Consider the following 144179-nt stretch of genomic DNA (forward strand, 5'->3'; position numbering starts at 1 on the left):
AGAAAAAGAAGCCAAAAAATTAGTAGCAGCAAGCAAGTAACCTTAACAGTCTTGCTGAACTTGATAATCAGCCAAACTTTAGTACAGTAATAAGTAACCCAACTCAAGAGAGGGGGATAGGATATGATAAGGAAAATGGAAATAAGTGGCTAATGAGCATTAATAGAGTAACAAATTCTCTGTGCTTCCATTTATCCACCTTTAAAATGAACGCTGTTGTTGTTAGTTGCTGTAGGGTCTATTTGACTCATGGTGACCACAGCATTACAGAGTAGAACTGCTTCATAGGGTTTTCTTGGCTGCAAGCTTAATGGAAGCAGATGGCCAGGCCTTTTCTTCTGTGTACCACTGGGTGGATTTGAACCATCAACACTGAGGTTAAGAATTGGGCACGAACCATTTGTGTCACCCAGGGAAGCTTAAAATGAATATGAGGTTAAAGAGAGTTCCATATTGAAAAGCAGGAGATTCTAGGTCTAGTCTGTGCTGTGGAGTAGCTGTATGATATTGGGAAAGTCCCTCCCTCTTTCTGGGCCTGCTTCCTCATCTGTACAATGTGATCTCTAAGATCTCTTCCAAAAGTAGGATTCTATTAGCTGATGACGTTTCCAGTTTTAAAAATTCTGGAATTGTTTTTAAATATATTTAAAGAATATCTAGAAGGTTAAGAGACAGGAATTCCACAGGGTAAATTTCTGGCTATCTACATATAATTTTCCCCCACGTGTCTGTCAGTTTGTCATATTGTGGGGGCTTGTGTGTTGCTGTGATGCTGGAAGCTATGACACCAGTATTCAGATACCAGCAGGGTCACCACGGAGGACAGGTTTCAGCTAAGCTTCCAGACTAAGACAGGCTATGAAGAAGGACCTGGCAGTCTACTTCTGAAAAGCATTAGCCAGTGAAAACCTTATGAATAGCAGTGGAACATTGTCTGATATAGGGCTGGAAGATGTGCCCTCCAGGTTGGAAGGCACTCAAAAGATGACTGGGGAAGAGCTGCCTCCTCAAAGTAGAGTCAACCTTAATGACGTGGATGGAGTAAAGCTTTCAGGACCTTCATTTGCTGATGTGGCATGACTCAAAATAAGAAGAAACAGCTGCAAACATCCATTAATAATTGGAACCTGGAATGTACAAAGTATGAGTCTAGGGAAATTGGAAATCGTCAAAAATGAAATGGAACACGTAAACATCGATATCCTAGGCATCAGTGAGCTAAAATGGACTAGTATTGGCCATTTTGAACCAGACAATCATATAGTCTACTATGCTGGGAATGACAACTCGAAGAGGAATGGTGTTGCATTCATCCCCAAAAAGAACGTTTCAAGATCTGTCTTGAAGTACATCGCTGTCCGTGATAGGATGATATCCATACGCCTACAAGGCAGACCAGTTAATACGACTATTATTCAAATTTACGCACCAACCACTAGGGCCAAAGATGAAGAAATAGAAGATTTTTATCAGCTGCTGCAGTCTGAAATCGATCAAACATGCAATCAAGATGCATTGATAATTACTGGCGATTGGAATGCAAAAGTTGGAAACAAAGAAGAAAGACCAGTAGTTGGAAAATATGACCTTGGTGATAGAAACAATGCCAGAGATCAAATGATAGAATTTTGCAAGACCAACGACTTCTTCATTGCAAATACCTTCTTTCACCAACATAAACGGCGACTATACATATGGACCTTGCCAGATGGAACACGCAGAAATCAAATTGACTACATCTGTGGAAAGATACTATGGAAAAGCTCAATATCATCAGTCAGAACAAGGCCAGGGGCTGACTGTGGAACAGTCCATCAATTGCTCACATGCAAGTTCAAGCTGAAACTGAAGAAAATCAGAGCAAGTCCACGAGAGCCAAAATATGACCTTGAGTATATCCCACCTGAATTTAGAGACCATCTCAAGAATAGATTTGATGCATTGAACACTGGTGACTGAAGACCAGACGAGCTGTGAAATGACATCAAGGACATCATCCATGAAGAATGCAAGAGGTCACTGAAAAGACAGGAAAGAAAGAAAAGACCAAGATGGATGTCAGAGGAGACTCTGAAACTTGCTCTTGAGTGTCAAGCAGCTAAAGCAAAAGGAAGAATTGATGAAGTAAAAGAACTGAACAGAAGATTTCAAAGGGCGGCTCGAGAAGACAAAGTAAAGTATTATAATGACAGTGCAAAGAGCTGGAGATGGAAAACCAAAAGGGAAGAACACGCTCGGCATTTCTCAAGTTGAAAGAACTGAAGAAAAACTTCAAGCCTCGAGTTGCAAAAGTGAAGGATTCTACGGGGAAAATATTAAACAACGCAGGAAGCATCAAAAGAAGATGGAAGGAATACACAGAGTCATTATACCAAAAAGAATTAGTCAATATTCAACCATTTCAAGAGGTGGCATATGATCAGGAACCGATGGTACTGAAGGAAGAAGTCCAAGCTGCTCTGAAGGCACTGGCGAAAAACAAGGCTCCCGGAATTGATGCAATATCAATTGAGATGTTTCAACAAACAGATGCAGTGCTGGAAGTGCTCACTCCTCTATGCCAAGAAATATGGAAGACAGCTTCCTGGCCAACTGACTGGAAGAGATCCATATTTATGCCTATTCCCAAGAAAGGTGATCTAACTGAATGTGGAAATTATAGGACAATACCATTAATATCACATGCAAGCAAAATTTTGCTGAAGATCACTCCAAAACGGCTGCAGCAGTATATTGACAGGGAACTGCCAGAAATTCAGGCTGGATTCAGAAGAGGATGTGGAACCAAGGGTATCATTGCTGATGTCAGATGGATCCTGGCTGAAAGCAGAGAATACCAGAAGGATGTTTCACAACGCAGCCAGTGCTGTCGAGAAGGATTTTTACCTGTGTTTTATTGACTATGCAAAGGCATTTGACTGTGTGGATCATAACAAACTATGGATAACACTGCAAAGAATGGGAATTCCAGAACACTTAATTGTGCTCATGAGGAACCTTTACCTAGATCAAGAGGCAGTTGTTTGGTCAGAACAAGAGGATACTGATTGTTTTAAAGTCAGGAAAGTTGTGCATCAGGGTTGTATTTTTTCACCATACCTATTTAATCTGTATGCTGAACAAATAATATGAGAAGCTGGACTATAAGAAGAAGAGCAGGGCATCAGGATTGGAGAAAGACTCATTAACAACCTGCGTTATGCAGATGACACAACCTTGCTTGTTGAAAGTGAAGAGGACTAATGAAGATCAAAGACCACAGCCTTCAGTATGGATTGCACCTCAACATAAAGAAAATAAAAATCCTCACAACTGGACCAATGAGCAACATCATGATAAACGGAGAAAAGATTGAGGTTGTCAAGGATTTCATTTTACTTGGATCCACAATCAACACCCATGGAAGCAGCAGTCAAGAAATCAAAAGACACATTGCATTGGGTAAATCTGCTGCAAAGAACCTCTTCGAAGTGTTGAAGAGCAAAGATGTCACCCTGAAGACTAAGGTGCGCCTGACCCAAGCTATGGTATTTTCAATCACATCATATGCATGTGAAAACTGGACAATGAATAAGGAAGACCGAAGAAGAGTTGACGCCTTTGAATTGCGGTGTTGGCGAAGAATATTGAATATACCATGGACTGCCAAAAGAACAAACAAATCTGTCTTTGAAGAAGTGTGGCCAGAATGCTCCTTAGAGGCAAGGATGGCGACACTGCGTCTTACATACTTTGGACATGTTGTCAGGAGGGATTAGTCCCTGGAGAAGGACATCATGCTTGGCAGAGTGCAGAGTACAGGGTCAGCGGAAAACAGGGAGACCCTCAACGAGGTGGATTGACACAGTGGCTGCAACAATGAACTCAAGCATAACAACGACTGCAAGGATGGTACAGGACCGGGCAGTGTTTCGTTCTGTTGTGCATAGAGTCGCTATGAGTCGGAACCGACTCAACGGCACCTCACAACAACACATAATTTTATCTAAAATCAGCTTCCCCTCCCCTCAGAAGGTATAAGACAGTGAAAGGCAATGGGCAATTTATACTAGCAAATATCCATGAGTTATCCCAGGTGGGCGGCTAAAGATTGTGATAATTATATTGCAGGGCTGATTCTTGTACCTTAGTTGAAACCTGTTCACAGCAAGGAAGCCTTTAGTCAACAACCCAAAAAGCCTAGGATCCACTGGTCCCCAGTGAGAGCTGTTGTGCAACCATGCATAGGAAGGTTATTTGCATACAGTGTGTTGAAGAAAGCTGAAGGAGAACAAAAACGGTTGTATGGATGGCAGGACCCATACCCATTTTGTAACTTTTACAATCCTCAGAATATTTTAGTGGGGCCAAAGGCCCTGTGTATTCATTTCTCTCATCTGTTGTGGTTATCAATAGAAAAAACAAAAAATCTTGTACAGATAGGGTGACAGTTACTGAGTGTTTACTATACGTCAAACACTGTTCTGGACTCTTTACCTAGAATAGCTTAGTAAATTTTCATAAGAAAACCCTGTGAGGTGTTTTATCTCCAAATTATCAATGAGAAAATGAGTCTTAAAAAATTAATTAGCTAAAGGTCACATAGCTGGTAGGTGGCAGAGCCAAAAAAGTTGGAATCCAGGTCTGTCTTATTTCAAAGTTCATGCTTTTTCTCTCATGAATGAATGGTGTTTCTGCATGTGTTAAGTAATCATTACTCAACTTTTGTACTTTTACGTGGACATTCATATTTGTGTGAGAAATGGGTCCTGAATATATTAGTTTCATTTTAAAAGGGGGAATAAGTAATATGGACAAGGTCTTGGGTATTAATGTCTAGGGAAGCAAGTGGTGGGGGAGAAAGGCCTAGTTGCAAAAAGAAAGTGAAATGTGCATGCAAGTTACCAAGGAAATACAAGCAAGTTACCAAGGAAATACAAACGTTACAGCAGAAAGAGTCATCACTGTTCTCCATGTTGACAAGGAAACAGAATCACAGAGAGGTACTGTCACCCAGGCTGTATCATAAGGGGGCCGAAGAACTTATGTTAACTCAACCAACAGATGTTAAACAGGAGTGGGCTGCGAAATAGCTACTTTCCTGTATATTTCTTTTTCTCTGTCTCTAAACCAAGGAGTCTCGCCATCCTTGCTTCTAAGGAGGATTCTGGCTGTACTTCTTCCAAGACTGATGGTGATACTTAGTCCCATGTACTTCAGACATGTTATCAGGTGGGAACAGTCCCTGGAGAAGGACATCATGCTTGGTAAAGCACAAGGTGAGCAAAAAAGAGGAAGACCCTCAATGAGATGGATTGACATAGTGGCTGCAACAATGGGCTGAAACATGGCAATGATTGTGAGGATGGCGCGGGACTGGGCAGTGTTTTGTTCTGTTGCGCATAGGGTCACAGTGAGTTGGAACCGGCTCGATAGCACCTAACAACAACATCAACAATAAAATAAGAAGACTACAGCTCACAGGTGATCTATCTTGTAAATTTCAAAATGTATTGACATTTTGTGTATTGTAGGGATTTGTGTAGAGTTTAAGTCAGGTACAAATTCAACTGCCTATAGGAACTGTGCAGATAACATTAGAAGTGGGCTGAGTATAAACTATAGGGAGTGGTGAGGACTATGGTGTTTCATCCAAATGGAGCAGCTGTTATTCAACTCTAATTACTATCATATGAAAATATAGGTCCTGTGTTGCCAGAATGCTTGATTATTCAGGAGAATATCTTGACACTGCGCCTTTTCTATTTAGGTAAAAATCATAAAATAAATGAATTTTTATATGATTCTGTTGATATGTAAATATTAGCAACTAATCCACAGTTTAAAAAAATACTCCACTGACTAAACAAAACATGTCTGTTGGGCTCAGCTCAGCCCATGTGTAGCGTTTCTGATCTCTGATACAAGTGATAAAGGGCTGTAAGATAATGACTGCTCATACCTGCAGAGCAATTCCTTAAAAAGTACTTGCACATCCATTGTTTTATTGATGCCTCATGATTGTTCTGAAAAGTAGGTATTATTGTCCCTGTTTTGCAGATGAGGAATCTAAGGTTCTGAGAGATCCCTGTGCAAACACTGAATGCTTTATGCTCCAAAAGTTCTTTTTATTGTTGTCATCTCCTCTTTCCTGAACTGATGTTCCAAATTCAGAGTAGTAGGGACATTCCTTTTTCACGGACCCCTCTCTCTATTCAGTGTTTTCTCACAAACTAAATTCACCTCAGCTCTTCCCGATCCTTCTGGCAATTTCCAAGGAAGTTCCCAAACTGGCAGGAGAAAACATGGTCATGGATCTGTAGGAGGAAATTTTCATTAAACTCAAAGACACAGGGAAATTTCCGTTAATTGCCAGATACAGCCGAGGAACTTGGTGAAGATAGGGGACACTTCTTTGGAGTCCCCATCCAGGTGGCCACACCGGAGAGATGCAAATAAAGGTAAAAAAAAAGAAACTGGTTAGCATCAGGCATTTCACTTTTTGGCTATAATACCTTTTATCTCTGATGGCATTGTCAAGGAAACACCTCACGCCAAAATGCTGGACAGAATTTCAAAGCTAATCAATCCCACCAAACCTCTTAGACACTGGTATCCTTCACTATCATCCAGACTGTAAGCCTCCAGAGCAATACTGTCCAATAGAAGTTTCTGCAGTGATGGAAATGTTCTATATTTGTGCTGTCCAATACAGCAGTAACTAATTATTAACCACCTGAAATGTAGCTAATGCGATTGAAGAACTGATTTTTTAAATTTAATTTTAATTAAATTTAAATAGCCACATGTGACTAGTGGCTACTGTATTGAACAGCACAATTCTAGACTGTAAGCTCTGTATGCATAGTACAAAATAGGTATTTAATGAACATTCATTAAATGAACAAATAACTTTATCCCAGAACTGTTCAATGTTTCCTCCCCCATGATGCCCGTTTTGTCAACCCTACCATCTGCTGGAAACTATTCCACTAGAAAAAAGCATGGCATCCTCAGCTTCTACACTGAACGTTCTACCCGCTGATTTAATTGACGACTGGTTTACTATCTCTTCTGGGGGCCCAAAACAAGTGGAGAATGCTCATTATTCCACTCTTCATGTATTATTATCCTAAAACAGGGGAGAGGTGAGCGGCATTCTCCTTGCTCCTACTGCTGCTTCCAAACTACCACTCCTTTCATCCTCTTAAAAACACTTCCATTATGGGTCATGCCATTCAGTTTATACTACCTTTCCCTTCTTTAATGTTGTCTTCGACCAATCACTTCCTTACATTCTCTGAAGAATTTGATTCCTGCCTCAAAGTCTTCCCTTCTATATAGGCTTATCATCATCCTTAAGTATCTTTGGTGCCCATGCACTGGTTTAGCAAGTTCCTTAACTAACTCAAATTCAGTTAGCTTCTCTGATCGTTACCTCCACTACACATGAGCTTCCTGTATCCATGGCCACAAACTGGTTCTTGAAGTTAGAAGAAGTCCACCTAGAAGTTCTCACTCTACCTATGAAAGCTTACTCCCAACATCTCACTCTGACTACCATATGTTATATTTTCATAGGATACTCATCTTCTTACCTCCTCCAGCTTTCATTTCTGGTCCTCTCAACCTGCTAGGTTCCTACTGGCTTCTCTTCATTCCTTATTCAGCCTAGACTCCATGGTTTGTCCCATCAACTCTTCTCTTCTCATTTATTTCAACTTTCTGGCCTTTCTTGTCATATTTTACCTACAAATTCCAATTCTAGATAAGCCTAAACAGCTGTTTAGGCTTATCTAGAATGCTTCCATTAATGCCATTTAAAATAAGTCCCTACACTCAGCTGGGCCCTTAATTGCTCTCAAATAATCTTTTTGTATGTCCTTAACATGGTTTTCCCATTAGCCTTACAGCTCTTGCGTATACACCTAGGAGTGGAATTTCTGGGCCACAAGGTATTACTATGTTTACCTTTTTGAGGACCGCCAACCTTATCTTCTTTAATGTGTCTTTCTTCTCAGCACAAGAAGCTTCACAAATCTCTCATCTTGAAATATTCATAACCTCTTTTAGACATCATCCCCTCTCTTCTATCCTATTCACAGCCAAGATTCTTACACAGAGATCTACATACTCACATTCTATTTCCTCACCTCTCACTCACTCCTCCACTCATCGTCATTTGGCTTCTGCTTCTACCCACTTAGTGATGAACTAGTTATTACTAAGGATCACTAAAACCTCCATATTGCCAAAGCTGATTACTGGGTTATTATGAGGCAAATGACATTGCTAACTAATCACTTGAGATTCTTCTCTTACTTTTTTATTCTCCTTTCCTTAGTTTTATTCTTATCTCAGTAGCCACTTTGCACAGTAACCTTTACACACTCCTTTTATTCACTAGACTTTCAGATATCAGTGTTATCCAGGTCTCTGTCCTGTCCTTTACTCTTCCTCTATATACGATTTTTTGGTTACCTTATCTGAATCCATGGTTTAAACTGCCACTTACATGTAGATAACTCTCCAACCTCTATGTCCAGTGCTGAATTGGTGAGTTCCAGACTAGTACTGAATACCTCCCAACTGGACATCTCCTCTTGGATGCCCCATCCCAAATAAGTCCAAAACTGAAACCATCTTTTCCCCCAAACCTGCCCTGTATCCTCCTGTATTCTCTAAGTAAACCCAGCTACCTAAGACTGAAACTTCCCCTGTATCCTCCTGTATTCTCTAAGTAAACCCAGCTACCTAAGACTGAAACTTCCAAGTTCTACCAGATATTTTCTCTTATCTCCTGGTTCTGTTAGTTCTATTTCCTGAATACCACTTGTATCTCTTCCACTGTTTGTCTTTTTTTCAGATCCTCACCAATTCTGATAGCCTTCTATTTCATCCTCTTTCTTCCAATCTGTCTTCTATACTGCTGCCAGAAGAATATTTCTAAAACATAGATCTGATCATCATGTCACTGCCCTGTTCAAAGTCCTTCAATAAATCTTTATTGTGTACAAAATAACATTCAAGCTTTTTAACTTAAAAAACAGGGCTTTGAATGATCTGATTCTTGCTGACCCCTACTCCCTGGCCTCATGTCCTCTACTCTCCATACACACTCTGTGTCCCAGACATACTACATTGCTTGATGTTTCTCAAGCACTTCGTCCTGTTTAATGCCTCTGTATTTTCACTCACTGATCCCTCTGCCTGGAACGCCTTTCTCTCTTCTAAAGAACTCCCAATCAGGTGTCCTGGGGTCTTAAATGCAAGCAAGTGGCCATCTAAGATGCATCAATTGGTCTCAACCCACCTGGACCAAAGGAGAACGAAGAACACCAAAGATACAAGGTAATTATGAGCCCAAGAGACAGAAAAGGCCACATAAACCAGAGACTACATCATCCTGAGACCAGAAGAACTAGACGGTGCCCGGCTACAACCAATGACTGCCCGGACAGGGAACACAACAGTGAACCCCTGAGGAAGCAGGAAAGCAGTGGGATGCAGACCTCAAATTCTTGTAAAAAGACCAGACTTAATGTTCTGACTGAGACTAGAAGGACCCCAGAGGTCATCGTCCCCGGACCTTCTGTTAGCCCCAGATAGGAACCATTCCCAAAGCCAACTCTTCAGACAGGCATTGGACTGGACTATGGGATAGAAAATGATATTGGTGAAGAGTGAGCTTCTTGGATCAAGTAGACACATGAGACTATATGGGCAGCTCCTGTCTGGAGGGGAGATAAGAGGACAGAGGGGGTCAGAAGCTGGACGGATGGAGACGAAAATAGACAGTGGAGGGAAGGAGTGTGTTGTCTCATCAGAGGGAGAGCAGCTAGGAGTATATAAAGCAAGGTATATATAAGTTTTTTTATGAGAGACTCACTTGGTTTGTAAACTTTCACTTAAAGTACAATAAAAATTAAAAAAAAACTGCTACTCATACTTTAAAATGTCACACATGGCAGGAACCTTTCTTTATCCCATAATAGGGCGGGTCCCTCTGTTTATGTTTACCTCTGTCTTAGCATTTATCATATTATACTCTCATCACCGATTTTCTTTTCTTTAAAAGAAGAGAGAGGGACCATATCCGATTCAACTCAGTCTGTTCAATACCAGGCATATTGCCTGATCTAGTGTTTGTTGATGAAGGAATAATGAATGGATGGACCCAAATGACTAGAAAGTTGCAATCAAATGAAATTAAGTGGATACACAGGGTAAAACTCTCACTTTATTTGCCTTTGACACCAGCTCAATGTCTGCTACAGTATACAGCACATTGTTAGATATTCAATAAATATTTGTTAATCAGTTCAGTTGATTGATTACACAGGTTCTGATAACATTAGGTAAAGTTTAGTGAGGTTGTTTGGCTTATAGCAAAAACTAGATAAATGTAAGCCCTTGACCCTACCCCTTTCTAAAGAATGGAAATCTGCAGTTGCCGTTTTTTTTCTTACAAAAGATTAAAAGGTACATTGCTTTAGATATTAACCCTCTGCCTGGTATTCCCTCCCAATCCCACTGTTCTGCCTAGCAAACTCCTACTCATCTGAAAAAATTCATCCTTAAATGCTGCCTATTCCTGGAAGCCCACCCTGACCTTTTCAAGCAGATTTAAGCACCCTTCCCTTTGTGGCCCATGATGTCTTGTTCTTCCCTCAAATATTTAATAATTTGATAGAGTTATTAACTCTCCTTGAAGGCAGATGTAATATTCTAGTTACCTCTATAGCCCTAGTGTCCTAGCATAGTCTCTGGAATACTTGTTTCTTGATGAAAAGACATTTATGCCATGTTCAAATTATTGTTTCCTGCCTACACAAGGGCTTACTGGGCTTTTGGTAAATCTCACTAAAATTAGTTCTCCTCAGCCCCCTCCTCCAAAGTGAAGATATTTTTACCTTTGGGAGAATTTGTGGCCCATGGATATCCATTCTTTCTCTATCAGGATTTTCATTTTTATACAAAAAGAAAAGTTTACCTTAGGAAAATCATAAAATGAATTAACCACACATTTTTTTTTTTATAATATCAAAACACTTTGTTGAAATGGGCTTTGTACAAGTTTGGGTTGTACTAATTATTTGGATTTAGTTTACAGGCCTCAACAGGCTCCTTCAAATTTCAGATGCTGCAGTGTGATAGATCACTTTCTAGCCATGGTCTTGTAACTCTCACCCAAGTGATTGGGTGGGACTGTGTGACAGAGTAATTGTAGCCCACCAAAGGGACTGGTCAGTTTTGCATCCCATTGGGATTCAAATGAGTAACCCCAAAGTTGGGAAAGAGAAGAGCCTATCACCACCAGGAAGGAGAGACCCACTTGAGAGACCTGCAGGAGATCCTCTGGGCAGAGACTGAGGGGCCAGGGAGAGGTGTGCCTGCAAGCACAGCTGGGAAGAGGCTGTCCTGATGGAAGAATTATATCCTTGAGTGTCTCTGAGCCTGAATTGTAACCTACTACTTCCCTAATAAACCCCATAATCTTGAGTATGGTCTGTGACTTCTGTGTGGCCTTTGCAATGGATTATCCAAAACAGCAGAAAAGTAGAGAGTGTTGTGGGAGGAATGGTTGGTGTAAAATTGGTAAACATGGTGGAGGAGGAGGCATGTCTGACTCTTGCCTCATAGGAATCAGCCTTGGGCTGTTGATTATGGGTCTCCTTCCCCCTTGTGAAGTTAGAGGTGGTCAAACACTGCCCCCATGTCGTTTTTACAGTTGGTGTCAGAAGTGGGATTCTTTGCAATGGCTCCAGACTCATGCATAGAACTTTGTAAGAGAAAAAATGAAGGGGCTTGGGAAGTGAAACTTTTGATTCTTAGACGGTTACTTTGGCTGTTGTTACCTGTAATGGCTGAATAGCTGCATCTGGAGAGGCCTGGGGCCAAAGCCAGGCCAGATAAGCAGAATGATTCATAGGGGGCCAGGGTCTTCTGCTTACACCCAGCCAGAGGCCCAAGGCCATAGGCATATGAAAGCGAAGATATTTAATGGGTAAAGAAGAGAAGACACAACTGGAATGTTTTAAAAAGGGTTATGTGTTTAGGATTGTGTGTTTAATTGAATGTACTATGGATATTGAATGCTTCTCCTACTTAGTTGTAAAACAGACCTAATGTATGATAGAAATGAATATTGGGTATTATAGATTACAGAGAGTGTGTAACTCTACCTTCAGACAATACTTGATTGGATACGCTAAAAGGGGAACTAGGATTTGCCCAAGGGAAACACAAGATGTTGGTTTGAATGCAGTAGCCCTGTGTATAGAGGCTGAAAACTTGAGCCCCACCCAGATTTGCATTTGAAAAGACATGCAGAACCAGCCAGAACTGCTGAGAGAACAGAAGATTTGAAGACAGGACTTGCAGAGAAAGAAAAAAAAAGTGATTGTCTTGCTTTTTGAATTTCGAGCAAGGATTTGCTGTTGGATGCATCGGGGGGAAAAGTCAGTGCTTATCAGAAGGAACATCCTTTCAGGACTGAAAGTTAAAGGGAGCCAGCGAGTAGACAGTTTGGTCTGCTCACTTGTGGTGACCACCTGGGTCCTCTACAATGAGTGGAAGTTGGGGAAGTGCAGCAAAAAACAGACGGGCTGAGTTTGGACATGTTCCATTGGCACCCGTTGACCTAGCCCACGGGGGCTATGGATGAGGGAGAAAGGAAGGGCTGGCTGGTCGAAGTAAAAGGACTTGTTGGACTCCTGAAGTTCATGGGTGGAACTTGTTGACCTAGCCTAAGGGGGCTAGGGATGAGAGTGTATGAAGAGGCTGTCTGAAGTGCCTGGAAGTGTGGGTGAACTCTCCAGCCTGAGGCTGCTACCCTTTGTCACCAAGCTTGGGTAGCTAGGGATGAGCTGACCAGGACCCAACCAAATGATGAAAAAGATGTTTGATACCATGAGCTGGTGTAGATTGCTGCAATTTGAGGGCTTGCTCTGGACTGGACTTTGCTGATGGATGTAGATACTCAAAGTTCTAACTGGCATAGGAGATTCTTCAAGACCAAAGAACATGCTTGTCTCTTCAGAACTGGTTTGACAGGGATGGGCAATTTAAACATTGGCTATCTAAAACAGGGAGGAAGGCAGATAAAGGCATGAAGTACCTGGCTTATACACTTTTGTGAATGTGCTTACACAAAATGAGGGGGACAAGGGAGAATCCCCACTGAATAGATTCCTCTTTTCCTGACAGATCTGGGGAAGACAGGGTGGGAAGAGATGCTGATATGATTATATGATTCAATTGTGAGTGTTGATTATTAAGTGTTAATCATGACAATGAAAACTGTGAATTGTGAAAGGAAACCCTGGTGGTGTAGTGGTTAACTGCTATGGCTATGGCTGCTAACCAAGAGGTCGGCAGTTCGAATCCATCAGGCACTCCTTGGAAACTCTATTAGGCAGTTCTACTCTGTCCTATAGGGTCTCTATTGAGTCAGAATCGACTCGATGGCAGTGGGTTTTGTTTTTTTGTTTTTGTTTTTGAGTGTGAAAGAGTGGACTAAGGGGGAGGCATTGCTGGACTCGAGTACAGTGGCCAAACCTAAAGTCCCTTGAAGGTTTTGCTATGCTGATACCTCGTGAGGCTCAGAGCAAGGGAATAATCTTCTCTCAGTTTAATTTTATCAGACACCAGAAAGGATAAAACCAAGACGAACATTTGGAGAACCTGACCAGATCAGATGGAAACCCACAGCAGACCTGAAAGTCTGGTATCTCTGTAACCACACCCTGAGGACTCTTTGCCCTATAGAAGGACTAATTGTTAATGACCATTTTGGACTGGTAAAATAATTAGGGTGGGGAAGTTATCCTCCAAATATGAAAGAACCACAGCTAGAAAAGCCAGGAGGTGGCCTGCAATGTGATAGATCACTTTTGTGTGTGGCCTTTCTAGCTATGGTCTTGTAACTCCCAACCAAGTGATTGGAAGGGACTGTGTGATAGGGTAATTGTGACCCACCAAAGGGACTGGTCAGTTTTGTCATACCACTGGGCTTAAAATGAGCAATCCCAGAAGCAAGAAACAGAAAAACCCACCACTGCCAGGAAGGAGAGATCTGCAGGAGATGGTACAGTGGGCTACCCAGCTTGAAGTGAGAAAGCCGAGTGCCTTTGGGCAGAGACTGAGGGCCAGGTAGAGGTGTGCCTGAGAGTATGGCTGGGAAGAGGCTGTTCTGATAGAAGAACTGTATCCTTGAGTGCCCCTGAGCCTGAATTGTAACCCATTACTTCCCTAATAAACCCCATAATCGTGAGTATGGTCTGTGAGTTCTGTGTGGCCATTGCAATGAGTTATCCAGCCCAGCAGAGAAATAGAGAGTGTCATGAGAGGGATGGTTGGTGTCAGAATTGGTAAAGATGGCAGAAGAGGAGGCATGTTTGACCTCCACCTCATAGGAATCAGCCTTGAGCTGTTGATCTTGGGTCTCCTTCCCTCTTGTGAAGTTAGAGGCCATCAAACATTGTTCCCATGCTGTTTTTACAGATGCTTTCAGGAGAAATTATCCTGGATAAACATCCAGCGTCACATTTCTTTTGGCTTTTACACTATGTGTGACAAGCCATTTGAGCCATAACTAATGCAACCCTGATAAGAAGGATGTTAAATTCAACTTCTGAAAAAACAGGACTCTAGAAAATACTCATGCCTTTGTACCAAGAATAAAACCATTTTCAACCATTTTTTTAAAAAAAGCACTTCCAAAAAAATGAGGATAAACCCCTGTTGTGAATTCTGTTTCTTAGAAAGATTAACAGGCCTTGGATTCAGCATCACAAAACAATCCTGAGTCTAAATGAAATTCAAATAATAGACCCGTTAAGGATGATAAGCCCATTAGACAGCCTATTTAACTAGTCACCCATTCATCTTTCTAAACTTTTTTGAGCCTTTTATGTACAACTTACAGCAGTCTACTATTACAACTCACCTTCCGATAGGTAAGAAATTATGCTGAATGTGCAACAGAAAATATACAGACTGTTTATGCCTAGTTTAATGGAAGGAGGCTAAATTGCAAAACAACTGTTTTTGTAGATTAAGAGTTCCTTCCTGTGGGGGGAAAAAGTTGGTTGAGAGCTCATTTAGATTTATTCACTATCTGTCACTAGTATATAAAAAATATATATGTATATAAAATAATAATCTCTTGCTCTCTTACCCTGAGTCCTTTGAAAGTCCTATAAAATGGATCTAGGAGGATGCTGGCCATAAAGCAGACTTGTACTGTGCAGTCCCGCCCATCAGACCAATGGACTAAGACATTAGCCTTTTCTACTTTCACTGCCTGTAAAGACAAGGGGCAAAAAGCAGCATAATCAACCTTCACATAGCATGCTGGTTTAGTAAATAGGGTTGCCAAATAACATCCCTACATCACAAAGAACCTGGTCTTTAGGCTACATTAATTTATTCTAAAATTGGCATCCTCTATAACGAATGAAAAAGAAAATAAAGGAGTGCAACAGAAGAAAGCAAGCTTAGGAAAAGAATAGAAAAACAAAATAAAAACAAACACATGATGCCAGGGAGTTCTAAATTCACAAAAATTCTGAAGAAGACAGGATTAATTCTCAGAAGAGTGGGCGGGGGAAGAATTCATGATAAAAAACAAAACAGGACAGTTCTACATTCCACTCTCAGATTGGAAAACTACTTCCTTTGGAGTCTTTAGCCATTTAGTCTTACTAACATACATACATCCAACTTAAAATTGAGGGATTTACCTTTCTTAGATCAGTTACTGCACAATCAGAATGATGTAGAGATCTTCAGTAGTTGCTCGACCTTGGCAATTTTGGCAATGGTAGATACTGATCATTCAATTATGCATTCAACACTTAATTGTGTGTCCCTGTGTACCAGGTACGTGCTAGGTATTAGGAATACAAAGACTCAGTTCCTGCCTTCAACAAGCTCATCAACTAGTTAAGGTGACCAAAGGTAAATAAATAATTACAATACAGTGGAAAAACTGATGCAAAGGAGTAATGTTTAGTAACTACATTCTTTTGCAGGAGCCAGGGAAGCCTCAGCCTTGAAGAAAAAGTAGGACATCCTCAGGTGACGATGAAGGAGGACATTAATTATTCACTCATTCATTCATCCACTCATCTATCCATCTAGCCAATAATTATTGAATGACTATGCAAGAAGCACTACGTAAAGCACAGGAGATATAAGGGAGACAAACACTTGAATGATTTCAAACCAATGACAAATAAAACAATAAAATTTTATACCTGGTACAAAAAAAAAACACAGGCAAAAAAGATAACCAAAGAGGAGGAGTCAACTAAGATGGGTCTTGATGGATGAGTAAGCATTTGTCAGATGGATCTGTAGTAAAAAACATCCCAGGAAGAGGTAACAACATGACAACATATACAAAAGCAAGGAGGCATGACATGTGTGAGGAGCTCTTAAGTAGCTTGGCAACGTTTGGGGCTAGTGAGAGAGGAGAGGAGAGATAGGGCTAGCCAGGAGGGCAAGGGTCAAACCAAGAAGTTTGCATTTTTTATCTGGTAGCAAAGGAGCCACTGAGGTGTTTAAAACAGAGCAGTGCTATAATCAGATGTGCAGTTTTGAGAGATCACTGTGGTGGCAGTCAGGAGAATGAACTGGAAGGAAATGAGATTGCATATAGGGAGACCAGTCAGAGAGCTACTGAAATTGTGAAAGGCAATGAGGGCCTGAACTATAGTACCAGCAGTGGGGCTAAAAAGGAGAAGTGGGAAGGTTAAGTATGAAAATTTAACAGGACAAATGAGAGAATGGATATGGGACGAAGGAGAAGGAAGAGTCAAGGATGACTGAAATGTCTTGTTTAGGTAACTAGGTAGATGGCAGTACCATTAGTCTGAATAGTGAACATAGGGAGAAGAAGCAAATTTTACGTGGTAGTGAGGGTAGGGAAGAAGACTCACTTTTGGCCATGGTGAATGTGAGGAAGTTGAGGGACATCCACTGAAGAGTCCAGTGGACAACTGGATATGTGGGTCTGGAGTTCAGGAGAGGGAGAAATGTATGTGGGCCAGAGTGTAGATCTGGCCACTATGGGAATACAGATGGTAGTGAAAATTGTGTGCATGGCTGATACTATACAGGCAAAGACCAAAAGTGAGAAAAGAGAAGTCCTTAAAAAACAGTGACTTTTAAAGGGCAAGTAGAGGAAGGAGGGCTATTACAGGAGTCATTTTATGAAGAAATGGCCTGAAAGGTAGAAAGAGAACCAGAGGAGAGTGTTGGTTAAAACCAGGACTATAAATAAGGTTTAAGGAGAAAGGGGTCAACAGTACCAAATGTTGCAGAAAGGTCAAAACAGAATGAAGATTAAAAAGTCACCCTTAGATTTGACAACTCAGAGGTCATTAGTGACCTCAGCAAGAACAGCAGTAGATAAAAAAATATTGTTGTTGTTGTTAGCTGCTGTCTATTAGGCCCCTGACTCATGGCGAACCCACACACCATGGAGTAAAATGCCCAGTCCTGCACTATCCCCATGATAAGTTGTGGATCAGACCACTGCAATCCACAGAGTTTTCATTGGCTGATTTTCAGAAGTAGATCATCAGGCCTCTCTTCCTAGTTTGTCTTTAGTCAGGAAGCTTCATTGAAACCTGTTCAGCATCATAACAACATACAAGCCTCCACTGACAGACAGGTGGTGGCAGTGCAGGTGGTGCATTGGCCAGGAATTGGACTCAGGTCTCCTGCATGAAAGGCAGGAATTCTGCCACTGAACCACCAAAGTCCCCCCAGTGGATGAATAATGGTATGGAAATCGGATCACAGTGGGTTGAATAGTGGACTAAAGTGAAAAAATGCTAATAGGGAAGGCCAATTGCTTTCAAGACAGCTCTGACCAAGAGGAGAGAGGGCAATAACTAGAAGAGGACAGGAAAAGTTCTTTGTCGAGACTTCCAGCTAACATGGCTCCATAGACAGAAGCACCACAGCAAAGACCCAAAAAACTAAGTAAAACAGAGACAAACATCATTCCTGGAACCCAAAGTGTCAAATGAAGAGAACTCAGCCAAATATCGAATGGAATAAGATACTGACAGACACAGAGAACAAGGAGGGATACCTGCAGAGGTCCCCCATTAGTTAATGTAGCATGGATTCACCGCCTCGGACTCCTGTCAGAGATCGATGGACAGGGAGCACGGAAAAGCAGCTTCACGGAATTCCCGGCAGGAGACAGAGCACCCAGTAACCAGTGATACACACTTTCCCACCCCCATTCTCTCCCCACTGCTCTACCTCCGTGCTTCCTGGCTGGCTGCAGTGGCTCAGCAGGCTGGGAAGCACAGCCTCTGTGCCACTTGGATTCGCCCCACCCATGTCTGAGATCGGCAGAGAGTACTGGAAAGCAGCTTCACGAAGTTCCCAGCAGGAGTCAGTGCACCCAGTAACCAACCATATATGCTTTCCTAAATCCACCCTTCTTCCCCCCACCCCCCCTTCAGGCTCCTCTGCTTCCTGCCAGCTGTAATCTCTTGGTCGGAAGGCAACTGCTCCAGCACCGGCCGCCTGGATACTGTTGCTTATGTTGCTTTTTTCCATTCTTCTGTTTCTTTTGGTTTCTTCCGTGCCTCCCACCACTTCCCCTTCCTTTCTCTTGGACACCTGGCTCTGTGTGCCATCTTTGCCTCTTCTTGAAAGCCTGTGAAGCACCACTTGACTGAGGAACCATTCCCCTGGACCATGACACCACACTGGTAGGATCCCCAGGGCTTTATTTCTTCCTTTGTTTTGTTTTACTTTCCTCCATTTTGTTTTCTTTGTTTGTTTGTTTTTCTTTTTGTGGCTTAGAAGCCCCTTCTAGCTGGGCTGCACTGCACGGCTTAGGAGTCACTTCCCAAGTCTGTGTACCCCCTAGGGGCATTTGTGTTTTCTTTCTTTCTTTCTTTCTTTTTCTCTCTTGTTTCATTCCTGTCTTTCTTCATTTCTCCATTCTCCTCTCTCTATATTTACCTTTCGTTTCCAGTCTCCTGAATATCTGCCACTGAGAGACATCCATACGCCCTTTAGCCAGGCTATACTGCACAGCCAAGGAGCCACATTCCCGATATTTGCAGCCGCACTGGTGGGACCCCTGGGGACTTTTCTCTTTTTTTCCAAATTTTTATCTAGCTATTTTTTTCTTTTTTTCCATTTTTTTCTCCTAATCTTGGATTCCATGTCTCCGCTCCAATGGCAAGCTCCCTTAGCACTCTTTTGTTGTTGTTTGTTTGTTTTTGGCTCCTGTTTCTCTCTCCTCTCTCTCCTCTTTCCCACACACATATAAGCTTCACACATCACAACCTCTGCCCTAGTTCCTATGTGCGCTGTGAGCTGAACATCACACCCTTGAGCAGCACAGGCACGGCCTACCAGAACCTGCTCAGCACTGATTCCCGGCCCGAACTGTCGGCCCTAGTATGTGCCACAAACAACGCATCCCAGCCTGTTCACTCAACTGGACATGCCCTGCTGCACCATAGCAGAGCAACTGGCCATGCCCTTTGGATGAGGAGGTGAAAAATATCGTGACCACAGATGAGCAAAAAAAGATGGCACAGCCTGCTTAGACATTACCAAATAAAACAAAAAAGAAGGATGGAACAAACAGATCTGTAATCAATAAATGGAGAAAATAAGTACTGACTGTCCTAAAGACAGCAGACAATAACATATAAAAAAGCAGGACAGGATGGTTCCAGTAGGCGTCCGACATAAAACACCAGATGACGTTCCAGTAGAAGAAAAGGCACTAGAACTACCTGACAGGGAATTCAAATCTATAATATTCAGAGCTATCCAAGAGTTGAAGCAAAAAACAGTCAAAAATGATGAAAAAATAGACAAATCTATGGAAAAGGCATACAAATTCATGGAAAATACCGACAAAAAATGGAAGAATTCAGGAAAATATGCCAAAATAAATTCATAACCAGAAATCTTACAAAAACAACAATTAGAAATCCAAAGGATAAACAAGAAGATTTCAGAAATCGGCAGTGTTATAGGACTGAGGAGCAAGTCTGAAATGATGGAAAACAGGATCAGTGAAATTGAAGACAAAAACTTGGACACAATTCTGTTTGAGGAAAAATCAGAAAAAAGAATGAAGAAAAATTAAGAAACCCTGAGAATTATGTGGGATACAATCAAAAGCAAAAATTTACAAATGATCGGAGGTCCAGATGGGGAGAAAATGGAAAACACAGAGAGGATCACTGAAGGATTGCTGACAGAAAACTTCTCTAAAATCGTGAATGATGAAAAGCTGACCATCCAAGAAGCTCAACGAACCCCATATAGGATAGACCCGAAAAGGAAGTCACCAAGGCATGTCATAATCACACTTGATAAAACCAAAGACAAAGACAAAATCCTGAGAGCAGGCCGCCACTCTAAAAGTAGCATACAGAGGAGAAACGATAAGACTAAGCTCTAATTATTTGGCAGAAACCATGCAGGCAAAAAGGCAATGGGATGACATATAAAACCTGGAAAGAAAAGAAAATGCCAACCGAGAAAAATATATCGTGCAAAACTCCGGTTCAAATATGATGGTGAAATTAGGACATTTCCAGAAAACAGAAATTAATGGAAAATATAAATGAAACCAAACTTAAAAGAATTATTCATGGGAGTCCTTTGGTCTGAGAAAAAACAACATCACACCGAAGTCTGAATCCAGGATGCAAGATTTTACCAGCCAGGTACCAACCTAGGAAATGAACTCTCAAGGACTATCCAAAACCAAGAGAATTGCAACAGGGAATCAAAGAGGCTAATCTGTAAATGACAACAACATCAGAACAATAAAATAGGGAATAGAAGGTGTAGGTATAGAACTTCTTAATGGAGATGAAGGCAAGGTGATACCGAGTAATAATAGACTGGTTCAAACCTAGGAAGATAAGGGTAAATTTCAACGTAACCAAAATAAAGTTAACAAAACTACTCATCAAAGAAGAAAAACATAAAGTCTCAATAACAACAGAATCTAAGAAAAAAAAAAAAAAGAAAGAAATGAAAAAAAAATCCACAAACAAAAGGAATTCAGAACAGGAGAGTAAGAGGAACAAAGAAAATGTCAGCACCACCAAAAAGAGCACTGAAAAATGACAGCAATAAACTCACACCTATGAATAATTACACTGAATGTAAATGGCCTATATGCACCCATAAGAGACACAGAGTGACAGAATGGATAAAAAAAAAAAGCCAGGATCCATCAACATGCTGTCTACAAGAGACACACCTTAGAAACAAAGACATAAATTTATTAAAAATCAAAGGATGGGAAAAAATGTATCAAGCAAATAACTACCAAAAAATAGCAGGAGTGGCAACACTAATCTCAGATAAAGAAGACATTAAAACAAAATCCACCATAAAAGACAAAGAAGGGCACTATATCATGATTAAAGGCACGATCCGCCATGAAGATTTAATCATAATAAACATCTATGCACTCTCCAAAATACAGAGAAAAAAAAAACCCTAACAGCACTGAAAAGAGAAATTAACAGTTCCACAATAATAATAGGAGATTTCAACATATCACTCTCAGTAAAGGGCAGAACATCTAGAAAAAAAACTCCACAGGGATATATATGGAAGAGCGAAAGGGCACAATCGTCCAACTTGACCTCATAGACATATATAGAACACTCCACCCAAGGGATACAAAGTACACATTCTTTTCCAATGCACATGGAACGTTCTCCAGAGTAGACCACATCTTAGGCCACGGAGCAACACTCAACAAAATCCAAGACATTTAAATAATACAAAGTATCTTCTCTGACCACAATGCCATCAAAGCAGAAATTAACAACAGGAAGAGCAAGGGAAAAAATTAATTACATAGAAACCGAATAACACCCTGCTTAAAAACCACTGGGTAATAGAAGAAATCAGAGATGGAATTAAAAAATTCCTAGAATCAAATGAGAATGAAAACACATCATACCAAAACCTTTGGGACACAGCAAAGGCAGTCCTCAGAGGCCACTTTATAGCAACAGAGGCACACATCAAAAAAGAAAAAAGGGACAAAATGAAAACTTTAGCTACACAACTTGAACAAATAGAAGGAGAACAGCAAAAGAAGTCCACAGCCACCAGAAGAAAGGAAATAATAAAGATCAGAGCAGAAATAAATGAAATAGAAAAACAACAGAAAGAATCAAGAAAACCAAAAGTTGGTTCTTTGAAAGGATCAACAAAATCAACAAACCACTGGCCAAAATGACAGAAGAAAAACAGGAGAGGATGCAAATAACCCAAATAAGAAATGAAATGGGGGATATTACAACAGACCCAGCTGAAATAAAAAGGATCATAACAGATTATTATGAAAAACTGTACTCCAACCAATTTGAAAACCTAGAGGAAACGGACAAATTTCTAGAAACACACTACATACCCAAGCTGATGCAAAACAATGTGGAAAATCTGAACAGACCCATAACAGGAGAAGAAATTGAAAAGGTAAAAAAAAAAAAAAGCCTCCCAACAACAGCAAAAAAAAAAGCCCTTGCCCAGATGGTTTCACTGGAGAATTCTACCAAACATTCACAGAAGAGCTTATGCCAATACTACTCAAACTATTTCAGAACATGGAAAAGGAAGCGACACTTCTGAATTCATTCTATGAAGCCAGCATAACTGTGATACCAAATCTAGGTAAAGACACCACAAAACAGAAACTTACAGACCAGTCTGTCTCATAAATACAGATGCAAAAAATTCTCAACAAAATTAGCCAACAGAATTCAGCATCATATATAAAAATAATAAGAATAATACACCACGACCAAGCAAGATTCATACCAGGTATGCAGGATCAGTTCAGCATTAGAAAATCAATTAACGTAATCCACCACATAAATGAAAGGAAAGAATCACATGATCATCTCAACTGATGCAGAAATGGCATTCAACGAGGTCCAACACCCATACCTGATAAAAACTCTGAAAATAGGTATCAAAGGGAAATTTCTCAACATAATAAAGGGCAGCTGTGCAAAACCAATGGCCAACATCATTCTTAATGGAGAGAGGCTGAAAAGGTTCCCCTTGAGAACAGGAAAAAGACAAAGATACCCTTTATCATCACTCCTATTTAACATTGTGCTGGAAGTCCTAGCTAGAGCAATAAGGCAAGAAAAAGAAATAATGGACGTCCAAATTGGTAATGAAGAAGTTAATCTATCCCTATTTGTGAATAATATGAAACTAAAAAAAAAAAATTTTTTTTTTTTTTATACATAGAAATCCCGAAAGACTCCATGAGAAAACTTCTGGAACTAATAGAAAGATTCAACAGAGTAGCAGGATACAAGATATACAAACAAAAAAAGTTGGATTCCTATACGCCAATAGAGAGAACAATTAAAAGGAAATCAGGAAAACAATACCATTCATAAAGCCCCTAAAAAATAAAATACTTAGGAATAAATCTAACCGGGGATGTAAAAGACCCATACAAAGAAAACTACAAAACGCTACTGTAAGAAAACTACAAAACGCTACTGTAAGAAAACTACAAAACGCTACTGTAAGAAACCAATAGAGATCTACATAAACGGAAAAACATACCATGCTCACGGATAGGTAGACTCAACATTGTGAAAATGACAATTCTATGTAAAGCAATTTACAAATACAATGCAATCCTGATCCGGATACCAACAACATTCTTTAAAGAGATGGAAAAAAATATGATTAACTTTATATGGAAAGAAAAGAATCCTAGGATATGTAAAGCACTATTGAAGAAGAAGAGTAAAGTAGGAGGACTTGCACTACCTGACTTCAGAACCTACTATACAGCTATGATAGTGAAAACAGTTTGCTACTGGTACAACAACAGATGCATTGACCAATGGAAAGGAATTGAGAACCTAGATGTAAATCCATCCACCTATGGTCACCTGATCTTCGAAAAGGGCCCAAAGTCCCTCTGATGCCTGTCTTTTCAACAAATGTTGCTGGCAAAACTCGATGTCTATCTGCAAAGAAAAATGAAACAGGACCCATACCTCACACCATATCACACCATATACATAAACTAATTAGAAATGTATCAAAGACCTAAATATAAAGCCAAACACCATGCAGTCCATAGAAGAAAAACCAGGATCAACACTAGAAGCCCGAATACACTGCATTAACGGGATAAAAACCACAAGCAACAACACACAAACTCCAGGAGATAAGCTAGATAACTGGTATCTTCAAAAAATTAAATGTTTATGCTCATTAAAAGACTTCACCAAAGGAGTAAAAAGAAAAACTGCAGACTGGGAAAAAAAATCTGCCTGTTAAAAATCAGAAAAAAGGTCTAATATCTAAAATCTACAAGAAAATCCAACACCTCTACAACAAAAAGACAAATAATCCAAATAGATAATGGGCAAGGGAAATGCACAGACATTTCACCAAAGAAGACATTCAGATGATCAACAGACACAGGAGGGAAATCTGGTGATCACTAGCCATTAGAGAAATGCAAATCAAAACCACAATGGCATTACTGACAAAAAAAAAAAACAGGAAATAACAAATGTTGGAGAGGCTTCGGAGATATCGAAACTCTTATGCACTGCTGGTGGGAATGCAAAATGATACAACCATTTTGGAAAACGATATGGTGCTTCCTTAGAAAGCTAGAAATAGAAATACCTTATGATCCAGCAATCCACTCCTAGGAATATATCCTAGAGAAATAAGAGTCATCACACGAGTAGACATATGTGCACCCATGTTCATTGCTGCATTGTTCCCAATAGCAAAAAAATTTAAACAACCTAGATGTGCATCAACAGATGAACAGATAAAGAAACTGTGCTGCATACAGACAATGGAGTTTTATGCAACAGTAAAGAACGATGAATCTGTGAAGCATCTCGTAACATGGATAAATCTGGAGGGCGTTATGCTGAGTGATATAATTCAATCATAAAAGGACAGGTACTGTATGAGAGCATTACAGTAAAAATTTATGAATAGGTTTACACACAAAAAGAAACAATCTTTGATGGTTACAAGGGAGGAGAGCAGTGTGGATGGAAAAATAGTAAATAGACAATAGATAAGTGGTAACTTTTAGTTAAGGGTAAGACAGTACACAATTCCAGGAAGCCAGCACAACTTGTACAAGGCAAGGTCATGGAAGCTCCATAGATATATCCAAACTCCCTAAGAGACCAAATTGCTGGGCTGAGGGCTGTGGGGACTGTGGTCTCAGGGAACATCTAGCTCAATTGGCATAATGTAGTTTATAAAAAAGATGTTCTGTATTCTACTGTGATGAGTAGCATCGGGGATCTTAAAAGCCTGTGCACGGCCATCTAGGATACTCCACTGGTCTCACCCCTTTGGAAGCAAGGAAGAATGAAGAAAACTAAAGATACAAGGGACAGATTAGTCTGAAGGACTAATGGACCACATCTACCACGGCCTCCACCAGACTGAGTCCAGTACAACTAGATGGTGCCTGGCTACCACCACTGACTACCCTGACAGGAATCACAATAGAGGGTCCCAGACAGAGCTGGAGAAAAATATACAACAAAATTCTGACTCAAAAAGAAAGACCAGACTTGCTGGCCTGACAGAGACTGGAGAAACCTGAGAGTATGGCCCCTGGATGCCCTTTCAGCTCAGTCACTCCTGAAGTTCATCCTTCAGCCAGAGATTGGACAGGCCCATAAAACAAAACGAGACTAAAGGGGCACAACAGCCCTGGGGCAAGGACTAGACGGCAGGAGGGGACAGGAAAGCTGGTAATATGGAACCCAAGGTTGAAAAGGTAGAGTGTTGACATTTCATGGGGTGATTAACCAATGTCATAACTGTTTAATGAAAAATTAGCGTGTTCTGTAAACCTTCATCGAAAGTACATTAAAAAAAAATAGGGATCCGCTTTCTCCCCTTTCTTGGTGGATAAATTCAGGTGATTGTGAATTGAATCTTGGCTTCCTTTTCTGCCTTGGTTTGTGAATTGAAAACTCCAACAATGAGTGAATTTCTTAGGGGCCTGGACAGCTCAGGTTGGTTGACACATTAAAGCTGTTCTAGGTGCTGGAATTTTCATTGCAAAGGTAATAATCAGGACATCAAAGAACTTGCACTGACTCTAATTATGGAATCTCTTAAGGTTGCAGTGTGCCACGGTGGAAAGAATATTGAAAAGAAACCTATTTTCTAGATTCAGTTCTGCCACTAATTCACTATGTGCCCTCTCTGGGCCTCAGTTTCTCTGTCTGTAAAATAAGGTGGTAGACTAGAATCTAATGGTATAACTTTGGGGGGGACCACAGTGCTCTTTGGGAATACGATTGAATGGAAATATGATGTCCCCCTCTCCCTTGAAAAATGCAGATGTGGCTATAATACACACAAAAATTTGATCTTAATTTCAAGGGGCACACAGACCTCTGGGGAAACCCTGGTGGTACAATAGTTAAGAGCTATGGCTGCTAACAAAAGGTCAGCAGTTTGAATCCACCAGCCACTCTTTGGAAACCCTATGGGGCAGTTCTGCTCTGATCTATAGGGTCACTGTGAGTCAGAATGGACTCGACGGCAATGGGTTACAGACCCCTGAACCTCAGGTTAAGAACTCTTAGGTGGTCTCTAATGGTCTTTCCAGCTCATTCTCTATTTTTGTGTTGATTCTCAGGTAGTAAGTGAAAGTAATAGTGAGCATAAATAAATGCAGAACTCTAAGGACAAAGCAGCCCTTTCGACTTCTTTAGGTCTGTCTGTGAATACTGTCCAGGCATGTTTCATCACCGTGCATTTATGCTGACTCACTTATTTCTGACAACCAGAACTTCAGCTTCTATACCCTTTATTAGGTGATTTAAAAAAAGGAATTTAGAGTGTACATTTCTCATTTTGAACTTTTGTTTTTATATATTCTTACATGAGAACTCTACCTCATCCCCATTATTCAGTGGAAATAAAGAAAATGAGGGAATGAGTTCTCACTCCTTTTGTCATATCCTCAGTTGATGGAGATATGTAGCCTCTGGGTTAAAAGATTAAAGGGTGTGTGTAATTAACTGCCTTAAATATCCATCCCTAAGCTTTTCACTTTCTCAATGCCATTGCCTACACTTTTCATTAAATGCATTATTAATGTTTATTCTGTGGCTTTCTTGGTTGTTTTAAGCCTAAACCTTTTTTATATTGTTCCTTTTCACATGTCATACACCCATATATCTCTATTTCCTTTCTGAAACCAAATTTACTAGACCAAAGAAAGTGAGGATGCAAAAGAGGGACAGATTTGATAGGGCAGCAACACAGGTATTGATTTAATTAAAATGAGGGGACCAAAAAGATGGGCTTGTGATTATACAATTACCCTGTGCTCCCCATCTGTATCATCACCTATCTAGTCTCCCAAGCTTGAAACCTCAGTCAGCCCTGTATTATCCCTCTTTTCCTCCATCTAGCAATTGGTAAGTCCTATCATTTCTACCTCAAAAATGTTTCTCCAATCTATCCTTTCTTCTCAGTCTCTCTTGCTACTTTCCTAGTTAAGACATTAATCATCCCTTGCCCAAAATGTTATAATCACCTCCTAACTGGTTTACTTGTCTCTAGTAGTCACATCCCAATTTGAACACCAAATTGCCTCTAAAGGTGCCTTTCTTGAACATATCTGATATTATCACCGGAAGCTCAAAATCCTCCTATAGCTCATAAAACCCTATAACGTGACATAAAGAGTCTTTCTTTCAGTCTCTCCCCAACTTGCCAACTTTGCTAGAGTAGTTTTTTTGCTGTTTTCTAAATACACTATGCTACTTTCTTTCTCTTTTTAAATTTATCTTTATTTTTCTTCTTATTACAAGAGTAATACAGGCATATTATTGAAGAAATAAACACTTCTGAAATATGTAACATAAAATGTAAAAGTTCCCTATAGTTTGCCCCACAACACACACTTCACTGTTAAAAGCTTAATGTATACACCTGTAGATTAGCCCTGTCCATTTGCACTTTCTGTGATGATGGAAATGTCCTGTATCTGAACTCTGCTGTCTACTAGCCACTAGTAACATGTGGCTATTGGATACATATATGCTTGAACTGAATTTTTTTTATTTATTATGCTTTAAGTGAAAGTTTACTAATCAAGTCAGTCTCTCAATACAAAAACTTATACACACCTTGCTATGTACTCCTAGCTGCTCTCCCCATAATGAGACAGCACAATCCTCCTCTCCACCCTGTATTCCCCACGTCCATTCAACCAGCTCCCTTCCCTCTCTGCCTTCTCATCTCACATCCAGACAGGAGTGTCCACATAGTCTCATGTGTCTACATGAGCCAAGAAGCTCACTCCTCACCAGTATCATTTTTCTCTTTTATAATACAGTCTAATCCCTGCCTGAAGAGTTGGCTTTGGGAATGGTTCCAGTCTTGGGCTAACAGAGGGTATGGGGACCATGATGTCCAGGGTCCCTCTAGTCTCAGTCAGACCATTAAGTTTGGTCTTTTTATGAGAATTTGTTATCTTCATCCCACTGTTCTCCTGTTCCATCAGGGAATCTCTGTTGTGCTCCCTGTCAGGGCAGTCATCAGTTGTAGCCAGGCACCATCTAGTTCTTCTGGTCTCAGGCAGACGTAGTCTCTGCTTTATGTGGCCCTTCTGTCTCTTGGGCTCATCTTTACTGCATGTCTTTGGTGTTTTTTGTACTCCTTTGCTCCATGTGGGTTAAGACCAGTTGATACATCTTAGATGGCCACTTGCTAGTGATTAAGACCCCAGACGCCTCTAACCACAGTGGGACGCAGAACATTTTCTTATGCCAATTGACCTAGATGTCCCCTGAAACCATAGTTCCCAGACTCCCGTCCTTGCTACTCTGGCCTTTGAAGTGTTTGGTTATACTCAGGAAAGTTCTTTGCATTTGGCTTAGTCCAGTTATACAGAACTCTCCTTTATTGTGTGCTCTTTTTCTTCACCTAAAATAGTTCTTGTCTACTCTCTAATTAGTGAATACCCCCTCCCTCCCTCCCAAACTCATAACCATAAAAGAATATTTTCTTCTGTGTTTATACTTTTTCTTGAGTTCTTCCTATAGTGGTCTCATACAATATTTGTCCTTCTAAAACTAATTTAACTCAGCATAATGCCTTCCAGGAAACCCTGGTAGCATAGTTGTTAAGAGCTACGGCTGCTAACCAAAAGGTCGGCAGTTCGAATCCACCAGGTGCTCCCTGGAAACCGTATGGGGCAGTTCTGTCCTACAGGGTTGCTATGAGTCAGAATCAATTTGACGGCAGCAGGTTTTTTTGGAATGCCTTACAGGTTCCTCCATATTATGAGGCGTTTCACAGATTCATCATTGTTCTTAAGCATTGCATAGTATTCCATTATGTGAATATACAATAATTTATTTATCCATTCATCCATTGATGGGCACCTTGGTTGCTTCCATCTTTTAGCTATTGTAAACAGTTGCAATAAACATGGGTGTGCATATTCCTGGATCATATGGCAATTCTATTTCTAGCTTTTTTTTAAATAATTTTTATTGTGCTTTAAGTGAAAGTTTACAAATCAAGTCTCTCACATATAAACTTATATACACCTTACTACATACCCCCATTTACTCTTCCCCTAATGAATCACCCCGCTCCCTCCTTCCAGTCACTCCTTGCATGACCATTTTGTCAGTTTCTAACCCCCTCTACCCTCCCATCTCCTCTCCAGACAGGAGATGCCAACATAGTCTCAAGTGTCCACCTGATGCAAGTAGCTCACTCCTCATCAGCATCTCTCTCCAGTCCATTGTCCAGTCCAATCCATGTCTGACGAGTTGGGATTGGGAATGCTTCCTGTTATGGGCCAACAGACAGTTTGGGTACCATGACTGCCAAGGTCCTTCTAGTCTCAGTCAGACCATTAAGTCTGGTTGTTTTATGAGAATTTGGGGTCTGCATCCCACTGTTCTCCAGCTCCCTCAAGGGTTCTCTGTTGTGTTCCCTGTCAGGGCAGTCATCGGTTGTGGCCAGGCACCATCTAGTTCTTCTGGCCTCAGGATGATGTAGTCTATAGTTCATGTAGCCCTTTCTGTCTCTTGGGCTCATACTTACCTCGTGAGCTTTGTGTTCTTCATTCTCCTTTGAACCAGGTGGGTTGAGACTCATTGATGCATCTTAGATGGCCGCTTGGCAGCATTTAAGACCCCAGACGCCAAGCTTCAAAGTGGGATGCAGAATGTTTTCTTAATAGATTTTATTTTGCCAATTGACTTAGATGTCCCCTGCAGCCATAGTCCTGAAACCCCTGCCCCTGCTTTGCCGACCTTCGAAGCATTCAGTTTATCCCAGAAACTCCTTTGCTTTTGGTTTAGTCCAGTTGTGCTGACCTCCCCTGTATTGAGTGTTGTCCTTCCCTTCACCTAAAGTAGTTCTTATCTACTATCTAATCAGTAAAGAACCCTCTCCCACCATCCCTCCCTCCCCCCCTCTCATAACCACAAAAGAATGTGTTCTTCTCGGTTTAAACTATTTCTCAAGTTCTTCTAGTAGTGGTCTTATACAATTTGTCCTTTTGCAACTGACTAATTTCACTCAGCATAATGCCTTCCAGGTTCCTCCACGTTATGAAATGTTTCACAGATTCATCACTGTTCTTTATCGATGCGTACTATTCCATTGTGTGAATATACCATAATTTATCCATTAATCCGTTGATGGACACCTTGGTCGCTTCCATGTTTTTGCTATTGTAAAGAGTGCTGCAATAAACATGGGTGTGCATATATCTGTTCGTGTAAAGGCTCTTATTTCTCTAGGATATATTCCAAGGAGTGGGATTGCTCGATCCTATGGTAGTTCTATTTCGACCTTTTCAAGGAAGTGCCAAATCGATTTCCAAAGTGGTTGTACTGTTATACATTCCCACCAGCAGTGTATAAGTGTTCCAGTCTCTCCGCAGCCTCTACAACTTTTATTATTTTGTGTTTTTTGGATTAATGCCAGCCTTGTTGGGGTGAGATGGTATCTCACTGTAGTTTTGATTGCATTTCTCTAATGGCTAATGATCATGAGCATTTCCTCATGTATCGGTTAGCCGCCTGAATGCCTTCTTTGGTGAAGTGTCTGTTCACATCCTTTGCCCATATTTTAATTGGGTTATTTGTCTTTGTTGTTGAGTTTTTGCAGCATGATGCAGATTTTAGAGATCAGATGCTGGTCGGAATTGTCGTATCCAAAAACTTTTTCCCAGTCTGTAGGTAATCTTTTTACTCTTTTGGTGACGTCTTTGGATGAGCATTCGTGTTTGATTTTTAGGAGCTCCCAGTTATCTAGTTTTTCTTCTGATGTCTGTGCATCGTTCTTAAGGTTTTGTATAATCTTTATGCCATGCATTAGGGCTCCTAGCGCTGTCTCTGTTTTCTCTTCCATGATCTTTATAGTATTACATCTTATATTTAGGTCTTTGATCAATTTTGAGTTAATTTTTGTGCATGGTGTGGTGCATGGGTCTTGTTTTGCTTTTTTGCAGATGGATATCCAGTTGTGCCAGCACCATTTGTTAAAGAGACTGTCTTTTCCCCATATAACTGACTTTGGGCCTTTGTCAAATATCAGCTGCTCATATGAGGATGGATTTAAATCTGGATTCTCAATTCTGTTCCATTGATCCATGTATCTGTTGTTGTACCAGTACCAGGCTGTTTTGACTGCTGTGGTGGTACAATAGGTTCTAAAATCAGGTAGTATGAGGCCTCCCACTTTGTTCTCCTTTTTCGGTAATGCTTTACTTATCCAGGGCCTCTTTCCCTTCCGTGTGAAATTGGTGATTTGTTTCTCCAGCTCATTAAAAAATATCATTGGTATTTGATCAGGATTGCATCATATTTATAGACTGCTTTGGGTAGAATAGACATTTTTACAATGTTGAGTCTTCCTATCCATGAGCAAGGTATGTTTTTCCACTTAAGTAGGTCTCTTTTGGTTTCTTGCAGTAGTGCCTTGTAGTTTTCTTTGCATAAGTCTTTTAATTCTCTGGTTAGATTTATTCCTAAGTATTTTATCTTCTTGGGGGCTATTGTAAATGGTATTGATTTGGTGATTTCCTCTTCGACATTCTCTTTGTTGGTGTAGAAGAATCTAAATGAGTTTTGTATGTTTATCTTGTGTCCTGATGTTTTGCTGAACTGTTCTATTAGTTTCAGTAGTTTGATTGAGGATTCTTTAGGGTTCCTGTGTATAAGATCATGTCATCTGCAAATAGAGATACTTTTACTTCTTCCTTACCAATTTGTATGTCCTTTATTTCTTTTTCTAGCCTAATTGCTCTGGCCTTGGACCTCCAGCACAATGTTGAATAAGAATGGTGATAAACGGCATTCTTGTCTGGTTCCTGTTCTGAAGGGGAATATTTTCACACTCTATTTAGGATGATGTTGGCTGTTGGCTTTGTATGTGGTTGTATGTGGTTGTTGTTGTCAAGTTGGTTCTGATTCATAGCAACCCCATGTACTACAGAATGAAACACTGCCCAGTCCTACACCATCCTACAATCGACGTTATGCTTCAGCCCATTGTTGCAGGCACTGTATCATTCCACCTCATTGAGGGTGTTCTTCTTTTCCGTTGACCCCGTACTTTACCAAGCATGATGTCCTTCTCCAGGGACTGGTCCCTCCTGACAACATGTCCAAAGTATGTATGACACAATCTCACCATCCTTCCTTCTAAGGATCATTCTGGTTTTACTTCTTCCAAGACAGATTTGTTCGTTGTTTTGGCAGTCCATGGTATACTCAATATTCTTCGCCAACACCACAATTCAAAGGTGTTAATTCTTCTTCAGTCTCCCTTATTCATTGTCCAGCTTTCACACGCATATCATGCAATTGAAAATACCATGGCTTGAGTCAGGCACACCTTAGTGTTCAAGGTGACATCTTTGCTTCTCAACACTTTAAAGAGGTCCTTTGCAGCATTGGTAGTGGGTTTGCAGCATATTTGCCCATTGTAATGCATCTTTTGATTTCTTGACTGCTGCCTCCATGGGTGCTGATTGTGGATCCAAGTAAAATGAAATCCTTGACAGCTTCAGTCTTTTCTCCATTTATCATGATGTAGCTTGTTGGCCCACTTGTAACGATTTTTGTTTTCTTTATGTTGAGGTGTAATCCATACTGAAGGCTGTGGTCTTTGATCTTCATTAGTGCTCTAAGTCCTCTTCAGTTTCATCTGCATAATGCAGACTGTTAATGAGTCTTCCTCCAATCCTGATGGCCTGTTCTTCATATAGTCCAGCTTCTCAGATTATTTGCTCAGCATACAGATTGAATAGGTATGGTGAAAGATACAACCCTGACACACACCTTTCCTGACTTTAAACCACCTGGTATCCCCGTCTTCTGTCCAAACAACTGCCTCTTGATCTATGTCCAGGTTCCTCATGAGCTCAATTAAGTCTTCTGGAATTCCCATTTTTCACAACGTTATCCATAATTTGTTATGAACCACACAGTCGAATGCCTTTGCATAGTCAATAAAACATAGGTAAACATCCTTCTGGTATTCTCTGCTTTCAGCCAGAATCCATCAGAGATCAGCAACGATATCCCTGGCAGTTCCCTGTCAATGTACTGCTGCAGCTGTTTTTGAATGATCTTTAGCAGAATTTTGCTTGTGTGTGATATTAATGATATTGTTCTATAATTTCCATATTCGATTGGATCTCCTTTCTTGGGAATAGGCATAAATATGGATCTCTTCCAGTCAATTGGCCAGGAAGCTGTCTTCCATGTTTCTTGGTATAGACGAGTGAGCTCTTCCAGTGCTACATCCTTTTGTTGAAATATCTCAATTGAGGAGCGTTGTTTTTTGCCAACACCTTCAGTTCAGCTTGGGTTTCTTTCTTCAGTACCATCCTTTCCTGATCATATGCTACCTCTTGAAATGGTTGAATGCCGACTAATTCTTTTTTGGTATACTAACTCTGTGTATTCCTTCCATCTTTTTTTTTGATGCTTCCTGCATCATTTAATATTTTTTCCATAGAATCCTTCACTATTGCAACTTGACGCTTGAATTTTTTCTTCAGTTCTTTCAGCTTGAGAAATGCCGAGTGTGTTCTTCCCTTTTGGTTTTCTATCTCCAGTTCTTTGCATATGTCATTATAATACTTTACTTTGTCCTCTTGAGCTGCCCTTTGAAATCTTTTGTTCAGTTCTTTTACTTCATCATTCTTTCTTTTGCTTTAGCTGCTCAACGTTCGAGAGCAAGTTTTAGAGACTCATCTGACGTTCATCTTGGTCTTTGCTTTCTTTCCTTCTATAAATGCTCTTTATTATGATGAGGAATTTCCCTTCTATTCCTGTTTTGCTAAAAGTTTTTATCATGAATGGGTGTTGGACTTTCTCAAATGCCTTTTCTGTCTCAATTGATAAAGTTGTGTGGTTCTTGTCTTTTATTTATTTGATGGATTGCATTGATTGTTTTTCTAATGTTGAACCATTCCTGCATTCCTGGTATGAAACCCACTCGGTCATGATGAATTAGTTTTTTATTATGTTGTTGAATTCTATTGTCCAGAATTTTGTTGAGGATTTTTGCATCTAAGTTGATGAGGCATATTGGTCTGTAATTTCTTTTTTTGTAGTGTGTTTACCTGGTTTTGGCATCAGGGTTATGGTGGCTTCGTAGAATGAGTTTGGGAGTATTCCTTCTTTATCTATGCTCTGAAATACCTTTAGTAGTAGTGGTGTTAACTCTTCTCTGAACATTTGGTAGAATTCTCTAGTGAAATCATCAGGGCCAGGGGTTTTTGTGTGGAATTTTTAAATTGCTTTTTCAATCTCTTCTTTTGTTATGAGTTTATTTAGTTTTTCTACCTTTGTGTTAGTTTAGGTAGTTAGTGTGTTTCTAGATATTTGTCCTTTTTTTTAGGTTGTCAAATTTGTTAGAGTACAATTTTTCACAGAAATCTGATACGATTCTGTTAATATCAGTTGGTTCTGTTGTGATATCATCAATCTCATTTCTTACTTGGGTCATTTGCTTCTTCTGTTTTTCTTTTGTCAGTCTGGACAGCAGATTATCTATTTTGCTAATCTTTTCAAAGTACCAGCTTTTGGCCTTGCGAACTCTTTCAGGTGTTTTTCTATTCTCTATTTCATTTAATTCTGCTCTAATTTTTATTATTTGCTCTTTTCTGATGCCTGAGGATTTCCTTTGTTGCTCTTTTTCTATTTTTAGGGATAATTCTTTGATTTTGCCCCTTTATTCTTTTTGTAGGTGTCTGTTTATTGCTATAAATTGACCTATGAGGACTGCTTTAGCTGTGTCCCAAAGGTGTTTTCATTCTCATTTGATTCTATGAATTTCTTTATTCCGTCCTTAATTTCTTCTGTAACCCAGTAGTTTTTGAACAAGGTGTTCTTCAGTCTCCATATGTTTGATTTCTTTTCCCTGCTTTTTTCTGTTATCGATTTCTACTTTTATGGCTTTATTGTCAGAGAAGATGCTTTGTAATATTTTGATGTTTTGGATTCTGTTAAGGCTTGTGCTATGACCTAATATGTGGTCTATTCTAAAGAATGTTCCATGTGCACTGGAAAAGAAAGTGTACTTGTCTGCTGTTGGGTGGAGTGTTCTGTATAAGTCTATTTTTTCCACTCTTTGAGTTTTATTTTGTTCGTGTCTTTAAGTCTAAGATGTGCATCCTGTAGGCAGTATATAGATGGATCGCGTTTTTTTATCCATTCTGCCACTCTCTGTCTCTTTATTGGTGCATTTAGTCCATTTACATTCAGCGTGATTATGGATAGGTATGAGTTTACTGGTGTTGTTTTGATGTCTTTTTTTGTGTGTTGTTGACAGTTTCTTTTTTCCAGTTAATTTTTTGATGAGTAGTTTTTCTTCGTAAATTGTGTGTTCCTCTTTTTCTTTGTTGTTGATTTTGTTTTTGCTGAGTCTTTATGTTTTTCTTGTTATTTTTTTATTTTGATTTGTGGGATTATTGGTCTCCTCTGTGGTTACCATATTATTTATCCCTATTTTTCTGAGTTTAAACAAAACTTATCTCTCTCTATATCACCTTGATGTCCTTTCCATATGAAAGATCTATCACTATATTTTGTAGTTCCTCTTTTTTGTTTCAATATTGTCATCTTTTACATAATGTCATTGCAGTTTCCCCATCTTGAGTGTTTTTTTAACTTGATTTAATTTTGTGACTTCCCTATCTGTGTTGGTATCTGGTTGCTCTGTCCTATGTTCTAGTCTTGGGTTGTTATCTGATGTTATTGATTTTCTAACCATTTCTTGTTGTTTTGGTGTGGTTTTTCAAATTCTCTAAACTTTGGTTTTTCTGGAAATGCCCTAATTTCACCTTCATATTTGAGACACATTTATCCCGGATATATGATTCTTGGTTGGCAATTTTTCTTTTTTCCTTCAAGGCTTTATATATCTCATCCTGTTGTCTTCTTGGCTGCATGGTTTCTGCTGAGTAGTTCAAGCTTATTCTTATTGACTTTCCTTTGTAGGTGACTTTTCGTTTATCCCTAGCTGCTCTTAAAATTCTCTCTTTATCTTTGGTTTTGGCAAGTTTGATTATAATATATCTTGGTGACTTTTTGGAGGGATCTTCCTTGTGTGGGTTTCGATGAGCATCTTGGATAGATGTTATCAGGAAAGTTTTCTGCCAACAAATCTTCAACAACTGTTCCTGCATTTTCTGTTTTCCCTCGCTGTTATGGTACTCCAGTCACGCATAGGCTATTTCTCTTGATAGAATCCCACATGATTCTTAGGGTTTCTTCATTTTTTCAAATACTTTTATCTGATTTTTCCTCTAATATATTGGTGCCAAGTGTTTGGTTTTCAGTCTGGCTAATTCTGACTTCCATTTCCTCAATTCTGCTCCTCTGGCTTTCTAACGAGTTGCCTAATTCTGAAGTTTTATTGTTAATCTTCTGAATTTTGTTTGCTATCTCTCTATGGGTTCTTGCACCCTTTTGAATTTTTCTTTATGCTCTTGGATAACCTTCTTAATTTCCTTACTGCTTTTTCTGTGTGTTCCTTGGCTTGTTCTGCATTTTGCCTAATCTCCTTCCTGATCTCTTGAAGAGTTCTGTGTATTAATCGTTTGTATTCTACCTCTGGTAGTTGCAGGAATATATGTTCATCCAGAAGATTACTTGATTCTTCATTTTGGGAGCTTGTAGAAGTGATTATCGTCTTCTTCTTTATGTGATTTGATATTGCCTGTTGTCTCTGAGCCTTCTACAAGTTATTATATTTATTTATTGTATTAATTTGTTTTATATTTGCTTATTGTGTCCTAGCTTCTTTGATCGATGGGGTAAATTAGTTGCAAGCAGTTATGTTTTGCTGAGAGCACTGTTCTTTGCTGATTCTGGAGGCATAAGTAGACTCTGTGCTGCTCGTTCTCTGTGGCTGAGGAAACCACATCCCGAAGGCTATCACCAGCCCTGCCACGGTCGCGCCAGAGGAGCGGGCCTAAAGGGTGCAGATTCCCACTGGATCACGTCCAGCAACTCCTCACTGCTTCTGAACCACCCCTCCTTCCCCCTTCTGCTCAGTCCAATTTCTTAACTTTGCCTTTGATGTTCAGGGCTTCTAGCTTGTCATATATATAATTGATTCACTTATTTTTTCAGGTCCTTCTTTTAAGAGGGATGACCAGAAGTGTCTGACTACTCCGCCTTCCTGGCCTCATCTCTGAATTTTTATTTTTAATTAATTTCAATTTAAATAACCACATTGACTATTGACTATCATATTTTACAGTGCAGCTGTTGAGTTTTTCAACATATGTATAAGTGTGTGTGTGTATATGTGTGGGGGGGTGTATAAACCTATTGCCATCGAGTTGATTCTGACACATAGTGACACTATAGGTCAGAGTAGAAGTGCCCCATAGGGTTTCCAAGGAGGAGCTGGTAGATTCAAACTGCCCACCTTTTGGTTAGCAGCTGTAGCTCTTAACCACTGTGCCACCAGGGCTCTCTCCTGTGTATAAGTATATATGTGCATACTGTGCATAATGTTCTGCAACTAATTTTTTTTTACTTAATGTATAATGAACTTTTTCCAGATCAGTTCAGTTAGTATTACCTCATTCTTTTCAGTGACTATATGATATTTCAATGTGTGGATTTACTACAGTCCTCTGTTCATGGACAATTGAGTTGTTCCCAATATTTCACTTATGCAGACATTCAAATACCGTTGAACATATGTCTTTTTATGTGTGGATATTCTTAGAAGTGGGTTTTCTTAATCAAAATGTGTGAGTATTTCACTTTTTAATTGGTGCAGCCAAATTACCTCCAAATAGATTGTACCAGTTTACATTTCCAACAACAGTGCCTATTTCTCCACATCCTTGCCAGCAATGATTATCATCAATCTTATTAATCTTTACCAGTATTGTAGGTGACAAATTCCATACCATGTTTTAATTTTCATTCTTTAATTATTTATGAAATTGAGCATCTTTTCCTGTCCATCAGTGACTTTTCACTGGAACCTTAAGTAAAATGTAGTTGCTACTGTCAGGCCTCTAATACCACCTCACGTGTCTGCTTAACTTCTCACCTTTTTTCCATAACTCTGTAACTTCTGTCTTACCTATAATCTGGCTATCCTTCTAGGAATATCATTTCTCTTGCATCTTCTACTATAAAGTTTACTTATTCTCTTCCATCCCATGAACCACAGGTCCCAGGACAGATCTGATATTCTTGTGGCTCCTTATAAAAATCTTTCCTCCTTTCAGATCCTTTTCAGTTAGCTATACCACGCAGTATCCATCTTTGTTATGCTTCTTCCTCCATTAAGGACTTTGGGAATGGCCTTACCACCTTCTTCTCTATCCTGACTCTTCCCCCTTATCCCAGGAGATTTGAATGTCCATGTACAACCTATCTAACACTTTACACTTATAGTTCTTTGAGCTTTTATACTCCTGCTCTCTCATACCTTTACTTCAGCTAGCCTAGTTCTATCTCATGTAGACCTCTATACTCTTATCTCTTCTTTTTCTACCTTCCTCTACCTTCTTTCCTATCCAGTGAAAACCTGGTGGTATAGCACCTCATCCATTCTACCTTGCTTCTTGTTCTTCCACTCTACATGTCCTGCTGTTATTGTGTGCCGTCAAGTCAGTTCTGACTCATAGTAATGCCATAGAATGGAACTGCCCCATAGGGTTTTCTAGGCTGTAAATCTTTCGAGAGCAGATCATCAGGTCTTTTCTCCTGTGGACCATCTGGTGGGTTTGAAACATCGACCTTTTGGTTAGCAGCCATAATCTTAACGATTGTGCCACCAGGGCTCCTTTCTGTCCCAATTATTCTCTGCTTTCTGTGCCGTATCCTGACTACTAAGTAATGGTATAAAGAAATCCCATTGCTGTGCTGATTGGTACTATCATAGAATTTACGGTCTATTAATCTTAGCTGTAGTTTTAGGGCCACGTAGCCGTCATTTTATATGCCCCTGGTTGGGTCCCACTCTTGTTCCACCAAGCAGTTATTCATAATATGTACCTTGCTTTCAAGCCAGCAATACCAGTGTTACTCCTCTCTATATGCACATATTTAAACATGTTTCCTACTTCATGGAAAAATCAAGATAATCCCTCGTCTACCCACTACTATATTTACCAGCTTTTTCTGTGTTTTCTTCTTTGGTGTCTCAGAGGAAATGGTGCCCCATATTCTGTGTAAGTTTAATCCCTTTATCTATATTCTAAATTACATCCCCTCCTACTTCTTCAAGGAATTGACTATTGACTATCAGCTAATCACTCTTTCTCCTACCTTTTCCACCTATTCCTTTCCACTGGCTTCTTCTCTCAGAAATATATTTTTATCAAATAAAAAGTACTTTTTTTTTAATCACCATCCCTCATAACCATCAAAGATTGTTTCTTTTTGTACGTAAACCTTTTCATGAGTTTTTAAAGTAGTGGTCTCATATAATATTTGTACTTTTGTGATTGACTTATTTCACTCAGCATAATGCCCTCCAGATTCATCCATGTTATGAGTTACATCACAAATTCATCGTTGTTCTTATCATTGCATAATACTCCATTGTGTGTATATACCACAGTTTGTTTATCCATTCTTCTGTGGATAGCCATTGAGGTTTTTTTTTTTTTTTTACTACTGTGAACAATACTGCAGTGAACATGGGTGTGCATATGTCTATGTGAGGATTCTTATTTCTCTAGGATATATTCCTCAGAGTGGATTGCTGGATCATATGATATTTCTATTTCTAGCTTTCTAAGGAACTGCCATATCGTTTCCCAAAATGGTTGTATCATTTTGCATTCCCACCAGCAGTGCATAAGACTTCTGATCTTTGTAAAGCCTCTCCAACATTTGCTATTTCCTGTTGCTTTTTTTTATTTGTTGTGGTCATGCCAGGGCGAGATGGTACCTCATTGTGGATTTGATTTTTATTTCTCTAATGGCTAGTGTGGGAAACCCTGGTGGCATAGTGGTTAAGAGCTACAGCTGCTAACCAAAAGGTCAGGAGTTCAAATCCACCATATGCTCCTTGGAAACACTATGGGGCAGTTCTGCCCAGTCCTATAAGGTCACTATGAGTTGGAAACAACTTGACAGCAATGGGTTTGATTTTTGGTTTTAATGGCTAGTGATCGTGAGCATTTCCTCGTATGTCTGTTGGCTGCTTGAATGTCTTCTTTGATAAAGCGTCTGTTCATTTCCTTTGCCCCTTTTTTAAATGGATTATTTGTTTTTTGTTGGAGATGTGTTGGATTTTTTGGTAGATTTTAGAGATTAGATCTTTGTCTGATTTTTAATAGCAAAAAAATTTTCCCAGTCTGTAGGTTCTCTTTTTACTCTTTTGGCGAAGTCTTTTGATGAGCAAAAGTGGTTGATTTTTAGATGATCCCAGTTATCTAGCTTATCCTCTGGAGCTTGTGTGTTGTTGACTGTGGTTTGTATCCTGTTAATGCCATGTGGTAGGTTCTCTAGTGTTGACCCTATTTTTTCTTCTATGAATTTCATAGTTTTGGCTTTATATTTAAGTCTTTGATCCATTTTGAATTAGTTTTTGTATATGGTGTGAGGTATGTATCGTGTTTCATTTTTTTGCAGATGGACAGAGTTTTGCCAGCACCATTTGTTAAAAAGACTGTCTTTTTCCCATTTGATGGACTTTGGGCCATTGCCAAAGGTCAGGTGACCATAAGTGGATGGATTTACATCTGAGTTCTCAATTCTGGGTTCCACTGGTCAGTGTATCTGTCGTTGTACCAGTACCAGGCTGTTTGGACTACCATAGCTGTGTCATAGGTTCTGAGGTCAGGTGGAGTGAGTCCTCCTACTTTATTCTTCTTCTTCAGCAGTGCTTTACTTATCTAGGGCTTCTTCCCTTTCCATAAAAAGTTAACGATACATTTTTTCCATCTCTTTAAAGAATGTTACTGGTACTTGGATCGAGATTGCATTGTATTTGTAAATCACTTTGGGTAGAATTGTCATTTTCACAATGTTGAGTCTACCTATCCATAATTGTGGTATATTTTTCCATTTATGTAGCTCTCTTTGGGCTTCTGGCTGAAGTATTTTGTAGTTTTCTTTGTATAGGTCTTTGACATCCTGGTTAGCTTTATTCCTAAGTATTTTAATTTTTTAGGGGCTATTGTAAATGGTATTGTTTTCCTGATTTCATCATTCTCTCTATTGGTGTACAGGAATCCAACTGATTTTTGTATGTTGATCTTGTATCCTGCTACTTTGCTGAATCTATTAGTTACAGTAGTTTTCTTGTAGAGTCTTTGGGTTTTCTGTTTATAGTACCCTCTGCACATAGGGACAGGTTAACTTCTTCATTATCGACTTGGATGTGCTTTATTTCTTTTTCTTGTGTTATTGCTCTAGCTAGGACTTACAGCACAATGTTACATAGGAGTGGTGATGAAGGACATCCTTGTCTTGTTCCTGTTCTCAAGGAGAATGGTTTCAGTCTCTATTAAGAATGATGTTGGCCGTTGGTTTTGCATAGATTCTCCTTATTATTTTGAGAAATTTCGCTTCTATACCTACTTTATTGAGAGTTATCAGGAATTTGCCGAATGCCTTTTCTGTGTCAATTGAGATGATCATGTGATTCTTCTCTATCCTTTTATTTATGTGATGGATTATATTAACTGGTTTTCTAATGCTGAACTGATCTTGCATACCTGGTATGAATCCTGCTTGGTCGTGGTATATTATGATGCTGAATTCTATTGGCTAGAATTTTGTTGAGAATTTTTTGCATCTGTATTTATGAGACAGACTGGTCTGTAAGTTTCTGTTTTGTGGTGTCTTTACCTAGATTTGGTATCACAGTTATGCTGGCTTCATAGAGTGGATTCAGAAGTATTGCTTCCTTTTCCATGTTCTGAAATAGTTTGAGTAGTACTGGCATAAGCTCTTCTGTGAATGTTTGGTAGAATTCTCCAGTGAAACCATCTGGGCAAGGGCTTTTTTTTGCTGTTGTTGGGAGGCTTTTTTTTTTACCTTTTCATTTTCTTCTCCTGTTATGGGTCTATTCAGATTTTCCACATCATTTTGCATCAACTTGGGTATGTAGTGTGTTTCTAGAAATTTGTCTGTTTCCTCTAGGTTTTCAAATTGGTTGGAGTACAGTTTTTCATAATAATCTGTTATGATCCTTTTTATTTCAGCTGGGTCTGTTGTAATATCCCCCATTTCATTTCTTATTTGGGTTATTTGCATCCTCTGCTGTTTTTCTTCTGTCATTTTGGTCAGTGGTTTGTTGATTTTGTTGATCCTTTCAAAGAACCAACTTTTGGTTTTCTTGATTCTTTCTATTGTTTTTCTATTTCATTTATTTCTGCTCTGATCTTTATTATTTCTTTTCTTCTGGTGGCTGTGGACTTCTTTTGCTGTTCTCCTTCTATTTGTTCAAGTTGTGTAGCTAAAGTTTTCATTTTGTCCCTTTCTTCTTTTTTGATGTGTGCCTCTGTTGCTATAAAGTGGCCTCTGAGGACTGCCTTTGCTGTGTCCCAAAGGTTTTGGTATGATGTGTTTTCATTCTCATTTGATTCTAGGAATTTTTTAATTCCATCTCTGATTTCTTCTATTACCCAGTGGTTTTTAAGCAGGGTGTTATTCAGTCTCTATGTAATTAATTTTTTCCCTTGCTCTTCCTGTTGTTAGTTTCTGCTTTGATGGCATTGTGGTCAGAGAAGATACTTTGTATTATTTAAATGCCTTGGATTTTGTTGAGTGTTGCTCCGTGGCCTAGAGAGTGGTCTACTCTGGAGAACGTTCCATGTGCATTGGAAAAGAATGTGTACTTTGTATCCTTTGGGTGGAGTGTTCTATATATGTCTATGAGGTCAAGTTGGACGATTGTGCCCTTTCGCTCTTCCATAGATATCCCTGTGGAGTTTCTTTCTAGATGTTCTGCCCTTTACCAAGAGTGATGTGTTGAAATCTCCTATTATTATTGTGGAACTGTTAATCTCTCTTTTCAGTGCTGTTAGGGTTTTTTTTTTTCTGTATTTTGGAGGGTGCATATATGTTTATTATGGTTAAGTCTTCATGGCGGATCATGCCTTTCATCATTATATAGTGCCCTTCTTTGTCTTTTATGGTGGATTTTGTTTTAATGTCTTCTTTATCTGAGATTAGTGTTGCCACTCCTGCTATTTTTTGGTAGTTATTTGCTTGATACATTTTTTCCATTCTTTGATTTTTAATAAATTTATGTCTTTGTTTCTAAGGTGTGTCTCTTGTAGACAGCATGTTGATGGATCCTGGCTTTTTTTTTTTATCCATTCTGTCACTCTGTGTCTCTTATGGCTGCACATAGGCCATTTACATTCAGTGTAATTATTCATAGGTGTGAGTTTATTGCTGTCATTTTTCAGTGCTCTTTTTGGTGGTGCTGACATTTTCTTTGTTCCTCTTACTCTCCTGTTCTGAATTCCTTTTGTTTGTGGATTTTTTTCATTTTTCTTCTTATATTATAAAAAATAATTTTTTTTTTTATAATAGATTCTGTTTATTGAGACTTACTGTTTTTCTTCTTTATCTTGATGAGTAGGTTTGTTAACTTTTTGTGGTTATTTTGATATTTACCCTTATCTTCCTAGGTTTGAACCAGTCTATTATTACTTGTTATTGCCTTGCCTTCCTCTCCATTAGAAAGTCCTATACCTACACTGTTTATTCCCTCTTTTATTGGTCTGACATTGTTGTCATTTACAGGTTAACCTCTCTGACTCCTTGTTGCAATTCTTTTGATTTTGGATAGCCCTTGAGAGTTCAATTCCTAGGTTGGTATCTGGCGGGTACAAGCTTGCATCCTGGATTCAGGCTATGGTGAGATGTTGTTAGTTCTCACACAGAAGGACTCCCTTGAATAATTCTTGTAAGTTTGGTTGCATTTTTACATATTCCCTTAATTTCTGTTTATTGGGAAATGTCCTAATTTCACCATCATATTTGAACCAGAGTTTTGCAGGATATATTATTCTTGGTTGGCAATTTCTTTCTTTTCAGGTTTTATATATGTTGTCCCATTACCTTCTTGCCTGCATTGTTTCTGCCAAATAATCAAGAGGTTAGTCTTATTGTTTCTCATCTGTATGTGACTTTTTGGCTTTTTTTTTTTTTTTTTTTTTGAGCTGCTTGCAGGATTTTCTCTTTCTCTTTGGTTTTATAGAGTGTGATTATGATATGCCTTGGTGATTTTCTTTTGGGATCTATCCTATATGGGGTTCGTTGAGCTTCTTGGATGGTCAGCTTTTCATCATTCATGATATTAGGGAAGTTTTCTGTTAGCAATTCTTCAATGATCCTCTTTGTGTTTTCTGTTTTCTCTCACTGTTATGGAAGTCTGTGCATGCCAGATTTTTGCATTTGATTGTATCCCACATAATTCTCAGGGTTTCGTCATTCCTTTTTCTGCTTTTTCCTCAAACAGAAGTGTATCCAAGTGTTGTCTTCAACTTCACTGATCCTGTCTTCCATCATTTCAAACCTGCTCCTCAGCCCTTCTATTACACTGTCCATTTCTGAAATCTTATTGTTTATGTTTTGGATTTCTAATTGTTTTTGTATGATTTCTAGTTGTGAATTTATTTTGTCACTTTGTTTCTGTATTATTTTCCTAAATTCTTCCTTATGTCTGTATTTTCCATGAATTTGTTCCTTTTCCATAAATTTGTCTATTTTTTCTTCATCCTTGTCTGCTTTTTGCTTCAACTCTTGGATAGCTCTAAATATTAGACATTTGAATTCCCTGTCAGGTAGTGCTAGTGACTTTTCTTGTACTGGAAATTCATCTGGTGTTTTATTTTAGATACCTACTGGAACCATCCTGTCTTTTTTTTTTTATGTTTTGATATTGTCTCCTGACTGTGGGACGTTCAGTAGTTATTTTCTTCATTTACTGATTATAGATCTGTTTGTTTTGTCCTGCTTTTTTTGTTTTATTTGTTTATTTTAAAGCAGGCAGGCTGTGCGATCTTTGCTCAGCTGTGGTCCTGATGCTTTTCGCCTCCTTGTCCAGTGGGCATGGCCAGTGGCTCAGCTATGGTGTAGCAGGGAAGGTCCAGCTGAAGTGGATGGGCTGGGATGGGTTGTTTGTGACACACACTATGGCCAACAGGGCGGGCCAGGAATCAGTGCTGGGCAATATCCTGTAGGCCATGCCTGTGCTGCTTGGGGGTGTGATGTTCAGCACACGGTGTAGGTAGTTAGGAAGGAGGGGGAGAGGTTATGATGTGTGGAGCTTATATCAGTATGGGAAAGAGAAGAGAGTGGAGAGAGAAACAAGAGAACAAAACAAATCTAAATATAAGAGTGCTAAGGGAGCTTGCTGTTGGAGTGGAGAGATGAGAAACCAAGATACGGAGAAAAGCAAAAAGGAAAAAAAAGGTAACTAGACAAAAATTTGAAAAGATAGAAAAGCCCCTAGGGGTCCCACTGGTGTAGCTGCAAAAAAACAGGGAGTGGCTCCCAGCCTGCACAGTATAGCCTGACTACAGGGGGTATAGATGTCACTCAGTGCCAGGCATTCAGGAGACAGTAAAAGAAGGTAAGTATAAAAAAAAAGTATAGAGAGACAAAAACTGAGAAATGAAGAAAGACAGAAAGGAAAAAAGAGGAGAAAGAAAAAAGGAGAGAAAAAAGAAATGTCCCCAGGGAACCCACCGACTGGTGAAGTGGTTCCTAAGGCATGCACTGCAGCCTGGCTAGAAGGAGCACCCAAGCTGCAAAAAGAAAACAGACAAACAAATAAAACAGAACAAAGCAAAATAAAACAAAACAAAGAAAAAAAAAGCCCCAAGGATCCCACCAGCGTGGTGTGTTGGGCCAGGGTAGTGGTTCCGCAGTCGAGCAGCACTTCACAGGCTTTCAAGAAGAAGCAAAGATGGCACATGGAGCCAGGTGTTCAAGAGAAAGGGAGGCGGAGGTGGTGGGAGGCACGGAAGAAACCAAAAGAAAGGGAAAAAAGCAACATGAGCAACAGATAAATGGCACTCAGGTAGCCAGCGAGTGTGGGTGGAGCAAATCCAAGTGGCCCGGGGTGGAAGCAGTTGCCTCCCAGCCAAGAGACTGTGGCCACTAGGAAGCAGAGGAGACTAGGCAGGGGGATGAAGAGTGGGGTTAGGAAAGCATATATTGCTGGTTACTGGGTGCTCAATCTCCTGCTGGGGACTTCCTGAAACTGCTTTCCTGTAGTCCCTGTCCGTCAATTTCAGATGTGGGTGGGGCAAATCCAAGCAGCACAGACACTGCACTTCCCGGCTGGCAAAGCTACCGCTGCCAGACAAGAATCGTGGAGGTAGAGCAGTGGGGAGAGGATGGTGGGTAGGAAAGCATGTATCTTTGTTTACTGGGTGCTCTATCTTCTGCTAGGAGCTCCACAAAGCTGCTTTCCCGTGCTCCCTGTCTGCTGATCTCCAATAGGAGTCCAAGATGGTGAATCCATGCTGCATTAGCTAATACGGGACCTCCGCATGTATCTTTCCTTGCTCTGTCAGTTTCTTATTCCAGTCGGTGCTTCGCTGAATTCTTTATCGCTTCATTTGACACTTTGGGTTCCAGTAGTGACGTCTGTCTCTTTTTTACTTAGTTTTTTGGATCTTTGCTGTGGAGGGGTGGCGTGGTGCTTCTATGGCACCGTTGGCTGGAAGTCAGATCCCTGTTTTGTAAATGAGGAAGCTGAAGTACAGGAAGGTTAAGCCATTAGTTGGAGACCACACAATAAGTCAGGGAAAGGACTAGGGAGAACCTACAGTATCTCCCAGATTGGGACTCTGCTTTCTTGAGCTGTAGAACCCACCTTCAAGCCCTCAGAAGTCTCTCAAGAAGAGAGCAGGAAGACTGAGTCAGCAACCACAAGAAAACACTCAAATCAACTCTGATTAGATAATATATTTGATCCCTATCCTAGTCCCACCCACCCCTCCTAACTCTGTAGGCCCTTAACATCTGTCCCTATTCCCACACCCCTACCTGTTACCTGTAGACCTGTGCTGTCTCAACAGGTTGAAAAAAAGTTACCAATTAATTTTTATGCACTTTGCACTGGTTATCCAGCAGAGGGCAATCTTCTGCCTCACAAAATTGTAAAAAAATCCCTTTATTCTGGGGCAAAAAAGAAAGTAGGAAGAGGGAAATTAATAGTCTAGGAGGGATCAGGTTGAGGAGACACGGTATGATAAGCGTGGTGTAAAGGAGGGGTCCTGGAAGACTACAGCAGTACAAAATGAAGAAAAGAGAGGAGGAACAGGGACCTCATTAAACAAGGCAGGTTTTCACTATCTCTTCCTGGACTTGGCATACCACAGCAGGGAATCCTGGGTAGTGTTTTAGAAGAAATTTTAAACTCGAGAGTCCTATAAGGCCCCAATCCCACCTTGCCCCTATGGTAACCTCAATAATTTTTCAGTGATGGCAGATGATCAAAGTTGTCTGATATGAGCTTTATTCCTTTGAGGTCTAAATTCAACTTCTTTTTTAGCACAGTAATAAAATCAGACTGATTCCTTATAGCAGATTAAATGAGGTGATTTCTTACCTCAAAGGTGATGAAATGAATCCCCAACTTATTTATACTTATTCTGGTCTACCTACCCCTGAATACCAGCCTATTCTAAAGAGAGTAAGGATTTCCACAGCAACGTAAACCAGATGGACTTCACTGAGTTATGAAACTGAACATCTTAGTCACTCTGCCAGATCAATACTGTTATAATTCAGTACGATGTAAACTAGCTTCATACTATAGATAACTACATTATCACTTATCGGCTCTACTCACTCTGTTGCTTTTATATCCTGCTTAAAATCAAGCATGCATTTTTGCTTACATAGGAATGCAAAGCTATGGCCTCTGGCCTAGCCAGAGTGAAATTCTTGTACCTTCCAAGATTTTCTGCAGGCTGCTCTGCATCACATGGATGCTTTCAATGCCCATAATCCTGAAGTGAATGTTGGCATAGTTGTCTTCATCTTCATAGTCCTTCCCAGCTGCTCGGTTGGCTGTGGCATTCAACTGCAATTGTTAAGGACATAATAAAGCAGATAAGCTAGATGATGAAAGAAGGAGTTTGTCAATCTCAATGCTTCATTTTAAATAGTTTTAAACCTTAACTGTTTAAAAGGATATTAAATCAGACAGGAAAAATTCTAGAATGGAGAAAATTTCACCGGTTTTTAGATCAGGTACATGAATAGAGTAATATAGGGAGAGAGAAGGAAATCTACTGGATTTTTTGTTTTTCTTCTGCTTTATTACTAAAATCCTGCTTAAGAGATGAAGGATATGGCAGCTATGAGGATATCTGATCCCTATCAATGGCCCATGAAGAATTGAAATAAAGAGCTTCCCATCACAAACAAGTGTTTTTTCTCAGGAAAATCCCTTTCCTGAAAGCCTTTATACTGAAAAACATGCAAAAGTTAAAAATATTTACAACTGAGAGGCTCTAGATAGAAGCCTAAGAACAGATACTTAATTTTAAATATCTATTTTAGCAAAATGTCTAAAATGTGACTACATGAGATAAATGACTTTCACTCACTGATAAAATTGAACAGCTGTTTTAACACTATATTCAGCTTGTTTTAATCTGAGTATCTCTAGGTCATATGAAGAATGCTGGGTGGGGAGGGAGTAAATGAGACTTGCCTAGAGGGGATATTAACACACTAACTAAAGAGCTGCCAAGATACTGTCTCTGATGAAGACTATCTTACAAATTAAATGGCTTTCAGTTGTCTAGGCCTGTATTCTCATCTTCCAATATTGTATATTTCAAAAGGCAGGAAGAGCATGTATATGAAAAGAGTGTCATTTTTGTATTAATGGAAAGGAATACAAAAACCTCAAAGCACAGACTACTCATGTTAATGCATGCAGACAAAGAAGTCAATGTGCTCAACGTATTCTGTTAAGAAGGCAAGCCAATTGTTAAAGAGGGATATGTGACTGCAATTTTAATCTCTTATCACACTGACAGTATCACTGAGCTTTCATTAAACTAATGACAAACATCAAAGCAACACCTGCAGAAGTGCAAGCGACGGCCACCTAGTAGCAAGGGACTCTGCTATGACTGATGCTTCAGCAAACAAAATAATAATTACAGCAGACTCTGCCTAGGCCTAGGTAGCACTAGAAAGGTCAGCTAATACAGAGAGCTAGCTATATCATCCCGGTGTACGCTCTTTGGGAATATGTCCGGCAGGTGGGGAAAAAAAATATTTATTGAGCCCCTAGCATGTGCCAGGCACTGTCCTAGATCCTTTACTTACAATATCTCATTTAATTCTCACTATAACCAGAATCGACTCAATGGCAATGGGTTGGGTTGGGTATAGCCCCTCAAGGCTAGTGCTAGTAGTATTTCTTACTACCACAAGAAAAGAGGCTCAGAAAGGTGAACCAATTTGCCCAGGATCATACAGATAAAGGTTGAAGGCAGGATTTGATTCCAGGCTTTTCTTCTCTTAGGAACACAAATATTTCACAACAATGTAGTTTCTACTAAAAGTGTAGATCCAGCCATTCAGAAAAAGGGGGATTGCCATATATTTTTAGGCCTGCCCTAATTTGATCAAATTTGAAAGAGGAAAATGTTCTAATAATCTGTTAAAAGGCACTTTCTGATCTTTGGTTTGAACAAAAGGCACCAACCGTTCAGTTTTTCAAAAGTTGCTGTGTTTATATTTATCATTTTAAGATAATTTAATCTTGATGAAAGATACAGACTTGGTTAAACTCTTTCCAACCCAAGACTGTTAGAGGCAGTTATGGTTGAAGCAATACTAAAAGCTTCTCAGAAGCTGAAGGACGGTGTCTGAGCAGAAAGGGAAATTTGTTTCTGTCTTGAGCCTAGTCAGTCCTAGGTAGCTTTGGAGAACGGTTAATGAGAGATTCCGAAAATGGGACAGACAGCTGTATAAAGCCACTGTCTGGTTTCACAGCTATCCAATTGCTTAACTGTGAAAACCACCATCTGGTTTAGGCTTAGCACTAAATCATTGACTTAGCAATCTCTAGTTAGCAAGTAAACCTCTGAGTAAGAGAAGTGAACTGAGACACTTGACTAAAGTAAAATGGCTACTTGAGAGTTTAGGGCCCTATCTTGCCTTTATATATATATGTATATGTCTAAAACTAGTTTTTTTTAAATATGTAAATATATGTATATATGTAAATACATATAGTTTCACAGGAACTCTCATGACCCTTCCTGAAACAATGTCTGAGGAAGAAAATCTTGATGCTGATTCTTATCTAGCCTCCTAGATAACTATTGAAGAAAAAAATTTCACTTGGGCAAGCTGTTTCTAAGAGAGAAATGTCCTGTAACCTTACCCCTCCTAGCCCCACTTGCAGTAACCTGACTTGTATTAACCTAAGTTTGCAATGTCCCATCAAAATAGTACAGCTCAAGTCCCTTATTCTCGCCCTTTGAAAGGCCTCCACAGCTTCACCATTTTGGAAGCTTTCCCCCGTCAGGATTTTGTTGAACCTACAACAAATCTCTTTGCTTTATCTAACAGAGTAAGCGTTTATTACTCTTAGACATATACTGGTGACCAGTGAAAGGACTGAAGGAGAATCTGTCTCTCTAACTTCCAAGAAGCCAGGATTCTGGGTAATGGTAGTGAGCTGGGACATTTTCGGGCCCTCCATCTCCACGGTGGATTTGGGAGTGCAGCAAGGTAAATCCCTCTTGGGTCTGAGTCTTCCACTCTTTTTGCATAGAAGATACCTCCTGAGATTTATTGTAGGATTTGTTGTCTATATGTCTGTCTCCTTTTTGTTCACAAGTGAATTTCAATATACTGATCCAGATGTCATTCAGGATTGTGACTTGATCATTACCTAGGAATCTCACAGTCTTGTGAACATTTGGTTCACTCTGGGAAACTGAAAGTAACAATCGAGTCTGGATTTTGCTGTGTGTACATTTGTTCTGTCTGTTTGATGGTTTGGAAAAATTGTAGCTACTTTTGACTCTTGTTTTCTGCTTGCACTTGCAATAGTTTTTACAAATAGGCCTGTTGTGACTAGTTTGTTTGTCTGTAAATCATTTAAAGTTGGTTAAATCCTTGTTAAAGCTTAAACTCCCTTATTTATACCTGCTAGTCTGTATAATTAACAGGAAAAAGGAGGGGCTGCTTCTGTGTTACCAAGCAACCGAACTCAGAACTCACCATGCTGCTTGCATTTACGATAATAACTCAGAATTCTATAAGCTTTAACCAGGAAACTAAACAAACTGCTTCTAAAAAAGACTTAAAATATCCTTAAATAAATGAGCCCAGAGAGGCGGGACCAAGATGGCTGACGAGGTAGAAGCTTCCACTTATCCCTCTTGCAACAAAAAAGACTTGAAAAAACAAGGGAATCGATTACATACAGGACAATCTATGAACCCTGACCATCAAACACAGAACTAAGGAGTTGACCTGAGTGACAGGGGAGTGAAAAGCCATGCACTGAAGCAGTGACCACTTCTGGAACCAGTGTGCCAAGCCGCAGCCTTGAGCCCTCACGGTTCCCTGGTGCCATAGTAGTAAAGCTGATTGTGGCTTATTGAGACGGGGCAAGCACAGATGGCAGGCCTAACTCCTGGGACCAACCTCAGGGGGGAGTCAGCCAGTGCACGCAGGCTGCATACTGATATGGCTGACAGGCAAACAAAAAACCACGGAGAAGCAGTGGCTGTTTCTGGAGCCTGGAGCGCAGCGTCCCAGACAGGAAACATTGGCGCTGGGCTTTGGACTAAGCATGGAGGAGCTGACTGAGGCTTCCTGAGATGGCACAAGCACAGGACACAGCCCTAATGCTCTGGGGCAGTCTCAGCGGGGATCCAGCCAGGGCACACAAGCTACACGCCCCTCTCGAATCTCAGAAAAAAAGTCCTTAACAAACAAGATAAGTAACTTTGTCTATCTTGCCACACTGCTCTCTCCTATCTATCTGATCCCTACTGTCCCTGCCCCAGCCAGCTTCATTAACATTGGAATTCCCTGGGCCAGTGAAGTGCACTGCCCTTTTTTTTTCTTCTTTCTTTTCTAACCCATTCTCCTGGCCTGAGAAAAGCAGCATTTAACAATCAAAGGAAAAGTCCTTCCCTGACTTCCCTAAACTGGAATAACAATACAGAACCAACTCCATCCAGGCATGAGAGACCCACAGTGTTTGGCTTTCATCCCTACAGGGAACCAGGTGGCTATTATAATGCAAACCCAATTCTGATACAGATCTGACTGTAATTGTTTTGGCTAAGCAGTGGAAAGGCAAATTTTGGAGGTCAGATACCTCTCTACCTATTAAACAGAGCCCTCACTGATCCACGCCAGGGAACTGAGGGCTGAGACTCCACCCACACCACCCAGCCACCTGCTAAATGGGTCTGAGGATAGCGACACCTACCAATCTATAGAGGTACAAGCATTGGGTGCCCAAGGTACAGCTGCAGAGCCCACCCACCACTGCACTCTAGAGAATAGAGCCATCCTACCTAACTGACACTTGGGGGAAGGCTATCAGCATCCTGCCCTCGTCAGAGTGTGACCCCCTGCCGATACAAGAAACTGGTGCATACAACCATCACCACTACTCCTCTAAGTTAATAGGTGAGAGCCTACACCACACGCTAGGTGAACCATTATCAGGACACCTGGGCTGATTCTATTCAAGAATAGTGAATGGACTCATAGGCTCATATATGTTGTAACAGCTCAGACCAGCTAGTAACAGGTCATAAGCAATTCAAAAGCTATAGCAATCAAAATAGCGCAATCTAGTAGTCCATCTCGGTGTATTGTAACAAAACAAAACAAGAAGATAAGACTCGGTGAACAAATATAAAACATTACAATATCTTCTAGATGGCTAGAAGACAGCAGTCAATATCAAATCACATAAGGAAGCAGACCATGATTGCTTCTACAAACCCCCAAATCAAAGAATCAAAATCATTCCCAGATGTAGATACATTCCTGGAATTGCCAGATGCAGAATAGAAAAAAACTAAAATGCAGAATGCTTCAAGACATCAGGGATGACCTCAGAAATGAAATAAGGCAATCTACAGAAACAGCTGAGGGACACACAGATAAAGCAGTTAAAGAAATCAAAAAGATTATTCAAGAACATAGTGAAAAATTTAATAAACTGCAAGAATCCATAGAAAGACAGCATTCAGAAATTCAAAAGATTAACAATAAAATTACAGAATTAGACAACTCAATAGGAAGAGGAGCAGAATGGAGGAACTGGAATGCAGAGGGGGGGAGATGGAGGATAAGGCCAATGATACCAATATATTTGAAGAAAAATCAGATAGAAGAATTAAAAAAAAAATGAAGAAACCCTAAGAATCATGTGGGACTCTATCAAGAAGAATAACTTGCGTATGATTGGAGTTCCAGAACAGGGAGGGATAACAGGAAATACAGAGAGAATAGTTGAAGATCTGTTGGCAGAAAACTTCCCTGGCATCGTGAGAGATGAAAGGATATCTATCCAAGATGCTCACTGAACCCCACAGAAGATAGATCCCAAAAGAAAATCACCAAGACATATTATCATCAAACTTACCAAAGATAAAGAGAAAATTTTAGAAGCAGCCAAGGATAAATGAAAAGTCACCTACAAAGACGAATCAATAAGAATAAATTCGGGCTACTTGGCAGAAACCATGCAGGCAAGAAGGCAATGGGATGACATATACAGCACTGAAAGAGAAAAACTGCCAGCCAAGAATCATATATCCAGCAAAATTCTCTCTCAAATATGAACATGAAAATAAGAATTTACAGATAAACACAAGCCTAGAGAATCTGCAAAAACCAAACCAAAACTACAAGAATTACTGAAGAAAATTCTTTGGTCAGAAAATCAATAATATCAGATGCCAACACAACCCAAGGTCACAGAACAGAACTTCCTGATATCAACTCAGATAGGGAAATCACCAAAACAAACTAAGATAAAATTTTTTAAAATTGCTCAAAACAGGGAATCATTGATGTCATTATGTAAAAGATTACAAAAATCAAAAAAGAGGGACTAAATACAGGAGGCACAGATCTTCCATATGGAGATGAAACCAAGGCGATACAGGGCGATACAAGTTAGGTTTCAACTTAGTCAAATAGGGGTAAATATTAAGGTAACCACAAAGAGGTCTAACAATTCCATACTTCAAAATAAAAACCAAGATAAACATAACGACTCAGCGAAAATCAATTCAAGTACTGTGAAAAGGAGGAACACACAATCTACAAAGAAACACTTCTCAGCACAAAAAAGTAAGTGGAAAAATGAAATTGTCAACAACACACAAAAAAAGGCATCAAAATGACAGCACTAAACCTATACAAAGTATCTATAATTACGCTGAATTTAAATGGACTAAATGCACCAATAAAGAGACAGAGAGTTGCAGACTGGATTAAAAAACATGATCCGTCTATATGATGCCTACAAAAGATACACCTTACACTTAGAGACGCAAATGAACTAAAACTCAAAGGATAGAAAAAAATATATCAAGCAAACAACAATCAAAAAAGAGCAGGAGTGGCAATATTAATTTCTGACGAAATAGACTTCAAAGTTAAATCCACCATAAAGGATAAAGAAGGACACTACATAATGATTAAAGGGACAATTTTCCAGGAGGATATAACCATATTAAATATTTATGCACCCAATGATAGGGCTGCAAGATTCATAAAACAAAATTTAACAAAATTGAAAAGTGAGATAGACACCCCCACAATTATAGCAGGAGACTTCAACACACCACTTTCGGTGAAAGATAGGACATCCAGTAAGAAGCTCAAAAGAGACACGGAAGATCTAATTGCTATAATCAACCAACTTGACCTCATAGGTATATACAGAACCAGCCAACAGCTGCAAAGTATACTCTCTTTTCTAGCTCACATGGAACATTCTCTAGAATAGGTCACATATTACGTCATAAAACAAGCCTCTGCAGAATCCAAAACATCAAAGTATTACAAAGCATCTTCTCATGTCATAAGGCCATAAAAGTAGAAATCAATAACAGAAAAACCAGGGAAAAGAAATCAAATATTTGGAAACTGAACAATACCCTGCTCAAAAAAGACTGGGTTATAGAAGACATTAAGGAGGGAATAAAAAAATTCATAGAATTCAACAAGACTGAAAACACTTCCTATCAAAACCTTTGGGACACAGCAAAAGCAGGGCTCACAGGTCAATTTATATCAATAAATCCACAAATACATAAAGAAAAAAGGGCCAAAATCAAAGAACTTTCCCTACAACTTGAACAAATAGAAAGAGAGCAGCAAAAGAAACCATCAGGCACCAGAAGAAAACAAATAATAAAAATTAGAGCAGAATTAAATGAATTAGAGAACAGAAAAACAATTAAAAGAGTTAACAAGGCCAAAAGCTGGCTCTTTGAAAAAAAAATTAAAATTGATAAACCATTGGCCAAACTGACTAAAGAAATGCAGGAAAAGAAACAAAGCTCAGAGGTCAATTTATATCAATAAATGCACACATACAAAAAGAAGAAAGGGCCAAAATCAAAGAATTTACCTTATAACTTGAACAAATAAAAAGAGAGCAACAAACGATACCCTCAGGGACCAGGAGAAAGCAAATAATAAAAAGTAGAGCAGAATCAAATGAAACAGGAAACAGAAAAACAATGGAAAGAGTTAAGAAAGACCAAAAGCTGGTTCTTCAAAAAGATTAACAAAATTGACAAGCCACTGGCCTGACTGAGAAAAGAAAAACAGAAGACGAAGCAAATAACCCAAATAAGAAATGAGATGGGTGACATCACAACAGACCCAACTGAAATTAAAAGAATCATAACAGAATGCTATGAAAAATTGTACTTTCACAAATTTGAAAACCTAGAGAAATGAACAAATTACTAGAGACACTACCTACTTGAACTAACACAGAGGCAGAACAACTAAATAAATCCATAACAAAAGAAGTGATTGAAAAGTAATTAAAAAAAAAAAACTCCCAACAAAGAAAAGCCCTGGCCCTGACAGCTTCACTGGAGAATTCCACCAAACTTTCAGAGAACAGTTAACATCATACTACTAAAGGTATTTCAGAGCATAGAAAAGGAAGGAATACTCCCAAACTCATTCTGTGAAGCCAGCATTTCCCTGATACCAAAACCAGGTAAAGATACCACAAAAAAAGAACATCATAGACTTATATGCCTCATGAACTTAGAAGCAAAAAACCTCAACAAAATTCTAGCCAATAAAATTCAACAACATATCAAAAACATAATTCCCTATGACCAAGTAGGATTCATATCAGGTATGCAGGGAAGGTTCAACATTAGAAAAACAATGTAATCGATCACATAAATAAAACAAAAGACAAGAACCACATGATCTTATCATTTTATGCAGAAAAGGCATTTGACAAAGTCCAACATCCATTCATGATAAAAACTTCCAGCAAAATAGGAATAGATGGAAAATTCCTCAACATTATAAATGGCATTTACACAAAGCCAACAGCCAACATTGTCCTAAACAGAGACAGACTGAAAGCATTCCCCTTGAGAATGGGAACCAGACAAGGATGCCATTTATCACTACCCTTATTCAACACTATGCTGGAGGTCCTAGCCAGAGCAATTAGCCAGAGCAATTAGGCTAGATAAAGAAATAAACATACATAAATCAGTTGGATTCCTCTACACCAACAATGAGAACCTCGAAGAGGAAATCACCAAACCAATACCATTTACAATAGCCCCTAAGAAGATAAAATACTTAGGAATAAATCTAACCAGAGACGTAGAAGACATATACAAAGAAAACTATAAGAACCTACTGCAAGAAACCAAGAGACCTACCTAAGTGGAAAAAACACACCTTGCCCATGGATAGGAAGACTCAACGTTGTGAAACTGTCTATTCTACCCAAAGTGATCTATAGATACAATGCAATCCTGATCCAAATACCAGTGGAATTTTTTAATGAGATGGAGAAACAATTCACCAACTTCATATGGAAGGGAAAGAGGCCCTGGATAAGTAAAGCATTACTGAAAAAGAAGAACAAAGCAGGAGGCCTCACAGTACCTGATTTTAGAACCTATTATACCACCACAGTAGTCATAACAGCCTGGTACTGGTACAACAACAGATACATAGACCAGTGGAAAAGAATTGAGAATCCAGACATAAATTCATCAGATGGTATTTGACAAAGGCCCAAAGACTCTTAAATGCGGAAAAGACAGTTTCTTTAACAAATGGTGCTGGCATAACTGGATATCCACCTGCAAAAAAATGAAACAAGACCCATACCTCACACCATGCACAAAAGCTAAATCAAAATGGATCAAAGATCTAAATATAAAATCTAAAATGATAAAAATCATAGAAGAAAAAATAGGGACAACGCTAAGATCCCTAATGGCATAAACAGTATACAAAACATTACTAACAATATACAAACTCCAGATGAGAAACTAGGTAACTGGAAGCTCCTAAAAGTCAAACATGTACGCTCATCCAAAGACTTCACGAAAAAAGTAAAAAGATTACCTACAGATTGGGAGAAAGTTTTTAGCTATGACATTTCTGATCAGCATATGTTTTCTAAAATCTAAATGATAGTGCAAAAACTCAACAAGAAAAAGACAAATAACCCAATTAAAAAATGGGCAAAGGGACATTTCCAGCCAACATGACTCCACAGACAGAGCACCACGCCATCCCTCCACAGCAAAGACTCAACTAATAAAACAGAGACAGCATCATTCCTGGAATCTGAAATGGCAAATGAAGAAATAGAGAACTCAACCAAGCACAGAATGTAATAAGAAACTGCCAGAGAAGAGAGAGCAAGTAGAGATATGTAAGAAGGGCCCCATCAGCTAACGCAGCATGGATCTGCCATCTTGGACTCCTTTTGGGGATCCGCAGACACGGAGCACAAGAAAGCAGTTTCGCGAACTCCCAGCAGGAGACAGAGCACCTGGTAATCAGGGATACAAGCTTTCCCACCGCCCATTCTCTCCCTGCTGCTCTACCTCCGAGCTTCCCAGCTGGCTGTGGTGGCTCGGCCAGCTGGGAAGTGCAGCCTCTGTACCGCTTGGATTCACCCCACCCCCATCGGAGATCAGCAGACAGTTATTATGGGATAGCACTTCACGAAGTCCCCAGCAGGAGACAGAACAGAACACCGGGTAAGGAGCGATATACGCTTTCCTAGCCATCCCCCTTCTTACCCCCACCTCAGCCTCCTCTGTTTCCCACCAGTCACAGTCTGTTGGCTGGGAGGCAACTGCTTTGTCCTCAAGCTGCTTGGATTTGCCATGCCCACACTGGCTGGGCCCCTGAGCTGGTGTTGGTTCTTTCCGCTCTTTTGGTTTCTTCTGTACCTCCTACCACCTCCCACTCCTTTCTCTGGAACACCTGGCTCCATGAGATATCTTTGCTTCTTCCTGAAAGGCTATGAAACCATGCTCAACTGGGAAACCACTCCCCCTACGCTGGTGGGATCCCTGGTGCTCTTCTCCCCCTTGTTGTGCGTTGATCTGTGTTATTTTGTTTGTTTGTTTTTTCTGTTCGCAGCTTGTGAGCCCCTCCTAGCCATGCTGCACTGCATGGCTTAGGAGCCTCTCCCCCAGTCTGCACAGCCACAAAGGTGGGATCCCTGGGGGTATTTCTTTTTTTTTCCTCCCTTCCCTCCTTCCTTCCTTTTTTCCCTCTTTTGTCTCTTTTTTCCCTTTCCATCTGTCTTTATTTCTCAGTTCTCATTTCTCTACACTTATCTTCTTTTCCTGTCTTCTGAATACCTGCTTCTGGGTGACGTCTATACCCCCTCTAGCCAGGCTATACTGTACAGCCTGGGAGCCACTTCCCTGGTTTTAGCAGCCCCACCAGTGGGACTCTGGGACTCCTGGGGGCTTTTCTCCTCCACATTTTTATCTAATTATCTTTTTCTTTCTTTCTCCCCCCCTTTTTTTTCTTTTTGCTTTTCTCCATTTCTCGATTTCTCATCACTGCACTCGAAAGGGAAGCTTCCTTAGTGCTCTCTCTCTCTCTTTTTCTCTTTCTTTGCTTGTTTGTATTTGGCCCCTATTTTTCTCTTCTCTCTCTCCTTTTTCCCACACCCCTATTAGCTCCACACATAACAACCTCCCCCCCCTTTCCTGCTTACCTGCACTGTGCACTGAACATCACACCTCTGATCTGCACAAGACTGGCCTACTGCAACCTGCCCAGCACTTATTCCTGGCCAGCCCTGTTAGCCCTAGTACATGCCACAAACAACCTATCCCAGCCCATTCACTTCAGCTGGACCTGCTCTACTGCACCATAGCTGAATGAATGGCCTGCCCATTGGAAAAGGAGATGAAAAGTGTCGTGATGAGAGACGAGCAAACAACAAAGAATGCGCAGCCCACCTGCTCAGACATAACCAAATAAAACAAAAGAGCAGGACAAAACAAACAAATCTACAATCAAGAAATGAAGAAAATAACCACAGAATGTCCTGGAGGCAGCAGACAATATCAAAACATTTAGAAAAACAGGACAGGATGGTTCTGGTAGGCCACCAAAATAAAACACCGGATGACTTTTCAGTAGAAGAAAATGCAATAGAACTATCAGACATGGAATTCAAATCTCTAATATTCAGAGCAATCCAAGAGTTGAAGCAAAAAGCAGACAAAAGTGAGGAAAAAATAGACAAATTTTTTGGAAAAGGAAGACAAATTTGTGGAAAATACAAAGAAATGGAACAATTCAGGAAAGTAATACAGGAACAAAATGGTGAAATAAACTCAAAACTAGAAATCATACAAAAACAACAATTAGAAATCCAAAAGATGACAAGATTTCAGAAATGGACAGTGTCATAGAAAGGCTGAGGAGGAGGTTTGAAATAAAGGAAGACAGAATCAGTGAAATTGAAGACAAGCACTTGGATACAACTCTGAGAAAAAATCAGAAAAAAGAATGAAGAAAAATGAAGAAACCCCAAGAATTATGTGGGATACAATCAAATGCAAAAATTTGCACGTGATCGGAGTTCCAGAACAGGGAGAAAAAACAGAAAACAGAGAGAATCACTGAAGAATTGCTGACAGAAAACTTCCCTAATACCATGAATGATGGAAAGCTGACCATCCAAGAAGCTCAATGAACCCCATATATGATAGACCCCAAAAGAAAATGTCCAAGGCATATCATAATCAAACTGGCTAAAGCCAAAGCCAAAGAAAAACTCCTGCGAGTAGCTCGAGAAAAACAAAAAGTCACATACAGAGGAGAAACAATAAGAATAAGCTCTGATTATGCGGCAGAAACCATGCAGGCAAGAAGGCAATGGGATGACATATAAAAAACCTGGAAAGAAAGAAATTGCCAACCAAGAATAATATATTCTGCAAAACTTTCATTCAAATATGGTATGAAATTAGGACATTGCCAGATAAACAGAAATTAAGGATATATGTAAAAAACAATCCAAACTTACCAGAATTCCTAAAGGGAGTCCTTCGTTCTGAAAACAAATAACATCAGACCACAGCCTGAATCTAGGATGCAAGATTGTACCAGCCAGATAACAACCTAGGAAATGAACACTCAAGGAGTATCCAAAACCAAAACTATTGCAACAGAGAACCAGAGAGTTTAATCTGTAAATGACAACAACATCAGAAAAATAAGAGGGAATAAACGGTACAGGTACAGAACTCTCTAATGGAGAGGAAGGCAAGGCAATACCAATAAAAGAATGGTTCAAACCTAGGAAGATAAGGGTAAATTTCAAGGTAAGACAAAGAATGGTAACAAACCTACTCATCAAAAAAAGAAGAAAAAACATAAATTCTCAATAAAAACAAAATCTACAAAAACAAAAGAAATCCATGAACAAAAGGAACTCAGCACAGGGCATTATGCTGAGTGAAGTAAGTCAATCACAAAACAACAAGTATTGTCTGACACCACTACTGTAAAAACTAATGAAAAGGTTTACATACAAAAAGAAACAATATTTGATGGTTATGAGGGAGTGAAGGAATAGGGATGGAAAAACACTTAATAAACATAAGATAAGTTGCAACTTTGGTGAAGGGTAAGACAGTACACAGTACTGGGGAAGCCAGTGCATCCTGTACAAGGCAAGTCCATGGTAGCTCCACAGACAGAGCAAACTCCCTAAGGGACTGAATTGTTGGGCTGAGGGCTGTGGGGACCATGGTCTCTGGGAACATCTAGTTCAACTGGCGTAAGAGTTTATAAAGAAAATGTTCCACATTCTACTTTGGTGAGTAGCATCTGGGGCCTTTAAAGCCTGTGAGCAGCCATCTAGGATACTCCACTGGTCTCACCCCTTCCGGAGCAAGAAAGAATGAAGAAAACTAAAGACACAAGGGAAAGAATGGTCCAAAGGAACTAATGGACCACATCTACCATGGCCTCCACCAGACTGAGTCCAGTACAACGAGATGGTGCCCAGCTGCCACCACTCACTGCTCTGAAAGGGATCATAACAGAAGGTCCCGGACACAGCTGGAGAAAAATGTAGAACAAAATTCTAACTCAAAAAGAAAAACCAGACTTGATGGCCTGACAGAGACTGGAGAAACCCTGAGAGTATGGCCCCAGACACCCTTTCAGCTCACTAATGAGGCCACTCCTGAGGTTCACCCTTCAGCCAAAGACTGAGTAGGTCCATGGAACAAAACAAGACTAAAGGGGTACACCAGCCCTGGGGCAGGGACTGGAATGCAGGAGGGAACAAGAAAGTTGATAAAAGGGAACCCAGGGTTGAGAAGGGAGAGTGTTGACATGTTGTGGGATTTGTTAACCGATGTCATACAACAATATATGTCCTAATTGATGAGAAACTAGTTTGTTTTGTAAACCTTCATCTAAAGTTCAATGAAAAAGAAGAAAAAATGGGCAAAGGATATGAACAGGTACTTTACCAAAGAAGACATTCAGGCTGCTAACAGATACATGAGGAACTGGTCATGATCATTAGCTGTGAGAGAAAAGTAAATCAAAACTAGAGTGAACATGATACTGCAAAAACTCAACTGCAAAAAGACAAATAAGAGGTGGGGCCAAGATGGCTGACTAGGTAGAAGATACCTCGGGTCCCTCTTGCAACAAAGACTCGGAAAAACAAGTGAATCGATCACATACATGACAATCTATGAACCCTGACCATCAAACACAGATCTAAAGAGTTGACCTGAGTGACAGGGAGTGAAAAGCCACACACTGAAGCAGCAACTACTTCTGGAACCAGCGTCCGGCTCCACAGCCTTGAGCCCTTGCAGTTCCCGGGTACTGAGTGGCGGGGATGATTGCGGCTTGCTGAAGTGGGGCAGGAACGGGACACAGCCCTAACCACTAGCCCCCTGGGGTAACCTCCATAGAGACTCAGCCAGCAAAAGCAGACTGCACACTGACGTGGCTAACGAGAGACCGAACAACCACGGGGAAGAAGCAACGGTTTTTGGGGCCTGGAGCCAGCGTCCCAGTCAGAAAACCTTCGCGCCGGGCTTTGGACTGGGCACAGGGGAGCTGAGCACGGCTTCCTGAAACGGAGCAAACACGGGACGCAGCCCTAGCCCCCTGAAGTGACCTCGGGGGAAGCCCAACCAGTGCATGCAGGCAGCGCAACGACGCAACTGACAGGAGGAGAGATCACCGGGAGGCAGCGACTGGTTTTGGAGCCGGGAGTGCAGTGTCCAGCAGAGGAACATTGGCGCTGGGCTTTGGACTGGGAGCAGAGGAGCTGACCACGGGTTCTGAGACAGCACAAGCACTGGACACGGGCCTGACCCTCAGAGGCAATCTCAACCTAGACAGCACACACAGGCGGCACGCCCCTCGGGAATCTCAGATAAAACAGTCATCCCCAAGCAGAATAAGTAACTTTGTCTATATTGCTGGGTACCACTCTCTCCTATCTATATGATCCCTCCCCTCCCTCCCCAGGCGGCTTTGTTAACATTGGAATTTCCTGGGCCAGGGAGTGAAGTGCTCTGTGTTTTTTTTTTTTCTTTTACTAATCCATTCTCCTGGCCTGAGAGAAGCAGCTACTAAAATCCAGGGACCAAACACCCTTCCCTGACTTCCCTAAACTGGAATAACAATATAGAACCAGCTCCAGCCAAGCATATGAGGTCCACAGTCCTGGGCTTTCATCCCTACACTGAGCAAGGTGGTTATTATAATGCAAAGGCAATTCTGATAGAGATCTGACTGTAATTGTTTTAGCAGAGCACTGGAAAGACAAGTGTTCCAGGTCTGATATCTCTACCTATTAAACAGAGACCTCACTGATCCACAACGGGGAACTGAGGGCTGAAGCTCCACCCAAACTACCCAGCCACCTGCCAGACTGGTCCGAGGATACTGACACCTACCAATCTTCAGAGGTACATGCACTGGGTGCCTGAGGTAAAGCTGCAGAAACCACCCACTGAAGTGCTTTAGGAATAGAGACACACCTACCTCACTGGCACGTAGAGGAAGCCGGTCACCATCCTGCACCCCCGGAGTGTGACCCCCTGTTGCTACTAGCATCTGGTGCACACAACTATCACCACTACTCCTCTAAGTTAATAGGTGACAGTCTACACCACACACTTGGTGACCGAAAATCAGAACACCTAAGCTGATTCTATTCAAGAATAGTGAATGGACTCTTAGGCTTATATATCTGGTAACAGCCCAAACCAGCTGGTAACAGGACATAAGTGATTCAAAGGCTACAACAATCAAGACAGCGCAATCTAGTAGCCCATCTACAAATATTGAAAGAAAACAAAACAAGATAAGACTCAGTGAGCAAATATAAAATAAAACATTACAATATCTTATAGATGGCTCAGAGACAGCAGTTGATATCAAACCACATAAAGAAGCAGACCAAGATTGCTTCTACAACTCCCCAAATTAAAAAATCAAAATCTTTCCCAAATGAAGATACAATCCTGGAACTGCCAGATGCAGAATATAAAAAACTAATATACAGAATGCTTCAAGACACCAGGGATGACCTCAGAAATGAAATAAGGCAATCTACAGAGAAAGCCAAGGAATATACTGATAAAGCAGTTGAAGAAATCAAAAAGATTATTCAAGAACACAGTGGAAAAATTAATAAGCTGCAAGAATCCATACAGAGAGAGCATTCAGAAATCCAAAAGATTAACGGTAAAATTACAGAATTAGACAACTCAAGAGGAAGTCAGAGTAGCAGAATCGAGCAACTGGAATGCAGAGTGGGGGAGATGGAGGATAAGTCAATTGACACCAGTATACTTGAAGAAACATAAGAAAAAAGAATTAAAAAAATGAAGAAACCCTGAGAATCATGCAGGACTCTATCAAGAAGAATAACTTCCATGTGATTGGAGTTCCAGAACAGGGAGGGATAACAGAAAATACAGAGAGAACAGTTGAAGATCTTTGGCAGAACACTTCCCTGGCATCATGAAAGACGAAAGGATACCTATCCAAGATCCTCACCGAACACCATGTAAGATTGATCCAAAAAGAAAATCACCAAGATATATTATCACCAAACTTGCCAAAACCAAAGATAAAGAGAAAATTTTAAAAGCACCCAGAGATAAAAGAAAGGTCTCCTACAAAGGAGAACAAATAAGAATAAGTTCAGACTACTCGGCCAAAACCATGCAGTCAAGAAGGCAATGGGATGACATATATACAGCACTGAAGGAGAAAAACTGCCAGCCAAGGATCATATATCCAGCAAAACTCTCCCTCAAATATGAAGGTGAAATTAAAACATTTACAGATAAACACAAGCTTAGAGAATTTGCAAAAACCAAACCAAGGCTGCAAGAAATACTAAAGGAAGTTGTTTGGTCAGAAAACCAATAATATCAAATACCAGCACAACACAAGGTCACAGAACATCCTGATATCAACTCAAATAGGGAAATCACAAAAACAAATTAAGATTAATTTTAAAAAGAAAAAAACGCTCAAAACAGGGAATCATTGAAGTCAATATGTAAAAGATCACAATAATCAAAAAGAGGGACTAAATACAGGAGGCATAGAACTGCCAGATGGAGAGGGAATCAAGGCAATATAGGACAATACAAGTTAGGTTTTTACTTAGAAAAATAGGGGTAAATATTAAGGAAACCACAAAGAGGTATAACAACTCCATAACTCAAAATAAAAACCAAGAAAAACAAAAAGACTCAGCAAACATAAAGTCAACTACTATGAAAATGAGGAACACACAATTTACAAAGAAAAACGTCTCAGCACAAAAAAGTAAGTGGAAAAATGAAATTGTCAACAACACACACAAAAAGGCATTAAAATGACAGCACTAATCTATAATTACTTTTTATACTTACGCCGTACTTATCTATAATTGCTTATCTATATTACTTATGTATAATTACGCTGAATGTAAATGGACTAAATGCACCAATAAAGAGACAGAGAGTCTCACACTGGATAAAGAAACACGATCCGTCTATATGCTGCCTACAAGAGACACACCTTAGACTTAGAGACACAAACAAACTAAAACACAAAGGATGAAAAAAAATATATCAAGCAAACAACCAGCAAAAAAGAGCAGGAGTACCACTATTAATTTCTGACGAAATAGACTTTAAAGTTAAATCCACCACAAAGGATAAAGGACACTACATAATGATTAAAGGGACAATTGACCAGGAACATATAACCATATTAAATATTTATGCACCCAATGACAGGGCTACAAGATACATAAAACAAACTTTAACAGAACTGAAAAGTGAGATAGACACCTAGACAATTATAGTAAGAGACTTCAACACACCACTTTCGGAGAAGGACAGGACTTCCAGTAAGAAGCTCAATAGAGACACGGAAGACCTAATTGCTACAATCAACCAACTTGACCTCATAGACCTGTACAGAACACTCCACCCAACAGCTGCAAAGTATACTCTTTTTTCTAGCGCACATGGAACGTTCTCTAGAATAGACCACATATTAGGTCATAAAACAAACCTTTGCAGAATCCAAAACATCAAAATATTACAAAGCATCTTCTCAGACCACAAGGCCATAAAAGTGGAAAAATCAATAACAGAAAAATTAGGGAAAAGAAATCAAATACTTGGAAACTGAACAATACACTGCTCAAAAAAGACTGGTTTATAGAAGACATTAAGGAGGGAATAAAGAAATTCATAGAATGCAATGAGAATGAAAACACTTCCTATCAAAACTTCTGGGAGAGGCTCTCCGCGGTGGGGCTTGCGGGCGCCTCCCGGGCGGATTCCGACCCCGAGCGCCAAAGCGCGGCTGGGAGCAACGAGAGCAGAGGACCAGCCCTTGAAAGTGCTGCTTGATCCTTTATGTCTCCTAGGACAGAGAGAGTTGGAAGCTGGCAAAATTGTCACGAGAGACTGGAAGGGCTGACTCATTAGGGGGACAGCAAGTGCGAGTACGGAGTAAGGTGTATATAAACTTATATGTGACAGTTTGACTTGATTTGTAAACGTTCACTTCAAGCTCAATAAAAGTTAAAAAAAAAAGTGGAAATCAATAACAGAAAAATTAGGGAAAAGAAATCAAATACTTGGAAACTGAACAATACCCTGCTCAGAAAAGACTGGATTATAGAAAACATTAAGGAGGGAATAAAAAAACTCATAGAATGCAATGAGAATGAAAACACTTCCTATCCAAACCTCTGGGACACAGCAAAAGCAGGGCTCAGCGGACAATTTATATTGATAAATGCACACACACTTAAAGAAGAAAGAGCCAAAATCAGAGAACTGTCCCTACAACTTGAACAAATAGAAAGTGAGCAACAAAAGAATCCATCAGGCACCAGAAGAAAACAAATAATAAAAATTAGAGCTCAACTAAATGAATTAAAGAGAACAGAAAAATAATTGAAAGAATTAACAAAGCCAAAAGCTAGTTCTTTGAAAAAATTAACAAAGTTGATAAACCATTGGCCAGACTGACTAAAGAAATACAGGAAGGGAAACAAATAACCCAAATAAGAAACAAGATGGGCCACATCACAACAGACCCAACTGAAATTAAAAGAATCATATCAGATTATTACGAAAAATTGTACTCTAACAAATTTGCAAACCTAGAAGAAATGGATGAATTCCTAGAAACACACGACCTACCTAAACTAACACAATCAGAAGTAGAACAACTAAATAGACCCATAACAAAAAAACAGATTTAACTCCCAACAAGAAAAAGCCCTGGCCCAGACAGCTTTACTGCAGAGTTCTACCAAACTTTCAGAGAAGAGTTAACACCACTACTACTAAAGGTATTGCAAAGCATAGAAAATGACGGAATACTACCTAACTCATTCTATGAAGCCACCATATCCCTAATACCAAAACCAGGTAAAGACACCACAAAAAAAGAAAATTACAGACCTATATCCCTCATGAACATAGATGCAAAAATCCACAACAAAATTCTAGCGAATAGAATTAAACAACATATCAAAAAAAAAAAAATCCACCATGACCAAAAAAAAAAAAAATTTTTTTTATGCAAGACTGCTTTAATATTAGAAAAACCATTAATGTAATCCACCATATAAATAAAACAAAAGACAAAAACCACATGATCTTATCAATTGATGCAGAAAAGGCATTTGACAAAGTCCAACACCCATTCCTGATAAAAACTCTCAGCAAAATAGGAATTCAAGGAAAATTCCTCAACATATTAAAGGGCATCTATACAAAGCCAACAGCCAACATCACTCTAAATGGAGAGAGCCTGAAAGCATTTCCCTTGTGAACGGGAACCAGACAAGGATGCCCTTTATCACCGCTCTTATTCATCATTGTGCTAGAGGTCCTAGCCAGAGCAATTAGGCTAGATAAAGAAATAAAGAGCATCTGGATTGGCAAGGTGGAAGTAAAATTATCTCTATTTGCAGATGACATGATCTTATACACAAAAAAACCCTAAGGAATCCTCCAGAAAACTACTGAAACTAATAGAGTTTGGCAGAGTCCCAGGTTATAAGATAAACATACAAAAATCACTTGGATTCCTCTACATCAACAAAAAGAACATCGAAGAGGACATAACCAAATCAATACCATTCACAGTAGCCCCCAAGAAGATAAAATACTTAGGAATAAATCCTACCAAAGATCTAAAAGACGTATACAAAGAAAACTACAAAGTACTAGTGCAGGAAACTAAAAAGGACCTACATAAGTGGAAAAACATACCTTGCTAATGGATAGGAAGACAACATAGTAAAAATGTCTACTCTACCAAAAGCCATCTATACGTACAATGCACTTCCTATCCAAATTCCAATGACATTTTTTAATGTGATGGAGAAACAAATCACCAACTTCATATGGAAGGGAAAGAAGCCCCGGATAAGTAAAGCATTACTGAAAATAAAGATGAAAGTGGGAGGCCTCACTCTACCTGATTTTAGAACCTATTATACAGCCACAGTAGTCAAAACAGCCTGGTTCTGGTACAACAGGCACATAGACCAATGGAACAGAATTGAGAACCCAGATATAAATCCATCCACATATGAGCAGCTGATATTTGACAAAGGACCAGTGCCAGTTAATTGGGGAGAAGATAGCCTTTTTAACAAATGGTGCTGGCATAACTGGATATCTATTTGCAAAAAAAATGAGACAGGACCCATACCTCACACCATGCACAAAAACTAACTCCAAGTGGATCAAAGACCTAAACATAAAGACTAAAATGATAAAGATCATGGAACAAAAAATAGGGACGTTAGGAGTCCTAATACAAGGCATAAACAGAATACAAAACATTACCGAAAATGACGAAGAGAAACCTGATAACTGGGAGCTCCTAAAAATCAAACATCTATGCTCATCTAAAGACTTCACCAAAAGAGTAAAAAGACCACCTACAGATTGGGAAAGAATTTTCAGCTATGACATCTCCGACCATATGATTCTGTTAAAACTCAACCACAAAAAGACAAACAACCCAATCAAAAAGTGGGCAAAGGATATGAAGACGCACTTCACTAAAGAAGATATTCAGGCAGCTAACAGATACATGAGAAAATGCTTTCGATCATTAGCCATTAGAGAAATGCAAATTAAAACTACGATGAGATTCCATCTCACTCCAACAAGGCTGGCATTAATCCAAAAAACACAAAATAATAAATGTTGGAGAGGCTGCAGAGAGATTGGAACTCTTATACACTGCTGGTGGGAATGTCAAATGGTACAACCACTTTGGAAATCTATCTGGCATTTTCTTAAAAAGTTAGAAATAGAACTACCATACAACCCAGAAATCCCACTCCTCGGAATATACCCTAGAGAAATAAGAGCCTTTACAGGAACAGATATATGCACCCCCATGTTTACTGCAGCTCTGTTTACAATAGCAAAAAGCTGGAAGCAACCAAGGTGTCCATCAACGGACGAATGGTTCAATAAATTGTGGTATATTCACACAATGGAATACTACGCATCGATAAAGAACAGTGACGAATCTCTGAAACATTTCATAACATGGAGGAACCTGGAAGGCATTATGCTGAGTGAAATTAGTCAGAGGCAAAAGGACAAATATTGTATAAGACCACTATTATAAAATCTTGAGAAATAGTATAAAGTGAGAAGAATACATACTTTTGTGGTTCGAGGAGGGGAGGGAGGGAGGAGGGGAGAGGGTTATTTACTGATTAGTTAGTAGATAAGAACTACTTTAGGTGAAGGGAAGGACAATACTCAATACACGGAAGGTCAGCTCAACTGGACTGGACCAAAAGCAAAGAAGTTTCTGGGATAAAATGAATGCTTCAAAGGTCAGCGGAGCAAGGGCGGGGGTTTGGGAACCATGGTTTAAGGGGACTTCTAAGTCAATTGGCAAAATAATTCTATTATGAAAACATTGTGCATCCCACTTAGAAGTGTGGCATCTGGGGTCTTAAATGCTAACAAGCAGCCATCTAAGATGCATCATTTGGTCTCAACCCACCTAGATCAAAGGATAGTAAAGAACACCAAGGTCACAGGATAACTATGAGTCCAAGAGACAGAAAGGGCCACATGAACCAGAGACTTACATCATCCTGAGAACAGAAGAACTAGATGGTGCCCGACCACAACCGATGACTGCCCTGACAGGGAGCACAACAGAGAACCCCTGAGGGAGCAGGAGATCAGTGGGATGCAGACCCCAAATTCTCACAAAAAGACCATACTTAATGGTCTGACTGAGACTAGAGGAATCCCAGCGGTCATGGTCCCCAAACCTTCTGTTGGCCTAGGACAGGAACCATTCCCAAAAACAACTCATCAGACATGGAAGGGACTGGACAATGGGTAGGAGAGAGATGCTGATGAGGAGTGAGCTACTTGTATCAGGTAGACACTTGAGACTGTGTTGGCATCTCCTTTCTGGAGGGGAGATGGGAGGGTAGAGACAGTTAGAAACTGGCAAAATTGTCAGGAAAGGAGAGTGGAAGGAGGGAGCGGGCTGACTCATTAGAGGGAGAGTAAGTGGGAGTATGGAGTTAAGGTGTATATAAGCTTATATGTGACAGACTGACTTGATTTGTAAACTTTCACTTAGAAAAAAGCACAATAAAAATTATTAAAAAAAGAATACACCCTAACATCTGACAATGGATCAAAAAATTAAAAACGAAGAAGCAGAACAAGCTCAAAGTAGATGAGATCAAAAATGTTCCTTGTAACTTACTAAAGTCAACGTCTGTAGAAAGCAGACCCTTTGAAAGAGAAAACGTTCCCTACCTACCTCCTTACCTGGACTTAGACTTTGGAGAAGCAGGTCATATAAGGAGAGATGAATGGAGCTTCTCCTTTCAGTTCAGAAGGCAATACTCATCCAAGGGTCCAATATGGATATTTCAGATCTCATCTGGGGGACTTAGACACATATTTGAACTGGAGAGAATTTGCCCCATCTTTACCCATTCCCCTCAAGAATGACCCTAACAAGCCACCTCTCAGGTGGCCCTGCTAAGTGACAGCTCATGAATCCTCCTAACTACTGGATATTCGAAGCTGTATTTCCAGGAAGTCATTGTAATTATTCTCACTATGATAGTAAAAAGATGAAAATAGTCATAAGAACTAACAATTCAGGGATATTATTTAAATAGCAATGACTTCCTGTGCAGAAAAGAGTTAACATAGCAGGCCTGACTGTGATACTTTAAAAGACCAACTTACAAGGCTGGCCCTTGACTGGCATCTGGCAACCTGGAATTTGGGAGGGTTCCCACCATTCCCTAACTGACAAGCATTGCTCATTCTGCCTAAACTGTTTGTACAAACAATGTGGTTTATGCTAAACACTTGCTTTCCTTTTTGGACTCTGGAATATTGGTATGCGCTAGCCAGAGGGTGCCTATGTGACCAGCTCCAAATTATAATTCTGGGCACTGAGTCTCTAATGAGCTTCCTTGGTAGAAAATGTTTCATACATGTTGTTAAAATTTAGCACTGGAGGAATTAAGCATCTCTAGTGTAATTCCATTGGGAGAGGACTCTAGGAGCTTGTGAAGTTTTTTTGCGGACTTCACCCCATATGCCTTTCCCTTTGCTGATTTTGCTTTGCATCCTTTCACTGTAATAAATCATAGCCATGAGTATGACTATATGCTGAGTCCTATGAATCTTCCTAGTGAATCACTGAACCTAGGGGATAGTCTTGGGGATCCCTAACACACCTCCACATCTCTATATTCAGCCCATATCTCTTTCTTGAGATCCAGACCCAAATGTCCAAATAGCTAGCTGCTTGATATCTTTGTGTGTGTGTGTGCATCAGGTGAAAGTTTACAGATCAAATTAATTTCTCATTCAAAAACTTATATATTTTTAAGCACCTTGAACTCAAGGTTAAAACTGAAGTCCCTGTCTGTCCTTCTTGTGCTCCTTATCTTGGTTAATGTAACCACTACTCACTTGTTCATTTAAGCCAGAAACCAGGAAACATGGGGTGCATACTAAACTTCTCCCTCTTTCTCCCAACCACATTTAATCAGTCATCAGCCACCAGGTTCTTTCATATAGACATATTTTAAATCCATCTCCTCCTCCATCTATAGTCATTGCCTTAATTCAAGTTCTTATCACTTCTTGCAGCATTCTCTTGAATTCTTACCACCAGCAAACCAATTCTCCACACCAATACCAAGGTTATCTTTTGAAAATACAAATATAGTCATGTTCCTTCCTAGCTTAAAATAGTTTAGTGGCTCTCAACTATCTTTAGGATAATGTTCAAATTCCTGGATTTGGCCATGAAGCCCTTTATGATCTGGTTTCATTTCTTGATACCCTTCCTTCTCCCCCTGTATAAACGCTAAATTTCCTTCTCCAGGTTCTTGCCCAAAGCATCGGGCTGTTTCTGGCTTCCCCATCTGAGATCCATATCCCTCATTTAGGCTCCCCAAACGCCCTATGCATGAGATCTCTAACCCAGTGAATAAATGCTGGTTGATTGAATGCTAAATGAAAAGGAGAGATTATGAGTGTTTTTCTTCTCTTTTTTCAAAACCTTGTTTGCTGTTATTTTGCTGTTTTAGTTAAATGATATATCATAGCACCAAAATGATAACAACTATAAAATTACCTCATAGTTCCTGTTGGCATCTGTTATGGTCCAGTACCTTTTGGGTATTCACATACACCCAAAGTCTGATATCGGGTCAATCAGTTTCCATCTATTTTCCCTCATTTCTTTTGAATATTCGGGATTATAAGAAAAAACATAAAGATCTTCAGATAATGCTGGGGAAGAGAGACAGGCATGAAAACAAAGTAATGATGAGAGAAACTTAAAGATCATCAAACAATGCATAAGGCTAGATTTTCTTCTTCCAAAGGGGATGTTTGTCAAACAGACCCAGAAAAGAACAGTGTTTTGTGTACGAGCCTGCTTTTATGTAAAAAAAAACAAGAACTGGAATATTGCTTTGGAATATTTTTCTTTCAAAATCTTTTCATTTTCTGCAACAGCAATACAAAACAGGAATTTTCTGCCTGGCTTCCTGTAAAAAAGAGTGCTGTGTAATGGACTGAACTAGGGCTTCTGGGTTTCACATGCTAGAAGAGTAGTCCTTACCCCAAGTTTTTAACTGGGCTTCAATGTCCTGCACCACTTGTTGTAACATGTTATATCATATTAAGAGTGTACTTGTCAGGCCAATACCAGCTTCTAGCTGATAAATGGCCATATCTTCTTTTTTTTGTTAATCCTGCTTTTTCCCTTCACAAGATGCAACATACAATCAATAACTAATTCGACCAATTTATGTGGCAACAACTTTTCCAGAGATGGATGGAGCCTTCCAGAGTGCTGATCCAGCCAACTGGTAATCTTTGTAAATAAAATACCAGCAGACACTGAAGAATTATTCTAGGGAAAGGGGGGAAGAAAAGGAGAGGGGAAATTTAAGAGAATGGAAATTCCACAGACTAAAACCAAAGGAAGCTGGTCACCTACAAGCTGATCACCTGTTTGGAGGTGGGGACGGGAGGATGAGGAGGTGAGGCTAGAGGAGGCAGGGACAAATGCGCTACTGAGGAACTTTGATATACTGCCCTTGTCTTCTAGCTGGTACTGAAGATAGATGTGGGAACAGTGGTGCAAACATAAAGCTTGCAGGACAACAAGAAACAATTTTTGCTCCAAAGCAGTCTTCCTTCCCGAACTGTTGAAAAATTTACAAGTTGACACTTAAAAGGCAGAGGGAGAAAGAAGGAAATACCATCTATTAAACATTTACTATGTACCAAAAGTACATGGTAAAATATATAAATGCATTTAAGCCTCATAACACGCCCCAGGGGGCTTGTTAAATTATTCCTAATTTTGCTGGTGAGGAAGATGAGTTTGGAGGTTATATAACGTGCCCAAATATCATGAGCTGGTAAGTGGCAGAACCCAGACCCAAGCCCTGATCTAACTATACGCCATGATCTTTCCGCTGTGCCAGTCTGAGGAAAAAAAAAAAAAACTTCAAAATGGTTTAAAAAAAAATAAGTACCTGGCTGAGAAAGCTGTAGCAATGAAATACAAACTTCATGGCATACAATGTCAGAATCTAAAACAAAGTGGGCCACCTTGAAGTTCTTGCAGTAGAGGATCGGGGGACAGCCCAGGTTAGTGATGGGCAACTTCTCCACAGTGGCAATGTGATGGAGTGCAATCTGAAAAACAGGGGGGGAAGAAAAACACCAAAATATTGCACTAGCTCTATCACTATCAGTGTGCCTGATTCTCCGTAATGGCCAGAGATGTGGTCACACCTACAACCTACAACCATTATTTCAGACATATTGGGTTTCTCTCAAACAGAAATAAAGCATAATTGTGGTAAGGCAATGGGGAAGAATTTTTAGTTTTACAAAACTTTTTTCTCCTTAGGGACGAAGAATTAACAGGTTGTGGGACAACTTTGGTGGATTGGCTCAGAATACATGACTTCTAGGATGCTATTGTGGAGTTTAAAATCACAGTAGAAAAACTGTTACAAAGGAAAAAACTTATTTTTTTCTATCAAATTAATAATTAAAATAATGATTAATAATTGGTATTGTACTTTTTTACTCACAATGTAGTCCATGACCATTAACTTATTCAATCTTTGTTATAGCCCTTTGAGGTATTATCATCCCATTTTATGAATGAAGAAATGAAACCTCTGAGGAGTGAATTTCTCATCATTGGTCACAAAACCAGGAAGTGGCACAAACAGTACTTGGACCATGGCAGTCTTACTCCATACAAGTCCAGGGTGCTTTCTCTAGGGATTACAGAAATCCTAGTTCTGGAATTAGGACTTAACTAGAAATATGAGGGGGAAAATGCTCTCCCACATTTCAGACTGCAGTGACAGTAAAACAGAGAATGAAGGATGACTAAATCTTTAGTAATCTCATCACTCCTGCCCATGCTGATGTCAGCAAAAAAGAAACTCATAGAAAAGGAATTGGTAAAAGAAAATGTGTTCAAATAATAAAATTCTCTCTTCATGGAATAAAAAAGACATGGAATTGTGGTTTTATAAGCCTTAGATGTTTTCCTCCTACCCATGTCCCTGATGTTTGCAGCAACTACAGCCTGGATGTATTCTTTTTACTTTCTGGAGTCCCTGTCCTGTGCCTGGAAGGCTTTCCAATCAACTTTTCTTCTCTACTCTGCATATCCCATGTTCCATCCCACAATTTATGTGGAAAAGTTATCTCCTTCCATGAAATCTTCCAATTATATCTACCATCTATAAATGAAGAAGGCTGGGTGTCATTCATATTCCTAGAAGGAACTGTCTATCTTAATTATCTTGTCAAATTCAATTCCTGCCATGGCAGTTTTGGACAGGCCACAAAAACTATTGGTAATGTAATAGGAAATAATATATCAAATTTCAAGAAAATCAAAGCCCTGTAGGTCAACAAGGGAGCTCTGTGTTTAGACAGTAAAGCAATGATCATCAAGAGCAGGTGGCGTGCAAGCAACCGTGGCATGAAGGGGGCTATATGTGTTTGGAAGGAGGGGAGAGGACGCAGACTAAGACTGGGAACAACTTCATTATATAGTACTACTTGGGTAAATATGCCTCCTTTGGCATGTAGAAATAAGCAAAAAAAAATTTTTCCTTCAGAATCCCGTTCCCTGCTTTTGAAATAATAGCCAGTGGGAACAAAACTGGGGACATGCATGTTGTCCATAAAGGCAGGTAGAAAGGAGACAGGCTCTTGCACAGTATTCAAGAATTGGTTCCTAAACTGTTAGAACTGAAAGGGTCCTTACCAATTATATAATCTAACCACTTCATTTTTACAGATAAGGGAACTGAAGACCAGACGGGGAAAGTCACATAGCCAGTTAATGGTAGAACTGAGTCTAGCCAGAACCCAGCTCTCCTGATTACACTATTGGCATTATGTTTATCATACCAAAGAGAGCAAGACACAATATTTTATGGGGAAAGCTCATGGGATTTTAAGAAGTAGGTATTAAGATACATTTATATGTACATTAAATCAACTGAATTTATTTAATACTTATATAATAGCATTTACCATGTGCCAGGTACTGTTTTAACATTAATTATTTAGTCCTCATAACAAGGTACTATTATCCCTATTTTACAGGTAAAGGAAGTGAGACACAGATAACTCAGACCCAGTGCCGTCGAGTCGATTCTGACTCATTGCGACCCTATAGGACAGAGTAGAACTGCCCCACAGAGTTTCCAGGGAGCGCCTAGTGAATTTGAACTGCTGACCCTTATGGTTAGCAGCCGTAGAACTTAACCACTATGCCACCAGGGTTCCGAGCCACAGATAAGTTAAGAAAATCTGCTTAAGGTGATAATGATAGTAAATGTTGAAGCTGAGATTTGAACCTGAGCAGATTGGCTCTAGGGCCTGTGTAATCACTATGCTCTGTCATATACAAGATGCACATGGTTTTTGTCATCAATGAAGCAGCTTTTTGCTAATGATTAAGCTAAGACTAAATTATGCTACATTAGGGTAGATAAGTTAGGAGTGCTAAAGTAACTCAAAAATATTGTTTAAAAGCAAAACAACACATACACATATCACACTTGGGTGAAATCTTGTCTTAAGACAGAGAGATGGTCTAAATCAGTACTACTAAACCTGTGGGCACTCAAACGTCAGCATTACCTGAGAACTTTTTAGAAATTCAGAATCTTGGGCCTGAGATTCTGGATTTCTAACAAGCGGATACGGATGCTGCTGGTTCTTGTACCACATTTTATGGGTAACAAGGTTTTAAATTACTTCAAGATGCTCACCAACTAACTAAAAAACCCCAGTGCCGTCGAGTCGATCCTGATTCATAGCGACCCTATGGGACAGAGTAGAACTGCCCCATAGAGTTTCCAAGGAGCGCCTTGCAGATTTGAACTGCTGACCCTTTGGTTAGCAGCCGTAGCACTTAACCACTATGCCACCAGGGTTTCCACCAACTAACTAGTTACCAACTAAGTAACTAACTAAAAAAAAAAACACTAGGCTAACAAAATGATCAGAGACTACCCCATCAAAAACTATTATGCTAAATTCCTGGAACATTCTTGCAAGGTCTAAAATGACAAAAATGGCTATAGTCAATCATAACTTGAGGGGAGGTAGAGTCATATGATTCAGTCTTATGAAAAGGCTCCTGTAATAGGTTCTTTGAAGTAAAGGTTTTACAACAATTTAGCTAATAATGATACCATGAAATTTCAGAAACCACCATATTAGAAAGCATGTTTGTGTAGCTCTTTCAGTTCCTTTGATATTTCTCCTCATGAATATACCTATGTTTCTTTCTGGGCTGCACCAGAAGCCTCCATATATATAAGATGGGTTCCAGTGAGATACAAAATCAAAACATTAACCTTACAACTCGAACAAAGAGAGTGGCAAAAGAGCATTCAGGCACCAGAAGAAAGGAAATAATAAATATTAGAGAAGAAATAAATGAAATGAGAATAATTGAAAGAGTTAAGACCAAAAGTTGGTTCTCTGAAAAGATCAACAAAAGCAACAAACCTTTGGCCAAACTAACAAAACAAAAACAGAGGAAGCAAATAACCCAATAAAGGGGATCCTAACAGAATACGAAAAATTTTACTCCAACAAATTTGAAAAACTTAGAGGAAATGGACAGATTTCTAGAAACACACTATCTACCTAAAGGAACACAAAACAAGCTAGAAAAACTAAATAAACCTACAACAAAAGAAGAGGTTAAAGAGATAATAAAAAAAATCTCCCAATAAAAAAAAAAGCCCTGGCCCGGACACCTTCACTGGAGAATTCTACCAAACGTTCAGAGAAGAGTTACACCAGTACAACTAAAGGTATTTCAAAGCATAGAAAAGGAAGGAATACCCCCAGACTCATTCTTTGAAGCCAGCATAAAGCTGATACCAAAGCCAGGTAAAGACACCATCAAAAAAAGAAAATTACACACCAATATCCCTCATGAACACAGACGTAAAAATTCTCAACAAAATTTTAGCCAATAGAATTCAACAGCATATCAAAAAAATTATTCATCATGACCAAGTGAGATTCATACCAGCTATACAGGAATGGGGAAACCCTGGTGGTGCAGTGGTTAAGTGCGACGGTAGCTAACCAAAGGGTTGGCAGTTCGAATCCACCATGTGCTCCTTGGAAACTCTATGTGGCAGTTCTACTCTGTCCTATAGGGTTGCTATGAGTTGGAATTGACTCGATGGCACTGGGTTTGGTTTTGGTTTTTTTTATACAGGAATGGATGAACATTAGAAAATCAAACGATGTAATCCACCACATAAATAAAACAAAAGATAAGAACCACACGATCTTCTCAACTGATGCAGAAAAGGCATTTGAAAAAGTCCAACACCTAGTATGAATCTAGGTAAATAGGAAATCATCAAAAATGGAATGCATAAACATTGATATCCTAGGCATTCCCAGTGCCGTAGAGTCGATTCCAACTCATAGCGACCGTAGTGCACTGAAATGGTCTGATATTGGCCATTTTGAATCAGAAAATCATATGGTCCACTGTGCTGGGAATGACAACTTGAAGAGGAATGGTGTTGCATTCATCCTCTAAAAGAACATTTCAATATCTATCCAGAAGTACAACGCTGTCAGCAATGGAATAATATCCATACACCTACAAGGAAGACCAGTTAACACAACTATTATTCAAATTCACGTACCAACCACTAAGGCCAAAGATAAAGAGACTGAATATTTTTATCAGCTTCTGCAGTCTAAAATTAATCGAACATGCAATCAGGATGCATTGATAATTACTGGTGATTGGAATGCGAAAGCTGGAAACAAAGAAGGATAGGTAGTTGGAATATGTGGCCTTGGTGATAGAAACAATGCCAGAGATTGACTGACAGAATTTTGCAAGACCAACGACTTCTTCATTGCAAATACCATTTTTCACAAACATAAACGGCAGCTATACACGTGGACCTCGCCAGATGGAATACACAAGAATCAAATCAACTACATCTGTGAAAAGAGATCAGGGAAATCATCAGTAAGAACAAGGCCAGGGGCTGACTATGGAACAGACCATCAATTGCTCATATGCAAGTTCAAGTTGAAACGGAAGAAAATCAGAGCAAGTCCACGAGAGCCAAAGTATATCCCACCTGAATTTGGAGACCAACTCAAGAATAGATTTGACGCATTGAACACTAATGACCAAAGACCAGACAAGTTGTGTAATGACATTAAGGACATCATACATGAAGAAAGGAAGAGGTCGTTCGAAAGACAGGAAAAAAAAGACCAAGACAAATGTCAAAGGAGACTCTGGAATTTGTTCTCGAACATCAAGCAGCTAAACATAAAGGATAAAATGATGAAGTAAAAGAACTGAACAGAAGATTTCAAAAGGCAGCTCAAGAAGACAAGGTAAAGTATTATAGTGACATGTGAAAAGAGCTGGAGATAGAAGACCAAAACGGAAACGCATACTCAGCATTTCTCAAGCCTAAAGAACTGAAGGAAAATTCAAGCCACGAGTTGTAATAGTGAAGGATTCTATGTGGAAAAAATATTAAAAGATGCAGGAAGCATCAAAAGAAGATGGAAAGAATACACAGAGTCATTACACCAAAAAGAATCAGTCGACATTCAACTATTTCAAGAGGTAGCATATGATCAGGAACCAATGGTACTGAAGGAAGAAGTTCAAGCTGCACTGAAGGCACTGGTGAAAAACAAGGCTCCAGGAATTGGCGGAACATCAATTGAGATATTTCAACAAACAGATGCAGCGCTGGAAGTGTTCGGTCATCTACGCCAAGAAATTTGGAAGACAGCTACCTGGACAACTGACTGGAAGAGATCCATATTTATGCCTATTCCCAAGAAAGGTGATCCAACCGAATGTGGAAATTATAGAACAATATCGTAAGCAAGCAAAATTTTGCTAAACGTCATCCAAAAGTGGCTGCAGCAGTATATGGACAGGGAACTGCCAGAAATTCAGGCTGGATTCAAAAGAGGATGTGGAACCAGGGATATCATTGCTGATGTCAGATGGATCCTGGCTGAAAGCAGAGAATGCCAGAGGATGTTTACCTGTGTTTTATTGACTATGCAAAGGCATTCGACTGTGTGGATCATAACAAATTATGGATAAACTTGCGAAGCATGGGAATTCCAGAACACTTAATTGTGTGCATGAGGAACCTGTACATAGATCAAGAAGCAGTTGTTTCGACAGAACAAGAGGATACTGAGTGGTTTCAAGTCAGGAAAGATGTGCATCAGGGTTGTATCCTTTCAGCATGCCTATTCAATCCGCATGCTGAGCAAATAATCCAAGAAGATGGACTATGTGAAGAATGGGGGATCAGGACTGGAGGAAGACTCATGAAGAACCTGCATTATGCAGATGACACAACCTTGCTTGCTGAAAGTGAAGAGGACTAATGAAGATCAAAGACCACAGCCTTCAGTAAGGATTGCACCTCAATGTAAAGACAACAAAAATCCTCACAACTGGACCAATAAGCAACATCATGGTAAACAGAGAAAAGATTGAAGTTGTCAAAGATTTCATTTTACCCAGATCCACAATCAACACCCATGGAAGCAGCAGTCAAAATATCAAAAGACGCATTGCATTGGGCAAATCTGCTGCAAAGGACCTTTTTAAAGTGTTGAAAAGCAAAGATGTCACTTTGAAGACTAAGGTGTGCCTGACCCAATCCATGGTATTTTCAATTGCAACATATGCATATGAAAGCTGGACAATGAATAAGGAAGACTGAAGAAGTATTGACGCCTTTGAATTGTGGTGTCAGCGAAGAATGTTGAATATACCATGGACTGTCAAAAGAACGAACAAATCTGTCTTGGAAGAGGTAGAAACAGAATGCTCCTTAGAAGCAAGGATGGCAAAACTGTATCTTACATACTGTGGACATGTTGTCAGGAGGGATTAGTCCCTGCAGAAGGACATCATGCTTGGTAAAGTACAGGGTCAGTGGAAAGAGGAAGACCCCCGATGAGGTGGACTGACACAGTGGCTGCAACAATGGGCTCAACCATAACAATTGTGAGGATGGTGCAGGACCGGACAGTGTTTCGTCCTGTGGTACACAGGGTCGCTATGAGTCAAAACTGACTCAACGGCACCTAACAACAGCAACAAACACTCATTCCTGATTAAAAAAAAAACTCTCAGCAAAACAGGAACAGAAGGGAAGCTCCTTGACATAATAAATGGCATTTATACAAAGTCAACAGCCAACATCATTCTAAACAGAGAGAGACTGAAAGCATTCCCCTTAAGAATGGGAACCAGACAAGGATGCCGTTTATCATCACTCTTATTCAACATTGTGCTGGAGGTCCTAGCCAGTGTAATAAGGCAAGAAAAAAGAAATAAAGGGCATCCATATTGGTAAGGAAGAAGTAAAGGTATCCCTATTTGCAGATGATATAATCTTACACACAGAAAACCCTAAGAATCCACAAGAAAATGACTGGAATTAATAGAAGAATTCAGCAAATATCAGGATACCAGATAAACATACAAAAATCAGTTGGATTCCTCTGCACCAACAAAGAGAACTTTGAAAAGGAAATCATCAAATCAATACAATTTACAATAGGCCCCTAGAAGATAAAATAAATATTTAGGAATAAACCTAACCACAAATGTAAAAGACATATACATAGAATATACTACTGCAAGAAACCAAAAGAGCCCTATATAACTGGAAAAGTATACCAAGCTCATGGATAGGAAGACTCAACATTGTGAAAATTTCAATTCTACCCAAAGCGATCAACAGATACAATGCAATCCTGACCCAAATTCTAACAGTATTTTGTAATGAGATGGAGAAGCAAATCACCAACTTCATATGGAAAGGGAAGAGGCCCTGGATAAGTAAAGCATTACTGAAGAAGAGGAACAAAGTGGGAGGACTCACACTACCTTATATCAGAACCTATTATACTGCCACCAGAGTCATAACAGCCTGGTACTAGTACTACAGAAACACAGACCAATAGAACGGAATTGAGAATCCAGACATAAATTCACCCACCTATGAGCAGCTCATATTCAACAAAGGCCCAAAGTCTGTTAAATGGGGAAAAGGCAGTCTCTTTAACAAATGGTGCTGGCATAACTGGATATTCATCTGCAAAAAAATGAATCAAGACCCATATCTGACACCGTGCATAAATACTAACTCGAAATGGATCAAAGACCTAAATATTATATCTAAAATGGTAAAGATCATGGAACAAAAAATAGGGACCATTCTAGGAGCCCTAACATATGGCATAAATAGTTTACAAACCATAGCTAAAAATGCACAAATACCAAAAGAGAAACTAGATACTAGATAACTGGGAGCTCCTAAAAATCAAACACCTATGCTCATCAGAAGACTTCACCAAAGAGTAAAAAGAGAACCTAAAGATGGGGTAAAAAAATTGGCTACAACATACCTGCTAACAGTCTAATCTCAAAAATCTATAAGACACTGCAACACCTCAACAACAAAAAGAACAATAATCCAATTAAAAATGGGCAAAGGATATGAACAGACACTTCACCAAAGAAGATATTTAGGTGGCTAACAGACACATAAGGAAATGCTCACAATCATTAACCACTAGAGAAATGTAAATCAAAGGTACCATCTAACCCCAACAAGGCTAACATTAATCCATAAAACACAAAATAATAAATGATGGAGAGGTTTTGGAGAAATTGGAACTCTTAAGCACTGCTGGTGGGAATGTAAAATGGGACAACCACTTTGGAACATGATTTGGCACTTCCTTAAAAAGCTAGAAATGGACATACCATAGGATCTGGCAATCCCACTCCTAGCAATATACCCTAGAGAAATAAGAGCCAACACATGAATAGACATATGCACACCCATGTTCACTGCAGCATTATTAACAATAGTAAAAAGATAGAAACAACCTAGGTGCCCATCAACAGATGAATGGATAAACAAATTATGGTACATACACACAATGAAGTATTACACAACGATGAGGAAAAACGATGAATTCAAGAAACATCTCACAACATAGATGAATCTGGAGGGCATTATCCTGAGTGAAAATAGTCACAAAAGGACAAATATTGTATAAGACCACTATTACAAGAATTCAAGAGCAGAGTTCTTCAAGAATAGTTTTAACACAGAAAAAAACATTCTTCTATGGTTATGAATGTGGGGAGGGAGGGAGAGGGGAATTCACTAACTAGAGAATAGACAGGGATCAACTTTGGTGAAGGGAAGGACAACATACAATTCAAAGGAAGTCAGCACTACTGGACCAAAGCAAAAGAAGTTTCATGGTCACATCCAAACACTTTGAGGGACAGGGTAGTTGGGGTGGGGTCTGGGGACCATAGTTTCAGGGGACATCTAGGTCAACTGGCATAACAAAGTTTATTAAGAAAATGTTCTTCATCCCACTTTGGTGAGTGGTATCTGGAGTCTGAAAAGATTGCAAGTGGCCATCTAAGACGCATCAATTAGTCTCATTTCACTTGAAGCAAAGGAGAATGAAGAAAACCAAAGACATAAGGAAAATACTACCCCAAGAATATTCCAAGGACCACATAAACCAGAGTCCCCACCAGCTTGAGACCTGAAGAACCAGTTGGTGCCCATCTACCACCAATAACTGCCCTGAAGGGAATACAACAGATGGTCTCAGGCAGAGCGGGAGAAAAATGTGGAACAGAACTCAAATCCACACAAAAAGACCAGACTTAATGGTCTGACAGAGACTGCAGAAACCCCCAAAACCAAGGCCCCTAGATGCTCTGTTAACCAAGAACTGAAGCCATTCCTGAAGCCCACTCTTCAGAGAAAGATTACACAGGGCTATAAAACAAAAATAATACACCCGAGGAGTGTGCTTCTTGGTACAATCAGATACACGAAACCAAATGATGGCTCCTATCTGAAGACACGATGAGAAGGAAGAAAGGGACAGGAACTTGTTGAATGGGTACAGGGAACCCAGGATGGAAAGGGGAATTGTGCTGTCAAATTGTGGGGATTGCAACTAATGTCACAAAACAACATGTGTAAAAAAATTTGTATCAGAAATTAACTTGAGCTGTAAACATTCACCTAAAACACAATTAAAAAAAATGGTTAGCTATTTTACCATGATGGCTTAGGTTTGGGTGGAAGATAAACAGTATATGACTCTACTAAGTTCCTTATATTGTTGGAGGGAATGTGTAGTTACCGTTACATGTAAAAAAATCAATATGAGTAAATAAGATGAGGATAGATCTTATGTTAGAGGGCAACCATTATGAAAACAAAAGTAGAATGTACAAATTTCCATAAAGCATGAGAAAACTTGATCTATCCAATAGAAAGCAGGAAAGGAAAAGAAAAAAAACAAAACAAGAAGAGAGTACCATAAATGGGAAGTATAAAATAAAATGCCAGAAATAAGTCCCAATATAAGAGTAATTATAATAAATATACATGAATTAAGCTTACAATTAAAAGAAAGACTTACAGGGGGTGTAGTCAACATGGCACCATAGACAGATGCACCATGCCAAATCTCTTCAGTAGAGACCCATAAAACCCATACAATCATCAATCCTGGAACCCTAAGCATCGATGAAGGGATAAAGAACTAGATCAAATACCGATTGGAAGAAGAAACTTATGAAATATAGAGAATGAGGAGAGATATGGAGATCCCCTGCCAAATAACATGGTACGGCGTCACCATATTGGAATACAGCCAGCAACGACCCCAGACAGGAGGTATGGGAAGGCAACTTCATGGAGCTGCCAACAGGAGATAGAGCACCCAGTAACCAGAGAATCACACTTTCCCACCCCTCACCCTTCTGCCCTGTATGCCACCTCTACCCCTTCCTGATATGCCACACCATACCATGCAACTAGAGAGTTACAGGCCCACCACCACCCGGGTCCACCCCGCCCCCATCCACTGGATCCCGCCATACCATTTTCCCCCTTTCTTCCTTTTATTTCTCCCTCCTACTTAGTTCTGTAAAACACCTCCACCCCTGCCAGACTGGTCACACTGCGCTGCTCAGCCAGAGAGCTACTGCCCTCCACCACCCCAGATCCACCCCATCCCCACCTGCTAGCTTCCTAGGCTCCTTTTTTCCCCTTCTTTTCTTTTTTTCTCCCTCCCACCTAGCCCTGTACACCACCTCCACCCCTTCCTGACAGGCCATGCCACGCCACTAGGCTAGATAGCCACCAGCCCACCACCACCCTTGGTCCATGCCACCCACACCTGCCAGCTCCCACCACACCGTTTTTCCCCATTTTCTTCCTTTCTTTTCCTTCTCCCCATCTAGCCCAATACGGCACCTCTGCCCCATCCCTACGGACCATGCCATGCCACTCGGCTGGAGAGCCACCAGCCCACAACAGTCCCAGGCCCACCCCATCCCTGCCCGCCAGCTCCTACCATGTCACCATCTTATTTTTATTTCCTTTCTTTCTGTACCCCTCCCACCTAGTCCTGTATCCCACCTCCCCTCCCTCCCCGCTGAACCCCAGGTTCAACCCACCCTAACTCATTATCCCCTGATGTGCCATTTTTTTCTCATATTTCCTTCTTATTTTTCTTTCTCCCTCCCATATCATGCTACAGCCCACCTCTACTGCTTCCTGCTGACCCCTGCCATGTCATCACAGATAGAATTCCACTGGCACACAAGTCCACTGCTTTCCCGCATCTGCCCCACCAATATCCACCACCTACCTTCTTCTTTTCTTCTTTCTCTGTTTTCTGTTCTTTCTCCTCCCCAACAAGACCCAGATGCCACCACACCTTCCTGCCAGTCACCACCATGCTACCATGGCAAGAGCATCCCCAGTGCTCAGGCCTGTTGTCACACGGGCCTGCTCCACACCTCCCCCCCTGCCACTTGACCAGATGCTAAATGGTAGGAAGAAAGCCCATACTACACCCCATCTGACACTCCCACCTATCTGGAAGGCATTGTGAACACTCTCAAACCACTGGACCAACATCAGGAGGCAGACAGTGCCCACCCAGTCTGCCCTAAGCCACCTCACCAAACCTGTGTACAGTGAAACTGGCTCACCCTGCCTGCTGCTGCCATGTCCACATGGACAAGGTGGTGAGAGCTACTTTGCTCACAGAAGACCAAGCAGCAAAGCACATCTGGCCCACCCACCCTGACATATCCAAAAAAAATTCAATCAGTAAATAAAGAAAATAATATATTAATGTCTCAGAGACAGCAGACAATATCAAAACATACAAAAAATGTAGCACAAGATGGTGCCAGTAAATGACCAAAATAAAGTATCACATGACCTTCTGGTAGAAGAAAACGTGGTGGAAATACTGACATGGAAATCAAAAGACTAATATTTAGGGCTCTCAAAGAGATCAAGGGAAACACAGACAAAACCAAGGAAAAAAACAGGCTAAAATCATGGAAAACAGACAAAATAAAGGAAAATAGAGCCAAAATCAAGGAAAATACAGAACAGCAATGGAAGGATTCAGGAAAATAAAACAAGGACAAGACATCAAAATAAACAATTAGAATGATATTAAAACAGAAACTAGAAATCCAAAAGATAACAAAATTTCAGAAATGGACAACTCAATAGAAGGTTTTAGGAGCAAATTTGAAATAATGGAAGACAGAACCAGAAAGATTGAAGAAATATACATGTACACCACTTTGAGGAAAAATCAGAGAAAAGAATGAAGAAAACTGTCATGGATTGAATTGTGTCCCTCCCAAAATATCTGTCAAATGGGCCATGAGTCCTGGGATTGTGTGATTGTTCACCATTTCATGCAATTTCCCTATGTGTTATAAATCCTATCACTATTATGCCATAAGATTGATTAGCTGCAGTTATACTGATGAGGTCTGCAAGATTAGGTAGTGTGTTAAGCTAATCTCTTTTGAGATATAAAAGAAAGAAGCGAGCAGAGAGACATGGGGACTTCATACCACCAAAAAAGCACTGCCGGGAACAGAGTGTGTCCTTTGGACCTGAGGTTCCCGGCTGAGAAGCTCCTAGACCAAGGAATTCTGATGACAAGGACCTTCCTCCAGAGCCAACAGAGAGAGCCTTCCCCTGGAGCTGGCACCCTGAATTCAGACTTCTAGCCTACTGGACTGTGAGAGAATAGACTTCTCTTTGTTAAAGCCATCCACTTGTGGTATTTCTGTTATAGCAGCACTATATGACTAAGACAAAAACCTAATAAAATTGGAAGCAAAAATTTATGTCTGATCAGTGTTCCAGAACAGGGGACAAAATGGAAATCACAGAGAAAGTAGCTGAACATTAGCTGGTAGAAAACTTCCAAATATGAAAGATGAAAAGCTGATCACCCAGGAAGCTCAACAAACCCCATATAGGACAGACCTGAAAACAAAGTCACCAAGACATATCAAAATCACACTTGCCAAAACCAAAAACAAAGAAAAAATCCTTACAGCAGCTTGAGAAAAATGAAAAGTAACTTACAAAAGGGAAACTATAAGACTGAACTCTTATTACTCAGCAGAAACTATGTAGGCAAGAAGGCAATGGGATAAAAAAATATATATATAAAATCTTGAAAGAAAAAAAAGCTGCCAGCCAAGAATAACATATCCTGCAAAACTCTCTCAAATATGATGGCAAAATTAGGACATTTCCAGATAAACAGAAATTAAGGCAATTCATAAAAACAAAACCAAACTTACAAGAAATATTAAAGGAGTCCTTCAGACAACAACCAGAGTCTAGGATACAGCACAGCACCAGCCAGATAACAATCAAGGTAAAGAACTCTTAACAATAAAACAAAGTTAAAAGACTTAAAACAGAGAAACAGAGATGTGAATCTGTAAATGACGACAATGTCAAAACAAAAAAGGGGGGAATAAATGGTGTAGTTACAGAACTTTGAAATGGAAAGGAAGTCAAGACAATATCAAGTAATAAAAGACTGGTTCAAACAGAGGAAGATATTGGTAAATGTCAAGGTAATGACAAAGTTAACAAACCTAGTCATCAAAGTAAAAAAGAATAAATCCATAAAGACTCAGTAAACACAAAATCTATAATAATGGGGGAAAAAAGAACAGAAATTCCACAAACAAAAGCAACTCAGCACAGGAAAGTAAGAGGAACAAAGAAAATGTCAGCACTGCAAAAAAGCACAATACGACAGCCATACACTCACACCTATCGATAATCACACTGAATGTAAATGGCTTAAATGAACCCGTAAGGAGACAGAGAGTGGGAGAATGGATAAAAAGGTATGACTCATCAATATGCTACCTACAAAGGACACACCTTAGACACATAGACATAAATATATTAAAAAATTAAAGGATGGAAAAATATATATCAAGCAAACAGTAGCCCAAAATGGGCAGCAGTTGACAATACTAATCGCAGAAAAAACAGAATTTAAGGCAAAATCAATCATAAAAGATATGGAAGGTTAATGATTAAAGGGACTATCCACAAAGACGACATAACCTTAAATTATGCACCCAATGACAGGGCTCCAAAATATGTAAAACAAACTCTTAACAGAACTGAAAAGAAATAGACAGTTACACAATAAGAGTAGGAGATTTCAACACGCCACTCTTGGTAAAGGACATAACGTATAGAATGAAACTTAACCAAGATAACAGAAGATCTAAAGGCCAAAATCAACCAACTTGACCTCATGGACTGTGTTAGTCATCTAGTGCTGCTGTAACAAATACCACAAGTGGATGGCTTTAACAAAGAGAAATTTATTTCCTCACAGTGCACTAGGCTAAAGGTCCAAATTCAGGGCATCGGCTCCAGGAGAAGGCTTTCTCTCTCTGTTAGCTCTGGAGGAAGGTCCTTGTCCTCAAACTTTCCCTGGTCAAGGAGCTTCTCAGGCACAGGGTTGTGGGGTCCAAAGGACGTGCTCTGCTCCCAGTGCTGCATTCTTGGTGGTATGAGGTCCCCAGGTCTCTCTGCTCGCTTCTTTCTTTTATATCTCAAGAAATTCCTCAAGACACAATCCAATCTTGTAGACTGAGTCCTCCCTCACTAACACAACTGCTGCCCATCCTCCCTCATTAATATCATTGAGGTAGGCTTTACAACATATAGGAAAATCACACTATACCAGGAATCATGACCCAGCCAAATTAATACACACATTATTAAAAAAAAAATTCAATCCATGACATAGACATATAATGAACACTTCATCAAACAGCAACATATACATTCTTTTCCAATGCACAAGGAACATTCTCCAGAATAGACCACATTTTAGGCCACAGAGCAACCCTTAATAAAATCCAAAACCCAGAAATAATGCAAAGCATTCTCTACAATCACGATGCCATAAAAGTAGAAATCAATAACAGGAAGAGCAAGGGAAAAAAACAAATACATGGAAACTGAGTAACACTTCGCTTAAAAACAAATGGGCAATAGGGAATTAAAAAAATTCTAGAATCAAATGAGAATGAAAACACATCATACCAAAACCTGTGGTACACAGCAAAGGTGGTGCTCAAAGGTCAATTTACAACAATAAACACACACATCAAAAAAGAACAAACCAAAATAAAAATGTTAGCCATACAACTCAAACAAATAGAAAGAGAGCAGTAAATGAAGACCACAGGCACCAGAAGAAAACAAATCATGAAGATTAGCACCGAAAGAAATGAAACAGAGAACAGAAAAACAACAGAAAGAACAGACAAGACCAAAAAAGTTGGTTCTTTGCAAGGATCAATAAAATTGACAAACCACTGGCCAAACTGACAAAAGAAAAGTAGGCAAGGAAGCACATAACCCAAATAAGAAAGGAGATGGGGGACATTACAATAGAATCAACTGAAATAAAACAATAATATAAAAAATTGTATTTTTTTTTTGTTTTTTATAAAAAATTATACTCCAACAAATCAGAGAACCTAGAGGAAATGGACAAATTTCTAGAAACACACTACCTACCTAAACTAACACAAACTGAGATAGAAAATCTGAACACACCCATAACAAGAAAAGAGATCGAAGACGTAATAAAAAAAAAGTCCCTACCCATGCGCCCCCCCCCCCAAAAAAAAAAAAACGCCTTGGCCCAGACGGCTTCACTGGAGAATTCTACCAAACATTCAGAGAAGAGCTCATACCAGTACTACTCAGAGTATACTCAAAGTATAGAAAAGGAAGGAATACCCCCAAACTCATTCTGTGAAGCCAGCATAACCCTGATACCACAGCCAGGCAATGACATCACACAAAAAAAGAAATTACAGACCAAAATCTCTCATGAATATAGATGCAAAAATTCTCAACAAAATTCTAGACAATAAAATTCAGCATAATATCAAAAAAATAATATGCCACAACCAAATGGAATTCATACCAGGTTTTATTTATGGTACAACATCAGAAAATCAATCAATGTAATCTACCACATAAATATAACAAAGGAATCACATGGTCATCTCAATGGACACAGAAAAAGCAATTGATAAAGTATAACATCCATTCCTGAAAAAAATTCTCAATAAGATAGGAATAGAAGGGAAATTCCTCAACAAAATAAAGAGCATCTATATAAAAAAAAATTTTTTTTTATATCAGACCAACAGCCAACATCGTTCTCAGTAGAGGGAGGCTGAAAGCATTCCCCCTGAGAAGAGGGGTAAGACAAAGATGCCCTTTATCACCACTCCTATTTAACATTGTGCTGGAAGTCCTAGTTAGAGCCATAAGGCAAGAAACAGAAATAAAGGGCATCCAAGTTGGAAAAGAAGTAAAACTATCCCTATTCATAGATTATATGATCCTATAAATTTTTTTTTTTAATACATAGTGAACCCCAAAGATTCCACAATAAAACCACTGGAATTAATAGAAATATACAGCAGAGTAGCAGGATATAAGATTAAGGTACAAAAATCAGCTGGATTCCTATACATCAACAAAGAGAACGTCAAAAAGGAAATCAGGAAAGTAATATTTATAACAGCCCCTAAAAAAATCAAATATTTAGGAATAAATCTAATCAGGGAGGTAAAAGACCTATACAAAAAAAGCTACAAAACACTATTGGAGGAAATCAAAAGGGACTTACATAAATGGAAAAACATACCATGCTCACGGATGGGAAGACTCAACATTGTGAAAATGTCAACCCTACCCAAAGTGATCTACAGATATAATGAAAACTCAACCCAAATACCAACAGAATTCTTTAATGAAATGGAAAAATTAATCACCATCTTTTTACAGAAAGGAAAATGGCCCCGGATAAGCAAAGCATTATTGAAGAAAAAGAACCAAGTAGGAGGCCTCATGCTACCTGATCTCAAAACCTATTATACAGCCACAGTAGACAAAACAGCCTGGTACTGGTACAATGATAGACGCATAGACCAATAGAACAGAATTGAGAACCCAGATGTAAATCCATTCACCTATGGTCAGCTGATCTTTGACAAAGGATCAAAGCCCATTAAATAGGAAAAAGTCTTTTTAACGAATGGTGTTGGCAAAACTGGATGTCCGTCTGTAAAAAAAATGAAACACGACCCATACCTTACACCATACACAAAAACTAACTCAAAATGGATCAAAGACTTAAACATAAAGCCTAAAACAACAGAGATCATGGAAGAAAAATTAAGGACAATGCTAGGGGCCCTAATGCAAGTCAAAAATTCAATAAAACCATAACTAACAATGCACAAACACCAGAAGATAAACTAGATAACTGGGAGCTCCTGAAAATTAAACACTTATGCTCATCCAAAAAATTCATCAAAAGAGTAAAAAGACAACCTAAGACTGGGAAAAAATTTTGGGCTAGGATATATGTGAAAAAGGTCTCACCTCTAAAATCTATGGAATACTTCAACACCTCAATAACAAAAAGACAAATAATCCAATTTTAAAATGGCAAAGGATATGAACAGACACTTCACCAAAGAAGTCATTTGGGCGGCTGAAAGACACACGAGGAAATGCTCGTGATCATTAGCTATTAGAGAAATGCAAATTAAAACTGCTACGATCTCATCCAACATTACTGGCTTGTCGTTGTTGTTAGGTGCCGTCGAGTCGGTTCAGACTCATAGCGACCCTATGCACAACAGAACGAAACACTGCCCGGTCCTGCGCCATCCTTACGATCGTTGTTATGCTTGAGCTCATTGTTGAAGCCACTGTGTCAATCCACCTCATTGAGGGTCTTCCTCTTTTCCGCTGACCCTGTACTCTGCCAAGCATGATGTCTTTCTCCAGGGACTGATCCCTCCTGACAACATGTCCAAAGTATGTAAGATGCAGTCACGCCATCCTTGCCTCTAAGGAGCATTCTGGCCACACTTCTTCCAAGACAGATTTGTTCGTTCTTTTTTTTGACAGTCCATGGTACATTCAATATTCTTGGCAAACACCACAATTCAAAGGTGTCAACTCTTCTTCAGTCTTCCTTATTTTGTCCAACTTTCACATACATATGATGCGACTGCAAATACCATGGCTTCGGTCAGGCGCACCTTAGTCTTCAGGATGACATCTTTGATCTTCAACACTTTGAAGAGGTCCTTTGCAGCAGATTTACCCAATGCAATGCGTCTTTTGATTTCTCGACTGCTGCTTCCATGGCTCTTGATTGTGGATCTGGGTAAAATGAAATCCTTGACAACTTCAATCTTTTCTCCATTTATCATGATGTTGCTCATTGGTCCAGTTGTGAGGATTTTCTTTATATTGAGGTGTAATCCATACTGAAGGCTGTGGTCTTTGATCTTCATTAGTAAGTGCTTCAAGTCCTCTTCACTTTCAGCAAGCAAGGTTGTGTCATCTGCATAACACAGGTTGTTAATAAGTCTTCCTCCAATCCTGATGCCCCGTTCTTCTTCATATAGTCCAGCTTCTCGTATTATTTGTTCAGCATACAGATTAAATAAATAGGTATGGTGAAAGAATACAACCCTGACACACACCTTTCCTGACTTTAAACCAATCAGTATTCCCTTGTTCTGTCCAAACAACTGCCTCTTGATCTATGTAAAGGTTCCTCATGAGCACAATTAAGTGTTCTGGAATTCCCATTCTTCGCAGTGTTATCCATAGTTTGTTATGATCCACATAGTCGAATGCCTTTGCATAGTCAATAAAACACAGGTAAACATCCTTCTGGTATTCTCTGCTTTCAACCAGGATCCATCTGACTTCAGCAATGATATCCCTGGTTCCAAATCCTCTTCTAAATCCGGCCTGAATTTCTGGCAGTTCCTTGTCGATATGCTGCTGCAGCCGTTTTTGAATGATCTTCAGCAAAATTTTGCTTCCATGTGATATTAATGACATTGTTCTATAATTTCCACATTCAGTTGGATCACCTTTCTTGGGAATAGGCATAGATATGGATCTCTTCCAGTCAGTTGGCCAGGAAGCTGTCTTCCATATTTCCTGGCATAGATGAGTGAGCACTTCCAGTGCTGCATGTCTTTGTTGAAACATCTCAATTGATACTGCATCAATTCCTGGAGCCTTGTTTTTCGCCAATGCCTTCAGAGCAGCTTGAACTTCTCCCTTCAGTACCATCGGTTCCTGATCATATGCCACCTCTTGAAATGGCTGAATATCGACTAATTCTTTTTAGTATAATTACTTTGTGTATTCCTTCCATCTTCTTTTGATGCTTCCTGTGTCATTTAATATTTTCCCCATGGAATCCTTCACTATTGCAACTCGAGGCTTGAATTTTTTCTTCAGTTCTTTCAGCTTGAGAAATGCCAAGCGTGTCCTTCCCTTTTGGTTTTCCCATCTCCAGCTCTTTGCACATGTCATTACAATACTTTGTCTTCTCGAGAGGCCCTTTGAAATCTTCCGTTCAGTTCTTTTACTTCATCGATTCTTCCTTTTGCTTTAGCTGCTCAATGTTCGAGAGCAAGTTTCAGAGTCTCCTCTGACATCCATCTTGGTCTTTTCTTTCTTTCCTGTCTTTTCAGTTACCTTTTGCTTTCTTCATGGATGATGTCCTTGATGTCATTCCACAACTCGTCTGGTCTTCTGTCACTAGTGTTCGATGTGTCAAATCTATTCTTCAGATGGTCTCTAAATTCAGGTGGGATATACTCAAGGTCATATTTTGGCTCTTATGGACTTGCTCTGCTTTTCTTCAGTTTCAGCTTGAACTTGCATATGAGCAATTGATGGTCTGTTCCACAGTCGGCCCCTGGCCTTGTTCTTACTGACGATATTGAGCTTTTCCATCATCTCTTTCCATGGATGTGGAAATTTGATTTCTGTGTGTTCCATCTGGCGAGGTCCATGTGTATAGTCGCCATTTATGTTGGTCAATGAAGGTATTTGCAATGAAGAAGTCGTTGGTCTTGCAAAATTCTATCATTCGATCTCCAGCATTGTTTCTATCACCAAGGCCATATTTTCCAACTACTGATCCTTCTTCTTTGTTTCCAACTTTTGCATTCCAATAATCAGTAATTATCAATGCATCTTGATTACATGTTCGATCAATTTCAGACTGTAGCAGGTGATAAAAATCTTCTATTTTTTCATTTTTGGCCCTAGTGGTTGGTGCGTAAATTTGAATAATAACTGGTCTTCCTTGTAGGCATATGGATATTATCCTATCACTGACAGCGTTGTACTTCAGGATAGATCTTGAAACGTTCTTTTTGAGGATGAATGCAACACCATCCCTCTTCGAGTTATCATTCCCAGCATAGTGGACTATATGATTGTCCAATTCAAATTGGCCGATACCAGTCCATTTCAGCTCACTAATGTCTAGGATATTGATGTTTACGTATTCCATTTCATTTTTGACGATTTCCAATTTTCCTAGATTCATACTTTGTACATTCTAGGTTCCGGTTATTAGTGGATGTTTGCAGCTGTTTCTTCTCATTTTGAGTTGTGCCACATCAGCAAACGAATGTCCCGAAAGCTTTACTCTATCCACATCATTAAGGTCGACTCTACTTTGAGGAGGCAGCTCTTCCCTAGTCAACTTTTGAGTGCCTTCCAACTTGGGGGGCTCATCTTCCAGCACTATATCAGACAATGTTCTGCTGCTATTCATAAGGTTTTCACTGGCTGATGCTTTTCAGAAGTAGACTGCCAGTTCTTTCTTCCTAGTCTGTCTTAGTCTGGAAGCTCAGCTGAAACCTGTCCTCCATGGGTGACCCTGCTGGTATCTGAATACTGGTGGCATAGCTTCCACCATCACAGAACACACAAGCCCCCGTAGTAAGACAAGCTGATAGACACGTGTCTGTCTGTCACATTACTGGCATGAATCAAAAAAACAGAAAATAACAAATGTTGGAAACATTGCGCGGAGATTGGAACTCTTACGCACTGCTGGTGGGAATGCAAAATGGTACAACCAGTATGGAAAACAATATGCGCTCCCTTAAAAAGCTAGAAATAGAAATACCATGCAATCCAGTGTTACTGGATTGGGGTCAGTGCCCTGGAGCAGTCTAGCCAATGAAACGTACCCCAAGTCAGAAAGTGAGAGAAAGTTTATTAGGAGGTGACACCAACAAAAAGTCTGACAGCTACACAGGCTGTCTTTATGGGGTCCTGGAAAGCAATTTCAATCCTTTTCGCAAGGATTACCTAGTGTTTTCAAGCACGTAGCCCACAGACGGTTGTACACATCACAAAACAACTACAAGAAATTATTAATCTAAAGATATGCATGCCAGACATCTGGACTCTAACCTTTAAGTTTGTAACAGGCAAAAAAATTTACATAAAAATCTCTTGGCTAGTGGAACTGTCTTGCCAAGTTTACTTTGACCGAGATAAGGAGCAAGGAAGTTATAGACCAAAAGCACCAGGTAGGCTTTCTAGCTGCCGTCTTGCAAGCTGAAGGCCATCTCCCAAGAGGGAGAATAAGGCTGCAGGATCCGAGAAGTCCCCACACCCCTCTGGAAAGAGACCAGTGTAGCTTGCACAGGTAAAAAAAACTTACAGGTTACTTAGAGTATAATCATGGCATTAGTTATGTCAAGCTCTCAATCACTCATTTTGAAAAGGAGAAAACATTCTGTGAGGTATTAGGGTCACATCCAGCAATGCCACTCCTAGAAAGATATCCTAGAAAAATAAGAGCTGTCACATGAATAAACATAAGCACACCCATGTTCAGTGCAGCATTATTCACAACAGCAAAAAGTGGAAACAATCTAAGTACCCATCAACAGATAAATGGATAAGCAAATTATGGTACATACATACAATGGAATACTAGGCAACAATAAAGAACGATGATGAATCTGCAAAACATCTCACAATAGGATGAATGTGGAGGGCATTATACTGATTGAAATAAGTCAGTTACAAAAGGACAAATATTGTATGAGACCATTATTATAAAAACTCAAGAAAAGGTTTTCACACAGGAAAAAAAAACAACCTTTGATGGTTATGATGGAGGGGAGGTTTTGGGAGGGGAAATCACTAACTACAGAGTAGGCAAGTTTTAATTTTGGTGAATGGAAAGACAACACAATATAGGGAAAGTCAGCACATCTTGACCAAGCCAAAACCAGCACAACTTGACCAAGGCAAAGCCAGCACAATTTGACCAAAGCAAAGCCACAGAAGCTTCATAGACACATCCAAACACTTTGAAGGACTGAGTTATTGGGGCTGAGGGCTGAGATCTTGGTCTTGGGAAACATCTCTACCAACTGGCACAACATAGTTCATAAAGAACATGTTCTGCATCCTACGTTGGTGAATAGCATCTGGGGTCTTAAAAGCTTGTGAGCAGCCATCTAAAATACATCTACTGGTCCCATCGTGTTAGGAGCAAGGGAGAGTGAAGAAAACAAAAGATGCAAAGAGAATATTAGTCCTAAGAACTAACGGGCCACATGAACCATAGCCTCCACCAGCCTGAGACCAGACATAGACAGTGCCCAGCTACCACCACCATCAACTCTGACAGTGTTCACAATAGAGGGTTCTGGGCAGAGAGGGAGAAAAATGTACAACAAAATTCAAATTCACAAAAAGAGACCAGACTTACTGGTCTGACAGAGGCTGGAAGGACCTCTGGGACAATGCACCCCAGACACAATGCTAACTCAGAACTGAAGCCACTGCTGAAGTCCACCTTTCACTCAAAGATTAGATAGGCCTATAAAACCAACAGTAACACATGTGAGGAATGTGTTTCTTAGTTAAATCATGTATAGGAGACCTAATGGGCTACACCTGCATAAAAGCAAAGACAAGACAGCAGGAAGGGACAGGAAACCTTGATGAATGTTAAGGGGAACCCAGGGTATAAAGGGAAAGGCGGAGAGTGTTGACACTTTGCAGGGATTACAACCAATGTCACAAAACAATTTGTGTATAAATTATTGAATGAGAACTAATTTGCACTGTAAACTTTCACCTAAAAGAGATTTTAAAAAAAAAAGACAAAGACTGATTAAAACAAAAAACTCAACACTTCTTGGATTATAAGAGACACTTAGAGACAGAAACAAATTAAAAATAAAATGTGGATAAAGATATACCAAGAAATATGAACCAAAATAAAGCTTGGATAGCATTCTAAATACCTGACAAAATAGAACTTAAGGGAGAAAGAATATCAGAACAAGAAGATAAAAGCATTGTAAACATGTCTGCATTTTGCAACACATTTTTAAAAAATACCAAGCAAGCAACAACTACCAAAATTGCAGAGAAAAATAGAAAAAGTACACTTGCAGATTTTTAACACATTCTTCTTAGGAACTGATAGATCAAGCAGACAAAAAAGAAAAAATCAAGTAGAGATACAGAACACTTGCACAGTACGAGTATCCAGATTGGCAAAGGAGTAAAATTATCTCTATTAATGATTGACACGATCCTATATATAGAAAATCCCAAAAAGTCAACAGGAAAAATTCCAGAGCTAATAAAGGAATTTAGTAAAGTTGCAGGGTACAAGGTAAAAAACAAAACAGAGAAATCTGTTGGGTTTTTATACACCAGCAATAAGAAATATGAAAGAGAAATTAGGGAAACAATTCCATTTACAACAGCATCTAAGAGAATAAAATACAAAGGGATAAATATAACCAGGGACATGAAGGACTTATACAATGAAAACTATAAAACGCTGGTGAAAGAGATTAAAGATGACTTAAATAAATGGGAAGATGCTCCATGTTCATGGATTGGAAGACTTAATGTTGTTAAGATGTCAATACTAGCCAAAGTGATCTATAGATTCAACACACTCCCAATCAAAATCCTAATAGCCATCATTACAGAAATAGAAAAACCAATCCCCAACTTTATACAGCATGGCAAGAGGCCCTAAATAGGTAAAACAATGTTTAAAGAGAAGAAAAAGTAGAAGGACCCAAACTTCCTGATTTTAAAAATACTATACTTTTTATACAGCTACAGGAATCAAAACATTCTAGTAGTGGTAATGCACTAGACACATAGACCAGTGGAACAGAATTGAGAGTCCAGAAATAAATCCAAACATCTATGGCCAACGAATTTTTGACAAGGGTGCTAAGTCCATACAATGGTGGAAAGAGGAGTCTTTTCAATAAATGGTGTTGGGAAAATTGGATATCCACATGCAGAAAAATAAAACAGGATCCACGCCTCACATCATACATAAAAACAAATTCAAAATGGATTAAGGACCTGAATGAGCAAACTAAAACCATAAAATTTGTAGAAGAACAATCAGGGGCAATGCTGTCAGGCTTAGCTTTCAACAATGGATTATCTAATATAACAAAAGCACAAAGAAAAAATAAATGGAAACTCATAAAAATGAAAAACTTTTCATCGGAAGACTTTACGAGGTGGGGTCAGGATGGCGGAGTAGTCAGACACTTCCTGTGGTCCCTCTTACAACAAAAACTTGAAAAATCAAGTGAATCGATTACATATGATGATATAGGAGCCCTGAACATCAAAGGCAAAGTTGAGGAATCGGACTGAGCAGTGGGGGAGTGAGAGACGTTTCAGAAGTGGTGAGGAGTGGCTAGACTTGACCCAGTGAGAACAAGCACCCTGCAGGCCAGGGTTGGTTGGCGCCAGCGGTAAGGCAAAGAGTAGCATTTGGGATGTGTTTTTCACATTGGGAGAGACCAAGCGGTGAAGTCTACTCACAGCTCCAGAATTAGTGAAAAGCGGCGCTCAATCGACAAAAGATAAGTACATGCATCTAACCTGCACTGCATCAAAAATCATGCCTTTGGGAAAAACCTCTCTCCCACTTACCTGCCCCCTTGCCGCTCTGCACTGCGTCCAAGCCAGCTTCAGAGATTGCCGTGTCCGCTAGACTGGAAGTAGGATCTGTCACATGCTATGAGCCATTCTCCTGGCCTTGCAGAGGGAACAAATTAAAAAACACTGAAAAAATAATCTGCCAGCTTTCCTAAGCCGGTAACTCAGGGCAGAAACAGCTCCTTTGGCTAGGCACAGGCAGAAGCGGTCCACGGACTTTGAATGCCTTTCACCCCTGCGTTGACCTGTGTGGCCCCATTTCAACAGCCTAGGCCCTCATTAGCACAGTATGACAGGGTACATACCTGAAGTCTAACTCTAACTGTTTCAGCTATATGGTGGAGAGCTAGGTTCGTGACATTTGACACTGCTCTGGCTACTAAGCAGGGCACTCACCAACCCACAGCAGGGGCCTCAGGACTGGTGGCTCCACCCATGCCACCTAACCACCTGTGACAGGGGTCCAAGGAGAAGTAGTGCCTCCCAGTCCTTACAGCCAACAGCACTGGGTGCCCACAGTACGGCTGCAAAACCCACCCACCTACATACTCTAGGTAAGAGGGACACACTTTCCCTTAAACACACTCAGGGGCGCTTGTCAGCTGCCTGCCTTGCTTGGCGCGTGACCCACTACTGCAGCCAGATACCAATCACCTCTGCTTGTCTAAGACTGTAGGTGAAAGCCTGCACCACATACTTGGTGACTGACTACCTGGACACCTTAGTTGAAACCGTACAAGGAAAGTAAATGGACTCCTGGGATCACAAACCTACTAGCAGCTCTAACTACCTGGTAACAAGACCTTAGAACTTCAAAGGTGACAATGATAAAAATAGCTCACATGAGCAGCTTATTTGGGTACATTAAAACAAAACAAGAAGCTAGGACACAATAAGCAAACATAAATAAATACAGTAACTTATTGATGGCTCAGAGACAACAGTCAATATCAAATCACATAAAGAGGCAAACCATAATGACTTCAGCAAGCTCCCAAAATAAAGATTCAAGAAATCTTCCAGATTAAGAGTATTTCCTGGAATTACCAGAGGTAGAATACGAAAGATTAATATACAGATCTCTTCAAGGGATCTGGAAGGAAATCAGGCAAAACGCAGAATCAAGTGGCACACAGACAAAGCATTAGAGGAACTCAAGAAGACTGCTGTTGTTGTTGTTGTTAGGTGTGGTCAAGTCAGTTCTGACTCATAGCGACCCTATGCACAACAGAACGAAACACTGCCTGGTCTTGAGTCATCCTTACAATCGCTGTTATGCTTGAGCTCATTGTTGCAGCCACTGTGTCAATCCACCTTGTTGAGGGTCTTCCACTTTTCCATTGACCCTGTATTCTGCTAAGCATGATGTACTTCTCCAGGGACTGATCCATCCTGACAACATGTCCAAAGAATGTAAGACACAGTCTCGCCATCCTTGCTTCTAAGGAGCATTCTGGTTGTACTTCTTCTAAGACAGATTTGTTCGTTCTTTTGGCAGTCCATGGTATATTCAATGTTCTTCGCCAACACCACAATTGAAAGGCGTCAACTCTTCTTGGGTCTTCCTTATTCATTGCCTAGCTTTCACAAGCATATGATGTGATTGAAAATACCATGGCTTGGGTTAGGCGCACCTTAGTCTTCAAGGTGACATCTTTGCTCTTCAACACACTGAAGAGGTCCTTTGCAGCAGATTTACCCAATGCAACGCATCTTTTGATTTCTTGACTGCTGCTTCCATGGCTGTTGATTGTGGATCCAAGTAAGATGAAATCCTAGAAAACTTCCATCTTTTCTCCGTTTATCATGATGTGGCTTATTGGTCCAGTTTTGAGGATTTGTGTTTTCTTTATGTTGAGGTGCAATCCATACTGAAGGCTGTGGTCTTTGATTTTCACCAGTAAGTGCTTCAAGTCCTCTTCACTTTCAGCAATCAAAGTTGTGTCATGCGCATAAGGCAGGCTGTTAAAGAGTCTTCCTCCAATCCTGATGCCCTGTTCTTCTTCATAAAGTCCAGCTTCTCTGATTATTTTCTCAGCATACAGATTGAATAGGTATGGTGAAAGTATATAAACCTAACGCATATCTTTCCTGACTTAAAACCACTCAGCAGCCTCTTGTTCTGTCTGAACAACTGCCTTTTGATCTACGTACAGTTTCCTCGTGAGCACAATTATGTTGAAAAACTGTAACAAATTTGAAAACCTACAAGAAATGGACAAATTTCTAGAAACTCATTACCTACCTAAACTAACACAAACAGAGATAGAACAAAAAAAATAAACCTGTAACAAAAGAAGAGATTGAAAAGGTAATTAAGAAACTCCCAACAACAACAACAAAAGCCCTGGCCCTGATGGCTTCACTGGAGAATTCTATCAAACTTTCAGAGAATATTAACACCACTATTGCTAAAGGTATTTCAGAGCATAGAAAAGGATGGAATACTCCCAAACTCATTCTATCAAGCCAGCATAACCCTGATACCAAAACCAGGTAAAGACACCACAAAAAAAGAAAATTACAGACCAACATCCCTCATCAACTTAAAGGCAAAAATCTTCAACAAAATTTGAGCCAATAGAATTCGACAACATATCAAAAAAAATTCACCATGACCAAGTGAGATTCATACCAGGTTTGCCAGGATAGTTCAACATTAGAAAAATAATGAATGTAATCCACCACATAAATAAAAGAGACAAAAAACAAACGATCCTATCAATTGATGCAGAAAAGGCATGTGACATAGTTCAACAATGATTCATGATAAAAACTCTCAGAAAAATAGGAATATATGGGAAATTCCTCAACATAATAAGGGACATTTATGCAAAGCTGGGAGCCAACATCATCCTAAATGGAGAGAGTCTGAAAGCATTCCCCTTAAAATCGGGAAGCTAAAAAGGATGCCCTTTATCACCACTCTTATTCAACATTGTGCTGTACATCCCAGCCAGAGCAATTAGGCTAGGAAAAGAAATAAAGGACATCGAAATTGGTAAGGAAGAAGTAAAAGTATCTCTATTTGCAGATGATATGATCTTATACACAGAAAACCCTAAAGAATCCACAAGACAACTACAGGAACTAATAGAAGAGTTCAGCAAAGTTTCAGGATACAAGATAAACAAAAATGAGTTGGATTCCTCTACACCAACAAAGAGAATGTTGAAGAGGAAATCACCAAATCAATATCATTTACAATAGCCACCAAGAATATCAAATACTTAGGAGGAAATCTAACCAGAGATGTAAAAGACCTATTTAAAGAAAACTATAAGACACTAATTTTTTTTTACAAGACACTAATGCAAGAAGGCAAAAGAGACATACATAAGTAGAAAAAGACATTCCTCATGGATAGGAAGACTCAACATTGTGAAAATGTCTATTCTATTCAAAGAGATCAATAGATACAATGCAATCACAATCCAAATTCCAATGGCACTTTTTAATGAGATGGAAAAACAAATCGCCACCTTCGTATGGAGAGGGAAGAACCCTGGAAAAGTAAAGCATTACTGAAAAAGAACAGAGTGGGAGGCCTCACACTACCTGATTTTAGAACGTATTACACTGCCAGGGTAGTCAAAACAGCCTGGTACTGGTACAAAAACAGATACATAGACCAATGGAACAGAATCGAGAATCCAGATGTAAATTCAAAGTCCATTAAATGGGGAAAAGACAGTCGCTTTAACAAATGGTACTGGCATAACTGGATATCCATCTGCAAAAAAAAAAAAAATGAAAGAAGACCCATGCCTCACATCATGTACAAAAACTAACTCAAAATGGATCAAAGACCTAAGTATAAAATCTAAAACAATAAAGATCATCAAAGAAAAAATAGGGACAGTGCTAGGAGCCCTAATACATGGCATAAACAGTATACAAACATTACTAACAATGCACAAACTCCAGAAGAAAAACTAGATAACCAGGAGCTCCTGAAAATCAAATACTTATGCTTATCCAATGACTTCACCGAAAGAGTAAAAAGACAACCTACATATTGGGAAAAAAATTTTTTGGCTATGACACATCTGATCAGCGTCTAATCTCTAAAATCTACAAGATACTGTGAAACCTCAACAACAAAAACACAACCCAATTAAAAATTGTGCAAAGGATATTAACAGGCACTTCACCAAAGAAGACATTCACGCAGCTAACAGATACATAAGGAAATGCTCACAATCATTAGCCATTAGAGAAATACAAATCAAAAGTACAACCAGATAACATCTCACCCCAACAAGGCTGGCATTAATCCAAAAAACACAAAATAATAAATACTGGAGCAGTTGTGGAGAGACTGGGACACTTACATACTGCTGGTGGGAATGTGAAATGGTAAAATCACTTTGAAAATTAATTTTGCACTTCCTTAAAAGCCTAGAAATAGAACTACCATATGACACAGGAATCCCACTCCTTGGAATATATCCTACAGAAAAAAGAGCCCTCACACGAACAGATTATATGCACACCCATGTTCACTTCTACACTGTTAACAATAGCAAAAAATCTGTTGGATTCCTCTACAAAAGATGGGAACAACCAAGGTGCCCATCAATGGATGAATGGATAATCAAATTATGGTACATTCACACAATGGAATACTACACAATGATAAAGAACAAGGATGAATCTATGAAACATCTCATAACATGGAGGAATCTGGAAGGGATTATGCTAACTGAAATTAGTCAGTCGCAAAAGGACAAATATTGTATGAGACCACTATTATAAGAACTCAAGAAAAGCTTTAAACACAGGAGACGACATTCTCTGATGATTACAAGGGTAGGGAGGGAGTAGACAAGAATTATTTTAGGTGAAGGGAAGGACAACATGCAATACAGGGGAAGTCAGCACAAGTGGACTAAACCAAAAGCTATGAAGTTTCCTGAATACAACAAATCACTTCAATGGACAGAGTAGTAGGGGTGGGGGTCTGGGGGCTATGTTTTCAGGGGACATCTAGGCCAACTGGCATAACAAAGTATATTAAGAAAATGTTCTGCATTCCACTTTGGTGAGTGGTGTCTGGAGCCTAAGATGCATCAATTGGTCCCAATGCACCTGGAGCAAAGGAGAATAAAGAACACCAAAGACACAAGAAAAATCAGAGCCCAAGAGACAGAAAGGGCCACATAAACCAGAGACTCTATCGGCCTGAGACCAGAAGAATTAGATGATGCCCGACTACTAGCAATGACTGCCCTTACAGAGAATACAACGGAGAGTTCCTGACGGAGCAGGAGAAAAGTGGGATGTATAACTCAAATTCTATTAAAAAGACCAGACTTAATGGTCTGACTGAGGGAGTGACCCCAGAGGACATGGCCCCCGGACTCTCTGTGAGCCCAAAACTAAAACCATTCCCAAAGCCAACTCTTCAGACAAAGATTAGACTGAACTATAAGACATAAAATGATACTAGTGAGGAGTGTGCTTCTTAGCTCAAGTAGACACGTGAGACTATGTAGGTAGCTCCTGTCCAGAGGCAAGATGAGAAGGCAGGGGGGGACAGGAGCTGGTTGAATGGACACAGGAAATATAGGGTGGGGAGGAGGAGTATCCTGTCACATTGTAGGCAGAGCAACTAGGGTCACATAACAATGTGTGTATAAGTTTTTGTATGAGAAACTGACTTGAATCGTAAACTTCCACTTAACACAGAATAAAAAAAGAAAAAAAAGACTTTACAAAAAAAGTGAAAATACAAGCGACCGACTAGGAGAATATCTTTGGAAACCATATATCTGACAAGAATCTAATAACCAAAATATATATAAAATATTCACAACTTAACAATAAAGAGATAAATAAACCAATCATAAAATGGTCATAGGAAAATAACAAATGTTGGTGAGTTTGTGGGGAAATTCTAACCCTTATCTGTTACTGATGGGAATGCAAAATGGTACAGCCATTGTGGAAAACAGCAATGTGGTTCCTCAAAAAACTAAGATATAACTACCATATGATCCAGCAATTCTGATCCTAGGTATATACCCGAGAGTTGAAAGCCAAGACTCAAAAAGAGACTTCTACATCAACATTCATGGCAGCACTATTTACAATAGCCAAAAGGTAGAAACAACCTAAATGCCCATCAAAGGGTGAATGGACAGACAAAATGTGGTATAATACTCAGCCACTAGGAGAAATAAAGTCTTGATACAAGCTACAGGATGGATGGAGCTTGAAGAATTTATGCTGAGTGAAATAAGCCAATTACAAAAGGACAAATATTGTATAGCCTCACTTATATAAAAAGAAAACACGAATGTACAGAGACCAAAGTTTACTCTTAGTTACCAGGGGCAGGAGGTGGGGGGTGGGTGAGAAAGGAGGGTTAACAGAGATGGAAAAATTGCACTGATTAAGGGTAGGGTTGCACAGCCAATTATTCTAATTGTTGTCAATAGGTTGTAAACATACAAAAAGTTGAATTGGCAAATGTTGTAATATATATATAAGTCGAGAAGAAGACTGTCTGCTGATCTGCTTATGTACAACCAAACACCTCACGGGATTTGGTTTCTTGGTTCGCAGGTTTAGGGTCATGGTTTCATGTGACATCCCAGTCAATTGGCCTGATATCGTTTTCAGTATTTCTGTTCTACCTTCTAGTTCATTGCATAGTGCCTGGAGTCTTAAAAGCTTGCAAACAGCCATCCAAGGCACAATTGTTCTCTATTCACCTGGAGAAAAACATGAAAAAGGAGAGTCAGGAATCAGAGGAGGAAATAGAACATGCCTATGGTTGCCCCCATGAACAACTGCCTCCTTTCCCACTAAAAAAAAAAAAAAAAAACCAATGCAGAAGAACTGGATGGTGCCTACCTACCATTACTAAACATTTTAATCTAAGATCCCAGTAGAAAAACCCTGATCAAATGCAGAACAGAATTTCAAATTCTAATAGATTCTAGACTTTTTTGGAGCCATGGAGGGTAGATGAACTCCAGAAACTTTCTCCCTGAGATAATCTTTAAACCCTATACCAAAAATATTCCCTGAAGTCATCTTAAAACCAAACAATAGTTTAGGTAACTAGTAAAAAGGTCTGCCTTGAGCATTGTGCTCTATTAAGAACTACATATACAGGCTCAAACTGACAACAGCAACTCGAAAGATTAGATAGAAACCGTAGGGGGCAGTCAGTTTATGTTACTGAGGAACAACTCAGAAAAGGAGGGTGCAAGTGGCTGCATAACTCAAAGAATGTAATCAATGTCACCAAATTGTACATGTGGAAACTGTTGAATTGGTGTATGTTTTGCTGTGTATATTCTCAACAACAACAAAATCAATTTAGAAAATAAAAAAGCTCAAGCAATTAGATATATGCCACCGAACTCTATACCCAAAAAATAGAGAACATAGAATCTTTCAAGACAAAAAAAGAGTACTTCTAAAAAAGATACCACGGTTAAGTTGTAAAGGAAACCTCAATAAATCCCCATATGTCAATATCACATAGTCTATGTTCTCCAAACACAATGCAATGATATTATAAATTAACAACAAAAATAATAGCCAAAAACTAGCGTGTTTGGAAACAAAACAATACATCACTAAATTACCCTTAAATTAAGAGGAAACCATACATATAGGAACCAAGACAGCAGAGTAAGAAGCTCCAGTCTCCCATGCTCTCACAGAAAAAGCAAAAACAAACAAACAAAAACCAGCAGAAAATGACAGTGCTACACTTTTCAGAACTTTGGTGAACAGGTGGAGATCCTGGCAGGTGGGCGAAACTTTGAAGAATGGTAGGAAGCCTTTTTTTTTTTTTTTGCCTTGGCAGCCAGGTAGAAGCAGCAGCCACATATTCAGCTTGGGATCTTATCCCCTGGTTCTGGAGTGAGCAGAGCGCTCTTTATTAATAAATATGGTATTTACCTGTTCAAATTAGCTAAGTGACTAGCTAAAGGACTAAAAGAAAGTGTCTCTGCTTCATTCATCCTGAAGGTTCCTCAGGGCAGAGGAACAGCAGTCATAGCCTGAGGGTACTATAAGGTGAACTGAAGAGTTCATGGCTGTCTGAGGGAAAGACAACAGGGTCAAAATCCCAGGGAAAGCATTTTATTGGGAAATTAAGGCATTTAAAAACACAAGAATGTGTATAATTTGGAGAGCCACATACATACCCAGGGCAAGAAGCTTTCCCCTTGGGAGGATCTCCCAGCACAGTGTAAGCCTGGTTAAGTATTGTCCCAGCAGAGAGGCGTTCTGAAAAAACTGCAAGAATTCCCCCCACCACCAGTTTTTCATCTATTTGTTTCGGCAAAAATAGCTTGGAACTAACAAACCACCATAATCTTGAACAATACAAAAAGAGAGGAAAGGAGAAAGGAAGAGAAAGAAAGAAATGTGGTTGTTGTTAGGTGCCGTTGCATTGGTTCTGGCTCATAGCAACCCTATGTACAACAGAACAAATCACCGCCTGGTCCCGTGCCATTCCACAATCATTGCTATGTCTCAGCTCATTGTTGCAGCTACCATGTCAATCAATCTTGTTCGGGGTCTTCCTCTTTTTTGCTGACCCTCTCCCAAGCATGATGTCCTTCTCCAGGGACTGGTCCCTCCTGATAACATGTGCAAAGTAAAGCTCGCCATCATCGCTTCCAAAGAGCACTCTGGCTGTATGTCTCCTAAGACAGACTTGTTCGTTCTGGCAGTCCAATATTCTTCACCAACACCATAAGAAAGAAATAAAATCTAGCAAATTCTGAGGAAGGGGGAGAATGTGAGTTCTAGAACTGGCATATTATGTTATTCAAATGTCCATTTTCAACAAAAAAAATCATAAGGCATGCAGAGAGATAGGCAAGGATGACCTCCTCAAAAAATCAAAATAAAGCAACAGAAGCCATCTTTGAGGAAGACCTGACATTGGACCTACTAGATATAAATTCTGAAACAACTTTTAGCTATTGTGAATAGTGATGCAATGAACATTCATGGACAAGTGTCTGTTTGCGTCGCTACTTTCGAGTATCTTGGGTAATACCTAAGAGTGAGATGACTGGGTCAAATGGTATCATGTTTTTAACATTTTGAGGAACTGCCAAATCATCTTCCACAGCAGCTGTACCATTTTGCTTTCCCACCTGCAATGGATAAGAGTTCTGATTTCTCCACATCTTTGCCAAAACATTGTTTTCTGTTTTTTTATCTCAGCCACCCTGATGAGAGTGAAGGTCTCTGTCATTTTGGTTTGCATTTCCCTAATGGCTAATGACATTGAGTATTTCTCATGTGCAGCAATATTCCCAATAGTCAAAAGGTGGAAAAAAAATGCCCATCAGCAGATGAACGGATAAAATATGGATCATTTATACAATGGAATATTACTCTGCCATAAGGAGAAATGAAGTCCTAATACCTGTGACAACATGGATGAACCTTTGCCCCAGAAAGCCATCAGCTCCTCAGTTCATCTTACAGTGCCCTCAGGCTATTGCTGCTGTTCTTCTGCCCTGAGGGATCTTCAAACTGGAACAGAGATTTTGTATGTTATTGTTAGTATCAATGTACACAATCCATACACCGAGGAAACTCCCCTTACAACTGATTGGCTGATCACATCAGATCATATCATGGATTATGACTACATCCTTACTTAACTGCCAAATTCCATCATTACATAACTGCCAAACTACATTATTACATAACTGCCAAACTACATCACTACATAACTGCTAAACAATTGAGATTCATGGCCCAGCCAAGTTGACACACAATCTTAGCTGTAACAGTTCAACCCTTGTCAGCTGGACACCTCTACACATCTCCATTAACCATACATAATTTCTAAATAAAAACAAAACAAGGTCATGCTTGTGCCTAATATGATACAATTAACATGCATACAAGCAAAAACACAGGAGCCCTGTTTACATCTCCTATTTTATAAGTGAAGAAAACAAAAATATTTGATGCACACATATAAGGAAGAAATAGTCATAACAATTACAGCCTTTGTTTCTACAACTGGTCACATGGTCCTAACTGGTATCTAGAACTACCTTCTTCCTCCAACCAATCCATATTCCCTTTACCCTCAGAAAGCACCTCAGTCGGTGATGATCCTTTTTTCTTTAACTTTATTTATATATTTTTATTGTACTTTAGACGAAGGTATACAGAACAAACTAGTTTCTCATTAAACAGTTGGTACACATACTATTTTATGACATTGATTAACAACCCCACGACATGTCAACACTCTCCCTTCTCAACTTTGGGTTCCCTATCAACAGCTTTCTTGTCCCCTCCTGCCTTCTAGTCCTTGCCCCAGGGCTGATGTGCCCCTTTAACCTTGTTTTGTTTTACAAGCCTGTCCAACCTCTGGCTGAAGGGTGAACCTCAGGAGTGACTTCATTACTGAGATGAAAGGGTGTCCAAGGGGCATATTCTCAGGGTTTCTCCAGTCTCTGTCAAGTCATCACGTCTGGTCTTTCTTTTTGAGTTACAATTTTGTTCTACATTTTTCTCCAGCTCTGTCCAGGACCCTCTATTGTGATCCTTGTCAGAGCAGTCAGTGGTGGTAGCCAAGCACCATCTAATTGTACTGGACTCAGTCTGGTGCAGGCCATGGTAGATGTGGTCCATTAGTCCTTTGGACTAATCTTTCCCTTATATCTTTAGTTTTCTTCATTCTTCCTTGCTCCCAAAGGGTAGAGACCAGTGGAGTATCCTAGATGTCCGCTCACAGGCTTTTAAGACCCCAGAGGCTACTCACCAAAGTAAAATGTAGAACATTTTCTTTATAAACTATGTTCTGCCAATCGAGCTAGATGTTTCCCGAGACCACGGTGCCCACAGTCCCTAGCCCAGCAATTCGGTCCCTCAGGGAGTTTGGATGTGTTATGGATGGTCACGATCCTTTGCCTGGTGGCATGACCCAAACCTTCAATCCTGAAGTCCATAATCAAGTCTGGATTATGAATAGTCATGTTGGAATTGGGTTGCTGTAGTTTTCCATTGATTTTAAACACACGGCATGGTGGTACTAAGAGACATCCTGAGGGATCGCCTGTACAACAGACATACTATTTTTTACATCAATTATATAACATCAATCCAATTTCCCCTTGATAGTCAGGGTGAACCACACCAGCCAATACGGTAACTTCCTTCTTTGCCTGTTGATCCAGAGGCATGAGGAGCCCAAAGTGGCTGAGTGGCACTCTTAACTTCTACCTCAATGGAATCCATGTTGTGTCTCCTTGTGGGAGCATTCTTCCATCTGAAACTAAGACCTCTAGACCAACAGAGCAAGGGGTTACAGGGATAGAAAGCAAAAATTTTGGGAGTGGGTCACTAGCAATAATAGTGAGTGGTGCCACTCCCATTTTTCGACCCCTTGATTCCTGGAATCACGAATCCTGGCTATAGGAGAAATAGCACCGTATATTGATAACTGGTTTAGAGCATATACAGCCTCCTGGAGAACAGTGATCCTGCCCTGAAAAGTGCTGCCACCTAGCTTTTCTTTAGAAGGCATTCCATCATTCTATCAAGCCAGCTGCTTCAGGATGATGGGAAACATGGTAAAACCAGTGAACTCCACAAGTGTGGAGCCATTACCACACTTCATTTGCTGTGAAGTGGGTCCCTTGATCCGAGGGGAAGCTGCATCAGATACCATGATGGTGGATAAGGCATTCTGTGAATCCACGAATGATGGTTTGGGCAGAGGCATTTCATGCAAGGAAGACAAATCGTTATTCAGAATAAGTGTTTATCTCAGTAAGAAAGAAATGCTGCCCTTTCCATGATGGAAGTAGCCCAACGTAATCAACCTAACACCAGGTTGCTGGATGATTGCCTCGAGGAAAGCTGTCATATCAGGGACTCAGTGTTGGTCTCTACTGCTGGCAGTTGGGCATTTGGCAGTGGCTGTAGCCAAGTTGGTCTGGATGAGTGGAAGTCCGTGTTGCTGAATCCATGCAAAACCTCCATCCCCACCACCAATGCCACTTTGTCCATGAGGCCATTGAGCAATAACAGGAGTGGCTGGGGAAAGCATTTACATGAGACACAAATATGCTTATTTCTTTGGCCCATTCAGAAAGATCTATCCACATACCACTTCCCCAAACCTCTTAGTCACCAATTTTCTAATCATGTTCCTTTTAAGTCCCTGACCATCGAGCCAAACCATTGGCCACAGTCCATAAATTAGTATACCATCACACATCTGGCCATTTTGCCTTCCCAGCAAAGTTAACAACCAGGTGCACTGCTCGAAGTTGCCCACTCAGAGGATTTCCCTTCACCACTGTCCTTTAGGGAGGTACCAGAAGGGGGCTGCAGTGCTGCCGCTGTCCACTATCTAGTGGTGCCTGCATGTCATGCAGAATCATCTGCAAACCAGGCACGAGTTGTCTCTTCCTCAGTCAACTGATCATAAGGAACTCCCCAAGAGGCCATGGGTGCAGACCAGGAGAGGGCAGGTAATGTGACAGGAATGGAGATCATGAGGATTTGGGCCACTTATTCATGCAACTTACTCGTGCCTTCAGATCCTCCTGGAGCCTGATCTCGTATATACCACTTTAACTGAATGATGGAGTGCTGCTTGGCACATCCAGCTTTATAACTCTGTGGGTCAGACAACACCCAGTTCATGACAGGAAGCTCAGGCCACATGGAGCCATGGTGGACCATGGTTAAGCATTCAGTCTCTACTAAGGCCCAGTAACAAGCCAAACCTGTTTCTCAAAAAGAGTAGTTATCTGCAGAGGATGGCAGGGCTTTAATCCAAAATGCTAAGGATTGATGTGATTCATGAATAGAGGACTGCCAAAGATGCCAAACAGCTTCTCTATCTGCCACTGACATATCAAACACCATTGGATCAGTTAGATCATATGGCCCAAGCAGCAAAGCTATTACAGCTATTACATTAAAGCTATTATATTATAAAATAGCAAATCTATTATAGAGCCTTCTCTTGTTCTGGGACCCACTCAAAATTAGCAGGTTTTCGAGTCACTTGATAAAGATGGCTGGAGTAGTACACCCCAAACAGGGATATGTTGCCTGTAAAATCAAAAGAGGCCCACCCAGCCTTGTGTGTCCTTTTTAGTTGTGGCAGGGACAAGATGCAATAACTTATCCTTCACTTTAAAAGGAACATTTAAACATGCCCCATGCCACTGAACCCATAGAAATTTCACTGAGGTGGAAAGTGTCTGAATTTTTGTGGGATTAATTTCCCACCCTCTAGTAGGCAAATGTTTTACCAATAAATTCATAGTCATTGACATTTCTTCCTTATTGGTTTCAACCAGCATAATGTCATCAGTGCTATGGACCAGTGTGATGTCCTGTGGAAGGGAAAGGTGACCAAGGTCCCTGCAGACTAAATTACGACATATAACTGGAAAGTTGACATACTCCTGTGATAGGACGGTGAATGTGTATTACTGCCCTTGTCCAGTGTTCACTCAAAACCAGAATCAAGAAAAAGGCACTGGCCATATCAATAGCTGTATACCTGATAACCAAGAGATATATTAATTTGCTCAAGCAATGAAATCACATCTGCAACAACAGCTGCAACTGGAGTCACTACCTAGTTAAAGTTATGATAATCCACTAACATTCTCCAAGATTCATCTGTTTTTTGCACAGTCCGAAGGGGTAAATTGAATGGGATTGTGGTGGAAATCACCACCCCTGCATCCTTCAGGTCCCTGATGGTGGCAGTAATCTCTGCTATCCCTCCAAGAATGCAGTATTGCTTCTGGTTTACTATCTTCCTAGATAGGAGCAGTTCTAATAGCTTCCAATTGGCTTTTCCTACCATAATAGCCCTTACTCCACATGTCAGGGATGCAATGTGAGGGTTCTGCCAGTTGCTGAGTATAGCTATTCCAATTATGCATTCTGGAACTAGGGGAATCACTACAGGAAGGGTCTGGGGACTCACTGGACCCATTGTGAGATGAACTTGAGCCAAAACTCAATTAATAACCTGACCTCCATATGCCCTTTTACTGACTGATAGGCCACAATGACGTTTTGGGTCTCCTGGAATTAGTGTCAGTTCAGAGCCAATATCCAGTAATTCCCAAAAAGGTGGATTATTACCTTTTCCCCAATGAACAATCACTCTTGTAAAAGGCCATAGATGCCTTTGGGGAAGGGTAGGAGGAAGATTTACAGTATAATTTTTTGGCAGTGCAGTGGAGTCTTTCCTCAAGGGGACCTGGCCTTCCCTTCATTCAAGGTGTTGGGGGTCTGTAAACTGACTTAAGTCTGGGGATCGATTGAGGAGCCATGACTCTCTCCTCTAGCAATTCGAGTTTGACTGCCGTTCACTTGACCTAGAAAACGTCCACTTATATAGATAAAGTAAATATTTAGTAGATTTCCCATCTATTTCACTCTTAGGGACACCATGATTAAGTAGACAACGTCATAAATCCATACCAGTCAGATTATTCTAATTAATGCTTTGACTCTGCTGTCCATTATGGTAACCACACCCACCTTGTCTTTGTCAATTGAGCACTGTCACTTGGCCCCTACCACCATGGGGTCCAATCAGTCCCACTGTAGTTATGTGTCTTAATTCAGTTAGGGCAGTTCCCACAATCAAAGCTGACTTACATAAAATAGCAATCACAGCAGTCTTCAAGGATGCTGGGGCTCCCTTCACAAATTTGTTCCTCACTGCTGTGGTGAAAGGTGTGTCCTCTGGGCATTCCGTGTGTGTCTGTGGGTCTAACCTGATAAATCCACTCTAACATGCCAATTTCCCTAAGCCTTTGGATACCTTCTTCCACAGTATATGAAGGCAGGTCTGGTATTTCAACTTGATTTAGTATAGGCCACCACTTAATCCATGTTTCAGTGAACAACCAAATAAACTATTAGATCCTTTTCTAACCTCTTGATCTGAAACACTGAAATAAGGATCTGTGCTTAATAGGCCCATATCGATAAACTCAGACTGTACCTTATTTTCTTTGTACCATTATTCCACACCTTTAATAGTCACTCCCACACATATTCCCCCAACTTCTGTTTGTAGATATTAGAGAAGTCAAGCAGTTTTTTTCAAAGTGCAGCATACCTTCTCCTCAGTCACACTTTGTACTTCACTTTTTGGGGCTTGCTGAGACTTAAGTTGAGTTATAGGTCTATAAGCAAAAATGGGTTGTGGGGTGGGTCCTAGGGACATTCAGCAATGTTTAATGTTTTATAAGGCATCTGCCCCAGGCAATGACTCAGATGCCACCCCAGGTGATGACTCATACGCCATCCCAGGTGATATCTCAGACCAAGTCTCTTCAGGTACTGCTGGGTTAATCTCATCAGATGGGAATGATGGTGATAATGGTTTTACTGGGGAGAGTGGCTTAGCAGACAAAGATGGAGTAATCTCTACATATGGGAGTAAGAGGGCTGGTTCTGGTGGCAGAAGTGATTCAACGGGATTTAGGGACTCAATGTCCCCAGTTTCCTGATTATCTACCCACAAATCCCCATCTCAAGTTTAGGATCCCATATCTTCCTAATCAATGCCCTCACTTTAACTTCAAACACCATCCAAGGTTGGGAATTCAGTTGGCATTGTAATTCAGCCAGTCTTAACTATAAGACTCTGGGTTTGGTGTTCAGCAAAATCAGCTCTTTTATTACAAGAAATAAGACTTCCTTTCAGGGCACAAGTGGCAACTTTGAGGTATTCTTTGCAACGCTTGAACTTTGACTCTGAAGCCCTGAGCTCATCTCTTTTCTTCACCACTTTGTCTAGTAAAAGCAGGACCAATCAACCAGGTTCTTTATTTCTCATTTTGATAAAATTGTAAAAAAAAGCAAACATGTGATCAACCAGAGCCTCACTTCTCACCAATACTTGATCTATTACAGATGATATTTTGCGTGTTAACATTGGCACCTCACACCATGAATTAGCAGTGCCCGAAAAAAAACAAAAACTTTTTTCTTTACTACTGGAGGCAGAGTCATCAGTGTCTTTAAGACTAGTCAGACTTTACAACCAATTTAGAAAACTCATGATTTTATTTTTCCAGAACCACTCCCAGTACCAAATGTCTTATGCTGAGTTCTCTAGAGAAGCAAAACCAGTGAAGTATACACATATATACTGTAATGACTAAGGCTATGTGCCAACCTGGCTGGGCCACGATTCTCAGTGGTTTGGCAGTTACGATGTAGTTTGACAGTCGTACAATGATGCAATCACCTCCATGACAAGATCTGATATAATGTGGTCTCCTTTATGATGGGATCTTCTGTGAGCTGCCAATCAGTTCAAAGGGTGTTTCCTTGGTGGTGTGGCTTGCATCCAATAAGGTGGACTTTTTGGCAAGGTTCACTGGCTTTTGCTTGCTCTAAATCCTGCAGCTGGCTCCTGTTCATCTGACCTCTGGTTCTTGGAACTTGAGCTAGCAGTTTATGTTCCATCTTGCCTGCTGATCTTGGGACTCATTGGTTTTTGCAGCCTCTGAGCCAGAGCCCTGCTGGCTCACCTGCCAATCTTGGGTTTGCCAGCCCCTGTGGCTACGTGAATCAGGAGAAGCCTCCAGCAGAAGGAGAGAGAGATTTAACTCAAGGAAATGGCTCATACACCTCTAGTGGCTGGCAAGTCACAAGTCCATGGGTCAGGCATCAGGCTGGAGGCTTCTCCAGACTCACGTAGCAGCAGGTACTGATGAACGCAAGATTGGCAGGTCAGATGGTAGGCTTCTAGCTCACAGGCTGCAAAGGCTGGTGAATATAGGATCAGCAGGTAATATGGCAGGCATCTGACTCAAGTCCCAAGCACTGTCAGCCTCCTTAGGGGGGTCCTGCATCAATATCACAGGTGATTTTACAACCTTGCTCCCAGAAATGTAAAATTTCCCAAATTACCTAAGATCCGTGGAACTATATTAGAACCTTATATCAACAAATAAAATGCCACAGAAAATACGAGGGAAGCCATATACCCTGACAGCTAAGTCAGTACTAGAAGAACTAAAGGGTCAAAACACCCTCTAGTGGAATTTAGGGGAAGAGGAGAAAATAAAGGAATAAATAATCCTTAGAGAAAGAGAAGATTCAGAGTTCCAGGTTACCACACTAAAATACTCAAATAGCTCAATTTCAACAAAAAAAAATAAGGCATACAAGAACACAGGAGAAGATGACTCAATTAAAAGAAAACCATAAAAAAGCAGAAATTAGTCCTATGGAGTCCAGGTAAATGGGGAAAATAGAGAACATCCAGAAAACAATGTTAAGTATGTGCAAAGAAAGCAAAGAACACACAGAAAATAATCAAAAGGAAATCAGGAAACAAAATGAGAAGCTGAATACAGAGATTGAAAACATTTAAAAGAACCAAAGAGAAATACTGGAACTGAGGAATAAAGTTACTGAATTAGAAAATGCAAGGGAGAGATTCAAGAGCAGGCTCAAAAAGACAAAAGACAGAATAAATGAACTAGCAGACAATATAACTGAACTTATCAAGACTCAAAAGAAACAAGAGAAAAGAACAAACAAAAGCAAACAAAACCAAATGGTACAGTGGGACACAATTTAAAAAGTTAACAATAGAATTATGGGAATTGCAAACAACAGAAGGAAAAGAAAAAGAAAAAATTTTTCCAAGATACAATGAAAGAGAATTTCCCATACCTGAATAAGATGAACCTAAAAATCAGGAGGCTAGGCAAACTCCAAGTAGAAGCAAAACAAAGAGATCTATACCAATATACATTGTAACAAAATTCTTGAAAACCAAACACAAGAAGAGAGTTCTGAAAGCAGCAAGAGAAAAGCACAGTACAACATATAAGGGGTCCCTGATAGGAATTAGTGTGGGTTTCTCCTCAGAAAACCTGGAGACCAGAAGGAAATAGAACCATATATATAAAGTATTGAACAAAAACAATTGCTAACCAAGAATTCATTATTGCACAGCAAAGCTGCATTTCAAAAGTGAGCGTAAAATCAAACATTTCCAAATTAAAAAAAAGTTTTGCAAATATTGCTTAATGGAGATTTTTATATGGAAAGTAAAGAACACTACTAGACAGATACACAAGTCTGCACATGGGAAAAAAAGAGAGAGAGAGAGTCAAAAAAAGTAATAAACCAAAACACCAAACTAAATGCATTGCCATTGAGTCAATTCCAACTCATAGAGACCTTATCAGACAAAGCAGAATTCCCCTATAGGATTTCCAAGGAGTGCCTGGTGGATTCGAACTGCTGACCTTTTGGTTAGCAGCTGTAGTTCTTAACCATTATGCCACCAGGGTTTCCAAAAAAGGTAACAGCATGGGCAAACATAAGGGCCAGTTATGGTATTTCCAGAGGGTAAACTTAGTATTTAAGTTCCACAAGCAATATAAAATCAAGTGTGTAGAAATAAGTAAATTTAACCTAATGGATATAAGATATATAATGATACAATTTATGTCTTAAAAACTGAAATGGAGGAAGGAGGAGTGAAATAGGAATGGAGTTTTAGTATGTTAATGTTGTACGTTACTTGTATATTAAATGTTGACGTAAAGCTAAAACAAGTTGGTGCAATAACAACTAAGAAAACATGTAGAAAATACATACAGATGGGAAGAAAAAAGAAATCAAAGACTCAACACAAAACCAACTAGACACATAAAAATGAGAAAAGTATAGGGATAGAGAAGATAAAAGACATACAAAATCAATTAGCAAAATGAATGAAGTAACTCCTTCATTTTGAGGTTTAAATTCTCCATTCAAAAGGCAGAGTGGTAGAATGGACAGAACAGCAAATTAAACCTAAAACCACAAGAAGAAAAGAAATAAAGCTCAGGGTAGAAATAAATGAAACAAAGAATAAAAAAAAAGAGAAAATCAACAAAACTAGAGGTAGGTTCATTGAAAAGATAAAATAAAAAATTGACAAACCATTAGCTAGGCTGAAAAAGAAACAAAGACAGAAGATGCAAATAACCAAAATAAGAAACGAAAGCAGAGACCTTACAATTGACATAGTACAAGTAAAAAGGATCATAACAGAATACAATGAATAACTGTACTCCAACAAACTTGATAACTTAGATAAAAGGGACAAATTCCTAGAAGCACATAACCTAACTAAACTGACTCAAGAAGAAGCGGAAAAGCTCAACGCACCCATGACAAGTGAAGAGATTAAATCAGTAATAAAAAGCTTCCCAACAAAGAAAAGCCTGGGACCAGATGGCTTCACTGGGAAATTCTACCAACCACTGAGAGAAGAATTGACACCAATCCTGTTCAAACTCTTCCCAAAAGTAGAGGTGGTAGGAATATTCCATAACTTTTTCTATGAATCGACCATTACTCTGATACCAAAGCCAGACCGAGACATCACAAGAAAACTACAGACAAATATCCCTTATGAATATAGATGCAAAACTTTTCAACAAAACACTAGCAAATAAAATCCAAAAGCACATTAAAAGAATTATACAACTATGATCAAGTGCAATTTATTCCAGGAATGCAGAGATGGCTCAACATTAAATCAGTCAAAGTAATACACTATATTAATAGGACAAATAAAAAGAGCCACTTGGTAATTTCAATTGATACAGAAAAGGCATTTAATAAAATCCTACAGCCTTTCTTGATAAAAACTATCAATGAAATAGGAATAAAAGAGAAGTTCCTCAACATGATTAAGGGCATTTATGAAAAACCAACAGCCAACATTACAGTCAAAGGAGAAAGATTGAAAGCTTCCCCATTAAAAATGGGAACAAGACTACTCCTACTCAATATTATATTGGAAGTCCAAGCCACAGTGATAAGGTAAAAAAAGAAATAAAATGAATATGAATTGGAAAGGAAGAGGTACAGCTATCTCTAGTCACTGATGAGATATTCTTGTATACAGAAAATACCAAAGAATCCACTGAAAAGCTTCCAGAGATACTTGAGGGATTTAGCAAACTTGCAGGATAGATCAACACAGAAAAATCAGTTGGGTTTTGATACAACGGCAAAGAGAAATCTGAAAAGGAGATTAAGAAAACAGCTCAATTTACAATACCATATAAGAGAATATAGTAGCTAGGAATAAATTTACCCTGAGATCTGAAAAACTTGTACAATGAAAATTATAAAACACTGTTGAAAGAGACTACAGAAGACCTAAATAAATGGAAGGACAGTCCGTGTTCAAGGATTGGAAGACTTAATATAGACAAGACACCAATACTACACAAAGTAAACTACAGATTAAGGCAATTCTGACCAAAGTTTCAACAGCGTATTTTACATGAATGGAAAAACTAATCCTTCACTTTATATGGAAAGGTCCCGAATAGCCAAAGAACTTTTTAAAAAAAAGGAACAAAATAGGAAGCCTCATACTTTTTAACTTCAAAACATATTACACAGCTACAGTAACCAAAATAGCCTGGTACTTGTTTAATGATACACAAAAAAATGAAAGAGAATGGAAAATCCAGAAATAAATACATACATATATGGCCAACTGCCACCATTGATCTGTCAGTTTATCATACTGTAGAGGCTTGCATGTTGCTGTGATGCTGGAAGCTATGCCACTGGTATTTCAATGCCAGCAGGGTCACCCACAATGGACAGGTTTCAGCAGAGCTTACAGACTAAGACTGACTAGGAAGAATGACCTGGCAATCTACTTCTTAAAAAATGGCCAGTGAAAACCTTATGAATAGCAGTGGAACATTGTCTCATATAGTGCCAGAAGATGAGCCCTCAGATTGGAAGACACTCAACTACCTCCTCAAAGTAGAGTCAATCTTAATAACATAGATGCAGTCAAGGTTTTGGAACCTTCATTTCTTGACGTACCTTGACTCAAAATGAGAAGAGCTGCAAACACCCATTAATAATGAGAATATGCGATGTACTAAGTACAAATCTAGGCAAATTGGAAGTTGTCAAAATGAAATCAACTCATAAAGATCAATATTCTAGGCATTAGCAAGGTGAAAAGGGCTAGTATTGGCCATTTTGAATCAGACAATCAAATAGTCTACTATGTTGGGAATGACAAATTGAAAAGGAATGGCGTTGCACTCATCGTCAAATGAACATTTCAAGATCTATCCAAAAGTACAACTCTGCCAGTAATAGGATAATTATCTATATGCCTATAAGGAGGACAAGTTAATATGACCATTATTCGAATTTACACACGAACTACTAATGCCAAAAATGAAAAACTGGAAGATTTTTACCAGCGTCTGCAGTCTGAAATTGATCAACCATGCAGTTAAGATGTACTGATAATTACTGGTGATTAGAATGCAAAATTTAGAAAAAAAGAAGAATCAGTAGTTGGAAAATATTGCCTTGGTGATAGAAATGATGCCTGAGATTGCACGACAGAATTTTGTAAGACCAATGACTCATTCATTGCAAATACCTTTTTTCAACAACTCGAACAATGATGATACATGTGGAACTAGCTGGATGGAATACACAGGAACCAAACTGACTACATCTGTGGAAAGACACAATGGAAAAGCTCAATATCATCAGTCAGAACAAGGCCAGGGGCCAACTGCGGAACACTCCATCAATTGGTCATATGCAAGTTCAAGATGAAGTTGAAGAAAATTAAAACAGGAACATGAGACCCAAAGTATGACCCACCTAAATTCAGAGATCATCTCAAGAACAGATTTGATACATTGAACGCTAATGACCAAAGACCAGACGAATTGTAGGATGACATCAAAAACATCATACATGAAAAAAAGCAAAAGGTTATTAAAAGGAGAGAAAAGAAAGAAAACACCAAAATGAATGTCAGAAGAGACTCTGAAAATTTCTCTTGAACACAGAGGAGATAAAACAAATTGAAGAAATGATGAAGTAAAAGACTTGAACAAAAGATTAAAAAAAAAAAACAAACCTGTTGCTGTCAAGACGATTCTGACACTATAAAACAAAGTAGAACTGCCCCACAGTGTTTCCAAGGAGCACCTGGCAGATTCAATCTGCCCATGTTTTGGTTAGCAGCCACAGCTCTTAACTACTATGCCACCAGGGTTTTGGAAGATTTCAAAGGGAGGCTTAAAAAGACACAGTAAAGTATTATAATAAAAAGTGCAAAGACCTGGACTTACCAAACCAAAAAGGAAGAACATGCTTAGCATTTCTCAAGCTGAAAGAACTGAAGAAAAATTTCAAGCCTTGAGTCGCAATATTGAAGGATTCTATAAGGAAAATATTGAACAACACATGAAGCATCAAAAGAAAATGGAATGAATACACAGAGTCACTGTACCAAAAAGAATTGTTCAATGTTCAACTATTTCAAGAGGTAGCAGATGACCAAGATCTGATGACACTGAAGGAAGAAGACCAAGCTGCACTGAAGGCACTGGCCAAAAAAAAAAAGGCTCCAGGAATTTATGGAATACCAATTGAGATGTTCAACAAACGGATGCTTTCATATCACTCACTCATCTATGCCAAGAAACGTGGAAGAGAGCTATCTGGCCAATTGAATGGAAGAAATCCATATTTGTGCCCATTTCAAAGAAAGGCAATCCAACAGAATGAGGAAATTATCGAGCAATACCATTAATATCATATGCAAGTAAAATTTTGCTGAAGATAATTCCAAAACAGTTGCAGCAGTACATTAACAAGGAACTTCCAAAAATTGAAGCCGGATTCAGAAGAGGACATGGACAGAGGGATATCATTGTTGATTTCAGATGGATCTTGGCTGAAAGCAGAGAATACCAGAAAGATGTTTTCCTGTGTTTTACTGACTATGCAAAGGCATTTGACTCTGTGGTGGATAAAAATTATGGATCTAGAGGTGAGGTGGAGATAACATGGCACTATAGACAGATGCACCATGCCGTCCCTCTGCAGCAAAAACCCAAAAACCAAGTAAAACAAATACAAATGTCAATCCTGGAACCCTAAGCATCAAATGAAGGATAAAGAACTCAATCAAACACTGAATGGAATAAGAAACTGACAGAGAACAGAGATGAGGAGAGCTACATAGTGGAGGTCCCCTGCCAGCTAATATGGCACAGATTCACCATCTTGGACAGCATCCACCAAGGACTGCAGACAGGGAATATGGAAAGGCAACTTCATGGAGTCCCCAAGAGGAGACAGAGCATCCACACTGCACATCACATCCTTTCCCTTCCCTCGTACCTATCTGTACTGCACACCTAGTGCCACGACCCCGAGCAGCATCAGTAGTGATGCCTGGACACCACCCCACACTGTCCCTGGCCCCGCCCTACCAGCCCCAGTTTGTGCTGCAAATGACCCATCCCCCCACTGGATCTGCCCTGCTGTACCATAGGTGAGTGACCGGCTTTGACCACCTGGACGATGTAGTGAGAACTACTGTGCCCAAAGACAAGCAAGCAAGAAAGCACTCCCAGCCTGCCTGCACAGACATAACCAAATAAAACAAAAAAGCAGGACAAAACAAAAAAAGCTACAATCAATAAATGAAGAAAATAATTCCTGAATGTCCCAGAGACAGCAGACAATATCAAAACAAACAAAAAAACAGGACAGAATGGCTCAAGCAAGCAATCAAAGTAAAACACCAGATGAACTTCCAGTAGAAGAAAAGGCACTGGAACTACCTGATAGGGAATTCAAATGTCTAATATTCAGGCCGTTCCAAGAGATTAGGAAAGAAATGAAGGAAAACACAGCCAAAAATAAGGAAAAATTGACAAAAATCATAGACAATACAGACAAAATCAGGTAAAACACACACAAAGCAATGGAAGAATTCAGGAAAATAATACAAGAAAAAAATGTCAAAATAAATGAACTAGAAATCATACAAAAATAGCAAATAGAAATAAAAAAGATAAACAACAGCACTTCAGAAATGGACAGTGAAATAAAAAGTTTTAGGAGCAGGTTTAAAACACTGGAAATCCAGATCAGCGAAATTGAAGACAAACCCTTGTATACTACTTTGAGGGAAAAAAAAAAAAGGAAAAATGAAGAAAATCCGAGAACGATGTGGGATACAATCAAGAGCAAAAACTGTGTATGATACAAGTTCCAGAACAGGGGGAGAAAACTGAAAACGCAGAGAGGATCACTGAAGATTTGCTGAAAAGCTGAACATCCAAGAAGCTCAACAAACCCCATATAGGATAGGCCCCAAAAGAAAGTCACTAAGGCTTATCATAATCACACTTGCTAAAACCAAAGACAAAAAAAGAACCCTGAGAGCAGCTGTAGAAAAATGAAAAGTCATATAAAAATAAGCTGTAATTATTTGGTGGAAACCATACAGATAAGAAAGCAAAGGGATGACATACAAAAAACCTTGAAAGGAAAAAAAAGCTGCCAACCAAGAATAATATGTCCTGCAAAACACTCATTCAAATATGATGGCAAAATTAGGACATTTCCAGATAAACAGAAATTAAAGGAATATGTAAAAAACCAAATCCAAACTTACAAGAATTCTTAAAGGGAGTCCTTCAGTTAGAAAACAACATCAGATAACAACCTGAATCTAGAACATAGGACAGCACCAGCTAGATATCAACCTAGGTAATGAAATCTTAAGGATAAAACAAAACTAAAAGATTTACAACATGTAACCAGAGACTTCTATACGTAAATGACAACAGCATCAGGACACTAAAAGAGGGAATAAACAGTGAAGGTATACCCCTTGTCATCAAGTCAATTCTGACTCATAAGGACCCTATAGGACAGAGTAGAACTGCCCCATATGGTTTCCAAGGAGCACCTGATAGATTCAAACTGCTGACCTTTTGGTTAGCAGCCGTAGCTCTTAACTACTATGCCACCACGGCTTCCAGTGAAGGTACAGATCTTTCAAATGGAGAGGAAGTCAAGGCGATATCAAGTAATAAAAGACTGGTATAAACTTAGGAATGCAGGGGTAAATTTCAAGATAACCACAAAAAAGTTAACAAACCTACTAAACAAAATGAAGAAGAAAAACATAAAGTCTCATTCAACACAAAAACAAAGAAATGGAAAAAAGATCCACAAACAAAAGGAATTCAGCACAGGAGAGTAACAGGAAGAAGATGTCAGCATCACAAAGGAGAGCACTACAAAATGACATCAATAAACTCACACCTATCAATAATCACACCAAGTCAAATAGCTTAAATGCACCCATAAAGAGACAGTGACAGAATGGGAAAAAAGCAATATCCACCAATATGCTGTCTACAAGAGACACCTTAGAAACAAAGACATAAATATGTTAAAAATAAAAGGATGAAAAAATATATCAAGCAATCAGCAAACAAAAAACAGCAGGAGTGCCAATAACAATCTCAGATAAAATAGACTTTAATACAAAACCCACCATAAAAGACAAGAAAGGACATTATATAATGATTAAAGGGACAATCCACCAATCTTATGCTCTGCTGGTGGGAATGTAAAATGGTACAACCATTTTGGAAAATGATATGGCACTTCCTTAAGAAGCTAGAATAGAAATACCAGAAGATGCAGTAATCCTACTTCTAGGAATATATCCTAGAGAAATCAGAGCAGTTACAGGAATAGACATATGCACATTATTCACAAAGGTAAAAAGATGGCAACAACTTCAGTGTCCCTCAACAGATGAATGGCTAAACAAGCTATTGCACACACACAAAACAGAATACTATGCAACAATAAAGAACCATGATGAATCTGCGAACCATCTCACAACATGGATGAATCTGGAGGGCATTACGTTGAATGAAATAAGGCGATCACAAAAGGACAAATACTGTATGAGAGCACTATTATAAAAACTCATGAAAAGTTTACAGATAAAAAGTATCAATCTTTGATGATTACGAGGGAGGGGAAGGGTGAGAAGTGAAAAATACTAGATAATAGTAATAACTGTGGTAACAGATAAGAAAGTACACAATACTGGGGAAGTCAGCACAACCTGATGAAGGCAAAGTCATAGAAGCTTCATAGAAACATCCAAACTCCCTGGGGGACTGAATTACTGGGCTGAGGGCTGGGGACCATGGTCTCAGGGGAGATCTAGCTCTACTGGCATAACATAGTTTATAAAGAAAGAGTTCTACAACATACTTTGGTGAGTAGCATCTGGGGTCTTAAAAGCTCGTGAATGGCCATCTGCTGGTCCCGTCCCATCTGGAGCAAAGGAGAATGAAGAACATCAAAGACACAAGGGAAAGGCTAGTCCAAAGGACTAATGGACCACAACTACCACAGTCTCCACCAGATTGAGTCAGCATAACTAGATGATGCCCGGCTACCAACATTGACTGCTCTGACAGGGATCACGATAAAGGGTCCCAGACAGAGCTGGAGAAAAATATAGAACAAAATTCAAAATCACAAAAAAAGATCAGACTTACCAGTCTGACAGAGACTAGAGAAAATTGAGATCCTGGCCTCTGGACACCCTTTTAGCTCAATACTGAAGTCACCCCTCAGGTTCACCCTTTAGCCAAAGATTAAGCAGGCCCATAAAACAAACAATAAGACATGTAGCTCGACCAAGTACACGAGAATAAATGGACACACCAGCCCAGGGACAAGGACAAGAAGGCAGAAGGGGGGATAGGAAAGCTAGATGAATAGAAATAGGGAATCCAAGGTCAAGAAGAGGCAAATGTTGAAATGTCACAGTGTTGCCAACAAATGCCACAAAACAATATATGTATTATTTCATGAGAAACTAATTTGCTCTGTAAACCTTGATCTAAAACACAATTTAAAAATATGATAAAAAAATTATGGATAACGTTGTGAAGAATGGGAATTCCAGAACACTTAATTGTGCTCATGAGGAACCTGTACTTAGGCCAAGAGGCAGTCTGAATAAGGGAATACTGAGTGGTTTAAAATCAGGAAAGGTGAGAGTCACAGTTGTATCCTTTCACCACACTTACGCAATCCGTACACTGAGCAAATAATCCGAGAAGCTGCACTATATGCAGAAGAATGCAGTATCATGATTGGAGGAAGACTCATTAACAATCTGTGATATGCAAATGACACAACTTTTCTTGCTGAAAGTGAAGAGGACTTGAAGTCCTTATTGATGAACATCGAAGACTACATCCTTCAGTATGGATTATACCTCAACATAAAGAAAACAAAAATCTTCACAACTGGACAATTAAGCAACATCACAATAAACACAGAAAATGTTGAAGTTGTCAAGGATTTCATCTTACCTGGATCCACGATCAACATCCATGGAAGCAACAGTCAAGAAATCAGATGGGTAAATTGGCTGCAAAAGACCTCTTTAAAGTGTTAAAAGGCAAAGACGTCACTTTGAGAACTAAGGTGCACCTGATCCAAGTCATGGCATTTTCAATTGACTCATGAGTATGAAACATGGACAATGAATAAGGAAGATTGAAGAAAATGCCTTTTAATTATAGTATTGGTAAAAAATATTGAATGTACCATGGACTGTCAAAAGACTGAATAAATTTGTCTAGGAAAATTACATCCAGAATGCTCCTTAGAAGCAAGGATGGTGAGACTTCATCTCACGTATTTTGTATATGTTGTCAGGAGGGACCAGTACCTGGAGAAGGACATCATGCTTGGTAAAGTAGAGGGTCAGGCAAAAAAAGAAGACAACTCTCAATGAGATGGATTGACATAGAGGCTGCAACCATGGGCTCAAGCATAACAACAATTGTGAGGGTGGCACAGGACCAGACAGTGTTTTGTTCTCTTGGTCACTGTGAGTTGGAACCGACTCGACAGCACGTAACAACAATGGTCAACTTATTTTCAACAAGGGTGCTAAGTCCATTCAATATGGAAGGAATAGTGTCTTTAACAAATGGTGCTGGCATAACTGGATTTCCACATGCAGAAAAATGAAGCAAGATTCATACCTCACACCAAGCCAAAAGCTAATTCAAAAGAGACAAAGGACCTAAATGTTAAATCTAAACCATAAAGTTTTTGGAAGAAAACATAGGGGGCAAAGCTATGGCACCCTTTTTTTTTTCAATGATAGACTATCGAACCCAACAAAAAATGTATGAGTAGCAGAAGACAAAATAGATAAATGGGACCTCATAATATTCTTATCAAAAGAGCAAAAAGACAACCTACAGACTGGGAAATAATCTTCAGGAACAATATATCCAATAAGGGTCTAATATCTAAAATACATATAAAATTTCATGGATAGAGCTAGAGGACATTATGCTGAGTGAAATAAGTCAATCACAAAAGGGCAAATATTATATGACCTCACTTATATAAAAAGACAAGGAAAGGCAAATGTATAGAAACCAAAGTTTATTAGTGGTTACCAAGGATGCGAGGGAGGGGGAGTTATTGCTTATGGAGCACTGAGTATCTGTTAATGGTGAAGCAAAATTCTCATTGATTAGGGATAATGGCTAAACAGCTGATTAATGCAATTGATATCAATAAGCTGTACACCTATAAAGAGTTGAATTGGCAAATGTGTGATACGTATATATTAAAAGTAGAAGAAGAAGAGCGGCTAGTGATGTTTATGTACTGTCAAACACCTCACGGAATTTCATTTCTTGGTTTGCAGGTTTAGGGTCATGGTTTCATGTGACACCCCAGTCAACTGGTCTAATATCCTTTTTAGTGCTTCTGTTCCACCTCCTAGTTTGCTGCATAGTGTCTGGGGTCTTAAAAGCATATAAGCAGCCATCCAAGGTGGCCTCTACTCACCTGTAGCAACAGAGGAAAAAGGAGAGTCAGAAACAGGAGGAGGAAAATTGCCTCCTTGAACTAATTGCCCTTTGACATGAGATGAGAACTAAATGGTGCCTGGCTACCATTACCAAATATTTTGGTCAAACATTCTATGGAAAAATTCTGATCACAAGGGGAAAAAATGAAGAACAGAATGCCAAACTCCTGTAGAATTCACAGTTACTGGAACCACTGAGACTGGATGAATCATCAAAACTTCTGCCCTGAGATAATCTTTAAACGTTAAACCTTAAACCAAAAATATCCACTGAAATATTATTTAAACCAAAAAAATAATTTTGATTAATTAGTAAAGAATGTCTGCCTTGAGAAAAGTGCTCTTTTAAAAGACTATCTTTATGGGATCAAACTGACATCAGTAACTTGAAAGGTTAGACAGGAAGTTTAGGGGGCAGTGAGTTTACATTAATGGAGGAGGAACAATGGACAAAGGAACAAAAGAATGGTTGCACAACTTGAAGAATGTAATAATCAATGACTCTGAATTGTACATGTAAAAAATACTGAATTGGTGTATATTTAGTTGTGTATATTTTCAACAACAACAAAAATTAAAAAGAGACAAAAAGGACCTTATATAACAATAAAAGGATTACTACCTGTCATGGATTGAATTGTGTCCCCCAAAATACCTGTCAACTTAGCTGGGCCATGAGTCCCAGTATTGTGTGATTGTCCACCAATTTATGTGATTTCTCTATGTGTTATAAATCCTATTACTATGATAAAATGAGATGGATTAGTGGCAGTTATATTGATTAGATACAGAAGGTTACATAGTGTCTTAAGCCAATCTCTGAGATAAAAAAGAGAGAAGTGAGCAGAGAGACAGGGGGACCTCCTACCACCAAAAAAGAGGCACCAGGAGCACAGCGTGTCCTTTGGACCTGAGGTTCCTGCACTGACATGCTACCAGACCAAGGGAAGGCTGATGACAAGAACCTTCTTCCAGGGCCAACAGAGACAGAAAGCCTTCCCCTGAAGCCGACACCCTGAATTTGGACTTCTAGCCTACAGGACTGTGAGAGAATAAACTTCTCTTTGTTAAAGCCATCCACTTGTGGTATTTCTGTTATAGCAGCACTAGATGACCAAGACACTACCTTAAGAAGAGATAACAATTATAAATATATATGTACCTAGTAGCATAGCCTCATAATATGTGAAGCAAATACTGACAGAGTGAAGGGAGAAATAGACAGTTTTACAATAGTTGGCAACTACAACACACCAATTTCAATCATAGGTAGAACATCCAGACAGAATAACAAAGAAATAGGGGAAATGAGTGACATATAAACCAACTAGGCCTAAGAGACATTTCTAGAACACTTCACCCAACAAAAGGATTTTTCTCAAGTGCTCATGGCTCCTTCTCCAGGATAGACCATAAGTTAGGTCACAAAACAAGCTTCAATAAATTTAAAAAGATTGAAATCATACAAACTAACTTCTCTGACCATAAGGGAATAAAGCTAGAAATCAATACTATAAGGAAAACCAGAAATTAAACAAAAATGTGGAAATTAAACAACATACTACTAAACAACCAACGGGTGAAAGAAGAAGTTGTAAGTGATATAAGAAAATGCTTAGAGACGAAAGAAAACGAAACATAGATACCAAAACCTGTGAGACGCAACAAAACCAGTTCTCAAAGTGAAGTTAATAGCTGTAAATGCTGCCATTAAAAAAGAAGAAAGAGGGTGGAGACAAGATGGCAGAATAGACAGACCCTTCCGGCGAGCCCTCTTTACAACAAAGGCCCAAACAAAACAAGTGAAACGAGTATATTTGTGACAAGCTGGGAGCCCTGAGCATCAAAGGAAACCTCAGACAATGAACAGAGGGGCAGGAGGAGGAAGAGAGCCTTCAGAAGTGTGGAGGAGTTACCGAACCTGAATCACGGGGAGCCCTCAAGCACCATTCCCACAGCCGCGGCGGCAGTGCCGGGCTGGTATTAGTATTCAGCTGCAGTTTCCTCAGGGAGAAGCAGCCAGCCACACAGCCCACTCACACTTCCAGAACTTGAGGAGAACGGCGCTCTAGGCAAAAGCTAAGTACTTGCATATATTTTACCGTGTCCCCCAACCCCCAAGCCGGCTTCAGCGGCTGAATCCCTGGGCCTGAGATAGACCCTGATGAGCACCTAGAGCCATCCTCCTGGCCTTGGGGAAGGAAAAAATTTGCAATTCAGGAGAAAAGATGATTTGCTAGCTCCAAAAAAAATTTTTTTTTTTTATTAACTGGGGGAGCTCAGGACAGAAGTGGCTCCTGTCCAGGCATAAACCATCCATGGACCTTAAGCAACTTTCCCTTCTGCATGGACCTGTGTGGGCCTATTTCAGGAGAATAAGACCTTGTTGGCAAACTCCAACCATTTCATCTGTGTGGTGGAGAGGTGGGTATTTGATTTTTTACATTGCTTTGCCTATTAAACAAGGTCCTCACCTACTCACAACAGGGATCTAAGGACTGGTAGCCCCACTCAGGTCACCCACCCACCCACAAAGGGGTCCAAAGATAACTGGTACCTCCCAGTCCTTACACCCAAAAACTTTGGGTGCCCATGGTCCCTCTGCAGAACCCACCCACGAGCACGCTCTAGGGAACAGAGACGTGTTTTTCTCAGAGATACCTGGGGGTCGGTACTCAGTGCCCTGCCTTGTTCAGAGCATGACCCACTGCTGCAATCAGATACCAGTATATACGAAAATCACCATGCCCCTCTAAGACTGTAGGACAGAGTCTGTACCACACACTTGATGATCAGCTACCTGGAAACGTAAGCTGAATTCATACAAGAAAACTGAATGGACTCCTAGACTGATATACCTGATAACAGCTCTAGACAGCTGGGGACAGGACACCAGATCTCCAAAGGGGAAAAAAATCAAGCTAGCTCACTCAAGCAACCCATAGGGGTATACCAAAACAAAACAGAGCAAGCAGCTACAACACAGTAATCAAGCATAAACAAATACAATAACTTATAGATGGCTCAGAGACAACAGTCAATATCAAGTCAAATAAAGAAACAGACCATGATCACCTCAACATGCTCTCAAAACAAAGAACCCAGGGATCTTCTAGATGAAAGTGCATTCCTGGAATTACCAGAGGCAGAATACAAAAGTTTAATATACGGAGCCCTACAAGACATCAGGAAGGAAATGAGGCAATACGCAGAAGAAGCCAAGGAACACACAGATAAAGCAACTGAAGAAATCAGAAAGATTATTCAGGAATGTAATGAAAAGTTTAATAAGCTGGAAAAATCCATACACAGACAGCAATAAGAAATTCAGAAGGTTAACAATAAAATTACAGAAGTAGACAACTCAATAGAAAGTCAGAGGAGCAGAATTGAGCAAGTAGAAGCTAGAATTTCCAAAATCAAAGATAAATTACTTGGCACTAATATATTTGAAGAAAAAAGTTTTAAAAATGAAGAAACCTTAAGAATCATGTGGGGCTATATCAAGAGAAATAACCTACCAGTGACTGGAGTACCAGAACAGGTAGGGATAACAGAAAACACAGACAAAATTGTTTAAGGTTTGTTGGCAGAAAACTTCCCTGATATTGTGAGAGATGAGAAGATATCTATCCAAGATGCTCAACGAACTCCACATAAAGTAGATTTTAAAAGTCACGGAGACATATTATAATGAAACTTGCCAAAACCAAAGATAAAGAGAGAATTATAAGAGCAGCAAAGGATAAACGAAAAGCCACCTACAAAGGAGAGCCAATAAAAATAAGCTCGGTCTACCTGGCAGAAACCATGAGGCAAGAAGGCAATGGGATAACAAATTTAAAAAAACTGAAGGAAAAAAATTGCCTGCCAAGAATCATATATCCAGCAAAACTGTCTCTTAAATACGAAGGTGAAATTAAGACATTTCGAGATAAACACAAGTTTAGGAAATTCGTAAAAACCAAACCAAAACTACAAGAAATACTAAAGGGAGTTCTTTGGTTAGAAAATCAATAATATCAGGTATCAGCCCCAGACTAGAATAATGGGCAAAGCCACCAGAAGTAAACCCAGACAGGGAAATCCAAAAAAGCAAGCAAGACTATAAAAAACAACAAAAAAAGCCCAAAACAGAGTAACACAGATGTTAATATATAAATGAAGACAACAATAAAATAATGAAGAGAGACTAAAAAATGTAATCATACACTTTCCATATGGAGAGGAAGATACAACGATATAAAGAAATAAAACTCAGTTATACATTTAGAAAAATAGGGGTAAATAATAAGGTAACCACAAAGGAGACAAACAAACTATCCTACTCATCAAAATAAAATACAAGGGAAAAATACAGACTCAGCAGAAACAAAATCAACAACAACAAATATGAGGAAAGGACAATATATAAAGAAAATCTACTCAGCACATAAAATCAAGTGGGAAAAAGAAAACTGTCAACAACACAAAAAAAGGGATCAAAATGACAGCACTAAATTCATACCTATTCATAATTATCCTGAAAGTAAATGCACTGAATGCACCAATAAAGGGACAGAGAGTGGAAGAACTGATTAAAAAATAAGATCCATCTACATGCTGCCTACAAGAGACAACCTTAGACTTGGAGACACAAACAAACTAAAACTCAAGGACGGAAAAAAATATATTAAGCCAACAACAATCAAAAAAGAGCAGGAGTGGCAATATTAATTTCTGACAAAATAGACTTTAAAGTTAAATCCACCACAAAGGATAAGGAAGGGCAGTATATAATGATTAAAGGGACAATACACCAAGGAGATAAAACCATATTAAATATTTATACACCCAATGAAACAGCTACAAGATACATAAAAGAAACTCTATCAGCATTGAAAAGTGAGATAGACAGCTCCACAATAATAGTAGGAGACTTCAACACACTGCTTTCGGTAAAGGATAGGACATCCAGAAAGAAGCTCAATAAAGACACGGAAGATCTAAATGCCACAATCAACCAACTTGACCTCCTAGACATATACAGAACACTCCACCCAACAGTAACCAAGTATACTTTCTCTTCTAGTGCACATGGAACATTCTCTAGCACAGACCACATATTAGGTCATAAAGCAACCCTTAGCAGAATACAAAACACGGAAATAGTACATAGCATCTTCTCTGACCATAAGACCATAAAAGTGTTAATCAATAACAGAAAAAGCAGGGAAAGAAATCAAACACATGGAAACGGAAAAATACCCTGCTCAAAAAAGACTGGATTATAGAAGACATTAAGGATGGAATAAAGAAATTCAGAGAATCCAAAGAGAATGAAAACACTTCCTATCAGAACCTTTGGGACACAGCAAAAGTGGTGCTCAGAGACCAATTTATATCAATCAGTGCACATATCCAAAAAGAAGAAAGGGCCAAAATCAAAGAATTATCCCTACAAGTTGAACAAAGAGAAAGGGAGAAACAAAAGAAACCCGCAGGCACCAGAAGAAAACAAATAATAAAAATCAGAGCTGAACTAAATGAAATAGAAAACAGAAAAACAACTAAAGCATTAACAAGACCAAAAACTGGTTCTTAGAAAAAAATCAACAAAATTGATATACCACGAGCCAAACTGACAGAAGAAAAACATGAAGGAAGAAAATAACCTGAATAAGAAATGAGACAGACGATATTACAACAGACCCAACTGAAATTAAAAGAATCATATCAGATTACTATGAAAAAACTATACTAAAACAAATTTGAAAACCTAGAAGAAATGGATGAATTTCTAGAAACACACTACCTACCTAAACTAACACAAACAGAGGTAGAAAAATTAAACGGACCCATAACAAAAGAAGAGATTGAAAAGGTAATCAAAAAACTCCCAACAAAAAAAAAAAAAAGCCCCGGTCCGGACAGCTTCACTGCAGAGTTCTACCAAACATTCAGAGAAGAGTTAACACCACTACTACTAAAGGTATTTCAGAGCGTAGAAAAGGACAGAATACTACCAAACTCATTCTATGAAGCTACCATATCCCTGATACCAAAACCAGGTAAAGACACCACAAGAAAAGAAAATTATAGACCTATATCCCTCATGAATGTAGATGCAAAAATCCTCAACAAAATTCTAGCCAATAGAGTTCAACAACATATCAAAAAAATAATTCACCATGACCAAGTGGGATTCATACCAGGTATGCAGGGATGGTTCAACATTAGAAAAACAATTCATGTAATCCACCACATAAATAAAACAAAAAACTAGAATCACATGATTTTATCAATTGATGAAGAAAAGGCATTTGACAAAGTTCAACACTCATTCATGATAAAAACTCTCATCAAAATAGGAATAGAAGGAAAATTCCTCAACATAATAAAGGGCATTTATACAAAGCCAACAGCCAACATCACCCTAAATGGAGACAGCCTGAAAACATTCCCACTGAAATCGGGAACCAGAGAAGGATGCCCTTTATCACCACTCTTATTTAACATTGTGCTGGAAGTCCTAGCCAGAGCAATTAGGCTAGAAAAAGAAATAAATGGCATCCAGATTCCAAGGAAGAAGTTTTACTCTAGTATCTCTATTTGCAGATGACATGATCTTATACACAGAAAACCCTAAAGAATCCTCCAGAAAACTACTGAAACTAATAGTTCAGCAGAGTATCGGGATACAAGATAAACATACAAAAATCAGTTGACTTCTCCACACCAACAAAAAGAACATTGAAGAGGAAATCACCAAATCAATGCCATTTACAGTCGCCCCCAAGAAGATAAAATACTTCGGAATAAATCTTACCAAAGATGTAAAAACTTATACAAAGAAAACTGAAGTACACTTCTGCAAGAAACCAAAAGAGACTTACATAAGTGGAAGAACATAACTTGCTCGTGGATAGGAAGAATATAAAAATGTCTATTCTACCAAAATCGATCTATACATTTAATGCAATCCAATCCAAATTCCAACGACATTCTTTAACGAGATGGAGAAACAAATCACCAACTTCATATGGAAGCGAAAGAGGCCCCAGATAAGTAAAGCATTACTGAAAAAGAACAAAGTGGGAGGCCTTACTTTACCTGATTTTAGAATCTGTTATACCGCCACAGTAGTCAAAACAGCCTGGTACTGGTACAACAACAGATACATGGACCAATGGAATAGAACTGAGAATCCAGACATAAATCCATCCACATATGAGCAGCTGGTATTTGACAAAGGCCCCAAAACACTTAAATGGGGAAAAGACAGTCTTTTTAACAAATGGTACTGGCATAACTGGATATCCATCTGCAAAAAAATGAAACAAGACCCATACCTCACACCATCCACAAAAACGAATTCCAAATGGATCAAAGAGCTAAACATAAAATCTAAAACAATAAAGATCATGGAAGAAAAAATAGGGACAACGTCAAGAGCCCTAATACATAGCATAAACAGTATACAAAACATTATACAGAATGTAGAAGACAAACTAGATAACTGGGAGCTCCTAAAAATCAAACACCTATGCTCATCCAAAGGCTTCACCAAAAGAGTAAAAAGACTACCTACAGACTGGGAAAAAGTTTTTAGCTATGACATTTCTGATCAGCGCCTGATCTCTAAAATCTACGTGATACTGCAAAAACTCAACTGGAAAAAGACAAATAACCCAAATAAGAAATGGGCAAAAGATATGAATAGACACTTCACTAAAGAAGACATTCAGGTAGCTAACGGACATATGAGGAAGAGTTCACGATCATTAGCCATTAGAGAAATGCAGATCAAAACTACAATGAGATTTCATCTTACTCCAACAAGGCTGGCATTAATCCAAAAAACACAAAATAATAAATGTTGGAGAGGCTGTGGAGAGATTGGAACACTTTTACACTGCTGGTGGGAATGTCAAATGGTACAACCACTTTGAAATTCAATTTGGTGCTTCCTTAAAAAGCTAGAAATAGAACTACCATACGGTCCAGCAATCCCAGTCCTTGAAATATATCCTAGAGAAGTAAGAGCCTTTACACAAACAGATATATGCACACCCATGTTTATTGCAGCACTGTTTACAATAGCAAAAAGATGGAAGCAATCAAGGTGCCCATCAACGGATAAATGGATAAATAAATTATGGTATATTCACACAATGGAGGAACCTGGAAGGCATTACGCTGAGTGAAATTAGGCAGTTGCAAAAGGACAAATATTGTATAAGACCACTATTATAAGAATTTGAGAAATAGTTTAAACTGAGAAGAAAACATTCTTTTGTGGTTACGAGAGGGGGGAGGGATGGAGGGTGGGAGAGGAGTATTCACTAATTAGATAGTAGACAAGAGCTACTTTAGGCGAAGGGAAAGACAGTACACAATACAGGGGAGGTCAGCACAATTGAACTAAACCAAAAGCAAAGCAGTTTCCTGAATAAACTGAATGCTTCGAACGCCAGTGTAGCAGGGGCAGGGGTCTGGGGACCATGGTTTCAGGGGACACCTAAGTCAATTGGCATAATAAAATCTATTAAGAAAACATTCTGCATCCCACTTTGAAGGCGGAGTCTGGGGTCTTAAATGCTAGCAAGCCGCCCTCTAAGATGCATCAATTGGTCTCAACCCACCTGGATCAAAGGAGAATGAAGAATACCAAGGACACAAGGTGATTACAAGCCCAAGAGACAGAAAGGGCCACATGAACCAGTGACTACATCATCTTGAGACCAGAAGAACTAGATGGTGCCCAGCTATAACCAGTGACTGCCCTGATAGGGAAAACAATAGAGAACCCCTGAGGGAGCAGGAGAGCAGTGGGATGCAGACCCTAAATTCTCATAAAAGACCACACTTAATGATCTGACTGAGAGTAGAAGGACCCCGGTGGTCATGGCCCCCAGATCTTCTGTTGGCCCAGGACAGGAACCATTCCCGAAGCCAACTCTTCAGACATGGATTGGACTGGACAATGGGTTGGAGAAGGATGCTGGTGAAGAGTCAGCTTCTTGGATCAGGTGGATACTTGAGACTATGTTGGCATCTCCTGCCTGGAGGGGAGATGAGAGGATGGAGGGTGTTAAAGCTGTCGAAATGGACATTAAAAGAGAGAGTGGAGGGAGAGAGCAGGCTGTCTCATCAGGCGTAGAGTAATTGGGATTATGTAGGAAGCTGTATATGGGTTTATGTGTGAGAGACTGACTTGATTTGTAAACTTTCACTTAAAGCACGATAAAAATTATAAAAAAAGGAAGAGCCCACATTAGTAACCTACATTTATATCTTGAGACATTAGAAAAGAAAGAGAAAATTAAGCCAAAGACTACAGAAAGAAGGAAATAATGAAGTTTGGAGCAGATATAAACTAAACAGAATATAGAAGGATAGAGAAAATCAATGAAATCAAAAGTTGATTCTTCAAAAAGTTCAACAAAATTGACAAATCCCTAGCTAGACTAACAAATAAAAAAAGAGAATATGTAAATAACTAAAATCAGAAATGAAAGTGGAGACATTACTAGCAACCGTACAGAATTAAAAAGTATTATAAGAGAATGCTATGAAACAATTGTACGTCAACAACTTAGATAAACTAGGTGAAATGGAAAAAAAACTTAGAAATCCACAAACTACCGAAATTGAGTCAAGAAGGAATACAAAATCTCATCAGACCTATTATAAGAAGGCAAGAGTTTAAAAAGAGATCTTTTCAAATATTACCCAACAAAGAAAAGTTCAGGACCAAATGCTTCACTGGAGACTTCTACCAAGCATTTAAAGAAGAATTAACAATTCTTCTCAAACTCTTCCAAAAATAGAAAAGGAGGGAACACTTCCTATCTCATTCCTTGAGGCCAGAAATTACCTGACACAAAAGTCACATAAAGATACCACAAGAAAACTATAGACCAATACCCCTTATGGATATAAATGGAAAAATCCTCAATGAAGTACTAGCAAACTGAATCCAACAACATATCAAAGGACTGTACAATATGACCAACTGGCATTTATTCCAGGAATGTCAGGGTGGTTCAACATTAGGAAATCAATTAAGGTACTACAACACATTAATGAAATGAAGGGGGAAAAAAACATGATCATCTTAATTAATGAAGAAAAGCCAGTTGACAATATCCAATACCTTTTCATGATAAAAGTACTCAGCAAACTAAGAACATAAAGGAAATTCCCCAGCGTGATAAAGGGCATTTATGAAAAACCCACAATGAAATAATACCCAATAGAGAAAGGCTGAAAGTTCCCCTCTAAGATCAGGAAAAATACAAAGACTCCTGCTTTCACCACTGCTTTTCAACATTGTACTGGAAGTCCTGTTGCTGTTCTTGTAGTGTGCTGTTGATTCGATTCTGACTCATAGCAACCCTGGAGGACAGTGTAGAACTGCCTCATAATACTACTGTATGTGGAAAATCCCAAAGAAGCCACAAGAAAGCTACTAGAGCTAACAAATAGAGTAAAGTTGTAGGGTGCAAGAGCAACGCAGAGAAATCAGCTATATTGCTATACACACACAATGAACAACCTGAAAAAGGAATTAAGAAAACCATTCCTTTTACAATAATGTCTGTTATATACTAAATTGTGGCCCCCAAAATACGTGTTGTAAATTCTGACTTCTATGCCTTTGGTTATAATCCCATTTGGGATGGGTTGTCTTTAATGAGACAAGATTAGTGCAGGGTGTGTCTCAAATCAATCTCTTACAATATATAAAAGGAACAGATTAGACAAGAAGAGTTCGGAGAAGATAGATGCCATACCACATGAAGATCACCAAAGAGGCAAAGAATTAAGGACCTACCCCTGGGGGCAACAGAGAGAAAACCTCTCCCTAGAGCTGGTGCCCTGAATCCGGACTTCTAACCTCATAAACTGTGAGAGAATAAATTTCTGTTTGTTAAAGCCATCCACTTGTGATATTTCTGTTACAGCAGCACTAGTTAACTAAGACAGCATCTAAAAGAATAAAATACCTAGAAATAAATTTAACCAGAGAGGTGAAAGACTTGTACACTGAAAACTATAAAATATTATGAAAGAAATTCAAGAAAACCTAAATAAATGGAAAGACATTTCATGTTCATGGATTGGTAGACCTAATATTGTTAAGATGTCAATATTACCTGAAATGATGTACAGATCCAAAGTAATTATTAAAATTCCAACAACCTTTTTTGCAGAAATGGAAAAGTTGATGCTCAAATATACATGGAATTGCAAGGGGCCCTGAATAGCCAAAAAAACCCACTGCCATCGAGTCGATTCCAACTCATAGTGACCCTATAGGACAGAGTAGAACTGCCCCATACAGTTTCCAAGGAGCGCCTGGCAGATTCGAACTGCCAACCTCTTGGTTAGCAGCCATAGCACTTAACTACTACGCCACCAGGGTTTCCAAAACAATATTGAAAAAGAGGACCAAAGTAAGGGAACTCACACTTCTCAATTTAAAATGTTTTACAAAGTTACAGTAATAAAAACAGTGTGTGATACTAGTATAAGCGTAGACATATAGACCAATGGAATAGAATTAAGAACGCAAACATAAACTCATATATCTATGGCTAACTGATTTTGAACAAGGGTGTTAAGTCCACTCATTGTGGAAACAACAGTCTCTTCAACAAATGGTACTGGGGCACCTGGGGATTTCCAGATGCAAATGAAGCTGGATACGTATCTCACATCATATACAAAAATTAACTCAAAACAGATCAATGACCTAAGTGTAGGAGCTAAAACGATAAAACCCTTAGAAGAAAACATAGGAGTAAAGCTTCAGGACCTAGGTATATACTCAAAAGAATTGAAAGAAGCAAATCGAACAGATACATGTATACCAATGTTCACTGCAGCATTATTCACAATACCCAAAAGGTAGAAACAACTCTAGTGTCCATCGACATATTAACTGATAAAGAAAACATGGTATATACATACCAAAAACACCAAATCCACTACTATTGAGTCAATTCTGACTCATAGCGACCCTACAGGACAGAGGAGAACTGCCCCATTGGGTTTCCAAGGGGTGGCTGGTGGATTCAAACTGCTGACCATTTGGTTAGCAGCTGAGCTCTTAATCACTGCACCACCAGCGCTCCACATATACATACAATGGAGTGTTATTCAGTTATACAGACATAAGTTTTGATACCCGATGAACCTTGAAAACGTTACGCTAAGTGAAATAAACCAGACACAAAAGGATATTGTATAATTCCACTTACATGAAAGATCTAGAATAGAAAAGTCCATCAAGATAAAAGCAGGCAGGGCCAAGATGGCGGAATAGACAGACGCTTCCAGCGAGCACTCTTAGAACAAAGACCCAAAACAACAAGTGAAACGAGTATATTTATGACAAGCTACAAACAACAATGACAAGCTAGGAGCCCTGAAAATCAAAAGCAAAGTTAGAAAATGAACTGAGCGGCAGGAGGAAGAGACAGTTCAGAAGCAGAGAGGAGCTACTGGACCTGAATCGCTTGCTAGTATTTAAGACCCCAGACGCCACTCTCCAAAGTGGGACACAGAATGTTTTCTTAATAGATTTTATTTTTTTTAATTGACTTAGGTGTCCCCTGAAACCATGGTTCCCAAACCCCTGCCCTGCTTTGCTGGCCTTCAAAGTGTTCAGTTTATTCAGGAAACTTCTTTGCTTTTGGTTTAGTCCAGTTGTGCTGACCTCTCCTGTATTGTGTGTTGTCTTTCCCTTCAGCTAAAATAGTTCTTATCTACTGTCTGATTAGTGAAAACTCTTCACCCTCCCTCCATCCCTCCCCACTGTTGTAACCATCACAGAATATTTTCTCCTCTGTTTAAACTGTATTCCAGTTCTTATAATAGTGATCTCATAAAATATTTGTCCTTTTGCAACTAATTTCGCTCAGAATAATGCCTTCCAGATTCCCCCATGTTATGAAATGTTTCACGGATTCATCATTGTTCTTTATTGATGCATAGTATTCCATTATGTGAATATACCATAATTTATTTATCCATTCATCCGTTGATGGGCACCTTGGTTGCTTCCTTTTTTTTTTCTATTGTAAACAGTGCTGCAATTAACATGGGTGTGCATATACCTGTTCGTGTAAAGGCTCTTATTTCTCTAGGATATATTACAAGGAGTGGGATTTCTGGATCGGATGGTAGTTCTAGGATGTACCATTTTACATTCCCACCAGCAGTATATAAGTGTTCTAGTCTCTCCACAACCTCTCCAACATTTATTATTTTGTGTTTTTTTGGATTAATGCAAGCCAAGAAAAAAAAAAGTTTTTTCTTTTTTTGTTGGGGTGAGATGGTATCTCATTGTAGTTTTGATTTGCATTTCTCTAATGGCTAATGATCTTGAGCATTTCCTCATGTGTTAGCTGCCAGGATGACTTCTTTGGTCAAGTGCCTGTTCATATCCTTTGTCCATTTTTTAATTGGGTTATTTGTCTTTTTGTAGTTGAGTTTTTGCAGCATCATGTACATTTTAGAGATCAGACACTGATCGAAACTGTTGTATCCAAAAACTTTTTCTCACTCTCTAGGTAATCCTTTTACTCTTTTGGTGAGGTCTTTGGATGAGCATAAGTGCTTGATTTTTAGGAGCTCCCAGTTTACTAGTTTCTCTTCTGATGTCTGTGCATTGTTAATAATGTTTTGTATACTGTTTATGCCATGTATTAGGGCTCCTAGCATTGTCCCTATTTTTTTCTTCCATGATCTTTATCATTTTAGATTTCATATTTAGGTCTTTGATCCATTTTGAGTTCGTTTTTGTGCATGGTGTGAGGTATGGGTCTTGTTCTTTTTTTTTGCAGGTGGATATCCAATTATGCCAGCACCAGTTGTTAAAGAGGCTGTCTGATCCCCAATTCATGGCCTTCCGGGCTTTGTCAAATATCAGCTACTCATAAGAGGATGAATTTATGTCTGGATTCTCAATTCTGTTCCATTGGTCTCCGTATCTGTTGCTGTACCAGTACCAGGCTGTTTTGACTACTGTGGTGGTATAATAGGTTTTAAAATCAGGTAGTGTGATGCCCCCCACTTTGTTCTTTTTCAGTAACGCTTTACTTTTCCAGGGACTCTTCCCTTTACATATGAAGTTGGTGATTTGTTTCTCCATCTCATTAAAAAATGCCATTAGAATTTGTATCAGGATTGCATTGTATGTACAGATTGTTTGGGTAGAATAAACATTTTCACAATGTTGAGTCTTCCTACCCATGAGCAAGGCATGTTTTTTCCACTTATGTAGGTCTCTTCTGATTTCCTGCAGTAGTGTCTTGCAGTCGTCTTTGTATAGATCTTTTACACCTCTGGTTAGATTTATTCCTAAGAATTTTATCTTCTTGGAGGCTATTGTAAATGGTATTGATTTGGTGATTTCCTCTTCAAGGTTCCCTTTGTAGGTGTAGAGGAATCCAACTGATGTTTGTATGTTTATCATGTATCTTGCTGAACTCTCTTCTATTAGTTCCAGTAGTTTTCCTGTGGATTCTTGAGGGTTTTCTGTGTATAAGATCATATCATCTGCAAACAGAGATACTTTTACTTCTTCCTTACCAATTTGGATGCTCTTTATTTCTATATCTAGCCTGATTGCTCTGGCTAGGACCTCCAGCACAATGTTGAGTCAGTGATGATAAAAGGCATCCTTGTCTGGTTCCTGTTCTCAAGGGGAATGCTTTCAGACTCTCTGCATTTAGGATGATGATGGCTATTGGCTTTGTATAAATGCCCTTTATTATGTTGAGGCATATCCCTTCTATTCCTTTTTGCTGATAGTTTTTATCATGAATGGCTGTTGGACTTTGCCAAATGCGTTTTCTGCATCAATTGATAAGATCATGTTGTCCTTCTTTTGTTTTATTTATGTGATTGATTACAGTGATTGTTTTTCTAATGCTGAACCATCCTTGTATACCTAGTATGAATCCCACTTGGTCGTGGTAAATTATTTTTTTGATATATGGTTGAATTCTTTTGGCTAGAATTTTGTTGAGGATTTTTGCGTCTAAATTCATGCGGGATAAACTAAAACTCCATTGCCGTTGAGTCGATACCGACTCAGAGAGACCCTATAGGATAGAGTATAACTGCCCTATAGAGTTTCTAAGGAGCGCCTGGTGGATTCGAAATGCCAACCTTTTGGTTGGCAGCTGTAGCACTTAACCACTACGCCACCAGGGTTTCATCACGAGGGATATTGGTCTGTAATTTTCTTTTTGCAGTATTTTTGGTATCAGGGTTATGCTGGCTTCATAGAATGAGTTTGCGAGTATTCCATCCTTTTCTCTGCTTTGAAATACCTTTAGTAGTAGTGGTGTTAAGTCTTCTCTGAAAGTCTGGCAGAATTCTCCAGTGAATCTGCCAGGGCTTCTTTTTGTTGGGAGTTTTTAAAATTACT

Source organism: Elephas maximus, chromosome X (genome assembly GCF_024166365.1).
Source record: "Elephas maximus indicus isolate mEleMax1 chromosome X, mEleMax1 primary haplotype, whole genome shotgun sequence".
NCBI lineage: Eukaryota > Metazoa > Chordata > Mammalia > Proboscidea > Elephantidae > Elephas > Elephas maximus.